This window comes from Oryctolagus cuniculus, chromosome 18 (assembly GCF_964237555.1).
Source record: "Oryctolagus cuniculus chromosome 18, mOryCun1.1, whole genome shotgun sequence".
In the NCBI taxonomy this organism is placed as follows: Eukaryota; Metazoa; Chordata; class Mammalia; order Lagomorpha; family Leporidae; genus Oryctolagus; species Oryctolagus cuniculus.
In genome coordinates this window covers 41,064,808-41,201,088 of record NC_091449.1, presented here as the reverse complement: position 1 = coordinate 41,201,088, position 136,281 = coordinate 41,064,808, and the positions used below count along the sequence as shown (strand labels likewise).

Sequence of the window (136,281 nt, the reverse complement as noted above, 5' to 3'; positions counted from 1 at the left end):
ACTCCGAAGCTGGCCCAGAAAACCAAGCTGGCCCTTACAACCCGAGGGTATAACTGAGCACCACGCGCTGGGGCCACGGGCCCAGGCTGCAGCCTGGTGGGAGCCCGGGCTGGAGTCGAGCCACACAATCTTAATTCTTCATGCCAGCTTGGCTACTGCCCCTGCGGGTGGGGAGAGACCTGGCCTGAATCCCGGGGCTCTTTGGGATGAATTAGAAATGGCCAACTCGGGGGCGTTTGGTGAAGTGGTGAAGTCACCCACTCAGAGTGCCCGAGTTCCAGTCCTGGTTCCTCATCCAGTTTCCTGCTAACGAACACTCCGGGAGGCAATGGTGAGGATTCCAGTGCTTGGGTCTCTGCCACCCATGTGGGAGACCCAGATGGAGGTCCAGCCCAGCTGTTGCAGGAATTCGGGAGTGAACCAGCAGATGGAAGATCTCTCTGCCTTTCAAATAGAATTCTTTTAAAAATTAAGAGAGAGAGAGAGATAGAGAGAGAGAGAAAGATAGAGAGGGAGAAAGATAGAGAGAGAGCGCAAGCGAGCTCAGCAGCCAGGATGACCACACCGTATCAATAACTTCATTCTCTCTCAAAGAATTTCCTGGCAGAACCCAGGAACCTCTGGGGCGGGGCTTGAGGCGGGGCTTGGGGCAGGGCGTGGGACTCGCCATGGCCTCGCGGTACTCCTTGCTCTTCTCATTGCGCTTGGTGTCATAGATGGAGACGGTGAGCGTGTGCGCCTCCTCCTCTTCCTCTCGAAGCTTCAGGATCTCCAGCACCTGCATCGGGAGGTCGAAGGGCACAGAGAAGACGCCCCCGCCACCACCCGTCGCCACCCACCTGCCCGCTGTCCGTGGGCGCTCACCTCCATCTCCGACTCCCAGGCCTGGTGTCTGGACAGCTTTTCCTCGTTCTTGAGCTGCATCATGGTCTCGTACTGGTACAGAAGCTTCTTGGTGTGCTCCATGGGCTCCACCTGCGGGACAACCACCGCCGTGACAGACGGGCTGCCAGGGTCATCGTGGCGAGGCCACGTGTGTTCCAACCCACCTCTGCCACTTGCCAGCTGTGTGACCGCAAGCAAGTCACCTGCCCTCTCTGGGCCTCGGATGCCTCACCTACTTGGGTGCACATAATAAGAGAAGAGGCGCTGAAGACAGAGGGGCTGGGGGAGGTGTCGGGAGAGCGAGGACTTGGCTTGGAAGGTGAACTCCAGCATCAGGCCTGGGATCTGGGGTCTGCTGAGACAGGGGCCTGGGGGCCGACCAGGAGGAGTGGTCTTGGCCTGCTGGGTGCCCTTTTCTGGTGGGAAAGGGAAAATTTTCAGAGGAGCTTCAAAGGTGTGTCCAGATGGGAACTTTTTTAAAAAAAAAGATTTATTTAAAGGCAGAGCAACAGAGAGGGAGGGGCAGAGAGAGAGAGAGAGAAAGAGAAAGAGATCTTCCATCCACTGGTTCACTCCCCAACCGGCCATAACGGCCAGGGCTGGGCCAGGCTGAAGCCAGGAGCCAGGAGCTCCACCTGGGGTCTCCCATGTGGATGGCAGGGGTCCAAGCACTTGGGCCATCCTCCATTGCTTTCCCAGGAAGCTGGATCAGAAGCAGAGCAGCCGCGACTTAAGGCCCTGGGCCACGGGTGGGAGCTTTGGATTTTCCCAAGGGGGAAGGAGGAGTTTCCTGGCTAGGATTCACGGGCGTCCCTCCCAGTTCTCCCAAGTTGCATGGACAGGAACGCGGTGGGAGTGGGGCGCTGACCCCCCTGGCCCTCGACCGCTGCCGCCCCACGGTCGCGGGCCTACCTCGAAGCTGACACACATGTCGGGCGTCATGATGACCTTGTTGCCCTTACTGTCGACCTCGGTGCGCCGCAGGAACTCGCGCCGGGACGCGGTGATGTAGTCGTCGCGGCAGTGGAAGCGCAGCTGGATGCGCTCCTCGCTGATCAGAAACACGCGCTCCGCCACGTCCTCGTCCGCGGGCTTCGCGGGGTTGCGGGAGAACCGCTCCGTGATTTTCTGCAGGGCCAGAGCATGGGCGAGTGCAAGTGAGGCGGAGGAGACTTCTCCCTGTGCTCTAGGGACTCCAGGGTCTGGGGCCAAGCAAGGCGAAACACACCCCCTCCCCGCCATGGTTTCTCATGGCCAAGCAGCTCCAGCCCTGTGTGGTGCTGGGCCCCGTCTCCAGCCCCCTTGACAAGACTCAGCTTGCTTACTGCTTGGCCCAGTGAGGGAAGGTGGAGTCTGGCCCCAGACAGCCCCAGGGTCGTGCACGCAGTGAATGCTTGGTGCACAGCGTGCTGTAAGTGTCTCCGCCCCAGGCCCAGTCTGCCAGAGCACGTGGCGAGCTCTCACCACCATGGGCCGGGGGTTCGACTCCGAGCTGTCCCCATCCGACTTCTTGGTCCTGGATCCAAAATTGATGTGGCGGTAGGAGAGGAAGTCTGCACGCCCCTGATAGTGCTCTGTCATCGTCTTGGGGGTCTCCTCCCGCTTTATCAGGCCATCCACGCGGGCTGTCTCGTAGAACTCCATGACGCGGTCCATCTCAGGCAGCATGGACTTGTAGGAGTGTACTGGGGTGGGGGTGGCGGCCGGGTAAGTAACCAGAGCGCAGGCCCAGAGAGAGACAGCTCTGCCCGAGCAACCGATGCCCTCTCGCTGGCCGCCTAGGTTGTGTCCCACACCCCCCGGAAGGACATGTGCGTGAAGCCACTTTTGCTCTTTCTTGTTACCAGGAGCAGACTCGCAGCCGTGGAATGACCTGGTAAAAGGCGGACACTGCTTGGGCTTGCTATCAGTGGCTTCTGCCCGGCTGTGCTCCAGAAAAGCTATGCCATTCACTGCCTACCCATGGCGAGGGGCAGCTGTGTGCTGCCTCCCACGCCTGTCTGCACCCAGTAGGACCGTTTTTAAAGCCATCTTTCCAACATGAAGGGTTGCAAGATGGCCCCTTATTGGTCCCATTTCCTCTTTTTTTTTTTTTTAAATATACACTGGGCCTAAGCTTTGCTATAAATTCTTGCTTGAGGTTATTGGGTCTCTCCCAAGACGCCTCCTCCCCTCCCTGCTTCCCGCCCTCACCGGCGCTCTCCGCCCGCTGCCTGGCCCTTCGAGGGGAGGCTGCTTGCTGCAGCACCCTCTGCCAGTCCAAAGTGCCCTCTCGGTGGGATCCTGCTCAGTCTCGAGCCCTGGATGGCTGCGGCCCTGGCTCCAACCTCCCTGGGGAGCACTAGCTGCTTCCCCTGACTGCCCATGCATCAGGGGTGCCGAGCAAGGCAGCGGCCACCCCAGAACCTTGTCGGTGCCCAGGTGCCCGTCTCCCTGCCCCGGGGCCGTGTACCGCGCAGGGCCTGGGGGTGGCCCGGCTGGAAGTAGTCGGTGTGCAGGCCTGTGGTCTTGTTGATGTGCCTCAGCTCCAGCGTGTCCTCCCGGTTCTGGTACCACTCCTTGATCTCCACAACCTCTGTACCTGTGGGGCCGGCAGACGCCTGCTGCAGCCAGGCTGGCTCCCCTGCCGCTACCCACTGTGCCGGCAGTGGCCACACGCACGGCGAGCCGGCAGAAGGGCATGCCCAAGGCCACCCAGCAGAGCCCCGCAGCCAGAGCGAGCCTTACACTCCAGGTCCTGGTAGGTGGTGAGGCGGCTCACCAGGCCGTTGCTGTTGAGGTATGGGGCCCACTTCTCCAGCTTGGCCCTCTTGTACTGGATCACCTTCTTCCCGTTGGGGCAGCGGGTCTCGAACGCTGTGTGCACAGACAGAGCTGGAGTCGCCTGGTCGCCCAGCCCTGTACCTCCTGGTGCACTGTCTGCAGAGCCCCTCCAGGCCTCAAGCCCACCCCTGGGAGGCACAGAACAGCGTGGGGGACTGCCCCACCCCTGGAGCAACTCAGGTCAGGCAGAAGCACAGACCCACCCGAGGCGGCATCCAAGCCTGACTAGAGGGGACAGCACTGCAGCCAGGCCACGTTCTCGCTCACTGCCAGGCCCACGCCTGTGCGGGTCTCTCTGCCAGAAACGCCTGCCCTTGCTGGGATGACCCCTATTCCTGGAATGGAAGCCCATTCTGCCCGCCCATCTCCTAATACCTCCCCCAGGACTGGACTGGGTAACTCCCCATCCCCCCACCCCACCCTGTGTTCCCATGACAACCACTCCAGCACTTTGCATCCTGCTGGAGCAGCCTGTGCCCTCCTGGTGGGCTGCAGGTGGGACCTCGGCAGCCAGTAGACCCCAATGTGGGCGAGATGGGCCCCGCCCTGCTGCCCGCTCTGCCTGCCTGTCTGGTTCTGACACCCTCTGTGCCCTCTGTGCGTTGCCCCCGCCTCTGCTGTGCAGAAGGTGTGAAGGAGGGGGAGGGGATGTCCCCCCCCCCGCAGCAAACAGCACACGTTACGTGAACCCTCCTGTGTGCCAGTGCCGGGACCGCATGGCTGAGTGTGTGTGGTGGAAAGGAGCGGCCTGCCCTCGGCTATGGAGCTCCCCGGAGGCCTGGGCACCGGCTCTGGAGAGGACGGGAGGACCACAGAGACCTTCTGGGGAGATCTCGATCTGTTCCACCCATGAGGGCGGCATGTCGAAGCTCTTGTCCTCGTCCTCCTTGCCCTGCGGGGAGAAGGGGTGGGCAGGGCGGGTCAGTGCCTTGTTGGGGAGATCGTGGTCAAAGCTGGTGGCTCAGCCCCGCAGGGGAGCCAGCCCGGACGTGGAAGGCAGTCAGGAGCTCTCGCCAGGGCACCCACCACCCCCTGCACCTGCACCCCGTGTGCCCAGTGCTTCGTTAGAGAAAAACTTCTGGAGTCTGATGGACCCAAGAACCGGCCTCTAACATCAGTGAACCACTCCAAGCCTCAGTTTCCCTAACTGTAAACTGGCCCTCCTGGGAGGCCAGCGTGCTACAGAGAGGGCGTGGGACAAGCCTGGCTGACGTAATGATGATTTCCTTTCCTCTCTGCACCTGTTTCTCCATCTGCACAACTGGCCTGGCCTGGACAAACAGTCCTTAAAACAGGTGGCTATGGAGCAGATGCCGTCTCGGTAACTTCCTCCACAAACATCGCTCAGACCCGACTTCCAGTCATGATTGTGAGTCCCGAGTGGTCAGCAGGGAGCACCGTGAGAAACCTGGGACATCAGGTGGGAGGTGGCTGGAGGCCCTGGTTTGTCCTGGGGTCCGTGCTGAGTCCTGACTCTTAGGGACGCCCCCTTATCAACCTCTGTGATGGGGTGGGGGCAGGCTGCGGGGCTGGAACTGTGTGCGGGTGCTGGGGATGCCGCTGGCAGGGACAGGGTCTCTGGGCATGGACTGGGCCAAGCCTCAAGGCCAGCAGGGGGCGCCAGTGTCCTGGGATAGATGGCGATGAATAGGGGAGGTCCCTGTGCTTAGCACAGATGCGGAGCCAGCATTCCACATGGTTCCCCAGGCAAGTGTACAGCTGGTGGTCACCAAGCTAGAACAGGAGGTAGAATGGAGACGCCACGGGAGCCCAGACCTGGAGCCAGGTTCAAGTCTCAGCTACTGGCTGTGGCACCTTGGGTAAGTTTAACCCCTGATGTATGAGTCTTCCCATCTGTGAAATGGGGTGAAAAGAATCACGGGTAATAACTAGACCCTGCCTCGCTGGGTGGCTAGGGGATTTAAACGGGCTAATTCAGATTGGGCACCTGCACCAGAGCCTGGTACTCAGGGAGAGCCCTGTGCGCGCGGCCTGGGCTCAGTCCGGGACCTCGGGATGGGAACGATGTCTTTAAAGAGGCACTGAAGCTAAAGTGGTTGTGGAGCAGCCCTAACCCAGCTTGACTGCTGTCCTTATAAGCAGCGGGGGTTGGGACGGGGACTCAGAGGGGAGGCTGGGTGAGGGCCCAGGGAGAAGGCGGGCTCGGGCCCTGGTCCTACCAACACCTTGACCTCTGGCTTGCAGAACGGTGAGATCATGACTGTCTGCTGTTGAACCACTCCACTGGTGGGATGTCCTGAGAGCAGGCCTAGACCTGTCATTGCCGCCGTGAGCTCGACCAGGAGCCCCTCCCCCATTTTACATACTGGAAACAACCCTGAGGCTGCCCAAGACCTCAGAGCTGTAACTAAGGCCTGTGACCACCACCCACAGGCCCTCACGCGGACCTGCCAGGAAGGCCCCTGCTGACCCGGGGAAGGTTCTGGTCAACGACCTTTGGAAGACCTCCTAGGACAGACAGGAAAGGCGTGGCAATGGGTGGGCACCGAGGAACGGCCGGCCCTGGGGCTTGTGCAGAGGGCTTTTATGTCTCCATTCCCAAAGGAGCAGGGCCACCCCTGAATGGGTGGGAGGTCCCGGGCTGGTCACTGGGCCTGTGTAGGCCTCAGTTTGTCTATCTGCTTAGAGGAGCCTATAACCGGCCTACTGGTCTACCTCTGCATAGACGCACCTGCTAGTAAGGTGGCCATCAGGCTGCTGGGAGTGGGACAGGGGCAAGGCCTCCCATGCGCTCCCCACCTGTGGGCCACGGGGACTTACCAGGTTTTCCACGTCATCATCATCGTTCACTCCGGAGTCATCATCCTCGGTCAAGGACAGGTGGGGCTTGTCGGTGCCCAAGACCATGTATTCCCACCTCACAGGGTCTCCCAGGTCAAAGACCAGGTCCTGAAAGGGTGGGGGAGTTCTGAGTGCGCCCCTCAGCCGCTCACACCCCCACTCGCTCCGTGGGGAGGCAGGGCCGTGGGCCTGGGCTCAGGGAGGCAGACCGTCAGCATCCTCCTCCTCTCAGCGGGGAGGGGGCAGGAACCCCCTCCCATAACCAGTCCCCGGTGAAGAAGACCCCAACTGCTCCCTGGGAGAGCCCAGGGAACTCTCCGGCTGGGCCAGGCCTGCACACGCGCTCACCCAGCCCCAGCTCGTGCAGGAAGCAGGGAGCCCCAGAGGGGGCACATATGGAAGCTGGCCAGGTGGGGATCTCTCCTCCCTGGCATGGCTCGGGTATCCTCCACCTTCCCCTCACCCAGCCCACCTGAGGCCAGGGCCACAGGAGCCTCAGCAGTTCCCAGCTGCCCCCAGGGCAGGCCCCTCCCCCTCCACACCAAATTGTGCTGCCAGGGAGATCCAAGGTAAAGGACAACTGCCCACCGGGGTGTACCCTAATCCTGCTCTCGGAGGGGGAGGGGTGGGGGATGGGGGCGAGACCCCTCACAGCTGAAACAGGGCTTGGGGCGGCTGAAGCTTAGTGGAGAGGATCCTGGTCATTCAGATGTCTGCATTGCTTTCAGTGGTCACTTTTATGTAGCGACTAGTGGTGAGACATTGTCCTTTGCTCCTTTCACTTAAAACTCTATCTCTGTGGCAGAAGCATAAGCGGGGCAGGTGCTGGTGCAGAGAGTAGGATGTCGCTTGGGATGTTTGCATTTTTTATTTTATTTGAAAGAGAGGTAGAGACAGAGACAGAGAGGTCTTCCATCTGCTGGTTCAGTCCCCAGAGGGCTGCAATGGCTGGAGCTGTGCCAATCCAAAGCCAGGAGCTTCCTCCAGGTCTCCCATGTGGGTGCAGGGGCCCAAGGACTTGGGCCATCTTCTACTGCTTTCCCAGGCTACAGCCGAGAGCTGAATCTAAAGAGGAGCAGCCAGGACTAGAACCAGCGCCCACATGGGATGCTGGCACTGCAGGCAGCGGCTTTAACCCACTATGCCATAGTCCCAGCCCCAGATGCTTGTATCTTATCACAGCCACTGAGCTTGAGACCTGGCTCTGCTTCAGATGCCAGCGTCCTGATAATGTGCACCCTGGGAGGCAGCAGGTGATGGCTCACGTACAAGGGTCTCTGCTACCCACACGGGAGACCTGGATGGAGTCCCCAGCCCCCGCCGCCTGGGCATCTGGGGAGTGAACCAGCAGAGGGAAGATCATGGTCTCCTGTTTCCCTGCCTTTTAAGTAAATAAAAGTCCTTAACATAAAGCAGAACCGACTGGACGGGCTGCAGCCTATGGCCCAGGGTGTGTCCACACCGGGCAGTCTCTATGGATACCTCACCAGCCTCCCCTCCCCCTAAAGCTACTTCCAGTGGCTTTGAAGGAAGAAAGGAGCCATTCCGAGGCTCAGGTGGCACGAAGGGTGCCAGCCAGCGTCCTGATGCCGTCCTCCATGCCCTCACTTGCTGACGCGGTCCTGCCCTTCCGATCTCACTCCCGCCTTCGTCCCGCAGCATCCGGCATCCGGGACCCCTGTCACTCATCTCCTTTGCCAGGCACTGGCGTGGAAGGAGGCCACGGTCTCCTGGGACACGGGACCCTAGCAGTCACAAGCCTGGGCTCTGGGCAGGGCACTCTTGGCTCTGCCCTGACCCTGTTGCGTGGAAGCAGTCATTTCACTTCCTCAGGCCTCAGTTTGCTCACCTGTAAAATGGCTCACATCCAGTGGAGAGCCAGCAACTCTCCGACACCCCTGCTGAGTGTTCTTTCCCACACCCTGTGAGGTCGCTGAGGGACGAGAGCACCTAGGCTCCAGGCACAAGGAGGGGCCAGGGGCGTAGGGGGTGCCTTTCTTTGCTGAAGGCAGAAGTTCATCTTTCTCCCAACTTCATACTTCTACACGGACTGCACCAGAGCAGTCCCGTGTCTGCTCCCGCCGTCTCCCACAGGGGGCGCCCCAGGCCCTTGCACAGGGGAATGCAGTCCCAGAGCAGAAGGGGCTTCTCCATGGCGTCCCAGCCACTGTGATGGGGGCCAGGTGCCTGGTGAGCCAGACCCCCGGGGTCTTGCCCATGGCAAGGCGCCTCCAATCTGAGGAGGAGGAGAAATCAAGCCAGCTGGACTTGAACTTGGACAGGCAGGTGCCATGTCCCCACGCTCCTCATTTTCCCGGGTCCTCTGTTTCTGGCCAGGCCGGTTTCCCAGAGATCCTGGCCTTTTGGCTCTCTATTGCACACTTCCCAGATGTCCAGGGCTGAGCCAGGCCGAAGCCAAGAACCTAGAATGCCATCTTGGTCTCCCACATGGGTGGCAGGGGCCCAAGCACTTGGGCCATGCTCTGCTCCCTTCCCAAGCACATTGCAGGGAGTTGGCTCAGAAGTGAGGCAGTGGATTAAAAGGACAATAACACACACATGCAAAAATAAATCTAGGGTGGCTATATTAATATCAGAAAAAATAGATATCAGCACAGAAATATTATTAGAGCTAAAGATGGTCATTTCAGAATGATTAAACGATCATGACGGTGGCCAGTGCTGTGGCGTAGTGGGCTAAGCCTCCGTCTGTGGCACTGGCATCTCATATGGGCGCAGGTGTGTGTCCTGGCTGTTTTTCTTCTGATCCAGCTCTCTGCTGTGGCCTGGGAAAGCAGTGGACAATCACCCAGGTGCTTGGACCCCTGCATCTACGTGGGAGACCAGACAGAAGCTCCTGGCCATCTCTGGCCATTGTGGCCATCTGGGGAGTAAACCAGTGGATGGAAGGCCTCTCTCTCTGTCTCTCCCTCTCTAACTCTCTCTCAGATAAATAAAAAAAATTAACACGATCATATAAACAATTCATCAAGAGGACATAATCATCTTAAAAATTTCTCAATCTAGGACGGTGTCATGGCTCACTAGGCTAATCCTCCGCCTGCGGCACCAGCACACCGGGTTCCAGTCCCGGTTGGGGCACCAGATTCTGTCCCAGTTGCTCCTCTTCCAGTCCAGCTCTCTGCAGTGGCCTGGGAGGGCAGTGGAGGATGGCCCAAGTGCTTGGGCCCTGCACCCGCATGGGAGACCAGGAGGCAGCACCTGGTTCCTGGCTTCGGATCAGCGTAGCGTGCAGGCCGTAGCAGCCATTTGGGGGGTGAACCAACAGAAGAAGACCTTTCTCTGTCTCTCTCTCTCTAACTCTGCCTGTCAAAAAAATTTTCTCAATCTAACTTCAAAACACATGCAGCAAACACTGCTAGAATGGAAAGAACAGGGGAATTCCTAGTTCAATTTCTCAATAATGTTGTCAACAGCTGAAAGAGAAGTTGATAGAAAAGCAACAAAGCTTGAATGAGACTATCAATTGCTGTGTACCCTAAATGACATTTATAGAACGTGGCCTCAACAGGACACACATTCCAGTTGAGTGCAGAAAGCTCACCAAAAGAGACCATGTTCTGGACACCAAGCAAATCCTAACAGAAACCACAAAATTCTGTTCTCTAATCAGTGCAGAACTAAATTAGAAACCAACAATAGCAAGATCTCTGGAAATTTTCTAACTATCTGACAACAAAGTAACCCATGGATCAAAGGAGAAATTAAAAGGGAAATTAGCAAGCACTTTGAATAGAAAGAAAAGGAAAGCCCAATATACCGTGTTGTGGGAGCGGCCCCTGCAGCAGGCCTCTGGGAGGAAATCAAGGCTTCCATCACGTAGAAAATCGCCGCTCCCAGAGCAGCCTCCTGCTAACACATCCTGCGAGGCAGCAGACGGTGCGCGAGTGCTTGGGCCCCAGCTGCCCACGTGGGAGACCCAGGCGGAATCCTGCCTTCCCGGCTTGGGCCTGTCAAGGGCATTTGGAGGGTAAACCAGTAGATGGAAGGTCTCTCTCTGTTGCTATGCTTTCAACTAGATGAAAAAAATTAACATTTAAAAGAAGAACTAGGGGCCGGCACTGTGGTGCAGCAGGTAAAGGCCCCGCCTGCAATGCCTGCATCTCATATTGGCATTGGTTCAAGTCCCAGCTGCTCCACTTCCCATCCAGCTCCCTGCTAATGTGCCTGGGAAAGCAGTGGAAGATGGCCCAAGGACTTGGGCCTCTTCACCCATGTGGCAGACCTGGAAGAAGCTCCTGGCTCCTGGCTTCAGACTGAACCAGCTCCAGCCCCTGCAGCTGTTTGGGTAGTGAACCAGTGGATGAAAGATCTCTCTCTCCCTCTCTGTCTCTCTGTCTCTCTCCCTCTGTAAACTCTGCCCTTCAAATAAACAAACTTTTAAAAAAGAACTAGAAAATTAAGAAGGAATGAAATTCAAAACAAGCATAAAGTTTAAAATAAAGATCAGAGTGGAAACCCATGATTTATTTAGAAAATAAAGACCAGAACTGATTTGCTGCCAGGAACAATACGATTGTCGACACAGAAGTCACCGATGCGGAGGATGACAGAGGTGGTGTCTACAGACTCTAAGGTGTTAACAGGAAAATAAGGATCCAGTGTAGACAATTCCATGGCAATAAACTTGAAAACTGCAATGGAGACGGTTTTAAAGACAGAAACTACCAACTCTCAAGACGACAAAGCCTGAATATCTATTGAAGAAATTGAATCTACAGCTTATAAACCTGTGCACCAAAGAAAATCCCAGGCCCAGATGGCTTCGCTTATGAATTCTAGCAAACATTTAAGGAAGAAATAATATCAAACACAGCCGGCGCCGCGGCTCACTAGGCTAATCCTCCGCCTAACGGCGCCGGCACACCGGGTTCTAGTCCCGGTCGGGGCGCCGGATTCTGTCCCGGTTGCCCCTCTTCCAGGCCAGCCCTCTGCTGTGGCTAGGGAGTGCAGTGGAGGATGGCCCAGGTGCTTGGGCCCTGCACCCCATGGGAGACCAGGAAAAGCACCTGGCTCCTGGCTCCTGCCATCGGATCAGCGCGGTGCGCCGGCCGCAGCGCGCCGGCCGCGGCGGCCATTGGAGGGTGAACCAACGGCAAAGGAAGACCTTTCTCTCAGTCTCTCTCTCTCACTGTCCACTCTGCCTGTCAAAAAGTAAAAAAAAAAAAAAAAAAAAAAAAAAAGAAATAATATCAAACACATCCAGAAAAGAATGAAAAAGCAAAAAGCCATCATTCAGCTGTGTGCTTGCCCATGTAGGCAGTCCTGAAGTCTTTGATTTGTAGAATTCGTGAGAAGGCTGAAGCTTTGCTTGACATGAGGATGGTTTTCAAAAGTCATTTGCATTTTTTAAGTTATAGGTTTACAGTTTGTTTATTTTTATTAAGGCAGAGCAGCAGAGAGAAAGAGGGACAGAAACAGATGCCCCAAATGCCCACAGCAGCCAGGGCTGGGCCAGGCTGATGCTAGGAGCCAGAACCCCATCCAGGTCTCCCATGCTGGTGGCAGGGACCCAAGCAGTTGAGCCATAGCCTGCTGCCTCCCAGGGTGCTCGTTAGCAGGGAGCTGGGTTGGATGAAGAGGCAGGACCCGGCTCCCGGCACGGATATGAGACCAGTGTGTCTCAGGCTTAGTCTGCTGTGCCACAACACCTGCCCCTCAATTGTATCTTAAAACCAAACCACAGGGGCTGGCACCATTGCTTAGTGGGCTAAGCCTCTGCCTGTGGCACCAGCATTCCATATGGTCACTGGTTCTAGTCCTAGCTGCTCCACTTCCCACTTAGCTCTCTGGTGTGGCCTGGGAAAGCAGTGGAAAATGGCCCAAGTGCTTGGGCCCCTGCACCCATGTGAGAGACCCTGAAGAAGCTCCTGGCTTTGGAGCAAACTAGTGGATGGAAAACCTCTCTCTCTCTCTCTCAAATAAGTAAATATTAAAAAATAATTAAGGGCCCAGCGCCTTGGCTCACTTGGCTAATCCTCCACCTGTGGCACCAGCATCCCATATGGGCACTGGGTTCTGTCCCGGTTGCTCCTCTTCCAGTCCAGCTCTCTGCTGTGGCCCAGGAGGGCAGAGGAGGATGACCCAAGTGCTTGGGCCCCTGCACCCGCATGGGAGACCAGGAGGAAGCTCCTGGCTCCTGGCTTCGGATTGGCACAGCGCCGGCCGTAGCGACCATTTGGGGGGTGAACCAACAGAAGGAAGACCTTTCTCTCTCTGTCTGTAACTCTGTCAAATAAATAAATAATCTTTAAAAAAAATTAAACCATACTGCAATACTGTTACCTAAATAAAAAGGACAGAAAGTATCCAGGATTGGCAAGGATGCTGCGGAGCGCGGGAACTGTCATGCACTGCTGGGGAGAGTGCCCACTGACGCGGCAACTTTGGGAAAGGGACAGCATCTACGGGAAGTGAACTTCCTGCCTATCCTGGAACCCACTTCCACTCCGAAGCATTTACGCGGCAGAAATGAGCGTGGGCGTTCAAGGAAATGCGTGCACAAAAATGTTCACACAGCACCGTACGGAGCAGTCCGGGCCGGAAACAGTCTCGGTGGGCAGCTGCAGTTTGGAAAAATGAGTTCTGAGGGCTCCAGATGACGGGAAATGACGAAGCAGTGAAAACGCAGCACAGCTACGCGCACAGCAGGACCCCGATCAGGAGCGAAAGGAGCCAGGCGTGAGTGCGTACACTGTGTGATTACAAACAGGAAAGTAACAGATGCGATTAGAAGTCAGGCTGGGCCGGGCCGGCCCCGTGGCACAGGAGGTTAATCCTCCGCCTGTGGAGCCGGCATCCCGTATGGGCGCCGGTTCTAGTCCCGGCTGCCCCTCTTCCAATCCAGTTCTCTGCTATGGCCTGGGATAGCAGTAGCAGATGGCCCAAACGCTTGGGCCCCTGTACCCGTGTGGGAGACCCAGAAGAGGCTCCTGGCTCCTGGCTTCAGATTGGCGCAGCTCTGGCCATTGCGCCATTTGGGGAGTGAACCAGCGGGTGGAAGACCTTTCTCTCTGTCTCTCCCTCTCACTGTCTGTAACTCTACCTCTCAAATAAATAAATAAAATCTTTAAAAAAAAAAAGTAACCATTTTTATAAAAAAAAAACTCAGGCTGGGGGTTAACTTTGGGGAGGAGGAGAGGTCAGTGACCAGGTGGGCCCCTGAGGGGCTGGTCCCGGCTGACAGGTGACTCGGGGTGTGCTAATTCAACACCCTGTGCACGTGCCTGCACACTCTCGCATGGGTATGCACGTATGTGTATCTGTGCCATTTACATAAGTAAAAAATATAAGGGAGCTTCAAAAAGTTCATGGAAATGTGAATTAGACGTCTATGGAGTGGGCTTTTGGTGCAGTTAACCATACGTGTGCCACATCAGAGCACATGGTTCAAGTCCCAGCTACTCTGCTGCCGATCCAGCTTCCCGTGACGTGCTCTGGGGGAGGCGGCAGCTGATGGCTCAGGAACTCAGGCCCCTGCCACCCGCCTGGGAGACCCAGAAGGAGTTCCTGGCTCCTGGCTCAGCTGGGGATGGAAGATCTGTCTCTCTGCCTCTCAAATTAAATATTTACCCTAAAAGATGTCTGTTTGACTGCAAAGATGTTTTTTGAAATCCGTATCTAATTTTCTTCACAATACGCATTTTTTGTGAATTTTTTGAAGACACGGGGTTGGCGGTAACGGAAGGCAAAGGGGCTTTCTGGGGGTGTGGGCGATGCGCGCCTCCAAGAAGTGGCTGCAGGCACCTGGGCACTGCCAGCACCTACCGATGTACCGAGCTTGCGCCCAGGCTGAGGGCACCTCGCGCGTGTGTGACACTTCAGTGTCGATCAAACTAAGAATCCACGTTTTCAGAGGACACAGAAACCAAAAGAGAGGCAACAGTCGCGGCAGGACGGTGGCTCACGGGCAAGGGCCTGCACCACGGGGACTTGGCTACGGGGAAGATGCCGCACTCCCGAGTCCTGGCCATGCCCGCCCCGGACCCGCCAGGCACCTTGCAGTAGTTCCAGCAGTCCTGCATGTTGATCCAGTAGTTCTTGTGGTTCCAGAGGCTCTCGATGCCCAGGAAGTGCTCGTCCTGGGTGCTGTAGCTGCGCCCCGTGAAAGGATCGATGAAGAAGGTCTCAGGCACCTCGCGCTTCCCCGAGAGCACCAGCACCCAGGAGTGCACGCGCAGGCCGTGCAGGGGGTCAGGCTTCGCCTTCTCTGCCTCCTGCACAGGTGGGCAACCCCCGATCAGACGGGCGGTAAGAGCGGCGTAGGGGGGCCCAGAGACCTCCCCGGGGCTGGTGGCCAGCAGGGGAGCTGAGCTCTGCTCAGACCCCACCCTTGGCTTCTGGTCCTCCGTGAACCTGTCCATCAGATGGGAGGGTGGGGCTGGACCTGGGGTTTGCAAACTGGACTCTGGGGGGGCTCCAGGTATCTAAGGCTTACTAGCTTTAAAAGCCATAGAGCTGGGTGAGAGTTCACCCCGACAAAGGCAACTCTTTCCTTTGGTAAAGCCACAGAAAGGAAGTACATGGCTTCCTGTCTCATCCCCCTGGGAGCTCTGTGCTGTGTCAAGTTCCTCGTGGTAGCTCCAGGGCCTGGCCCACAGGAGCAGCTCAGGGAATGCATCGTGGAAGAAGAAGATAGGGAGAGGAGGGAGGACATTGGAAGGAGGGATGAGGGACGGATGGAAGCATGGATGGCAAGATGGATGGGAGGGAGGGCGGTGGGAGAGGGGTGGGAGGGAGGGCGGGGCGTGGTGGGAGAGGGGGTGTGGGTGAGAGAGGGCATGATGGCAGGAGAGGGGTGGGGAGGCGGGTGAGCAGGTGTGCACCCAGTGAGCATGGAGCAAGGAGAACCTCGTGGACTCTGTCCCTTGGAGCTGGCTGACCACCCATGGGAGAGTCCCACGGGCTTGGCAGAGGCGAGGGGCAGTTGTAGATGGGCCTCTGCCTGCCTCCTCTCCCGGCAGTCCCTCAGCCACAGCTGGGTCCCAGGGCGTGGACCCACCATGACGCGCTCCTGCTCCTCCCTCCGCAGTTTCTCCTCCTCGGCCTTCTTCTCCTCCTGCCTCTTGATCTCCTGCTCCTGCTCAAACCTGCTGGTCAGGTCCCTGGGGGGCTTGATGGTGTATTTCTTAGGCGGTGGCTTTTCCTCCTTTTTGATCCTCTGTCACCCAGCAAGGCAAGAAGAGCCAGCTCCGAGAGACGCCCCCAGCCAGCCCTGCCTCCCAGCTGCTCCACTTCCAAGCCAGCTCCCTGCTAACGCACCTGGGACCACAACTAAAGACGGCCTGAGCGCTTGGGCCCCTGCACCCATGTAGGGGACCCGGATGGAGCTCCAGGCTCCTGGTTTCAGCCTGGCCCAGGCTTGGCACTGGCGGCCATTTGGGGAGTGAACCAGCAGATGGAAGATCTCTGTGTGTCCCCTGCTCTATGTAACTCTTCCAAATAAGCAAGTCTTAAAAAAAAAAAAAAAAAAAAAAAGACAACTTCAGCTGGGCTGAGAGTGCCGAAGCCGAAGGCCAGGATGGAACTACTGTCTCTTGGTCTTCTCTTGAGCCGCAGGACCTGGGCGAGCGAGGCTCTTCCGGCACCTCCGCCCGCTCCTCACCCGCCCTCCGTCACAGCCCCCGCGCTGGGACCCTCAGGTGCTCACTCAGGGGGAACACAGGCGCACCTGCATCTTGCTGGATGCCTCAGGCCCCTGAGTCCCTGCCCCCGAGCTGCGGACCCCCGAAGGGGCTTGGCCCGGCTGAGAGTCCTGGGACTAAGCAGTGGTGAAAGGTATCACCACCGTATGAGCGGTTTCCCATCTAGACGGATGCTTTCGTGAGTCTGACCACTAAGAGTCATTTCAGAGTGCCTCGTGTGTTCATGGCAGCCCCTGGCCCATGTAAAAGCAGGTGTGCGAACACAGACCACACCACCCCCCACTGGCAGGGTTCTTTCTTTTGCTATTAACATGGGGGCGGGGATTGAGAATCAAGTCTGCACATTTGTCTGCCACTTCCTTTCATGAAGAGGGCTGGGGCGTTTGGAGTCTGATGCATCAGGTACAGCTGGAATAGTTTGACTTACACCAGAAGTCCCGTGGCGTTTGTGAAATCCACCCAGGGCAGGCAGCACAGTGGCTGGCGCTGGGTTGGACCCAGCGGGGAACGACAGTGAGGTGGGAGGTGGGGGCTGTGTGTGTTCACACATGTGCACAGGGGAGTTACCAGGGCGGTTGAAGGGCTGCCTGGGGAGAGGGCAAAGCCAGGGCAGGGGCACCAGGAGCCTGGCTGTACCTCTCGGGGCTTGATGGTGAGCGGGCACACCTCCCGCGTGAGGTCCATCTGGCACAGGTCCTGCGAACTGTAGCCGTTGACGCAGTAGGCGTCGTAGCCGGAGCCGAGGAGCAGGGAGCAGAGCAGCGTGCTGAAGTCGAAGCAGTTCCCCTGCTGTCGCTTCAGGACCGTGGTGGAGGAGTGCAGGTGCGAGGGCTGCGCACGGCAGGCAGCGTCAGCACCTACCGCTCCGCCCCGCCAGCAAGCCCACCTGTCAGACTGGGGCCGAGGCTGGAGTGCCCGCTGGCCCCTGGCGGGGTTCTAACCCTTGTGGGGCTCGGGACCCCGCCAAACACAAAGTGGGCACCACCTAGCCAGTGCGATCCCCAGGTGCCTGCAATTTTAAGGGGCCCACAGACTTCCCCCGGAGGCGGGAATTCCAGCTTGTAGAAGCCTCTGGCCTTGGCCACCTGATGGGGGACTTGGCTTCCCGTGTTCCCCTCTCCTATCCGGCATCCTCCCCTTGCCTGTCATTATCGACACCCCACTCTTCCACTGGCAGAGAGAAGGCGCCCCAAAGTGGGGCGGAGGCCACAGGAGGCTGCTTCTCCCCCCCTCCCAAGTCAGGCCAGGGGGCCAGGCTTGCTGTGCGCCCCCAGGCAAGGCACTGCCTCTCCCCAGGGGGGTCTCTGAGGGGCTGTGGCCTGAGCCCGCCCTGGCTTCCCAGCAGCCCCCGGGGCCCCAGGACGCCTCTGTGAGCGGGACTCACCGGCTTGAGCGGGTCTGGCAGGGGCACCATGGTGAGGAAGTCAGAGACAAACTGGGCGCAGCCGTCCCAGTTGTAGAGTTCGGAGTAGGGCAAGAGCGTGGGCCGGATGGTTGTGCTCACAAACTTCTGCAAGGGAAGCCTTGGGCAGCCTGGAGCTGCGGGTCCTGGGGCCCCCAGGGCCTTCCTCAAATCCCGGGGAGCCCTGGCGGGGCAGAGCAGCCCCCTTCCCGGAAGTGTATGGTGGAGCAGAGGCAGTGGCTGGGAGACCCCACCCCCTCACGAGCTTATTCTGGATCCGGGTAGGAGGGGCCTTGGGAGCTCCCTCCCCCTAGCACCCCCCCACCTCGGCACCAAGGGGGGAGGCTCAGTGCCCCAGTGAGTCAGAGTCAGAGTCGGGGTCCAGCCTCCTGCCCCCTAGGCCCCTCACAGGTGTGGTCTTTCCAGAGGTTCCTGGCCAGGGGCAGCTGAGGGCCAGTGCAGGCTCCAGCCCCAAGGCCAACCCTTCCCGGGAGTGGCAGAAAAACAGACCAAAGCCCCAGGACAGGCCCCTGGGCTTCTTCCTCACACCTGTGGTCCAAAGCACGGTCCCTGAGTCCCTCTGGGACTTGGTTTCCCCATCTGTAGCTGGAATGGTGTGGGATTCACGCAAAGGTAGCAAAACGCAGGTGCGCAGGCCCCATGGACCATTGTATTCAGAGCACATGGTGATTTTTGACACCTGTGCTGGCTGCGCGCACTCACAGACCAGTGCTTCCCTTGCAAATCCCGATCCCTTCTCCTCCTGACCTCCTAACCCAGGCCTGGTTCTACCCCCACCCCGCAGCAATCCACGGCTGCCTCTCCAGGTGGGGCATGGGGGCTCATTCCCTCGCAGCCCACCAGGGCTGTTTGTGTGCTCCGGCCTAGAGGCTCTTGGGCCCACAGCCTTGCAGAACCCGCCCCGGCCCCCTGCACCCTGCCTGTCCCGGCCTTACGGGCACTTCACACTCGTTGAGCGGGTGCAGGAAGAGAGGCACGCGGTCCGGGCACAGGTGGCTGTACTGGCGGGAGAAGTTGTCTGCCACCTGCAGCAGGTGCTCCTCTCTGGGCGTGTTGGTTTTGTAGGAAAGGGGCAGCTTGGAGAGGTCAAGGGTGTCCTTGGTCGAGAGCCTGTGCTACAACAGGCACAGCGTTAGTCCCAGGGAGGCTTTGCCTGGCCCCTGGGGAGCCTCAATCCACCAGAGCCGCCACTGACTCCACCCCTCCCTCATTCAGCCTCAGTGGCTATCAGCATCCACACCTGCACTTTTAAAGAGCTAAAGGGACTGAGGCACAGAGAGGGTGAGTGAGTCACCCAAGATCACACAGCCAGGCAGAGGGAGAGTGGCCACTCAGACCAGGCCGTCTGAAAGCGGAGCCCTCCCTCTGTGTCCTGATCCCAGCCCGGTGCCACCACCCTGCCTGGCTCTTCCTGTGCCCAGTCCTGGTCCACTCTCACCGGGGTTGCAGGGCCCAGAGCCTCCATCCCAACACACTCACGGGAGCTTTGCCGGGCTGGGGAGCGGGGTCTCGGCCAGCTTCCTCTCCAGGTCTCTGAGCGTCTCCGGCGTCATGGTGGTCTCCTTGCGTGCCTCCACCGGCCTCATCATGGCCTTATCCATCCTGTCCGCCCGTTCTGCCCGCTCGGCCGCCTCCTCCCGCTCGGCCGCCTCCTCCTCCTCCACCTTCTCCTTCAGGACCTCCATTCTGGCACTGGGGGAGGGGTGACCCTCAGATCAATCACCGACAGCCGCCAAGCCCCACTGTGCATCCCTGGGACCCCCGGAAATGGTTTCAAGTGGCCTCCAGCACACATACCGGAAGTGATTCCCTCTTTTTTTTTTTTTTTTTTTTTTGACAGGCAGAGTGGACAGTGAGAGAGAGACAGAGAGAAAGGTCTTCCTTTGCTGTTGGTTCACCCTCCAATGGCCGCCGCGGCCGGCGCACCGCGCTGATCCGATGGCAGGAGCCAGTACTTATCCTGGTCTCCCATGCGGTGCAGGGCCCAAGCACTTGGGCCATCCTCCACTGCACTCCCTGGCCACAGCAGAGAGCTGGCCTGGAAGAGGGGCAACTGGGACAGAATCCGGTGTCCCGACCGGGACTAGAACCCGGTGTGCTGGCGCTGCGGCTCACTAGGCTAATCCTCCGCCTTGCGGTGCCGGCACACCGGGTTCTAGTCCTCCGCCGCAAGGCGGAGGATTAGCCTAGTGAGCCACGGCGCCGGCCAGTGATTCCCTCTTAAACTTCCTTTCGGTCAAGGACAAAGTCCTGTGTGGCGCTAGCACCTCTGTAAGCCCACCACCCGCGCTGCGCCTCAGTCTCCGTCTGTGGCCAAGGACACCGTGGCATAGCCAAGCGCCCCCTTCCTGTAAAGGCAGCACCCGAGAGGCACCTGCTGCAGGTGCCTGCTCTCCCCCAGCACAGCCACGTGTTCTACTTGCACAACTCCCTTTAGACAGGCAGGGGCAGTAGCGAGCCAGCATCCTCCTTGGGCCCAGGTTCAAGTCCTGGCTGCTCCATTTTCCTTCCAGTTCCCTGCTAAGGCACCTGGGAAAGCAGTGAAGATGGCCCAAGTGCTTGGGTCGCTGCCAGCCACGTGCAGACCCGGATGAAGCTCCTGATTTCTTGGGGGAGTGAACCAGAGGATGGAAGACCTGTGTCTCTCCTTCTCTCTAACTCTGCCTTTCAAATAAATAAATAAATCTTAAAAAAGAGAAAAACGGGTGCACATCAACTCCTTCCGGGTCTCCCACATGGGTGCAGGGGCCCAAAGACTTAGACCATCCTCTGCTGCTTTCCCAGGTGCAACAGCAGGGAGCTGGATCAGAAGTGGAGCAGCCGGGACTTGAACTGGCACCCATACGGGATGCTGGCGCTGCAGGCGGCGGCTTTAACCCACTGCACCACTACACTGGCCCCTCGCATCTCTTTTGATGGTTATCTTTTCTTTACAGTAATGATGCTAATACTGTATGGATTGCTACCCTTTCATAGGGTCTCCTATTTAGAGGTCTTGATTCAATCCAAAAAGTGACTTGGTTTACAAAAAGCATTCACAACAGTCAAGCGACACAGAATGTGACCAAAAAACCCATGAAGGTTCCAGGTGAGTGACGTCTCATCTCAGCAAACTGCGGCCTGAGGCACAGAGACCAGAGAGACCAAGGCACGTGGATGAGGGGCAGGTGATGGGGTCAGCTCCTGGCCACGCCCTGTGTGGCCAGCAGACAGAGGACAGGCCTGGTTCTGTGACCCATGCTGGCCACAGAGCAGGGCCTGGCTGAGTGGACCCTGTTGTCCTCCCCAGAGATCCAGGCCCTGCCCCACAGCAGAGCCCCACATTGGGGAGGGCAGAACTGTGCCCTCAAATGTTCAGCTTCCAGAGCCTCCTGCAGCTACAGGTGGCGTGCTGGCCTGAGAGGGGACCGAGTTCTGGCCAGTGAGACGTGAGCACAAATTCCCGGGCGGCTGATTAGAGGGCCGAGCCCAGGAGGCCCAGCTGTAACTTTTGTCCTTTCTCCTCCTGCTGCCTGGAAGGGGACCTCCAGCTGGGGTGGGGTGGCCACGGCGTGACTGTGAGGTGACCACACGTGCCTACTAAGGATGGCAGGTGGAGACACGGGGACGGAGGTCCCAGGGGATGCCACAGAGGCCCAAGTGCCAGCTCTAGACTCGTGTGGGTGCAGAGCTCAGCCTCCCCTTGCGTCCCTGCTCCTGGCTGCCCAGCGCCACCCCAGCAGACCCACCGGTCCCCGGTTCCGGCCTTTCCATCACCCCATCTCAAATGTCTACTTCCTCCACAGCCAACAGAGCAAGAGCCCAGCGAGGAGGAAACCCGACCCAACTCCCAGGCTGTGGTGTGGAGCAGGGAGGGAAGGGCAGGTGTCTCCGTTTCTCATCACCCTGCAGAATCGAGCCAGCCCCGAGCATGCAAAGGGGACCAGGAGGTAAATGCTGGCCCGCCCTCCCCGGGGAGACAAATCGCTGGCCAGCAGCCAGGGTTGGGAGAAATCCTGGCTCTGCTCCCTGCTCCTGCTGTGCCCTTGCGCCATGCCCTGCCCCTTCCTGGGCCTCAGTTTCCCCTCCTGCCAGAGGAAGGGAAGACCAGGTGCTTTTGCCCCGTTCTGAAATTCTGTGTTCTAGGACTTGGGATGTGCTGAACGCTCCTGGTGCTGGAAGCCAGTCGGTCAAGGTCACAGCAGAGGCCCCAAGTCCAGGAAGCCCATCCACGAGGCCCGTCTGGGACCCCGGTTCCTGGGGGACAAACCTCCAGCCAAACAGCATGGCTGGGCATCAGATCCATTTCAGCACAAAGAGCATGAGCCCCGGAGGCACTCACAGTTTAGTTAACAGCTACTATGTGCAGACCCCGTGCTAGGGCTGCACAGGGCTATTCTCACGGATCCTCCAACAACTCTGCAGTGCAGACCCTCTTACAATGCCCACTTTGCAGACGACAAGATTGAGGTCTAGAGACCTTCAGGGCAGCACATACAGTAGTAGCTAGTAAGTGGCAGATTTGGGATTCAAACCCATCTCTTCCTGGCTGTGTAAGCCGTGCGTTTCAGAGCCTAATGAGTTAGGAACGTCCAGGAAAGGACGGTGGGAGGCAGGGACGTGGTGAGGAAGGAAAGGAGCAGGTCCAGGTGTCAGAGGGCGCCAGGGGTTACCGTGGAGCCGGCACTGGGTGGCCCTGAACCCAAGGGCAAGGGACCCCTGGAAGAGGGGGGAGGTGGGCAGCTGGGGCCAGAGCTGCAACACCTTATTCTCCCCACAGCTGCTAGGGAGGGCCATCCTGCCTCAAAGCTCCCTGGACCCTGCCCCATCCACAGTCTCTTCCCTGCAACCCCCTCCTCCCCTCTACACACACTCACGAAAACCTCCCCCCAAGATCAGGGCTAAAGACCCCCCAGGAAGAGGCATCCCCCTCATCCCACGACCGTCCCCCTCCCTCTGCCAAGCCAGTCCAGCAGCCCCAGACCCCTGCTCCCTCCTCACCCCTCCGAGGACAGCCTGTGCTAGCTGTTAGCTGTCTCCATGGTAACAGCGTTCCCAAGCTCTGGGCTGGTCCCCGGAGAGGAGGCTCCTGGGAAATGTAGTCTTTGAGTTGTCCCGACTCCCTGGGCCAAAGTGTCCAGGTGATTAAACTTCCAGTTGTCAAACACAGCCTACAAGCAGATGATTATATTACAACAAAAGCAATAGGAGCTGGAAACTCACCCCTTCCGGATTTCCAGGCCCCTGTGGTGACACCCGCCTTGGGGAGAGGGATCCCTTCGCCTTAGTCAAATCAGTCGGGGGCTTACTGAGTGCAGGGGAGCTGCCGAGGGCCACACGCAGGGCCGTTCCTCCCAGCCGCTGTGGTTACTCACCCACAGCACCGCCTCGGCCCCTGCCTCCCAGCCACTGTGGCTTCCCTCCAGGGACACGGAGACCGGGGTGGCTGCTGGGGACAGGCTGGACCTCTGACTTAGCAGATGGCGCTCAGGACAAGGAAAACCCATCCATTACAGTAGGGGCCCAGAGCAGTGTTTATTTATTTATTTTAATTATTTTTTAAAGATCTATTTTATTCATTTATTTGAAAGGCAGAGTTACGGGGGGGGGGGGGGTTGAGTAGAGAGACCTTCTATCTGCTGGTTCACTCTCCAAATGGCTGCAACAGCCAGGGCTAGGCCAGGCCAAAGCCAGGAGCCAGGAGCTCCATCCGGGTCTCTCACAAAGGTACAGGAACCCAAGCGCCTGAATTATCTTCCACCGCTTTCCCAGGCTATTAGCAGAGAGCTGGATCGGAGATGGAAGTGGGGCAGCCAGGACTCAAATCAGCTGACGCTGACATCACAGGCCACAGGCCACAGGTGCAGCTTAACCCACTGCACCACAGCACCGGCCTGCCCCTGGCTTTAGATGCTGCGGCTAACCTCCCCCACTCCACGGCGTCTGCTGATGTCGGCTGAGGTGTCCTTGTCACACGGAACGCCTCGGCTGTGGGGTGGTGACGGGGATTAGCTGGTGGTCTGCTGTTTCCTGTTTGAGAAGCCCTTCCTCATCTTCCCCGTGTTAACCCTACAGCTCTCATGCTCACACCAGAGCTCCTCTCTGTGCCAAGGGGTACAGGCGACCGTGTTCATTCAGTCTCGCGATAACAAGCTGGTGTTCCTCCGGTGGCATCGGCGGCCACCCTCCCCGCGTGGCCTGCCATCCTTGCTGAGTGTCAGCTCACCAGGTGTCCACGGAGCTGACGCTGAGCCCTCTCTTCTGTTCCACTCGAGTCCTTTCCTATCCCTGCAGACTCCACGTTGGGCTTCTCACTCCGACTCTGTGATATCCTCTAGAGCCCGAGGTCAAGTCTAACTTCAACACCCACTCAGCGATTTCAGGCCAGTGGCCTCCACGAGGAGGGGCCAAAAATAAATAACTAAATAAAATGAGTTGAGATCTTTACTGGTATTGCATTGAATTAATGTGTGTCAAGAATTTCACGTCTTCCAATATTAAGGTGTCTACCCGAGGTAGGGCAAATGTGCCTTTTACTTCCGTGTATCGGTTGTGCTGTGATGACGATACCAGGGATGAAGAGAGCCAAGGCCCCTCCCTGCCGCACAGCCGGCTGGCCCCGGGCAGGTGACGGCCAGGTCACGCTCCAGCCTGGTCACATCCCTGTTGGGCTGGGGGCCAGGCCCTGCCCAGCCCTCATGGCCAGTCTCTCATGAGTCCTTTCTGTCCTCAGCTTGGGGGTGGGGGCGGCTACTGCCTGCTCTCCTTCCCAGGCTGAGAGGGGGAGGGGTGGGCCCTGGGCAGGGGCAGGATCTGGCCCCAAGGCCTGTGCTCAGCTGATGTCCCCCCACCCTCCGGGGCTGGTGGAGCCGCTCAGCGACAGTTCTGGGCCTGGGGTATGTTTCTGCCGTAGCACCTGTTGGCCTTAGGAAGTGTGCGCCACTTGGTACTGGGGGTCACTCTTTTAGGGACCCCAGCCCTGCAGCCCCCGCCTGGCCCTGGAGAGGGGAGCCAGCCGGCAGAGGAGCGCGTGCCCAGGTGGGCCACACCTACGTTCTCCACCAGCAAACCCGGCCGTCAGGGGCTGTGGTCCCATGTGCCCCTGAGCATGTGTGAGAAGGCTCCAGGCCAGGCTGTCTCTGGAGAGGTGGGGGGTGAGAGAGTTCCTGTGCCCAGGGAAGCTGTGGGGGAGGGACTGGCAGTCCCGGGAGGCTTCAGCCCTGCCTGTGGAGGGGCCGCAGGTGGACAGGCTGCTGGGCCTCTCCCAGCCTCGCTTTCCTTGTCCCAGCTCAGAGCTGGACTTTCTCTAAGCCGAGAGGGGCTTAGGGAGCCAGCTGCCTCCTGCTGGGCCAGTGCTGGGCACGTTGTCATTGCCACATCACTCAGCGCTCTCTGAATGAGGCGAGGACTTTCCAGTCCCCGTGTTATGGAGGAGAAACTGAGGATCAGCCAGAAGAGGTGATGGCTCAGCTCCCCGGCAGCAGAGCCAGGACCCCAGGCAGCAACAGCAGACCAGCTGTCCCCCAGGGTAGGAGCCAAGACCTTTGGCACGAGAGGTGCATCTGAAGCAAGCCCCCAACACCCCAAGCTTGCCTGTGGAAACAGATCACGTGGCTCAAGCGACGGAACGTCCACGCCCAGGGTTTCCCTCCCAGGGACGCAGCCATCTTGCACAAAGCAAAGACCGGCTTCCTGTCTTTCATCCGTCCCTTTCCTGGGCAGGAGGGAGGAGGAGGAGCGGGAGCACCTCCTGTTGCGGACACCAGCCAGCCCTCTAATCCTGGCAATGGCTTCTCACCTACAGAAAGCACTTGACAGCCGCAAGGCATGCTGGGAGGCCCAGGGCTTGGGAGTCAAGGCCGGAACTTGGGCCTGAACTTGGGCTCCAGGGAGGGGACTGAAGCCCATGCCCACTGCTCTCAGCCATCTCTCTGCCTCTGTTCTCCCTGTGTCAACTCATCTATTTAGTCTCTCTCTCTCTCGCCCTCTCTCTCTCTTTTTTTTCTCTCTCTGTCTCTGTCTCTATCTCTCTCTCATCTCTGCTTCTTTTAGTTTCCTAAGGAGGAAACCCACACATGGTTGTGAAATGGAGACAAACCTACTGGAATTGACACATGCAACCTGGGTCTGGCCCCAGATGCTCCCTTGGCTGAGGGCCCTGCTGGGCGGAGCCAAACTCACCCGAGGATGCATTCAGTCAGTCGACAAATATTTATTGAAAAATCTGTGCTGATATTTGGCTTGAAGTGTGCCAGGCCCTGTGCTAGGGTTGGGTTGGGCAGGTGGAGAAGGCATCAAGGTGGGTTCCTGCTCTACAGGCTGTGTGGAGGGTGCCCATCCTTTGCCTAGGCGGCCCCCGCCCCCACGCAGGTGCACAGGTGAGGCATGTACACAGAGCTCTGGGCCATTTGCCCTCCACCTACTAAGGTGACAGCAGGTCCAAGGTCAGCAGATCACCTGGCCGTTGTGGTGGGGCATGGGGGCTTGGCTAGAGGTGGCACAGCCACCAGGTGGTGCCTCTGAGAGTCAGTGTCCCCAAACACCTGGTGGGCTGGTAGCCCGGTGAATGGTGGGGTCTCTTCCATGAAGATGGGCCCTGGTGGGACAGAGACCTGAAGCAGGGTGCCTGGGAGGAGGGCTCCCCAAACAAGCATCCAGTTCTCAACTGGAGGGATTGGCAATCCCGGTCACCCAGGCGCGATGACTTCCTGAGGTCCCTCGGGTGCAGGCCATCATGGGTGTGACTGTGGAGGCATTGAGGAGGCGGGGAGAGCTGGAGTTCCTTAGGGGTGAGCCAACAAGGCACTCCCCTCTTTGGTTCAGGCCCGTGCTGTGACCAGCAGGTGGGCGGTGGCCAGGAGGCTGCCTTGTGACACAGGCAGCGCAGAAGGTGAAGTGGCTCTCTGTGATGGCAGGGGCTCAGGAGGATGGGGACTTGGTCTCCTGCAGTCCGGGTTTGTGGGCTCTCAGCCCATGGACAGATCTGGGTGGCATCCTCCAGGCCACGTGGTGCAAGCTGACCCCCAGCCCCCCAACTCCGCAGCCACATGGCACAGAGAAGGAGACTGGGGCCCAGAGGGAGGCGAAGAGCCGCCCAAGGGCACCCAGCGAGCCGAGCTGTCTCCAGGGCAGGACCGTGGGCTCCTACTCAGGAGAGGAGGTGGGGGCCTGGTCCAGCCGGGCAGTGCCAGAGGAGGAGGTGGTGGCGCTCTGACCTGGCAGGTAGAGGACGGCGAACCAGAAGAAGATGAAGACACCTGTCAGCGAGGAGAGGGTCTGGCTGAGCCCAGGATGGGCTGGCAAGAGCACTGTGGGAAACATTTAAGAGCGTACAGAAAACCCAGGCAAAACCGAACCCACTCCTGGAAAAGAGCCAGACAGAAATAGTGGAAGTGAAAAACAGAGACCTTGAAATAACGTATGCACCAGGGAGGGGGTCTTCAAAAAGTTCATGGAAAACACGGCACCTTATAAAAAGCCACGCAGGCGTGGATTCCAGTGATTTTTGTGCCAAAAGGACCTGCTCTTTGAATCCCATCTCACACACCCCTTTGGACGCGCCTTCAGGCCCGTGTCCGTCCCAGGAGAGAGAGAGAGCAGAGCAAAGGACCCTTCAGACACACAGAGCGCCTCTGTCCCCACTGGCTCTGGGGTCAGGATGACCGTGAGGTCACTCCGGCAAGAGGAAGAGAGGCAGTGGAGGGTACGAGCAGTTACAGTAAGCACAGCCATCGACCCAGAGGTGATGCGATGGATAAGAATACTGGGGAGAGGGCGACGGGCAGCGGAAGTGCCCCGAGGACTCTGCCTGTGCCTGGGAGGAAGGGCCAGCACGGCGTGACACAGACACAGGTGACGCGGAGCCCTGGCGGGTGGAGGCTGCAGGCTGAGATACCAAGGCCCCTGTTGCAGCCATAACAGGGTGATCTCCCTAACTGTGAATCCCTGGGAGTTTCCAGACGTGGATTCAGGGTTCGTCATCTGTGAGGGACAGCCTCAGATGGCTTCCAAGCTGTCATTTCTGTTTGTGCTAACACAGTTCGCACCTGGTGGGATCTCCTGGGCTCCCACGTGTGTTATCACAGCTGTTCACCGTGCGGAGGCACTAGGATCATCCTGACTTGAGAGATGGATGAGGCTCAGAGGGGTTGGGAAGCTTGCTGGAGTGTGAGTGGAGCTTGGACTTGAACCCAGGTCTGTCTAGTCCCAACCACCAGGCCACACAGCTTCGTGGGCTCTGGGAGCCAGCCCTGGTCTTGAGGGCTTGCACCTGCCGTGGCTAGAATGCCTGGGTTTTTCTAGCGAGGGCTCAGGACAGGGGAGCTCTTTCCCTCTCTGTTGGTGGATGTGACCTCTTTGGAGAGCAGAGACAGCAAGTGCAGCAAGCAAACTGTGGCTCACGCTCTCGGCTCTCCCCTCTTTGCTGGGGTCTCCGAGCAAGGACTTGGGGAAGGGGGTCCAAGCAGCAAGAGTAGAAAGAAGGAGTTGCGGCAGGGAGAAGATGAGGGACAAACATAGCTCCCGGGATACGGATGCAGAAAACATCAGCTTCGGTTTGGGTGACGATCCTTGATCCTGTAGCAGCTCCCAGGAAGTGAGCCACCCTGGCTGCCCTGGATTCTCAGGAGAGCCCTGGGTATTTAAAATCACCCCCTTGATGCGAGCCCCTGGAGTGCAATCCTGCTTCTTGCCAACCACCCTCTCTCCCCACCTGCCATGCACCTGTCTCTGGTGTAGACAAAGCAGCTGGCACCACCCTGGCCCGGGAACCTCACCTTGCAGTGAGTTGAAAATAGCGAAGATGTAGATGGTGGACAGGCCCAGCGGTGTGAAGATGGCCAGCCCCCAGGTCATGCCCACCAGGCTCGAGAGCCCTGCCACGGTGAGGACCCCCTTCCAGCTCTGCCCCTGCTGCTTGCCCGCCGTGCTGCTTGACAGAGTGAAGATCTTCCACGCCACCAGGGCCAGGACCACAGCGCCCAGGAGGAAGGTGACCAGGAAGTAGCCGTGGACGGTGACATGGAGGGCGGTTTCTCCACGGAACCAGCACCTAGGGGAGGGGATGGCCATGGACACGGCCCCCAACAGCAAGCCTCAGGAAGTCTCCGCAGGGCAGGGGGGCCTTTGATGGCCGAGAAGCTACCTCTCCCAGCCCCACCCTCATTCCCTGCTCTCCCGCTGGGCAAGGGGCCCTCGCAGGTCCCCATCTGCTGTCTCCCTGCACCAACAGTGCCCAAGGGCCACACTAACCCCGAAGATGCACTTCACGTGTCCTGCATTTTGCTGCAAAAACCCATACCAGTGGCCACCCTTTAGAATCAGAGGTTGGACCCAAGCATCCAGAATTCTGCTTCTCTTACAAAACCGACTTTCCGGCCACTCTGTGGATGCCCTCTGCAGTCCCTTAGACATGCAAGTGACCACCAGCCCACGGCAGTCCCCACCTGTCCACTATGTGCATCTATGTGACCTGCCCAGCCCCTGTGCCCCTGGGGGCCCCCAGGGCCAGTCCAAGCCCCTCCTGGTTCACAGCCACGGGTCCAGTGGCAGGTGCCCCAGAGATTAGTGGGTGGGAGTCCGGAGGCTCAGCCCAGCGCCACTGCTCCCTGCCTCGCAGAGGCCAGCACCTGGAAGGGCGTGTCCACCAGCTCTTCCATTGTACAGAGGAAGACGGTCGCCCTTTGAGAGGATGGGCTTGCCAACGTCACACACACAGCAGTCAGGGTCAGAACCTGGACTAGACCCAGAGCTGCGGCAAATAGCTGGGCAGGCTGTGCTCTGCACAAGGCGCCCGGCCCAGTGGGGCAGGTGGGGGCTGAAGGCCTGCACGCCCTCCACTGCCCAGGCTGAGCAGCTGGCACGCGAGAGTCACCTCTGACATGGCCACCATACAGGCGAGTGGTGGCCCAGGTGACAGCAAAGCTTCCTGACTCCTCTCCCCTCTCAGGCACCCACTCACTTCTCCTGTCTCTCTAGGCCTCGGTGTCCCCCTGTGCCAGGCCCTAGCTGGATCTCAGAGTCCCTCTGGCCTGGATGGACCCGGTCTCTCTTGCCTGGGTTCCCTCCTCCCCTTCCTCCCTCCAGCCCCTGTATGTGAAGCCGGCTGCCATCACCCTGGCTCCCCGCAGCACCACTCACAGCTCCAGCGAGGTACGGTTGTCCTGGTCGCGGACGGTGTAGAGGCCGTAGCTGTTGGCACTGCCGGCGCCGATGACCATGAGGGTGGGCAGGCCTGGAGGCAAGGGGAGAGGCGTGGCCTTGTGTCCTCCTCCAAACCCCTCCAGCTGCTCAGCCCTTTGAGCCCTGAGCTCAGCTGAGAGAGGGGGGTCCTTGCCCCCTGTCCCCATAGCTATTACCCCCTAAGCCCCTCAAGTCAGCTGTCCCTGCTACCCACTCACAGAAGCACCTACCCCAGCCCACAAGGCTCAGCTTCAGGAAGTAGTGCCCGAAGTACGTGTTGAAGACCCGGATGGCGAGCAGGTAGAGGTGGAAGGCCTCCAGGCCCATCCAGGTGAAGGCAGCCAGCAGGAAGTAGTGGAAGATGGCGCCCCGGGCCCAGCAGGCGGCGCTGGAGCCCTCGGAGCCGCTCCCCACGTTGACCAAGAAGGCCAGATTGAGGAGGAACAGGCTACCGCTCAGGGCCACATGGATCTTGGGGGCGTCCTCTGACTTGAACCTCTGCCGGGAGAACCTAGGGCGAGAGGAGCCCGGCCGGGGTTCCAGGGGGCTGCAGCACCCCTGGAGCGCCCTGGCCTGTCCATTGCGTTCTTTTGGTTCCACCCCCATGGCCAGCACCCACTCCTGCCTGCAGCCAGCCTGTGAGCCCCACCAGGCTCGATCCCAGACCCCTCTGTGAGTTTCAGATCTCCCAGCCTCCACCCTTGCCTTCGTGCTGTGGCCCACCTGCGTCGTTTGCAATTCGTGCACGTGCGCTGCCTCCTCACACCTCCCAGGCTTAGCCCACGCTCTTCCCTCTGCTCTCAGTGCCCTTCCCTGCGCCTCAGCTCCTTCCCCGTGTTTGGCCTGACTCCTACTCTGCCTTCTGCACGGGCTGGGGTGCAGGGTTCCCCAAGAGCACTGTGCAACTCCACCCTGACCCTGACCCTGACCCTGACTGTGAACTCAGAGACCTGGCAGAGGGGCCAGTGCCAGGTGCTGGGTTCCTTGTTGAGTGAGTGGGCAGGCTGATGGACGAGGCCTAGGAGATGGTAGGCACAGGGGCTCAGAGGGGGCCAGGGACTTTCAGTGTCACAAACAGGGTCCCTGTCCAGTGCTTCTTTGCAAGGCTCAGCTCCCTCCCTATGGAGTCCCCACTCCAAGTTCTTAACAAATCAGATTCCAAAGGGCTCTCATCTGAGGCATGGGCACCCAGGGCTGCCTGGAGGGGGCATGAGAGATGCCAGTGGGCTCGCCTGAGAGGCCAGGCCCTACCCCTGGGAGCTGGTGACAGGGTGTCACTTGGCCTGAGCCCGGGACAGTGGGGCTGTGGGATCCACTGCCCCTTCTTCTGGAAACAGCCCAGGCACCCCAAAGGAATACCCTTCCCACCAGCAAGCATCCAGTTTAGGGGTCAGGGTGGTGGCCAGTCCTTTGTTAGCTCAAATCCAGGAGCAGGCACTTGACCTGGCTTGGCCAATCTGTGTATCCCTTCCTTCGACCACAGCGAGCCATTGATCCCAGCTTAAACTCAACTCTGGTGCACATGGGGTAGAACTGCATGGACTCCACACACACACAAACACACACACACACACGCAGGTGTCCTGGGCAAGTGGCTGTGCAGGGCCTGGGTTCAGAGAGCCCATGCTTGGTTTAAGGTTCTGCCATTGTCATCTTGAAGTTCTCCACCACAGTTTGGAAGAGGGGCCACGTGTTTTCACTTTGGACTGGGCCCTGCGCGCCAGGCTTCCCGCCCTGCACCCTAGGCTTCCCGCCCTGCACCCTGACACGCGCACACGCAGGGCCGGAGGTTTCCACAGGGAAAAGGGAGCCGCGTGTATTCCAGCCAGCAGAACCGTGCCTCGCTCAGCTGCCCGGGTTTGAGGCTGTGCTGGGATTCTAGGAGACGCCACCAGCAGGTGAGCGGGCGGAGGACACTGTGCGATCCTCTGTGCTATTTTGGCAATTTCCAGTTAGGCTGGCTATACTCCACAATTGTTATAAAATCCCTCCATTCTGGGATTTAGTTCGGAATACTCAGGAAGAGGAGAGAGACGGCTTTCATGCCCGCCTGAGAGCCAGGAGCTGTGATGTAAGCCTGGGGCTCATAAGGCCCCCGAGTGTGGAGAAGCTGCCTGACCCAGCTGACAAAGCTGCAAGAAGCAGCCAGAGGTCAAGTCGCTGCTGGGGATGCCAGCCTGAAGTCCACGTTCTTTGAGTGTTTCCATTACCCAAACCACTATTTTGTTTAAGCCAATTGAGTTGAATTTCTGCACCTGCCACTCAAGTCGCCCTCACCCATTTTTTTTTTTTTTTTTGACAGGCAGAGTGGACAGTGAGAGAGAGAGACAGAGAGAAAGGTCTTCCTTTTGCTGTTGGTTCACCCTCTAATGGCCGCTGCGGCCGGCACTCTGTGGCCGGTGCATCGCGCTGATCCGCAGCCAGGAGCCAGGTGCTTCTCCTGGTCTCCCATGCGGGTGCAGGGCCCAAGCACTTGGGCCATCCTCCACTGCACTCCCGGGCCACAGTAGAGAGCTGGCCTGCAAGAGGAGCAACCGGGACAGAATCTGGCGCCCCGACTGGGACTAGAACCCGGTGTGCCAGCGCCGCAAGGCGGAGGATTAGCCTATTGAGCCACGGCGCCGGCCACCCTCACCCATTTTGACCTCCACCCCATTTGCAGGTGAAGAGAACAAGGTGTGGAAAGGATGTCACTAGAGGTTGCACAACCAGGGAGCTCGCTGCCCTGTGGCCCCTTGAAGGCAGGAGGGAAATGCACAGGGAGGGGGGGCATCACCCACCTCAGGACAGCATACATGACAATGGTGAAGGCCAGGAAGACCATGGAGACACTGCAGCCCACCTGGGAGATGCGCGTGAGGACCTGCGCGGTGGCCCGGTCCAAGATCGGCCTCTGTAGATGACCCCACACACCAGGACCGGTCAGAACGACGCCAGGTCCATGCAACGCAAAGGCCCCCACCCTGCCAGGCAGCCCCCGGGACTCCCGGGATGCAGGAGGGGTGGGCTGTTACCAGGAGCAGCGCGAAGAAAGTCAGGTGGTCGCAGAGGCAGACGGTCCCTTCGGTCCTGCGCTCCGTGAAGCAGCCCCTGGAAGCCCATTCTCCTGGGGAGGCAGGGAGAGGAGAGGCTCCACCCACCGAGGGGGCCCAACCCCTCCCTGCCTGCCTGACCCCAGGCCCACAGGCCCTACCTTTGGTCACATCCCAGAATACGCAGGTGAGGGTCAGGTTCTGAAATCAGAGTGCGGGAGTCAGGAGAGTGGAGCGGGGAGGGGAAAGGGAGGAAGAGTGGCACAGTGTGCTCCCGAGGTCTTAGCTTATGTGCACCCCCCCCCCGTGGGCCTTACAGGAAAACTAACTGGCGTCATCTGACATGGCCTGGATCAGTGGGTGAGAGGCACCGACACGGTGTGGGGCTGGGCTGGGAGGGCTTGCGTGCGTGTGCGCCGTGCCTGTAGGGAGCAGGTGGGCGGGCAGGTGCGGGCAGGTGCATGCCAGTGAGTTGGCCGGGTCCTGTGTACACTCACTGAGCCCAGGAGTGGGCGGAGTCTTGGGCACCTGTGCACAAGACAGTCTTGTGTCTCGGGGCAGAGGAGGGTGCACGGCCCCAGTGGCTTCTCCTGGGTGCGTGTGGGAGAGCATGGGGTGCAGAGGTCCCAGAGAGTCTGCTCTGAACCCGTATGCCCACGTGTGCCGGCCCTCCCTGGCCCACAGTGATGGCGGGCAGGGGGAGGGAACTCACGGGGGGCTGGCGTGGGTGGGAGAAGGTGATCTCCAGGGGCTCAGCCAGCCCGGTGACAGCCGTTTGGCTCACACTCAAGCCCACCAGTCGGTTGTTCAGCACGTGGCTGCCATCTTCCAGGCTGAGCTGGGGACCCTGGGAGGGGAGACAGGGAGGCCAGGCTGCAGCGGGGGCTGTCCCAACCCAACCCTGGCTGGGGGTCCTGGGGCCCTCAGAACCCGTGGCCCTTGCCTGGAGGGCCAAGTCTGTGGTCAAGGTGCTTCCTGCTGCTGCCCACAGTCTCCGGCTTGGGAGGGGCCAGTCCCTACACCCCTAGGTCAGCCAGCCGCAGAGCCGTGCACTTGCCGGCTCTCCATGGCTAGCTGCCAGGGCTCCCCTGTCCTCTAAATGAGAGGGTGCAGGGCCAAGCTCAGGGAGAAACGGGGGCAGAGGGGCCCTATGGGTGTGTAAGTGAATACATCCGCACATGCGTGGATACACACTCTGCTGTGCGCATGCAGTACACACGTCTGCCAGGGCGTGGCTGCACCTGCTCATGTGGACACAGTCACCCGTGAGCACGTGATGTTGCACGTGCACAGGCATAGCCAAGCTTAGGCACGTTTGCGCATGCATGAGGGCGTACGGACATGCTGGGGACACGTATACAAACTGAAGGAACTGGCTTGTGGGCTGCCGGTGGCCATCTACAGTCTACACGCTCCAGAGACCGGGGTGGCTGGGGGCTGCTCCACCCCCCTGGAGCCCTCCTCCAGCACAGGCAGGCTAGGGCATGGGACCCTGGGTCCCCAGCTGGCCTCTCCTCACCTTGAAAACAGTCCCCGGACCGATGTCCAGAACCATCACGGCCAATCGGATCATGGACCTGTTGCCCGGCAGAGAGCGGAAAAGGCTCTTGGGCAGTCGGACTCCGTTGGAGGGCTTGTCCTTGCCCTGCGCCATCCGCCTCGGAACCTGCACCACAGGCCCAGCAGTTCCCACCTTTACCCAGGAATTCCGCCCCGCACACCCCTGAGACCCCCACCACCACCACCACCACCACACACACACTATAGGTCTTGCCGATGCCACAGTTGGGAGGGGACACTGAGGTGTGCAGGGTGGAGGAGGGGCAGCACCCTGAAGGCTTCAGCTCTGAGAGACAGGACACCTGGGCAGAGGCTGCACTCTGCTCCTCACAGCCTGTGAGCCCCAGGACATTACAGTGAACGTGGAGCCTCTGTTTGCCTAATACGGAGAATGGAGCCGAGCAGGTGCCTCACAGCCACTTGTCTGGTGGGAAATGGTGTGAGCAGACCAGGCCGGGCCAGCTGGGTTTGCAAGTGTGGGGAGGGCCCCAACAACCCCTGTGTGTACACAGAGCTCTGCCTCCTGGCTTGGAAGCCGTGGGAAGCAGGACGTCAGGGGCAGAAAGTCCAGGCGGACGACACTGAACGTGAAACCCTCTCCATCCGACAGCGACACAGGGAAAAACCTCAGCATCGCCAGGAGACTGTGCTAACCTCGGCGCTAACTACAAGGCACATTTGGTGTATTCTCTGGTTCCCTGACTCTCCTAGGGCCGTAGCCCCATCCTGCCCGGGGCAGCCCTTGTGCACTGGGAGCTGAGACTTGGAGTTGAAGGCCCAGACCTTCTCCAAAGCGCATGTGGGTGATTTCTGGGGCCTGCGCACACCCCACGCAGAGGGCTTCGCTGCTTGGGTGACATAATAAAGAGCCGAGGTGGGGCCGGTGCTGTGGCACAGCAGATTAAACCACCGCCTGCCATGCCGGCATCCCATAGGGGCACCATTTCAAACCCCGGCTGCTCTACTTACGACCCAGCTCCCTGCTGATGTGCCTGGGAAAGCAGTGGAGAACGGCCCACATCCCTGAGTCCCGGCACCCATCTGGGAGACCCAGAAGTGCCTGGCTCCTGGTTTTGGCCTGGCACAACCCTAGCTGTTGAGGCCATTTGAGGAATGAACTAGCGAAGATCTCTCTCCTTGTCTCTCCTTGTCTCTCTGTAACCCTACCATTCAAATAAGTAAATAAATCTTTAAAAATAAAAAAGAGCTGAGAAAGGCCCTGACTGCCCGCTATTTCCCCCATGTAGCCAGATGTCAAAGTCCCTTGGTGACAACCCACCTGCCCTGCCCTGCTGCCTGATCAGGGGTCCCTGGACCAGAGAGGCTGAGCTCTCACTGCACCTGCCCCTCCCCGTAACCTTGGCGATGGGCAACACCTTTGGAATTTTACAGACGGAGAACTTGGGGCTCAAAAAAGTCAGTTGTCCATAATCACAGTGGCCGCTGAGGGGCAAAGCTGGGACTCAAACCCAGGCCGATGTAATCCAGTCTGCTCGCTGAGCCCCCTTCCTTGCTGCCACATGTGTTCCTGGTGGAGGGGCCCATGGGGGTGTTAGACTCAGAGGAAACATGGAGTGCATTCTACACAAGACCCCAGGGCCCCAGGAAGCAGAGGTGTTTCCTGAAGGAGCGGTCAGGGTGGAGGACCCGGGACTAGAACCTGCATCTCCTGACCCTTGTTCAATGATCTCCGCCCCTGGATAACCAGTGCCAGGGCCCGCCTGTGCAGAGAATCCACCAGCACCCAGTGCCAGTGGGCAGAGCCCTACCAGATGGGATGGGGAGGGCGGAGCCTTGAAGGATGGCTTTCCCAGGACGAAGTGGGGGCGGGGCCGCTCCTCACCTTGGAGGGCTTCAGGGAGAAGTGCAGGTCCTCCGCGCTGTCGGCACTCAGGTTCTGCACCACAGCCTTGACGAAACCCAAGTCCACCTCGCCCTTCAAATTCTCCACCAGGTGCTTCTCATAGTTGAGCCAGTATCTGCAGGGGTCAGGGGTCAGGGGTCAGGGGAGGCTAGGATCTTGCCGTCTGAGCTACCCATTCGTCAGGCTCTTGGGGTGACAGGGCTGACCCAGAACACCAAAGAGCATACTCTGGGGTCACTGTGGGAGGGTAAGGACAGCTGGGTCCCCAAGGATTCCGGCTAAAGACCTGAGCACCTGATGGGCTTGTCCTTCTCTTTTGATAAAATAATGCAACATAAATGTAACACGTTTACCATCCTAAAGTGTCTAACTCAGTGGCACTGAGCGGATGGAGACCTCTTCACCACGCTGTGCAATCATTGCCTCTATTGAGTTGCAGAATTTTTGCATCACCCCAAAGGAAGCCCCACACCCATTCAGTAGCCACTAACCCCCGCTTCCCCCAGCCCTGGCAACGCCAATCCGCTGTCTTCGTGGCTTGCCTGTTGCAGATATTTCATACAAATGGAATCCTGTAATAGGAGCCCTTCCGTACTTGGCTCCTTGTACTTAGCCAGGCGCTCTCAAGGTTCTTCTGTTACAGCTCCGTGCATTTTCCTGGGTGAACACTATTTCGTTGTATGGCCATTCCACATTTCAGCACACATGAATCCTTCGATGGATAGCAGCCCTGTCTGCTTCTCGGTTGTTGTGAGTAATCCACTAAGAATATGCACGCCCAAGCTCTGGTGTGAAGGCTTGTTTAAAATTCTCTGGGGTATTGACCTGGGCGTGGAATGGCTGGATCGCAGGGTAATTCCTTGTGTAACTTCTTGAGGAACTGCTGTTTCTCACGGTGCCTGCACCATTTGACATTTGTACCAGCAGAGCAGGAGGGCCCCAGCTTCTCCACACCCGGGCCAGCGCTTGGTAATTTTTTCTCCTTTTTTGTTCTGTTTTTAATTATAGCCAGCTTCTCAGGTGTGCGGTGGTATCTTTTTGTGATTTTTTTTGCTTTTTTTAATTTTTAGAAAGATCTTCCATCCACTATTTCACTGGCCAAATAACAGCAATGGCCAGTGTTGGACCAGGCTGAAGCCAGGAGCCAGGAGCTTCTCCCACGCAGGTATAGGGGTCCAAACACCTGGGCCATCTTCCACTGCTTTTCCCAGGCCTTTATCAGAGAGCTGGATTGGAAATGGAGCAGCTAGGACTTGAACCAGTACCCATATGGGATGCCAGCATCTCAGGCAGCCGCTTTACCCGCTACATCAAAACATTATTGTGATAATAAAATCCATTTACTTTGGGCCGGCACTGTGGTGTAGTGGGTAAAGCCGCCACCTGCAGTGTCGGCATCCCATAAGGGCACCGGTTCGAGTCCTGGCTGTTCCACTTTTGATCCAGTTCTCTGCTATGGCCTGGGAAAGCAGTGGAAGATGCCCCAAGTCCTTGGGCCCCTGCACCCACGTGGGAGATCTGGAAGAAGCTCCTGGCTCCTGGCTTTGGATCGGTGCAGCTCTGGCAGTTGCGGCCAATTGGGGAGTGAACCAGTGGATAGAAGATCTCTCTCTCTCTCCCTCTCCCTTTCCCTCTCCTTCTCTCTCTGTGTAACTCCAACTTTCAAATAAATAATTTTTTTTTTAAATGTATTTATTTGAGGGGCTAGCACTGTGGCATAGCAGGTAAAGCTGCCGTCTGCAGTGCCAGCATCCCATATGGGTGCTGGTTCAAATCTTGGCTGCTCCACTTCCAATCCAGCTCTCTGCTATGGCCTAGGAAATCAGTAGAAGATGACCCAAGTGCTTGGGCTCCTGCACCTATGTGGGAGACCCAGAAGAAGCCATTGGCTCCTGGCTTCAGATCAGCACAGCTCCAGCCGTTGTGGCCATTTGGGGAATGAACCAGTGGGATGGAAGACCTCTCTCTCTCTCTCTCTCTCTCTCTCTCTCTTTATTTCTCTCTGCCTCTGCCTCTCTGTAACTCTGCCTTTCAAATAAATAAACAATTTTTTTTAAAATTGTATTTATTTGAGCAGCACAGAGACAGACAAGCAAAGAGAGCTTGCATCTGCTGGTTTACTTCCCAGATACCCGCAATGACTGGGGCGGGGCCAGGCTGAAGTCGGGAGCTGGCAACTCAATCCTGGTCTCCCACATAGGTGGCAGGACCCAACTCCCGGAGTCGTTACTGCTGCCTCCCCAGGGTGCACACACCAAAAGCTGAGTCAGGAGCTGCAGCTGGGAATCAAACCCAGGCCTCCTGACGTGGGACCAGGCGTTAGCCAGCATCCTGACCACTGGGCCAGGCACCGCCTCCCGCTGTGACTTTACTGGCATTCCCCTAGTGACTAAGATGCTAAGCAGCTTCTCCTGTGCTTGGTAGCCCTTGCATAACTTATGTGGAGGAATCTGAGTATTTTAAACTGTGGGATAACTGGGGGGCTTGTGTAAGCACTGTCGGCACATGCGCTGAGTGCTAACTGGGTGCTGGAAATCCAGCCTTTGAACAGGCTGTGTGGAAAGGGAAGCGGTGCTGGAACCCCTCAGGTCGCAATGGTTGCCCCTTTGCCGCTGCTTCCGGCTACCGAGGCCGGCTGCTGACGCTCTCCACGGTGCTGAAACGTTTCTGTGCACCAGCGAACGATCTGGAGTGCCGAGAGCTGCCTCCCAACCTTTCTCAGCAATTCCTGTGCTCTCAAAACATCATTAAGAAAAATAAAAATAAAAAAACTCATAGGACAATGAGCAAAATAATTAAAAGGGCTCTTACAAGAAGATATTAAAATGCCAAATAAATACAGAAAGGGTGTTAAGCCTCCAAGTCGTCTGGGAAATTAAATCACTCTGAGATACACGAGCAGCCAGCCAGAATGGCTACAGTGAACCAGCAGACAATATTAAGTGCCGTCAAGGCTAAGGAGCAGCTAGGGCTGGCATACCTGCTGGTGGAAAGGGGATCTGGCTCAACCATTTTGGAAAACCACTTGGCAGTTGCTTTCACACGACTTTACCCTGAATCACCAATTCTGTGCCTAGGAAAATACCTTACAAAAACATGCATGTTCACCAGAATACATTAGCCGAATATTCATAGCAATGCTGGGGCCGGTGCTGTGGCGCATCATATTAACGCCCTGGCCTGAAGTGCTGGCATCCCAATTGGGTGCCAGTTCTAGTCTCAGCTGCTCCTCTTCCGATCCAGCTCTTTGCTATGGCCTGGGAAAGCAATAGAAGATGGCCCAAGTGCTTGGGCCCCTGCACCCACGTGGGAGACCCGGAGGAAGCTCCTGGCTCCTGGCTTCGTATCGGCGCAGCTCTGGCCACTGCAGCCTACTGGGGAGTGAACCAGCAGATGGAAGACCTCTCTCTCTCTCTGCCTCTCTTTCTCTCTCCGTGTAACTCTGACTTTCAAATAAATAAATAAATCTTTAAAATTTAAAAATAAAAAAATCTTTAAAAATCTTTAAAAACTATATAGCATTGCTATGAATATTAGTATAATACAGAAACTACAGCCAAATATCCACCAACAAAGCAGACTGGATACAAGACTTGTGCTATCTGTGAGAGTACTTCTAGAAGCTCATGGAAAATAGAATTAAAAGATAAATTTAGGCCGGCGCTGCGGCTCACTAGGCTAATCCTCCGCCTTGTGGCGCCGGCACACCGGGTTCTAGTCCCGGTTGGGGTGCCAGATTCTGTCCCAGTTGCCCCTCTTCCAGTCCAGCTCTCTGCTGTGGCCCGGGAGTACAGTGGAGGATGGCCCAAGTGCTTGGGCCCTGCACCTGCATGGGAGACCAGGAGGAGGTACCTGGCTCCTGGCTTTGGATCAGTGCAGCTTTGGCCATAGCAGCCATTTGGGGGATGAACCAATGGAAGGAAGACTTTTCTCTCTGTCTCTCCCTCTCTTTCACTGTCTAACTCTGCCTGTCAAAAAATAAATAAATAAATTTAGGGGCCAGTGCTGTGGCATAGTGGGTAAAGCCACCACCTGCAGTGCTGGCATCCAATATGGGCACTGGTTTGAGTCCTGGCTGCTCCACTTCCAATCCAGCTCCCTGATAATACACTTGGGAAAGCAGTGGAGGATGGCCCAAGTGCTTGGGTCCCTGCAACCTCATGGGAGACTCAGAAGAAGCTCCTGGCTCCTGGCTTTGGATTGGCCCAGCTCCAGCCATTTCGGCCATTTGGACAGTGAACCAGCGGATGGAAGACCTCTCTCTCTCTCTGCCTCTGCTCTCTGTAAGTCTGCCTTTCAAGGTCTTTTTTTTTTTTTTTAAAAAAAAAAAGATAAATTTATTTTGATGCGAAAACTTTGAAATTCATGCATTGTGTTTTCATAATATGCATTTTCCAGGAACTTTTTTGGTAGATCCTTTGCATATGACATAAAAAACAAAAAAGTAACATCAGAGTGAAAATAACAGTTATTGCTGGGTGCTAAGGTTGGGGGAGTTTGCATTTTCCCTTCTAGAGCTATCTTCTAAAAACTTTATGGTAAATATATAATACTTCATTATCAGAAACTCATTAAAATAAAATATACTAGCATTTAGTGAGCTCCTACTGTTTGCCGATAACTTTTTTAAATTTTTTTTTAATTTGACAGAGTTAGACAGTGAAAGAGAGAGAGAGAGACAGAGAGAAAGGTCTTCCTTCCATTGGTTCATCCCCCAAATGGCCACGACGGCCGGCGCGCTGCGCCAATCCGAAGCCAGGAGCCAGGTGCCTCCTCCTGGTCTCCCATGCAGGTGAAGGGCCCAAGCACTTGGGCCATCCTCCACTGCCTTCCCGGGCCACAGCAGAGAGCTGGACTGGAAGAGGAGCAACCAGAACTAGAACCCAGCGCCCATATGGGATACCGGCACCACAGGCAGAGGATTAACCAAGTGAGCCAAGGCGCCGGCCCCAGCTGATAACTTTTTTTTTTTTTTTTTGACAGGCAGAGTGGATAGTGAGAGAGAGAGACAGAGAGAAAGGTCTTCCTTTTTGCCGCCGTTGGTTCACCCTCCAATGGCCGCCATGGCTGGTGTGCTGCGGCTGGCGCACCATGCCGATCCGAAGGCAGGAGCCAGGTGCTTCTCCTGGTCTCCCATGGGGTGCAGGGCCCAAGCACTTGGGCCATCCTCCACTGCACTCCCTGGCCACAGCAGAGAGCTGGCCTGGAAGAGGGGCAACCGGGACAGAATCCGGCGCCCTGACCGGGACTAGAACCTGGTGTGCCGGCGCCACTAGGTGGAGGATTAGCCTATTGAGCCGCGACACCGGCCTCTGATAACTCTTAACATGCATTGCCTGATTCAGTGCCAGCAACAACCTGTGGGGAAGGTGTGAGGGTCAGGAACAGGCCTTGGAGTGGAAATAACAGTGCTGCTGCTGAGATGGTGCGGCCTGCTAACGTGTCTGAACGATAGATTTCATGCTCACAAGACCTCTCTGGGTTCAATGATATTTTAGTTCCATTTTACAGATGGGTAAGCTGCAAGCCGACCTGTCCAGAGTCCAGTGCCACTTTTGAGCACTGGCAGTCTGATTCTAGTCTGTTCTACACTGTGTGTCTCTGGTAGAACCTCCCAGACCCACGTTTGTGTTTGATTTTGCTACTTGTCTGCTGTGTAACTATCCACAGATCATTTAACTTTTGTAGCCTTGGTTCTTTCATCTGAAAAATGGGCCGATAACATGACCTACTTCACGGGGTTGCTTGGAAGGGATGGTTGGGAACAGAAGCCAAGGCCCCTGCTTTTTCCAAGGTGTAAGGCAGCACTAGGCAGAGCCCCGGCTTCTCGGGGCTACAAAGCTACTGGAGCAGCTGAGGGTAAGGATGGGAGCGGGCTCGGGTCCCGAGACCGCGGGATTCAGGCCGTTTGCTGCCGTGACCCGCGCCTGGGTGCACAGGGCGTCCGCTCCTTCCTTCCACGGATATTTGCTGAGGACCGACCACAAGCCAGATGCTTTTCTGGGTGCCCAGAAGACGTGGGCAGCTTTGAATTGCTGTGAGAGGAGAAGGAGGGAGCTGGAGAGATCTTTGGAGATGACTTCACGACGTTTTCTAAACTCCTCCTCGGCCTCTCATCCACATCTCACCTGGCTCTGGGTCTCACTGGGGCTTCAGCATCCGCCCTCACCCGCCCACCGCTCCTTCTCAGGTGCCGGCGCGGCGCGGCGTGGCATGGCGTGGCGTGGCGTGGCATGGCGTGGCTGGCGGGTCAGCCCCTCGCCCTTACCAGCATCCTGCCTGGCCATGCCTCCCCCTGCCTCGCCAGCCCCGCGTCCTGCCCCGAGCCCGCAGTCTGAGCAGTCCAAGATGCAAAGCGGCCCACGCCCCTTCTGTGCTTCAAATGCGTCACTTCTAGGGAGGGCGCTGGCCTGGTGGTTAAGCCCAGCGTGAATCCAGCTCCACTTCAGACTCCACCTGCCCGATAATGTGCACCCTCAGAGGCAGCAGGTGATGGCTCAAGTCCCAGGGCCCCCGGCACCCGTGTGGGAGACCCGGATGGAGTTCCAGGCTCCTGGCTTCAGGATGGGCCAACCATAGCTGTTGTAAACATTGGGGGAGTGAATCAGTGGATGGAAGATAAATCTCTCTCTGTCTCTCTCTCTGTCTCTGTCTCTCTCAGCCTTTCTAATACAGATTTCGCTGCTCTCCCACACTGTTCTAGCTCCCACAACCCTTCTCACCTTAGCCCCTGCTTAGATGAGGTTCCTTCCAAGAGCTCATGGAAAACATGGATTATGGAAAAACCATGCAGATTTCAGCATTTTTGCACTACAACAAACTTATCTTTTTGTTCCATTTCCACAAACTTTCTGAAGTGGCCCACACTCTCCCCCACCTCCCCGCGGGGAGCTCCGCGCCCAGACGTTCTGCTGCCTGTGACACCCACCATGGCCTGAGCCTAACTGGAAAACTCCTGTGCACACTTCAAAGCCCTTCCATGGGTTGCCTCCGCGGAGCCTTGGCGGCCTTCTTTCCTCCAGGCTAAACCGATGCCTGGCCCACCCTCCTGCCTGCTCACACCGTGGAGTCGTCATTTGGGTCAGGGTCTGACCGTCCGTCCACTGCTCCCCAGGGCATGGGCAGGGCAGGTTCAGCTCCCTGGGGTCAGCAGGGCCTCGACCCCCGGGCAAGGGGGTGACAGGTCAGGGGCGTGTGGGCATCAGGCAGCAAGGGGGAGGGTGGGAGGGGAGCAGCATTCCCGGGCCGTGGGCGCAGACGGCCTGGGCCCTCCCTGACAGCCCCAGCCCCTGCCCGGAGCCCCCGACGCCCGCTCCCGCTGGGGCGCCTCTCACCTCTCCAGCTTCTCCACGTTGCAGGACTCACTCTGCCGCCGCCGACACCTCTGGAAGCACTTGGCGGTGTCGCTCAGGAAGAAGGGGTCATACTGGTCGGCCCCGAGGAGCCCCAGGCAGACGTTCCGTGGCCCCTCCGTGGGCTTCTCCCCTGGGGGGACGCAATGTCACTGGGCTGCACCGGAAGGGGCCGGGAGCTCACACAGTCCGGTGCTGTGTGCGGGCTAGAATCCAGCTCCTCCCACCCACACCACCTGTGCCCCTGAGCTGGGCTGCGGCCCCCCTGGGCCTTGGTTTCTGAGGTGACGTTACCAGCTGCCCCCCTTGTCACCTCACAGGGCTGGGGGATGCTTCGGGGCAAGAGTGTACAAAGGGCTTGCACATGGCTCTGTGGACAGAAGGTCCGGATGTTAGTGCGATTGCTCCTTTCCTTTCCCACCTCCTCCAAGAAGCCCGCCTGGACTTCCACACTGTTCCAGGTCAGATTTCCCAGAGCCCTTGCAGCGATGGCCTCAGGGGACAACTCTTGGACGTATTCAGCCTGGTTTGCCACATTGTCCCACATCCACGTTACAACCTCACAGCCACCTCTTGAGTAGAGGGTCCAGCAAAGACAGACCCCGGGATCACAGTGATCTGAGCATGGTTCCAGCCCACTGGAGGCTGCCCCAAGACTGGAGAGCAGCGACTGTGACTTCTGGCCCAACACGGGGACAGGGTAGAAGCCCTGGGCCACTCGCTGGCTGTGTGTCCTCAGGCTAGGGACTTAAACTCTCGGAGTTAAGTTAATCTCATTAGCAAAATGAGGGCTACTCAGGCCTTGCTTGCACGTTTTGGGGGAAGATTAGAGATAATACGATTGAAGCACACAGCCACTGTGGGTGTTCGGAGAGCCGCTACCATGTCTTCCAGGAGACAAGAATTCCGTCCTGAGACTATACACTCACGCTCTGCCGTCGACGCCTGGATGCGTCCGTCTCCTTGTGGTTATGGAGCTCTCAACAAAGGGAGCTCACGTGCTGAGTTTAACCCCTGAGCCGTGCATGAGGACCTAAAATGCGAAGTGGGAGTTCCTCTCGCTGCAGCTCCCGGGCCACACTCCAGAGTTCACCCTTTGACAGTTGGCTGCACAACCTTCCAGAAGCGGTCTACGCACATGCAGACATTTATCTGTAGGTCGCTGGAGACAGTGGGATTACGTGGCGAGGTGCCGGCGGAGCTCCCACGTCACTCTTGGTGCAGCCGACCCGCCTCGCTGGGTCAGTCCGCTCTCCGGCTGTTGCAACATTTTTCAACTGAATCCCCTGTCAGGGGACATTTCAAACTTTTAAGGTTTTTTTCTTTCCTAGTCTCAACAACGCTGCCTTGAGAATTCTTGAGTGTGCATCTTTGCCATTTTGTGCTTAGATGTATAGAAAACTTTCCCATCATAGAAGCTTCCCATCATGCTTTGGGGGTGGGCACCGGGGTGCCATGGTTAAGACCCGGCCTGGGAGGCCAGCATGCACACTGAGTACCTGGGTTTGAGTCTCAGCTCCTGATTCCAGCTTCCTGCCAATGGACACCCTGGGAGGGAGCAGGGGATGGCTCAAGGACCTGGCTCCCTGTCACTCATGTGGGTGACCCTTAGTGGGTTCCCACGCTTGGCTTCAGCCCAGCACAGTCCCAGCTGTTGTGGGCGTTTAAGGAGTGAGCCAGCATATGGAAGCTCTCCATCTGTCTCTCTGCTTTTCAAATAAATAAATTTTCACATCATTTTAAAGATTGCTAGGTTTTGTTGAACTTTAGTCCAGCAAGGTGCACCTGCGGATACCTCCCCCCCCACCAAGAGGCAGCACACCCATAATCCTAGGTTCTACCAAGCTTTCCATTTTTGCGCCCATCTGAGAGGTGAAATTAAAGCTCATTTTGATTAAAGAAGGGCTTTGAGCATCTGTCTGGGTGCCCACCCTCACCGCGCCCACGAGCGCCCCCTTCTGTGTACGCAGCCACATCCTGACTCGTCCGGGCGGGAGGAGCCATGACCTCCCAGAGTGGCCAGCAGGAGCTGTCAGGGAGCTGCCCCTGGGGTGGGCAGTGCTAGGGCCAGGTGGCGGGGGATGTCGCTGTCTGTTCTTCATGCCCTTCTCTGGCGTTCGATGTGTGAGAACTTACTTTCACCACTTAAAAGAACCACTTAAAAGTTCACTCTCAATCATTAGGACAAAAAAATAAAATATGCGGTAAAGATAATGGGAGAGCAGAGTAGACGTAGAATTTTCAGTGGCTTTTTACAGTAGATTCTACTGTGATCAGATTTATGTGACGATGCTGTTTTAACGGAAAGAACTGTACATGTCCATCAGCAGCTAAAGAGATTTACGATGCGTCCACTCGCAGGAGGCGAGGGGTCTGGGGCGCTGCCACCCCCCCCGAGGGGTGAGGAGGAGGTGCTGGGTGCGGGGCCGCCCTGGGGGGGCCGCAGAGCGCCGGTCAGGTCCGCGTGAACATCAGCACAGTCGCACGCTGACGCTCTGGGCACGCACGGCAGAGACGATGATCAGGATCTTTCCTGGGGTTATCTTTGGAAGATGCTGGAAGCATCTCGTCCAGGCCAGGAGACCCTGAACGAGGCCTGTGTGTGTGTCCTGGGGGGTGGGGGGCAGGCGGGTGGCACCTCCCCACCCTCCAGACCCCTCCCATATCCGCCCCACAGGCTGCCCCCTCACTTTGGGTTCAGCAAAGGAGGAGGAGTAGGTGGAGGTCGGGGCGCGGAGGGGGCATTTTCCTCCCACCCACTGCCCCTCCAGTCCCTCCCCAGCAGCTCCCCAGGGAGGCACAAGGCACGCTGGGCCTCCTGCAGCCGCAGCCCCCTGCCCTCTGTTCCCCCCCACTCACCACTCCCTGCCTCAGGTGCGCAAGCCCCCTTTTGGGCTCCTTCCCCTTTGCAAAGTTCCCTCCACGAAAGCCCCTCCACTCTGTCTCCTGCTCGGCCCTCCCTGTGGGTCCCCGGGCTGGTCCCCACCGCACCCCGGGACTCCTCTGAACGCACCCCCACCCACTACAGCACAGGGTCTGGCGCAAAGCAGAGGGTACCATCAGCTGAATGAATGGATGAATGAATGAGCGAGCAGGTGGGTGACTCACCCAGGAGCATCCACGGAGGAAGGTGTCTCATCTCTCTGTGTAAACCTCCCCCACTCCTCCCACCCCTCAAGGGCTGCGGCTACGTCCACAGCAGAGCCCCCACCCCACCACAGGCTTCAAGGTCACGGCTCGGGGGAGCCTCGGGCACCCAGCCAGTGAATTACAGTGTCTGCAGTTGTTGCAAAGGCCCAGGGGCCTCTGACATCCCCCCGAGAACTGCTAATAGCCACCATCTGTTATTCAGTTGATGAACACCACGAGTGCCCCTGGGCACTCTGCACCAGGACCTCCCAGACCCCTAAAAGGACAATGCTGCCATCTTTTGCCCCGCTTGGAGCCAGGGACTGACCTTGACATGTCCCTGGAATTCCCAATATGTGAAGGGAAGAGAAGTCTGAAGCCCCAAGGGCTGATGGCTGTGGCTAAGGTCCTGTGCAGGGCACTCACTGAACCCAGAGCCATGCAGGATGGGCCCGAGGTGCCAAGACAGGGGTGCCAAGGAGGGAGCCCCTCCCTGGGGCTGAGGGGCTCGCTGGGCCACAGAGTGTGGCTGGGGAGGGGAGAGAGAGCCGGCAGGTGGGCGAGGGGCAGCAAAGGGCTCTCCCTGTTTGCAGGAGCTGCCCAGGCAGGTGTGAGATCAGAGAGCAGAGGGCCAGGAGGAGAATGGGCCCTGGCCTGGGCTGCCGAGACCTGTTGGGCCACAAGACAGGGACATAGGGGAGCCGGGGAGCACTCCTGGGTTCTGTGGGAGGGAGCCTGAGAGCCAGCCCAGGCCAAGGCTGATCAGGACCACTGACCCAGTGAGGCTAGAGGGGGTGCTGGGGTAGTCAGGGTGGGCTCCTTGGAGGACACGTCCAGGCGATCCTGACTCCTCACCCCTCCCGCCCCTGTCCCCGGCTCCCCCTCCACCCACCCCAGAGCCACTACACAGGGCAAGGTCTTCCAGGCCTGGCAGGAGGGGCCCGGAGCCCACCACTCACCTGAGGCCGGGAGCAGGAGCAGCAGCAGGAGCAGCAGCAGATGCAGCAGGGCCCCCAGGAGCTGGGGCGACGCCATCGTGGCTGGCTGTGAGGCTGGTTGGCCCCTGGTCCCAGGCTCTCTGCAGCCGCAGGGCCTCCCGCCCTCCCCACCGCTGCTTCCTGTGGCCTCCTGCTCACCCTTCCTGCTCAGTGGCGCCATCGGTCGGATTGTGAAAGGTGAGTGGGGGGGGGAGCCGGGGGCCACGGCCCCCCAGGATCCGTTCCCAGGGCCCTGCGGCGGGGGGAAGGGGGCGGGGGGCGGGCATTGCAGGGCTGGGATCCAGAGCAGACCCCTGGGAACCAGCACACCTATCCTGACCCCTCCTCTCAGAAGCCAGAGGGCCTCTGTAACTCCCAGATTCCTTCTCAGTAACGAGGAGACCAGGCCGGGGCGGGGGCCACAGAGCCTGGCCAGGCAGGCGAGGGTGAAGAGGCCACTAGGGCTGTGCTTGGAAGGAGTCCACACCTGCTGGGACCTGGAGGAGGACGAGGAAGGGGAGCTGACCCTGGGAGCAGGCGCCTCCCCCATCAGACTGGATAACAGGAAGGATGGAGAGGCAGGATGGCGGGGAGACAGGAGCCTGGGCCCCCGGGGAGGGGCCAGGCCCAGGCGGACATCTGTCCTGGTCACTTCCTGGCTGGGTGACCTGGCACTGAGCGCCTGACACTCAGCGCCACGGGCACGAGGAGCGATGCCGTGGAGCGGCCGCTACGATCATTTCGTGATGAGGAGGACAGGGCCATCACAGCCGCCACCCTGCAGCTGGCCGGAGCGGGAGCAGGTGGCTGCACACACTGGGGGCTTCTACCCACTGACATGCCCAATCGAGACGGAGCCGCCCACCCTCGTCTGGCCTGCATCTCCCCTCCCCCGCATGTCCCATCCAGGCGTGCTCAGGGTCACTCCCCCCGGGGCTGGCAGGCAGGCCGGTGGGAACCTGGCATGGAGGCGCAGGTCAGAGCCGCAGGGCTGGGAGCTCCAGAGCTTTCTCTGCTAGGAAGGCTGGGAGGGCAGCCGGGAAGCGCAGGCAGGGGCCTCGGCCAGGCTCACAGGAGTCAGCTGGGGCGGGCCGGGGGTGGGGGGGGGTGGGGGGAGGGCAGAGCTCTGCAGAGGGAAGCAGCCCAGGGGGGAAGTCAGGAGCAGGGTGCCCGGGCAGGGTGCGGGGAGGGCCACCCCTCTCTACCTACAACAGAACCCTAGTGCCCCCTTGTGCCCCAGCCAGGGTGGAGCAGAGAAGTTGGGACCCCACGATCTCTCCCCCTATAGCTGCACCAGTGTCAAGGCCAGCCCCAGAGGTGGGAGGGCTGGGCTTGTGGGCGGTGCTCTCTGCCCCGGGGGAGGGAGCTGGGCCCTCACCTTCCCTGGGTGGGGGGGTGCCTCCTGCCCTCCCCCAGCCTGTGAGGAGGGGAGCTGGCTCTGACCCTCCCACCCCTGGCCACCGCATCACCGGTGGGTTTGGGCATGGGCTGGCTTGGCCTCTGTCCTCAGGAGTTGGGGGCATTAAGAGGAGCCCCCACCTGGAGAAGGGAGCAGAGGTCAACAGAGTGGAGGAGGGGTTGGGAGGGAGACAGGCACTGGAGGTCCCCAGAGACCCCAAACTCACATCCTGCTAGGGCACCGCCAAACTGCCCCGGCTGCCCCGGTGGTCTTGCTCCCTCCTTGGCCCGCTCCAGTGCCTCCTGTCCCCCAGCCACAGCAGACGGCAGAGGGGAGAAAGACCCCACCACTCCCCATTGCCCCCCAGCACTCGCACCGCGTCCCTCCCTCTGTCCTGGTCGACAGGGTTTCCGGAAGTTATCATCCTCTTCTCTCATTCGTGTTTCCTGATTCCCCGGGGAAGTCGTGTCTGTGCCCCTTTTAATACAAGTATCAGAAAAGCTCCTAGAAAAAGCCCCACATGTCCACACCGGGTGTCAGCTGATGGTGACAACCAGTTTTATTTTGCTTCTTCATACTCTTCTACAGTTTCCAAATCCTCTACAACACATACTTTTCATATCAAAAGACAAATGAATTAGTACTTAAAAAAACACCTTCTCCATCCTTGGGCTGAAAGCAAGATCAAATGCCACCTCCTACAGGAAGCCTTCCTGGGTTCCCTGCCAAGAATGATGGCTCCCTGATCCCATGCCTGTAGCTCCAGGAGCCCTTACCATACACATCACACTAAGAGTTTACTGGGGAAGTGACCAGGTCCCTACCACCTAGCACAGGCTGGCCGCTGACCAGTGCATGCTCGGTGGACAGAGATAACCATGACGGAGAGCCAAGTGTGCCCGGGGCAGGGACACCGAGGTGACCACTTAGGAGAGCTGCAGGCTCGAGGCCGGCATCCCCAGAGAAGGAGTCTCGTGTTAGTCTTTGCAGTGCCAGACCAAAGCCAAAGTAATACCCACCATTTGTGCCACAAGAGGGCTTTGAGAGGTTGGGGGTCCCCTTGGGGTGAGAGCAAGGGTGAGGCAGCTCAGAGAGAGGCCAGGATGGCCAGACGGCCCTGCCCAGCCCACGCATCTACACCCAGCCACAGTTGGGGCAGGCTCAGGCTGTGCGGCTGGTACAAGCAGACAGCAGGCACCAGGAGGCTCATGGGCAGCATTGCCCGGTGTGCAGCTCTGGACCTGGGGACCCCAGACCGGGACCGCAGGCCTGCGGAGACCCGAGCAGAGGCGGGGAGGAGCCAGGAGGAAGAGAGAGGCCAGAGGCCTGGGTTCCGAGGTAGGCAAGCTGAGCCCGTGCTCCGGCCGGGGCCTCTTCCTCCAGGTGCTGGCTCCAGCACCGGGCCTGCAGTGCCATGCTCAGCTTAAAAAATGGCAGAGCTGGCAAGTGGCCACGTGGCGCCCACCAGAGACAGGGCCAAGGCCTGGCCGGGGCCCTGGGAGGTCAGACCCCCAGTAACAAGTGCAGGGCCCAGAGGTGGCCAGGAAAGAACAGGCTCCAGCCGCAGGTCGGGACAGTTGTGGGGACAGCCCCAGCCTGCAGGGGGCGCACTCCGGAGTGCTTCGGGAGCCGGGCCTGTCCACAGAGCATCCCCAAGACTCCCTCTGGGCCCTGTCCCATCCCCGCAAGGTCCCAGGGCCTTCTCAAGTCCCCGGCTGACCGCCAAGGTCCGGGCCTGGCTGCGCACGGAGCAGGCAGTGTGGGGAGAGGCCGCGTCCCTGCTTCCTCTCGCCGAGCAGGTGGGCTGGCGGTCTAGATGCGGCTGGACGAGGTGCTGCCGGAGCTGATGGGGAGCCTGGCGCTGTCCGAGCTGTTCTTCAGAGGGGATGGCCCGTTTCGGGCCTGCAGCCGCATGGACCAGTACCAGAGGAAGATGAGGAGACCTGTGGGTGGCGAGGGCCACGCAGCTCAGCAAGGGGCCTGGGCTCCTTCCTCCCAGAGCCGCCTGGGCTCGGACCCCACCACCACCTCCTGCCTGGCCGTCAGTAGCGATGGGGCCCATGGGGCCCAGGAGCACCTGCTCTGTGCACTGCCTCCCACAGTATCACCTGCAGGCCCCTACCAGGCCAGTCCTAAGCATGGCCCTTCTGTTTGACAAACAAGGAAACAGGCCCAGGTGAGGGGGCGGGCTGAGCCGAGGGCCATCCTGGACTGTACAGAGAGGCTCCCGGCACACCCATGCCAGCACTAGGCAACACAGCTCCCCTGACCAGTGCCACTGCTCTGGCTCACTAACCACTCAGCAAACACTGGTGTGGGCAGACGGGCCTGGCTTATAACCCACAGAGGCCTCCTCATGTCACGCGGGAGAAAGGCTCAAGGGTTTCTAACTGGAGCCGGCACCATGGTTAAGGTTAAGCCACCATGCCTGCGATGCCAGCATCTCCCAGCAGAGCACCGATTCGAGTCCCGGCTGCTCCACTTCTGCTAACGTGCCTGGGGCACTGGGAAGGCAGTGGAGGATAGCCCAAGTGCTTGGGCCCCCGACAGCCATCTGGGAGACCCGGATGGAGTTCCAGACTCCTGGCTTCAGATCCAGCCACTGTGGCCATTTGGGGAGTGAGTCAGCCGATGGAAGACCTCTCTCTAGCTCTCTGTGACAATGCCTTTCAAATACATACATACATCTTTAACATAAAGCTGAATAACTTGGTCACATTTCCCCACCTCTCTGCCTCCTCCCCACTCCTGTTCCATGATGAGCATGTGTGGGAAGCTGGCCCTGCACAGGTGCACGTGCGTGTGTGTGTGTGTGTGTGTGCACGTGCATACATGGACCTGTGCACCTGGGGTGTGCCCGAGTGGTGGAGAAGGGGCCCTTTTAGCATCAAACCCCACTGTCCCCCCCAGGCCTGCCCCTCTGCTCCCCCACCCCTCACTCGCTTCCCTCTGGTCACACCCCCTCCAGTTCTTCCAGCACACACCTTGTCCTAAACTCAGTCAGGGCTTTGGCTCCTGGTTCCTCTCTGCCCGGAGCTCCCCCTCCCAAGTCCAGCTCTGTTTCCCATGAATCCCAGAGGTCCCAGATGGAGCAGTGCCCGCATTTCTAAACGGCTCCTGGGCGGCTAAGGCTGCGGGACCAAGGAGCCCCGGACCTCCCCAGGGCTGGGTCTTCTCTCAGTGTCTGCAACTGTCGTACAGAGAGGCCCCCAGCCCGGCCCGGGCCCTGTCCGCGGTGTGGCCCGCCGTGACGCCCCATTGCCCAGAGTGCCTTTGGTGGCCACATGCTGGCCCTTTCACCCTGTCCTAGCCATCCCACAGCCATAACCCCTGGGCTTAGCCTCGGGCCCGCACACAGCAGGGGCTCAATAAAGACTTGTCCACTCGGCCAGCACGCTCCCATTTTATGAGGGGACGACCGAGGCCCAGAGGAGAGACACCTTGGGGCCCCCTGGCCGGGGGGTGGGCTCGGCTCCGTGCACCTACCTTGGAAGGAGGTGATGATGCTGAAGAGGTAGAGGACCACCAGCTGGAAGGTGCCGGAAGCAAAGGAGAAGAAGACCAAGGCCCAGGGCAGGCCAAGGACCAGGCTGAGGCCGAGCAGCGTGAGCACGTGCGGCCACTTCTGGCTGTGGGAGCGCAGCCGCAGGATCTGCAGCACCATGGTGCCCAGCATGGCCGTGTTGAACAGGAACACCAGGCTGAAGAGGCCCAGGTTGGTGACGTAGCCCACCAGGGAGTCCCGGATCCAACACCTGCGGGCCGAGGGGGGAGACTGAGCCTGTGGCGGGGAGGGGCGGGGGCCGCAGCGTCTCCACGCTGCCGCCGTGTGTTCGTTTCCATGACTTCTCATGACCCTAGCAAGTACGGCTGGTTTTCTACTTATGTTGCCATAACTCTTCTTACAAATACGTTTAAGTTAGAAGATATAAAGGAAAACATTCAGTAAAGGATGTTGTTGGAGCTGGCGCTGTGGCACAGTGGGTAAAGCCATTGCCTGCAGCGCCCGCATCCCATCTGGGCACCGGTTCAAGTCCCGGCTGCTCCACTTCTGATCCAGCTCTCTGCTATGGCCTGGGAAAACAGTAGAAGTTAGCCCAAATCCTTGGGTCCCTGCACCTGTGTGCGAGACCCGGAAGAAGCTCCTGACTTCGGATTGGCCCAGCTCTGGCCGTTGTGGCCTCTTGGGGAGTGAACCAGCAGATGGAAGACCTCTCTCTCTGCCTCTGCCTCTCTGTGACTCTACCTTTCAAATAAATAATCTTTTTCTAAAGAACCCTATCGACAGTACATGGGCGGGGAAGTCACCGGGGCACGAAAGGAAGGGCTGAGGATTAGCTCGGGCACCCTGGCTTCAGACAGGGCTCAGGCACCCATGGGCACGGCCGCTGCCAGCCTGGGTGAGTCAGGAGAGGGAAGGCGGGCAGGGCTGCAGCCCCCCTCCCCCACCCCGGCGACCCCTGCTGGGTGCCTTGGGGCAGCGCTGGCTCTGAGCACAGCCCACCCACCCGGTCTTTGCATCTGTGGTGGGAGGGAGGGGTCAGAGGGGTGCAGGGGGATCCCACTGGAGGCTCCCAACCCCCACGCCCACGTCCCCCTGCAAAGGAGGGCCAGGGCCTGTGCCGTGGCACCTGGTGGAGGGAGACGCGGGTGCACACTGGCTTTGCCCTGCCCGGTGATCTGCCCGCTGCCGGCCGACGCCCTACAGGTGGATTGGCATGGGAGTCTCCCTGCCAGCAGCGCCCACACCCTCAGGCCACCGCCCCCTGCCCACGGCGAGCGGCCACTCACATGGAAGGGTACATGACGCTCTCGGGGGTCCTGTGCACAGCCAGGATGATGGGGCCGTAGTTGTTCACATCCACCAGCGCCACCAACGTGACCAGGAAGATGGGGAAGCCTGAGGACGCAAGGCACGCGGCTCCATCTCCCCGCAACCCCGGGCCCCGCCCTCGGCCCCAGGCCCCGCCTCCCCCTCTCAGGCGTGGGACCCGCAGGGCTGCGGCGCCACTCACCCCAGCCCACGAGGCTGAGCCTGAGCAGGTAGCCAGGGACGTAGGTGCCGAAGACTTCCACCACCAGGCGGTAGAGGTTGTAGCCCTCGAGGCCCATCCAGGAGAGGCAGGCGAGCAGGGAGAAGTGCAGAAAGATGGCGCTGGCTTGGCAGCCGACCTCCGAGTGGCTCAGGGCCACAGGCTCGCTGAGCAGGAAGCTCACGTCCAGCAGGAAGACGGCCAGCAGCAGGTTCATGTGCACCTTGATGGTGTAGTCCCGAGACTTCCTCCTGCGGCCAGGGAGGGGCAGGGAGGAGGCATGCCCACTGCTCCTCCTCCAGGGAGCCTTCCTGGGCTACACACACGTACCCCTCTGCTTCTCCAAGGGCTGCGGCCGGCTGTTCCTCACTGGTCACTGTGACCTGCTGTGTGCCCAGCACCCACAGCTGCACCCTTAGCCACAGCCTCAGCCATGCAGTAAGGAAGACAAGGGCGCCCGAGGCTGCAGGGGAGGGCACTGGAGCATCCTCAACACCCAGGTGCTATGATTGCCTGTCCACACCACGGCACAGCTGTCTGTGGGGGCGGGGTGGGGGTCACGCCCCGCCCCCTTCCCAGGATTCTCAGTGCCACAGCAGGTGCAGCAGAAGCCACAGGCCCCAGTGTCACCGCCCTCGCTCACGGCACCACTTAGGGCCTGCCCCTCCCCTTTTAGACTCAATTCATTCATCTGTAAAGGGGGGGCCCCCTCACAGGGCCACGTTGGGGAGAAGCAGGGTAGCAGGGCTCCTGTCCCCATGTCCTTAGGCACATTCGTAAACAATTAGACATTGGGGGCTTCTGTCTCCCATCTCCTCCTCCCAGCCCATCGGCCATCCCTCCTTACCACCCTCCCCCACTAAGCCCCCTCACCATGTGCACCGCCATATTTGCACACACGTGTTGTACACTCCCACGCACACACACCACCCTCCCCTCCTCCTGGTGCAGGACGGGGGGCACACCTGAGTGTGCCCTGGGACCAGGGCCGTCCCCTCTCCCCAAACGAGCCCAGCCCATGTCTAAGCCATGCCAAGCTCTGCCACCCTGACAGCCCCTGCTACTTCCTGCTGTGTGACCTCAGGCAATCGCTCGCCCTCTCTGAGCACCCCTCCATAGGGCTATCGTCAGGACAGACAGAGCTCATGCTTAGAAAGCCACGGGCTCACGTGAGGCCAGCATGAACTCTGAGCCTTATAGCCGCCCCTGGGTCACCATGCCGTGTGTGCGCTGTGACCCCAGCACCTGCTGCCCCAACCACACACGTTCCCCCGCCCCCTACCTAGAGAAGAAGTAGGCGGCGATGGTGAAGACGCAGGCCAGGGCGGAGACGACGCAGCCCACGTAGGACAGGAGGCTCAGGTAGTGCTTGTGCACGGCGTCCACCTCCACGGACGACACCTGTCCCCGGGAGACACGGCGGCGCTGGCTTCAGAGTCCCCGGGGGCCCGCCAACGGTTTGCCCTCCACGAGGGGCCCGGCTGGGCTCCTGGAGCCTTCACCGCATTCTCAAATGCACCCCTGGCCCCCAGGAACCCTGTTCCGTCCCGGTGTTCCTCACAGGCAGGCCGTCAGGTGGGCTACACACACCCCGACTCCTGATTTTCCCTGCTCATGCCAGATTCCCCGAGACCCAGCTCCTCCGTGACGCTCAACACAAGCGTGGGCGTCTTGTGAGGGAGTGAGCTCCCCACAGCCGGAGGTATTCAAGTCACACCCGGGAAGCTCCTCAGATTCAGGGGGGCAGGAATGTGGGACCCGAAGCCTGGAGGGGGCCTCTGTCCAGCCATGCGCATTTTTACAGCACAGAGCAAGCTGGCGCTGAGGAGCTGTGCGAGGGTGAGCGGCCCGCCCTGAGCCTCAGTGTCCCCTTCTGCGCTGTGGGGTGGCAGGGGCCGCGCTGGGCCTCACCATCAGCACCGCAAAGTAGGTCAGGTGGTCGCAGAGGCACAACGTCTGGGTCTCTCTCTGCACCGTCTTGCACCCGGCCTGGCTCCAGCTCCCTGGGCTGCTCACTGAGGAGGGGCCGCAGAGGGCTCAGATCTGGCTGGCTGCAGCCCCGCCTCCACTCTCTCTCCAAAGCCCCCCACCCCGTGCCAGGCAGCCTCCCCCGCTACCCGACCCCACCGCCTCCCCGCAGCCCCCTCACTCACGTGTCGGGTCTTCAACCCAGAATACACACTGCAGAGTAACGTTCGTCTGTAGGGACAGGAAGGGGCAGAGCAGGTCCCCTTACAGTCCAGCCCTCGAAGGCAGAGGACACCGAGAGGGGCGCCCGCCCCCACCCGCAGCCCCGCCCAGGACCTGGCCCGCGCTCACCGGCTGGGGCTGGTGCTGGAAGGTGAGCACCACGGGCTCCGAGAGGTTGGCTACTTTGGTGTTCTGCACCACAATGCCCAGAACCTTCTCACCCAAGACCTGGCTGGAATTCTTGTCCTGCGAGAAGGGAGGCGGGAGGGGGCTCAGGGCTGAGGAGAGGCCCAGCCGTCCCCTAGACTCTCTCAACTCCCATCTCTCCCAGCACGTGGCCGTCAAAGACCGCGTCTCCTCCTGTAGTCGTTTACACGCTAGTGAGAACAATGCAACTTAGATTTCTCCCAGGGAGAACTGCACATCGCACTTCCATTAAAAAAAAAAAAAAAGCACATTTATTTGAGAGACAATAGAGGGGAGAGGGGGATCCAATGTGCCAGCTCTCTCCCCAGATGCCTGCAATGGCTCAGGCCAAAGCTGGGAGCTAGGAAGGCAACCCAGGCCTCCCACGTGGGTGGCAGGAACCGCTCCCTGAGCCTTTACCAGGCCTCCCAGGGGCTGCAGTGGGCGAGCTGGGAGACGGGGTCAGGACCGGAGCCCAGGCACTCGGACGTGGCACGTGGGCAGCGTAGCCCAGGGGCCGAGCGCCAACTCGCAGAGTGCAGGGCTGACTTTACAGGGCACGCACTGACCCCCGGGACGCGGGCTTGGCTGCCTGCCTTCTCTGCACCTGGCAGGGGAAGGGTGTGCGGGCGCGTACCTGGAACAGGGCCTGGCTGCTGAAGTCCACCAGCAGGAGTCTCCTCTCGGCCCCGCCCTGCCGGCCCTTGCTCTGCTGGAACAGCGCGCGCGGCAGCAGCACCGAGTACTCCAGGACCTCGCCCTGCTCCGCCTGCAGGACCCGGCCCCAGGCTCAGCCAGCGTGGACCACAGGTCCACCCCAGCCCACAGCCCCGTGCACGAGCACACTCACACATCTACACCCATGCACACACACACACTCACACATCTACACCCATGCACTCGGGACAGGCAGCATGCACACCGATGCACACACTCCAGCCCACAGCCCCGTGCACGTGCACACACTCACACATCTACACCCGTGCACACACACACACTCACACATCTACACCCGTGCACACGGAACAGGCAGCATGCACACCGATGCACACACAACAGGCCACATGCACACACATGCAGACCAACATGTATATCTGAATCCACATGCATGTATACCTGGGCAATGCATACCTGTGCATGTAAATCCACACCCACATTCGTGTGCTCATACATGTAACATACACACATGCAAATATCCATGTAGACATACATGTATGCATGTACATACACACACAACCATGTGTAGACACACATGCACACACACGAGCCAGTCCTAACTGGTTAGCCAGTGGTGGCCACAGGGCCGGGGTGGGCAGCTCCCAGCTACCCCGGAGCCCCTTCCCCAGGAGGCAACCTCAAGGCAGGGGACACAGGCAGCATTTGGGGCTGGACCTCTGTGCCCAGGAGCCCCTTGGTGCCCATCCCCATGCCCAGGAAGGGTCCTCAGTCCCACGAGGCAGCCCCTGGCTGCAGGGGAGGGCCCCAGGCAGAGGCTGGAATGAGGGCCCCGCCCTGCGGGGAGCCCAGCCCCACACCTGCCGGAGCCCGCCACTGACCTCCGGCGGGGAATGGATGTGTAGGTCCTGGAGGCCAGCCTGGGGCCACAGCTTCCACACTGTGGCGTTGACCCGGTCCTCCTCGAAGGACACTGCGGTCCCCGGGAACCTCACTGAGGCCAGCTTCGACTCCAGGCTCTGCAGCTTCCTGCCAGGGGCAAGAGTGGGGTGGTGACCACAGGGGCAGGGGCCAGGCCACGGGGAGACGCAGGGACACGATGGGAGGGGCCGCTTGGGAGTGCCTGGGCTCCCGCTGCACAGCCATTGCAGCTTCCTGCAGATGCGCGTCCTGGGAGGACCAGGTGACCACTCGGTGCTTGGGTCCCTGGCACCCACGCAGGGCACCCACACGGGGCTCCCAGCTCCTGGCTTCAGCCCGGCCCAGCCACGGCTGTTGTGGGCTTCCAGAGCGTAAACCAGCAACTCTCTCTCGTTTCAAATAAATACTTAGAAAAAAAAAGTGGGAAAGGGGGTCAGGGAGAGCAGAGAGGTGGTGAAAGGGCAAAGAGAGAGCTGAGTGTGGGTGGGGGGAGCGGCCAGCAGGCCCAGGCAGCCGGGGGCCTGGAGCCAGCAGGAAAGGGGGCAGGATGGGGTGGGAGGGGACCCAGTCCTGCCTGGACTGCAGCTGTGGAGCAGCCCCCTCAGCTCTGAGCCTCAGTCTGCCGGGCTCTAGAATGGGCCAACTGCTGCCCCGCCTGCATCGGTGCGGAGGAGGGGAGGAGAGGAGGAGGCGAGGGTGCAGCTGGCAGGTCAGACCACACAGTGCCTGTGTCCCTACAGTCGCATCGCGTGGGACTCCACAGCGTCTTAGCTCGCAGGAGGACTGGACGTCCACGCAAAGATGACCGCCTGAGGCTGTCTGTCTCAGAGCCTGGGCAGCAAGCCCCTCCCACACACAGGTGAGGGGCTCGGCCCGCGGGCTGGATCCCGACTCCCGAGGGAGGAAGTGGAAAGGCGGCCGCTGGACGTCCCAGCCCCTGCCCCAGCCCCAGGGAGGCCTTCGCCTGCCTCCCACTGCCCAGCTCAGATCTTCAGCCCCCGCCCCTTGCCCCCCACAGCTCCGGGCTGTGCACATGTGTCTGTGTGCACGTCCTATGGGGTATGTGTGTGTACATGCGTGTGTGTGCACATGCCTACAGTGCGTGTGTGTGTGCATACGTGTGTGTGCACGTCCTACGGGGGTATGTGTGTGCATGCATGTGTGTGCTCATGCCTATGGGGTATGTGTGTGTGCACAAGTGTGTGTGCACGTGCCTACAGGGGTATATGTGTGTGCACGCGTGTGCTCACCTATGGGCGAGGCTGGACGAGGGCCTCCGGGCCGCCTTCTGGGGATGCCTGAGGAGCTGGCTGAGCAGCTGCAGGTCCCGTTTCAGCTCACACATGTCCCCCGAGGCATTGTGGGAGGCTTTCTGGGGAGGGTCTGGGGAGAGCATGGACACACGTGAGCCGGGCCAGGGCGGCACAGGCCCCCGACCCACTCCGCTTCTACTTAATCCTCGCCTGACCCCCAGTGTCCTCTCTCCCCTCTCTACAGGAGGGGAAACTGAGGCTGCGAGAAGCAAAAACAGACACACCCCCAGGGTCAGCGGTGAGGCCAGCCAGAGGGGTCCCTGGCTGACAGAAGCCCCAGTGGGGCGGGTGGGCCCTGCCTGCCCTGCACCCCCTGGCTGCACACGGCGAGCCCAGCCTCCTGCAGGTTCCAGGAATCCCAGAACCCCAGCCTGCTTTCCTGCCTTTTAGCCTCTCTCACTCCCCTCCTGCCCCTCCCCACGCCAACCAGCCGCTGGGTTCAAATCCCCGCTCCTCCGTCAGCCAGCTGGGCAACTCTGGGCCACCTCCTGGGCCTCAGTTTGCTCCTCTGTGGAATGGGGATAAACCGTCCTGGCAGAGGCTGATGGCGACTTCCCAGGACCAACGCCACACAGTCCCACCTTTCGCTCTCCCTGCCTCTTCCCCTGGGGGCCTCCAGGTGGGCTTGGAGCCCCTCCACCCTTACCCCAGGGCCTCCTGAAGCACACCTTGGGTCACACCCCCCCACCCCCACTCCCACCCCCAGCGGCTCCCCACTGCCTGGGCCCGAGCTGCTCACCATGGAACCTGAAGGTAAAGGTGGCAGCCCTGGGCAAGCTGGCATTCTGGGGGTCCCACCACGACCTGACGGAGGTGGCGAGCAGCGGGGGGCCCGGGCCCGGGCTTGTCTCCTGGTGCCGGAAGCAGAGGAGGCCCGAGGCCTCGCGGCTCAGCGGGTAGTCCTGTCTGCCGTAGCGCAGGTGCAGACTGCCGTTGTGCCGGTTCCAGTAGAGGCAGAAGTGGTAGAGGCCCCGGGGTGGGGGGAAGGGCCGAGAGGCATCGGGGTATGCCGGGAAGGGGGCGTGGATGGTGAGGGCCTCCTCCGAGTTCCTGATGGAGATGTGCAGCTCCCGGGTCTGCTCGTAATGCAGGTGGCTCCTGTGCGTCTGGTTCCGCTGGCCGCAGAAGCGGAAGTCCTCCCGGGGGCCCCCGCCGTGGGCACCTGAGGAGGCAGAAGCGGCAGGTGGGGCCTGGCGGGAGGGCACGGGCCCTGGGCCTGGGCCTCGCACACCACGAGGGCCTACACCTCACAGGGTCTACAAAACCGTGAGCCTCCATCCTGCTCAAGACTCGCTGGCTTCGAGATGGGAGAGGAAATGAGCAAACTGGGAATGAATGACTTTAAAGGCAGAATTTTTAATAGCAACGAAGTATTTAATGAAGCCACGGCCACCTTAGACAGTGGTACAGGCTGTGCACTGCACAAGGACGCTCACTCCAGAGGCAAGCATGGCCGAAACTGGTGTTGCTGTGCATTGTGGGGCTGCACCTGCCAGAGAAAAGGAGGGAAGAGGCGCCTTCTTTTCTCCAAGGTGCCGCCCTCTGGCTGAGCTGTGCCTGCAGGCCTGGGCCTGGCCAGCAGGTTAGCATCTGTGCTGGCCGGTGGTGGGATTCAAGGGGCATCCTAGACATGGGGGCATCTTAGCCTAAGTCACCACAGCGGCCCCGGGGCACCATGGGAAGGCAGACCTTGAACCAGACAGAGCACACTCAGCACGAACAGCGCCTTCCACAGCGGCACCTGGGCAGCCATCTTCGCGCCTGGCGGTCCCGGCCTGGAACAGAGCAGGAGCAGCGTTAGCTGGGAGCCTGCGGCTCAGCCCTGCGGTGAGGGAGGGAGGCGCGGCGCGGACGTGAGACCCGAGGCTGGGGCGGGCCGGGCACTCGTGTAGAAACAGCCCAGACTCCCCAGAGCCGCCAGAGGCTGAGCACCGACAGGTGAGAGTGCCCGAGTCCCAGCGTCACCTGTCGCGACTCCACAGCCCCGTGGAAGTCACCCCAAACCCAGCAAGTGTTTCTGGGCCCAGAAGAGACCGTGACCCTATCTGGAACTGGGCGCCGACCGTTCCCCCTGGAACCACCCCTCGCCCCCTCCCGAGACCTAGCTCAGAGTGCGACACCCTCTCCAGGAAGCCCGCCCCAACTCCCTCAGAGTCACTCCCAGCCTCCCTTGGATCCCGCCTCGGCCAGGACCCCTCTGTCAGCCCGCCAGGGAGCTCCCGGTCCATCCCTGCCGACACAGGCTGGAGGGGTGGACAGGGGCAGGCAATGAAGGGCCAGCGTGTCCATGGAGCCCTCTGCAGGGGCTAGAGGGAAAGGTCACTTCCCGTCATGGCCGCCAGGGGGAGGCAGTTGCCAGGGCCCGGAGCACAGCAGGCCGTGGCCGACTGGGGGCTCAGCTCCTCCCACAGCGACCTCAGCTTTGAGGGGCCCCCTGCGCTCAGCCTCCACCAGCTGAGCTGAGTGCCTGCCACCCGCCAGCCTCTGCGCCGAGCCACTCCGCCCCTGCAGCAGCATTGGTTCTCACTCCTTCAATGTGGACACAACTGTGGGTCCATTTCACAGATGGAGAACCTGAGGCCCAAGGGGTCAAATGACTCATCAGAGGCCAGGGATTTTCCCTCCTAGGTCAGGACTGCAGTGCCTGGCACTCACAGATGCCAGGCCCTCCCACCAGCTGGCCCAGTGACTGAGTTGTGCCGACAGACCCAGGCAGCCATCCCCATCCTGTGAGAAGCCGCGTCTGACCACAGTGACAGATGCAATCATCTGCCACAAAACCAGATGAAGGAAAGCCTGGCACCCCCTGTGACACATGAGTTCCGGAGAAATCAAGGAGGGCTTCCAGGGAGAGGTGACTTTTGAAGTACACAGCATTAGAGAGAAAGGAGCTCCAGGCAGGAGCTCGTGACCTCCTTTCCTGAACCAGGTCTCCCTCGAGCCAACCTGGCCCTCAAGTAAGAGCCGGGCCCCAGTGTCCCTCCCTGAGGAATCCCAATTGCTGGGACTTCATCAGTGCAACCAGAGAGGGCAATGGCCTGGTGGCATCCCGGGACCCCCGAGGAGGTGACATGAAAGCGCTCTGGGGAGGGGCCGCTGTGGCTCAGGCTGTGGTAGCCAGGGTTTCGCTTGTGTCTCCCGTAAGCATCTTGATTCCTTCTGCAACCGCCCCCACCACCTCAGACCAGCACCTGGGGCCAGGGGACGAGGCCCTGCCAGCCCCTGTGGCCGGCCCCGCCGATCCTCAGTCCAGTGCCACCTCTTCCAGGCAGCCCCCTGGCTGTGACCCCTGCCTCTGGCCTCAGGTCCCCATTTCCTGGTGTCTAGGTCGAGGCAGAGGACCAGAGACTTCCTGATGTCCCCCAGCAGGCGGGGTGGGGGGGTTGGCTGGAACTCAGGGGCCTCTCTGGCCCCCTGCCCTGAGATGTGAGCCACTGTTCCTGGAAGCAAGGCCTTGCATCAGCCCCCTGGACTGGCCCTTGAGAACACAGGAGGCGAGAACAGGGAGTGAGCGCCCCGTCACTAGATGGACACAGGGACGCTGCACCACCTCACTCCACGCCCCCAGCCATCTGAGCAGTCACTCTGGCCCCATCAGCATTCTGGGGGAGGGGGTGAGAGGGCGGGGCCTGGCTCCCCTGACCCCACCTCTGGCCAGTGGAGCGCACTCTGGAGCCAGACGGCCCAGGTTCACAGCCAGGTCCCCCTGTCTACTGGCTGTGTGTCCTTGGGCTGGTTACTCACCTGCTCTGGGCCTCACTTCCCTCCCTGGGGCAAAGGAACAAAAGTGAAGCAGAGGGCCATCAGATGAATTGAAACCTCTAAGGGCTTCAAGCAGGGGCCTTGGGGTCAGCTGCCCTGCCCCGCCCCGCGCCAGCTCACCCTCCTCGGCACCTCCAGGGGAAATTCTTCCAGTGTCCTTTCCTTTCCCGGTGTGCAACGGGAAGGCCCTGCCCCGCCAGGAACACTTCCCGGCCCTGAAGGGGCGGGGGACGGGGAGCGGATTCTGACCCAGACTGGGGGGGCTGTCTTGCCTGTTCCCTTAGCTCCACCCAGCTCTGCCCCCCCAAGCACACACAGCTGCCGCCGCCGCCCACACAGCACGCAGGGGCTGTGTCAGTGGTGGAGGCCACCCAGCCCACCCAGCACCTCTGTGGGCCCAGCTCACCGCCCCAGGGCCCAGCCAGGAAGGAGGGGCCGGGCTAAGGAGGCCGAGCCCCAGAGGGTCCCTGTGGACTCAGGGACCTGCGTCCGCCCGGAGCTGCAGTGTCACCACCGAGCTACCCGGCCTCAGCCACCAAGAGTGTCCCCTTTGTCATCCTGTGCACCGTCTTACAGATCTGGAAACTGAGGCTGGAGCCCACGGCACCCAGCGAGTGTGACATGGAGCCCCCGGCCCTGGCCTCGGGGGTTCCCTCCAGGAAGGAGCAAACTGGGGAACAGCCAAGAATCCTCCTTGCAGCGTGGACAGCTCCAGCCTGGGGGAGAGGGTGCAGAGGCTGAGCCGCCCCAGGGCTGCCCCACGCCCCTCCCCCCCACAGCTCCCCTTCCGCAGCAACTGCTCTTGACCTCAGGGCTTCCGTAAACACACAGAGAACAGAACAGGTTGGCCCAGGCGGACACAATGGGCCACCCCCATCGTGGAGTCCCCGAGGACTTTCTGAACCAAGACCTGAGCCCAAGCACCCCCACCCGACCCGCAGGCTGGCACCCCAGCTGCAGCCCAGCCAGGCCCCGTGCGCCCGTGCACGGTGGGCCGGGGACCCGCGCCTCACTTTCTCCCCAGGGCCTGAGTCACTTCCTCTGCCATCCCGTGTGGAGCCACGAGTCACCACTGGCTCAGTCCAGGCTCCTGGAAAAGCCATTTCCTCGGGGCGGGGGCGGGGGGGGGGCAGAGGTGGACAAGACCTGGGCTGTGCGGGTTAACCCTTCCATCGGCAGGCGCCTCTGAAACCCGGCCCCGCCACCCCTTCCTTCTGCACCTGCACCTGCCTGCAGAGCCCACCACATCCCAGCTCAGCCCGAGAGGACGCGCCCTCCCCAGGAAGCAGGACCTGACCCAGCAGAACCCACCCCACGTGCTCGCCAGCTCCACGCAAGTGTCGCAAGGTGTACACGGCTGGCCGAGGTGCCCCAGCCTGCCCTGGTCAGGACCCTCTGCCCCGGAGCTTGCAAAAATGGAATGCACAGGCTGCATTCCAGGAACAGGCGAGGGCTCTGGAGCCACAGCTTGCGGCCCTGGAGAGAAACCCAGAGCCCCATCTCAGAGAGGGCAGGGCTTGAACTTGGGGTCCAAGCAGCCTCCATCCCCAGGGTGCCTCTTCCTCCCCCAGCTACTCTGTGGCTTGCCCCGCCGGAGCAGGTGCTGGGTGCCAGCAGAGGGCCTGGCACGGGCCAGCCAGGAGGAGCAGACAGAGGGAGACCTGACTGAGCCGCCACCCCCAGATGAGCAGCTCTTGTCCCCAGCTGACGGCCGCTTGAAGCTGCAGGCAAAGATCTTAGGACAGAAGGACTTGGCCCAGGGAGGGGGTGGGCGAGGACGGGACCGTGGGCGTGTGGGTGTGCATTGCGTGCCTGAGTGTGTGCATGCCTGTGCACGCGCAGGTATGCAGCGGGTAGGAGCTGGCGGTGGGGGGCTGGTTAGCTCTGCAGAGGCGGACTTCAAAAGGCAGTGGGGGAGGGGTGCGGGAGGGGCCCAGAGCAGGGCGTCGCAGGTGTTTCCTTGGGGGGATGAGACGGCCCTCCTCTAGCAGCTTCCAAATTGTTTTTTCTTTAATCAAAGCGATTACTTGGGAACACAACGTACCCAACAGCTCACAGCAAGCACCCTCATCAGACCCAGCCGGGACCCCCAGCCACACCCCCTCCTGGCCCAGCAACCCCCAGGCCCCCAGCTGCCAGGAGCAGCCTCAGAGCCGCTCTCTCTGTGCTAGGAGGCCTGAGCCCCCCTCGTGGCGACCAAGGTGACCACAGCGTGCCCCTCCCGGCCAGAGGGAGCTGTGCAACGCAAGGGAGGCAGAGTGACCTCAGGATACAGGAATTTCTCAGCAATAAAGGACAATAAAATCAAGCTAATGGCTCACTCAGGCGGCTGGCGGCCCACGGCCCAAGGAGAGGCCCATGTCCCTGCTCTAGACCTGCAGGGCAGCCGCCCGTGCCAGCACTGGCCTCACTTTCCCATGGCTTTCAGCCCAGCCAAGTCCACAGGCCACAGAACCCTCTGCTAGCTCACATGGAGATCAGGACACGGGTGAAGCAGGGTGCTCCCCGCCCATGTGAAGGGGTTCTGCAGCCTCCCACAGAGCCAGATACCCCGGGGGCCAGCCGTCTTCAACCAGGGGGGCCCTGGCCCTGGGCTCCTGTGTCCAGGCCTCTGCCCACGCGGGTCCTCCCCCGCCAACCCGGGGTGCCAACCTGTGGCCCATTCACAAGCGCCCCTGCACCCACACCTCTGGAGGCTCCCAGGGAGGAGGGGGAGTCACAGCGCCCCTTTGTGCTGGGTGCGTGCCTGGCACCACTCAGCCCCCACCACCACCTCGGGCAGAACCCTATAGGACAAACGCCGCCGAAATCCCCACCGTAAAGCAAAGGAAACTGAAGCCCGAAGCGGTTAAGCCATGGCCAGGATCGCACAGCAAGGACGGAGCCGAGCCTGGACACAGACCCGAGTCTACCCGGCCACAAAGCCCATGCTGTCAGCTGCTGCTGCTCACCGAGCCCGCCCCTGGCTCTGAGACTCGGTCTCCCCTCCTTTAACGCGAGTAACTTCCCACAGCAAGAGCCCTGGTCCCCAAGTGGGAGAAACGCTGGGGGCCAGGGGCCCTGCTTTGCCAGCTGTTAGCGCCCCAAAGGCTCTGCTAAGCCCTGCAGTGGCGCCTCGGTGGGACACAGGTCCCCAGCCCAACATCTGAGGGAGCCCGTTCTGCAGGGACACCTGTGAGCAACACGAACACCAGTTCCCAGCAATCCTGACACCACACGGAGACCAGCCTGCCTCCTCCCAGCCTCCGGGCCACTTCCCTCCCCTCGGAGCGGTCCCCAAGGCCATTAGCGGCATGAAATGGACTGCGGGAACCATTTAGGCCACAGCCTTCCCCAGGGTCACCCATCAGCAGCCCCGACACTTCCAGGCGAGAGGTCCCCCGCGAGCTCACCCCACCTCCCTCGGCCGACAGCAGCAGCTCCTGGGGAGAGGGGCTTGGCTGGCCCCAGCCCAGGGGGCTGCTCCTTTCAAGTCAAGCCCGGCCAGACCTCTGGTCCCACCTCAAGCAGCCGAGATATTCAGAGTGTCAGAGACAGAGGAGAGATGGTCAGGATGCGAGAGATTAGAGGAGGTGAGAATGAAGCCCCTAGGGGGTGTGGCATTGCTTAAAGACACTCAGAACCTGAGAGAGGAGGAGGGGGGAGATAGGGTCCCAGGTCTGGCTGCCCCAGAATTAGCACAGCCCGGGGCTGGGTGCTCAGACACTGGGGCTTCCAGGAGCAGTCCACGACTCCAGTGCAGTGCTGGCCAGCTCCGTCCAAGATCTAGCCCTGTCCGAGGGGCAGCTGAGAGCAGCCCCCAGGCCCCAGCCCCATGCCAGTCGGCACCTGGAAGCGTGCACACCTGGCGCGGGCAGGAGAGAGGGGGTAAGGTGCAGCCCAGCTCTGCCGCCAACTGGCCCGCAAGCCCTGGGTCTGTGCCTTGTGCGGGGTCAGCCTGCTCCTGTCTCGCTGGCAGCTCCGCTCCCTTCTCTGCAGCCTGGGGGGCCCCATCAGTGGCTTTCAAGGGAGGGGAGGGCTTACCTCTGAGCTGCAGCGAGGGGCGAGGGGGACGCTGGGCTGTCCCCTCTGCCCTGGCCAGACTGTCTTTCCGCAAACCGCAGCTGTCTGGCCCAAGTTCCCTTCCCTATCTGTGCTCCCACATTAGCCAAGGCCAGGCCCACAAGGTCAGTCCCGTTACCGCCCAGCTTGGTCTGTGGGGGCTGCAGCCTGGTCTCCCCAGGCCTGGCCGGCAGCCTGGCTTTGGAGGGGGGACCCTCTGCCTACCGCCGGTGGGCCGCCGACCTCCCTTTCTTTTGTCCTCAATCCTGGGTTCAGAGGCAGGCAGGACACAAAGCTGTCCCTCTCTGTACGGGTCCCGGGGCTGTCTCCAAGGCTTCCAACGCCAGAACCCCACCCCAGCTCACTGAACGCCGCACAGCACAACACCCCACGCCCTCCAGCTGCTGTCTGCTCGCCCCCTGGGCAGAGTGTGCACCGCTTCCGGGGACCTGGTGGATATCAGTTAAGCTCTGTGACACCGCAAGACAGGTTCCTAAGCCTAGCACCTGTGTTAACACAACTGCGCCTCCCTAAAACCCTTGAGACAAGTGGCAGCATTGTGCCCATTGAACAGATAAGGACAGTAAGGAGAGGAGGACCTCCTGCCTAAGGTTGCCCAGCTGAGGAGCCATGAAAGCAGGACATGAGCCCAGGGCAGGCTCCAGAACCCACGCTCCTGGTGCCCAAGCCAGTTCCCTCCTGAACTTGAACTTGCCTGTGAGAAAGGCCCTCCCTTTACAAGTCACGGTGCAAAAGCCTTTTGTGGGGTGAAGCTGGACGCCATGTTCCCAAGGGCTCAGGCTGGGATGGGGGGGGCATTAGAACTTGCCCAGGTGACCTTGGACCCCAGCCCCACCCGATGTTCTTCCTGGGCCCCGCCTCCCCCCCCCCTCCCGCCAGCCTTCCCTTGGCCTTGGATGCCTCCTCCCAGCACCTGTCAGAGGCTTATCTTGGACCCTGAGCTGCAACCCAGGCCACCCCCAGGTCCCCAGCTCCACCCAGCCCCATTAGTTGCACATTTCTGTTGGGGAGAAGGGGGAAGGAGGGAGGGGGGTGCAGGGGAGAGGAGAAAGAGGAAAAGCAATAGAGGGGAGGGGCAGGAGGGAGGGGGATGGCGGAGCCGGGGCTGGGAGAAGGGGATCCTACCTGGACGCCTGGGCGCAGCCTTTGCCTTCGCGGCCCAAGGCGGATACAAACGCACCAAGGGCGGGCCGGCCGCGTGCACCGAGGGCTCCCCTTCCTCGCAGACAGCAGCCCGCTGGGGTGGGGAGGCAGCTTTCCCCCTCCCTTCCCCGAGCCGAAGGGGACAGAAGGGACTTTGAGGCTGGGCCACCAGCCCCTTACTGGAGCTTCAGACAAAGGGGGCAGCCAGCAGGAGAGGGGGGCGCAGGTGACAGCGGCCCCTGGCAACCGTTCCCCTGGCAACCGTTGGCAGCTGCAGGGAGACGTCACGGCGGGCCGGACCCAGCGCGGCAGCGCCTGCTCCCTAACTTATGCGTACCCAGGCCCTCGGGCTCAGATGCCAGCTGGGCCAGGCGGGCAGCTGGCAGCAGGCAGTGGACAGCGGCCTGTCTGGAGAGGTCTCAAAGACCAGAGCTTTCGTTTCCCAAGAGAAGCACAACGCTGGGTGTGTACATGAACTCTGCCCATTGGTGGACATTTCCTTCAAAATCAAATCTTTTTAGAACACAGTGCCCCTTCCCCCTCCACCCCCCTCCCCGCCCTGTGACCAGATTCTGCAGATCAGCGGCTGGATTTGGCGAGCAGCCATGGCTTTGCTCTGACCGCCACTATAGGCTTTTGTGAGCTAAGAATGTACACCCTACAGCCCTGAGAAAACTTCTCAGGCCCCACCTCCTCCAGGAAGCCTTCCCAAATGGCCACTGCCCATCAAAACTGCCCCTTCTGACTTAGCCCGGGAACTGAGGGCTCCTCCTGGGGGGGAGTTAGGGGCGGGAGTGGGCCATCCCTCTTCTGCTGCCTGGGCTGGGCAGAGGATAGAGCCAAGGCTCCCAAGACAGTGACCGTGTGTTTTAACTCATTTTACTGTTGGGGAACAGGCCCAGGAAGGTGAGGTGGCTCGAGGCTGCCTGGCAGGTAAGACAGGCGTGTGGAATTCAAGCAGGCACTTCCTCTGCTTCAGGAAGCCATCCGATCAAGCATCCATCTGATGTGTGACTACCTCAGCTCATGCCCAGACTTTGATTGCTTCCAGCAACAGGGAGCTCACTCCCACCCAAGAGGGGCGCATCTTTTGGCCCCTGAAAGGTCCTTTTTACCCACAAGTCCAAGGGGAAGGAGGTGAAAAACCTGGCCTCTGCATACTACACCGGCCGCGGCTCGGCAGGAGGGCGGCGGCAGCATGGGGCTCCGGGGGCTCAGCTGAGCTCTGCCAGCCCTTCCCCGGGGAGGCCCACGGGCCATCCCTCCCCAGGGGATGGGGACTCTGGGCCGGCTCCTGGCCAAGGCCCTGGGAAAGGCGGCAGGGCCTGGTGCCGTGGTGATGGTGAGCCTCCCGGTCCCCTCCTCCCGGGTGGACCAGAGCCAGGCGGTGGCTCCAGCCGCTGGGAGGCTGCTATTGTCTCACTGCCCGTTCTATTCAGGCACTATTTTTGGCCCCTGGAGGAAGAGGAAAAGAAAGCAAAGAAAGGGGCTGCTGTGTTCTGGTGGACCCTTTGCCCGGAAAGGATTCCAGCGCCTGCGGTGCACGGGCCCCGGGGAGGCCGCACGCGCTGCTGCTCCCGCGCGGCCGTGACGCCCAGGCGAACAGGCTCGGCAGCCCCAGCCCCACGCACATGCGCTAAATGTCCTGCCCACTTGCTTGCTGCCCGGAGCCAAGAGACAGACCACCCGCTTCCTCCCTGACCTCCAACCCTCCTGGCCAGACAGGAGGCTGGGGACGCACACAGGGAAGCTCATTTTAGAAGCCAGAGGACGGAGGCTCAGGGAGCCGCTGACCGCCCACCTAATGCCGCCCTGCCCTTTCCTTGTATTTTAATTCCAGCCTCTCCAGGCTCCAACATGCCGCAGGACCTTTGCACATGCTCTCCCCACAACAAAGCACATTCTTTCCAGAACCTTGCCCAGACCGGGCTCTTCCCAGTCCTTCACTCTGTGTCGCCTGCCCCTGGCAAGCTTTCCATGACCCCCCCCCCCCATCAAAATTATCTTCTGCACCACTCACCCTCCTCCCTGTCTATGGTTTTTACGGCACCCAAACCCCTGAAATGACCCTGCGATTTGCATGCTGCCCAGTTTCCTGCATCTGCTCCAGCTCTCCAGTCTCACTCTCCACCGGCATCCCCAGCACCTCCCACAGCGCCGGGGCCACAGCAGGTGACCAACGACTGTCAGTTGACTGAATGAACGCGTGAGATGGGCTGGTCCCTTAGCCTGGGTTAGGTAGGCGCCAAGTCTTGCCCCGGTGGGCATCAATTCCTGGTTCTTTCAGCCCAACCCACATGTGCCACTCACAGCAGGTGCAACGGAGGAGAGGGCCCAGCACTGAGCCATCCTCACTCCCCAGCCCCTAACAGGCTCAGGGCATCACACCTGCGCCATCTGCTTGGCCAGAGAGGGACTCCCAGAGGTGCACAGCCCGAGAGGAGGGAAGGGGTCCAGGCTAACTCCCCTCCCCATACACAGCTCTCCGGCAAAGGCCCTGAGAAGTCCTGCAGTGCCAAAGCCTGGGAGCCCAAGCCTTGCAGACACACGTTCGCCGTCTCTGGAGCCCACAGTGTCTGGGACCACAAATGAATCTGTGAGCTCCGGACTCTGCATTCTCTCTCAGAGGCACAGGCACGGCTCCCTCGCGGACTGAAGGCCGCTTCCGTGGCTCAGAGCTAAGGAGGGCGCGGGGAGATTTGCCGGTGAACGTTCCTGCTGCAAATGCAGAAGGGCGCCCTGGGCTCACCATGGGCTCTCCAAGGAGGAGGAGGGAGGGGGCACGCATGCATCTGCAGACAGGGGGTTCCTGGGGGGTCCAGAGCACGGGGGCAGGGACATCCCACGGACTGGCCTGCAGGGACGTAGGAGGGAGCTGGGGCAGGAAGGGGACCATGGAGGAGCGTGAGCCACACACTATGCCCCCAACTTCCCGTAACTCCTGGCCTCCCTAAGAAGAGCTACTACCATCCCATTTTACAGCCATAGAAACTGAGGCTCTGGCATCTCTATAACACGCAGTGAGCGGCACCAGCCAGGTGGGCGTGGAGGCCCAGAGAGGCGGGGCTGGGGCCAGGCCACACTCACACCTACACTGCTGTGGTCTGGGACCACCACTGCAGCTTCTGGCTCCAGGGACAGAGTTGGGACTCCTGAGCCCACTATGTCCTCCTCTCTACAGCTGGCCAGGGGTGCTGCACCGGGTCCCGGCTCTCAGGGCCAGGCCCCAGGTGAGAGGGGAGCTGGAGCCCCACCCAGCGCACAGGTAGAAGGTAAATGCAGCTCTGGGGCCGCGCGTGGGGCTTCCTTCCGGCCCTGCCCACGGCTCCTGCAGGAGTGTGGGAGGGGGAAGAGCCATGGGGTGCTGGAAGGAGCCGTGAAGAGGAGCCTCCCAGGATGCCCAAGTTCCCTGCTGCAGCTTCCCTGCCGAACTTGAACTCCTGCCGGGTTGGGGAGCTCACTACCTCCCAGGAGCAGCAGCCCTCTGCAGTTCCATGGAAAAACCCCAGACTTGGGGGCAGGAGGCCTGGACTCAGGTCCCTACTACCACCAAGTACCTAGTGGCAGCTTCCACAGTTGAAGAAAGGGGACAATGCTTCTGATCTTAGAGGGCAGCGGCAACCACTTTGAATAATGGTCTTTGTAGGCAAGAGCTATAGACGCCGGCTTATGAGCTGCCGGGAGGCTGGGTTGTGAGCTGCCCACCCCACCCCCCTGCCCTGTCATTTGGCATATACCCAGGTGGTGACACGGCAGAGCAGCCGCGGTCAGAGGCATGACTCAGTGCCCCCGCCAGTCTCTGGGGCTCCCCCCAGCAGTTGCCATCACCCAGGCAGGTGGCTCTGGGCAGTGGCACCCCCACTTCCCCACCCTAGGGTCAGGGACCCAGGTGCCATCACAGAGCCACCCGCTGAGAGCCAGACCCAGCCAGGGCCCTAGAAGGGTCAGATGCTCACCCAGCCCCTGGGGCCAAGGGAGCTCAGGGCAGCAGAGAAGCGACCACAGAGTACAGCCAGCCCCAGGAACCCAGCCCAGCTCAAACCCAGGCCCAGCACCGTGGCCAAGCCAATCAGGCCTCCCTCATGGGGAGCAGGAAGGCGCCCCAGGCCAGACAGCTCCACAGGTCGGAAGATTCAGGCCCCATCGGGTACGTGCATCCCAGGGCGGCTCTCTAGGAATGCGCTTTGCCCAGAAGAATCTTGGGGAGGCGGAGCTACCGCTCTGGGCTGGAGAAGTCGCCCCAAACAGTGGCAACGACAGCAACGCCCAAGTGGACCCCGCACTCGGCAGTTAAAATCAGCTCGCTTCATCCTCCCAAGGTGCTGCTACCCTCATCATCTTAGAGATTAGGAAAATGAAGCCCAGGGAGGTTAATACCCCTGCCCAAGGTCACACAGCTGAGTGGGCTGGAACAGAACCAGGCAGCCCCAGAGCCCACAGGTCTCACCACCTCCTGTGCTGCCGCCTGCAGGGGCGGCGGAGCTGGGGATGGAGTAGTCAGAGTCCAGGTGGGCTGGGCTGGGGAGGGGTCTGCTCCTCGTGGGCTCCCCAGCACATGGCCATTCATGGGACCCACTTAGAGCTCAGAGCTTCAGGTGTCTCGATTCCCAGTTGACAGCCCGAGTCTCGGGGCTTAGAGAAATTCAGCAGCTCTCTCAAGGTCACTATTCAAGGATTTGAACCCAGTTCTGACTCAGCCACACCACAGCCCAGATGCTAAGAGCTTGGCCTGAGGCTTCCAAGCCCTGTGCTGAGCTCCAAGCAGGCTGCACCGTGGCTGCACCAGCCCAGCGAGGGGGCACGGTTATCTCCCTGTGCACATGAGCACACTGAGGTGCAGAGGAGCCGTGGCCTCAGGCAACAGGCGGGCAGTCTCCAACGCAGGTCCACCCGCCCTGTGGGCCTTGAGGTGCCAGGCCAGGGCCCTAGGGACAGGCGGGAATGGGAGCTGCTTGTTTCTCCGTGTCTCATTCTGGACGTAGCGGGAGCAGCCTTGGGAGCCGCCCACTTCGCAGGTTCCCGATAGTGAGCCAGTGTCCGCGGCCGTCGCCCACTAATGCACAGAGGCCTGTCCACCAGTGCCCAGAAGCTCCGCCAGCTCCAAGCTTTTATCTCAGTCTGCCTGGAAACGCCAAATGCACCACAAACCACCAGGGCAGGTTCCAACCCACGAGCCCACGTCCAGCACACTGGCCTCCGTGCCGAAGCACAAGTCAGGCGCGAGGGGTGGCGCCAGCTGTCCTGGCAGGAGCGGGAACAGGGGGGAGAGCTCCCGCGTTCCTACCAGCTATTTCTGGCCTCAGCATGCCCATCTTCTCAGTGGGAACAATCATGACAAGGGTTCCAAATTCTCCCCTACGTTAACCCCCATAATGCTCACTACAGGTTTGCCAAGTGGACATGCTTATTTTCCACAGTTCACAGATGGGGAAACTGAGGCAGAGGCCCATGTTCTCTCAACCAGAGAGGGACAAGGCCAAGAGTCTCCCTGAGCACAGCAACCCTCCTCTCTCTCTCTCTCTCTCTCTCTCTCTCTCTCTCTCTCTCTCTCGGGCCTGTCAGCCTGGAGGCACATGGGCTTGACAGGGGCAGGGATGGGACATAGACAAGGGTGCATGTCCTCTGGCACCCAGCATGGTTCCTGGCTGGGCTGGGGAGCCCCCATCCCACCGAGAGGGGCAAAAGAGCACAGTGCCTCAGAGCCCAGGCTCTGGGGTCCCCAGGAGGTAGGATCCACACTGGACAAGTCCCCTTACCTCAGTGGTCTCATCTCTAAAGTGGGCACAGCCTGCCCAGCAGAGCCCGAGGCCAGAGAAGGCCCAGGACACTTCCAGTCCAGGTTGAACCACCAGGAAGCATCGGGGGTGGGGAGCGAAGTGGGGGATGGAGGGGAAGCCAGCCCCCTCGCACCAGGGCTGGCCAACACGGAGCAGTGGTCAGAAAATGCATCCCAATTTCTCTGCCTCCCCCAGCCCTTCTCCCTGGCAGCCCAGGCCCGAGTCCAGAACCTGCAGGGCTCCAGATGGGGCATGAGGACCACAGAATGGAGGAGGGGCTGGGGCTCAGGGGAAAGCAGGCTGGGGAGGCCGAGGCCAGCCAGGGCCCCACCCACCCCGTCTGAGAGGCCCCTTTGTGCCAGCTCTGCCCTGCCCCCTGCTTGCCATCTGCCCGCTCCCCGGAGTCTGGTCACTCCAGCTGCCGGGTTTACTCACACGCTGCCCCCATCTGCTGCGAGGCAGAGGCAGGGTGCACAGGGCGGCCTGGAACAGGGCTGGGGCGTGGACCCCCACCCAGGCTCCACATCAGGAGATGCAGCCTTGGGCTTGGGCTGTGCCGCCCCCCTGCACCCACCCACCCCATCCTCAGCGGCCCCCTGCCTCCTCCGTGGCCTCTCCCACAGCCTTGCCCCACTCCTGCTTGAAATGAGCACAGCACTGCCTGGCCCATACCCCAAGGCAGGTCTGACCAGGACGGCGTGGCCTGGGGCGCTTCTCATGGCTGCCTCCCATGGCCTGGGCTCCCACCCGCCCCCAGGCCAGGTCTCCTGTACCCGCTGCTCTCACCCCGCACAAGCTCTGCGCACACGGTTTCCTTGCTAGGAAGCCCCTTAGCTCACGCGACACAGCAGCCCCTCTCCCTCCCTACCTGTCCCACAGCCCCGCTGTCCCTGTCCAGGCCCTCTGGGGCAAGCTTATCACGGCCATCCATCTCGCCGTCTAACTACCTTGTTTGTGTGTCTGAGGGGAGTGTCAGGCCAGGCCATCTGGCCCCTGCCCACAGTCACGCCCTCTCACAGAGCACACCTGGAGCCGGTTCCCCGCCACCTAACACTCAGGCAGGCTGGGCAGCTAGGATCACCCCACACACCCACTTAGCAGCTGTGGTGACTGAGGCCCAGAGGAGAGGCGAAGCAAGGTGGCCACGACACGGTGATGCCTTGAAGAAAGCAGGTTTGTACCTCAGGTCCCTGAGCAAAGCCAGGAATCCAGTGCAGCCCCCAAGTGCTAGTCCCACCCCGGACACTGGCAGGAAAGACCCCGCGGGGCCTGTAGCCTGGGCTCTGGGGAGCCCACTCAGACCATATGTACCTCGTTCACTCTGACTCTCCGGAATAGTATGGTGCACACAGCAGGCGCTCAATAAGTGTGTATATGAAAATCTTCCTTGGCCCCCGAAGGAGCCACAGAAGGTCTTCCGACCCAGCCCAGCTAATCCCGGTGGCGGCTGCTCAGGAGGGGAATCGACTCCTCCCCCAGTCCCTTGCAGTAAGAAGAGTGCCGGACCTGCCCCTGAGGTCCTGGGAGACCCCAACTGGGCCCCACGCAAAAGGGAGGGGCCAGGCAGGAGCCCTCAGGAAGGCTCTATCAGTCGCAAGCAGACAGTGGCCCTGAGTTCTGAGCTCCCAGCCCTCGGCCCACGCATCCCCACCTCTCCATGCCGGCTCTCGAGGTGCCCCACGTTCGGACCTTGCAGTTGGGGCCCTGTCCTTCCAGGTGACAAAGAGCTGGACCACCCCTGGCTAAGTTGGGGGTCCCCGTCCCAGCCCTGCCCATGCCCGGCGCACCCTCCCTGGCCTGGCTGTGGGATCCAATACTAGTGCCTGCCCTCTCTGCCCTCCAGAGCCCCGCTTGTCCCGCGCCTACCGGGGAAGCGGCCAGCTCACAGACCCGAGAGCACAGCCCAGCCTGCTGGGCGGCTCCACTCTGAACCTGTTGCCCCAGCTACCAGGAGACTGTGGCTCTAGGAGGCGCCACACCTCCTGGGCACTGTCGCCTCCGAGGCGTCTCCCTGTTCCTGTAGCCCTAGCCCTAGAGAGCTTGCCACAGCCATGCTGATCTGGGCTGGATCCCAGTGAGATACCAAGATCCTTAATTCCTCCTCCCACACACACACTCACGCACACACACAGTCCCTCCTCCCACCTGCTAGCCAGGTACCTGGTGTGGGTGGGCCTGCGTAGGACCAGCTGGCCAGCCCACCTTGCAGGGTCCACCTCTGAGGCTGCTCCTGGTCCCTGCCGCCTGCCAAGTGCTCTGGCAACAGAGGCGCGTGGGAGGCTCCAGCCCCTCTCCTGCGGCAGGGCAGGGCGGGCGGGCACCTCCCTCCTGCCCCGGCTGGCTCCTCCCTCCTCCCGAGCTTGGCTGGGGATGACGGAGGCTGCTACGTGAGTCATGGATTTCTCAGAGGGAGGCTGAAAGGGAGTAGGGCCGAGAGAGCCAAAGCCGGGACCCTGGGGGATGCCTGTGACTCAGCGCCAGGCAAGGGGGGACCTCAGCCTCAACCCTCACCCGGGCAGACAGGTGCCAGTCTCTGGGGATAGCTCTGCTGCCTCACCCTCCATCTGTCGCTTCCTTGGAGCTGTTCTCCCCGGAGTTCCTGCAGCGAGGGTAGGTCGCCATGGCTACCGGCCACTCGGATGCTGTCCCCACCCCCCAGGGCCCAGGCGACAACTGCCCCTTCCTGCGGGAAGAGTCCAGCCTCCTTGGCAGCAGACGGGAGCTGGCGCAGCCCGGCAGAGCGGAAGGCACGCTGGGAGGAAGGGGGTGTCAAGCAGTCTGGCTCAAGGCCAAGTACGACTGACCACTTGACCTTGAGTCCTGTCTGGGCCTCAGTTTGTCTTCACAGCCAAGAGCCCCGTCTCGAGGCTCCCTAGGCACCCACAACCTCGACAGCCTCCACGTTCCAAGACTCACGTGCTGGATTCTGAGACCCCTAAGGTCTTCTAGCAATGGCTGCCTTGAGTCTGTTGAGCCAAAGGGGAAACTGATGCCCAGGTCAGTCCCAGTGGCTCTGAGAGCTCCAAGAGAAACGTGGATACGGGCCAATGCCCCCAGCCCTCTCCGGCCGTTTGCCTCTGCCAGCAGGTACCTCCCAATGCCGAGGTCCAGCACCCTGCTGGTTGGCGGTCCTGAGCGTCAGCTACCCCATGTGCCCTGTGCCCAGCAGAGGGACAATCCCAGCCGCCCACCTTCCCAGTCACAAGCACCGACCGGGTTTCACAAGGCGATGAGGGTGAGCGGTGACAACAACAGCCCAGTGAGAACAACAGGGACACCTGCATTCCGGGCTCTGCCCACGGGCCAGTGCTTGCTCGGATGCTCCCTCAGGGAGGAGCCCCTGGATCGGGGAGGAGGGAGCGGGAGCCGGGGGGCAGCACGAGGCAGAGCAGTGAAGCTCAGAGAATCCCCTCGCCCCAGGTCACCCAGCAGGGACGCGGCGGGGCCAGGACAGGAGCCGGGCAGTCTGGCTCTGCAGCCGGCGCTCCCAGTCTTTCAGAAACCCGGCCTCCTCCGGCCTCCCCACAGGGCCTGGACACAGCGGCTGCTCTGATCTCTGCCTCTGGCTGGACTCCGTCTTCTAGAGGGGGTCGGGAAGGCCGTCCAGGGTTGTCCAGAAGCAGAGAGCGGGGAGGCAGGTCAGGCGGCGGGGAGGCCAGGGACTGCCCAAGGGCCTCCCTCACCTGCCTGCCCCGACCTGCACCCCGGAAGAACCAGGGAAATGCGAGCTGCCCATTGGGGTGCAAGGAGGCCGCAGCCAGAGCTTCCAGAAAACAGCGCCATGCTCCCCAAGCTAACAGCCCTGCCATCCAGGCCGCTGCCCCCTCCCAGGGCAGAGAACGGCCCACATGGGGAGTGGAGTCACCCAGGGGGTAGGAGCTATCCCGGACATGCCAGGGCCCTGGGCGAGTTGTCAGCTCCGAGACTCAGTTTCTCTAAGGTCAGTCCTTTAGGGCCAGGACAGCTGGGGTGGCTCAGCCCTACCCCAGGGGCCAGTAAGACAGCTGTCCCCCTGGCCCCGGACACAGCCCACGGAGGGTGCTGGCCAGCAAGGCACGGTGGGGAGGCGAGTTCACCACTCTGTCAGCAGATGGCCGACTGGAGGACTTAGACACCGTAGCCAGCTGCCCCTCTGCCCCGTGAGGCAGCCTGGTGTCTGCCCCCATCACCAGAGACCTACTATGTGCTGGGCATTGTTCCAGGCTCCAGGGTGCGCCGGGGGGTGGGGGGAGGCCCAGCTCTGACTCTGGCTCTCTGTGTGACGCTGCCTGGGCTCAATTCTGGGCACCACAGAGGTCCCAAGGGAGAGAAAACAGACAAGCTGTTACCAAAGCCGGCACCACCTGCTGTCAGCACCAAGGCCGGGACAGCGACAACGAAAACGTGATGGCCTGCAGGGTTGCGGGCTAGATGGCCCTGGTGTGTGACAGCCGGCCAGAGACAGGAAGTAGCTCCACCAAGGCCATGCAGCGGCATGGGGCTGGGCCTCCAGCAGCGCGGGCTCAGCTACCTGCCCGGCTCTGCACATCCTTTGCCAGGCACTTGGCATCCATCACGGCTTTGGCTCCCCACCACGGCTTTGGCTCCTAACAGTCACTGTCTGCACTTTACAGACAAGGACGGAGGCACAGAGGAGTGAGGGGCTCGCCAGAGGTGGAGTCAAACAAGCTGGCCCCAGAGTCCCTGCTGGGTGGTGGGGAGGGAGGGGCTTCCAGAGGCCAACAGCGCCAGGTGGAGGCTGTGGCTCCCACAGAGGCGGAGAGATGGCCACGGAGCCAGCATGGAAGGATGTGGGGTCTGCGAGGGGAATGGGGATCCCAGAAGCTGCCAACATGGAGTTTGGGGGCTCAACAATGGCCCGGGGTGAGGGGAGACCAGAGAAGGTATGTAGGTACAGGGTATGATCAGCCTTGAAATGTGACTCACAGACCTGCGGCACAGCCCAAGAACCTGGTAAACAGCCATGGTCTCAGGGCACCCAGGCCGGCTGAGGCACAGGAGGTACCACCTCAAGCCCGAGAGGGCCCTGGGAGAGACTCTGGGGGCTTGTACCAGCTCGGCTGGGGCTGGGGTGGGGGTGGAGAGGGACCTTCCTCCAAGAGACCAGAAGCGGGGCTGGGCGCCCTCCGCCTGCCGACACCACCCAGGAAGGTGGGGATGAGGGGAGCAGAGATGTCAGAAAACACCCTGAAACATGGGGTGCCCAGATGGGGTGCAGGACTGGGAGGCAGAGAAGGGGCTGTCCTTGGGCACAATGGAATGGGGGCGCTGCACCTGCTCCCACCCGGCAGCTGGAAACACTTCGCTGGCGAGGGGCCGGGGCTCCCCAGGCCCAGAGAATGTCTCAGGCACGACTGTGACCTAGCCGTGATGGGGGCCAGAGGTGGGGGAGCTCTGAAAGGTGAGGGCGCAGGGGGCCTTTGTTTGTGGGGCAAGGAGAGGGGGCGACGCCGTGGCTCAGACCCGCTGGGGCACTTGGGCCCGCGCCTCTGTCCATCCATGGCCCCGCCTGTCAAGTGCGGACAGAGCCACCACCACCTGTTGGGCCACTCAGCGAGGCCCCCAGCCCACACCAGGCCCCTGTGCTAGTGCCAGGGCGTGGTTCCCAGCAGCCTGCAAGGAGACAGATGGGGCCATCTTCAGAGACAAGAGGCCTCCCAAGACGGGGATAAGAAATGGGGGTGCTGCCTGTTCCCCACTGTGACCAGGGCTGGCCGAGTCTCAGCCCCTCACTCCACCTCCAACCTTCAACCAGGCTCACAGTGAAGAGCTGGGCCCCCCAAGCCAAGGGTACGACCACTGTCTGCTCCAGGTGGCTTTTTGCCGGACAAGAACAGTTCAAGTCCGGGCTTCCTCTCTTGCAAGCTGAGTGAGTCACGGGGCACAGGGCCCGGCACGGGGTAGGTGCGCAAGGGGTGCTGGCCAAGGCCGTTATGATCCTAAAGCCAACGCCAATGCCGCAGGCTCAGCACTGCAGTTTCCAGAGCCCTTTCACGTCCAGTAACTCCTGTACAAGACAGCATGGATGTTCCCATTTAACAGAGAGGTAAACTGAGGCCCAGAGAAAGGGCCTTCCCAAGGCCTCACAGCGAGCTGCCAGCATGGACAGCACCCGAATCCTGGCTCCACAACTCAGACCACGTGCTTTATGGCCAGTGCACCCAGCCCCTCCCTATCCATTCCCACGGGAAAGCCTCCTGGCCCAGGCATGGGGGCGGCCACAGCCGCGTGACAGCACCACCCCGGGGCCCCAGCGAGCGCCGCATTGCCCGTGTGACTCAGCCACCGCACAAAAGCAGCTGTGTGCCTCAGCCTCCCTCCCCTCCCCCACCACCCATCCCCCAGCAGGGAAGGGGCAGGGAGCCCGGCCCATTCAAAACTGTGGGGGAAGCAGGAGCCACTCTTGGCCGTTAAAATGGAGATTCAAGCCCAGGCTTGGGCACAGGGGGTCAGTGCCAGCTCCATGATGGAACGAAAGGCTGGGGCAATGGAGGCGAGAGGCCACCCCGGTCCCTGCCTGCTGCCTGAGACTTTATTTGGAGCCCCAAGGACAGGCTGTGTCCAGTTGGTTCCCCTGCCCCACCCCCGTTCACCTGCCTCAGGTTTCAAAAGCGCTGGGAGCTGTGGTCAGGGAAGAGGCGCTCCTGGGACACCAGTGGGCTCCCGTGTCCACACCTGGCCACCTGGCCACAGCGCTGGCTTCTCTCACCCCGCCCCTGCCCCCGGAAGTTCCAGACCCTGTGCTGAGCGCTTGTTCTGAGCCCGGCAAGGTGCTTGCTTTCTCCCACAGCCCTGTAAGGAGGCTGTGTCCCATCTGCCAGAGTGGGAGACTGAGGCTCGGGACGGGGGTGGGGGGAAGGGAGGAGGCTGGGCCAAGGTCCCAGGTTTGAGCCAGGATCTGCTTTGAGCCCGTTTCCACCCCAGCCCTGACCCCGTACTCTCTTCCTGCTCCCAAGCGCATTGTGATCACCTGCCAACAGCTGGGGCCCAAGAACACAGGCAGATGGACACCCTCCCTGCCCCAGGTCACCCGGGCCCTGCCTGCTGGGGAAGGGGGCACTACAGAACCCAGCTCCACAGAGTTCAGGTTGGCTGGTCTCCCGGGGCCACCCCCGCTGCACCCCCTAGGCAGTGGGCACGCCTGAGTGCCCCACAGCCCCAGACAGGAGGTACCCAGGGCAACTGTGCCACTTCCCGACTTCCAGGCATGACGGAGCGTCTGCCCCTCAGCCCAGCCCCCACCCCACTCCCCAGGGCACTTGGCAGGAGGGTTGGATCCAGCCAGAACAGACCCGCAAGGTCACTGTGGCCGTGCCCCTGCCTCCTAGCTTTCAGGGCAAAGATTAAGTCTACCCCTCACAAGCCTTCTGGCCCCCGTCACATGTCTACCAGGCTGGGACCCTCCTGTGGGGGGCAGAGCTGGGGGCCCTGAGGCCTGGGCAACTCCTGAGAGATCCCACCCCTCTCTGGACATCGGGGCCTCACTCTGCAGCCCAGGGGTGGGAGCGAGGTGGGCAGGATGGGACCTAGCCACTCAGCCTCTGCACAGCCCCTCCTCAGGGTGGTACTCCTGGGAGGACTCGCACCCAGGGCCTTGTTCAGAGGCAGCCTGGGCTGGGACAGCCCCGGGGGACACAGGCTTCAAGCTGCCCCTCCCCCACCCAGATTCCTCCCATCACTGCCAAGCCCCCCAATGGCCAACCATAGGTCTGGGCATCAAAGTGTCCCGATTCGGCCTTTCTAGCCCTCAGTGTTCTCCTGGGTAGAATGGGCACAGGGGCTATCTGCAGTGCCTCTGGCAAGTGCAGGAATGGTCACTGTCCCACCTGTCACCCCCACCCCGGGGTCGCTTTGCAAGGCAAATCCCCTGGGGAGGGCTGGGCCTGAAAGAGAGGAGGCTTCCTTGTCCTCTGCAGGAGCCTCGCTTCCTGAAGGAGGGGGACCTGACTTGGCATGGGGTCACCAGCGTCCCCCAGGCCCACCCCAGCTGCCGCTGCTGCTGTCTCTGCACCCCGTGAGGGGCGAGGGGCAGCTGCTCAGACACCGGACTTGGGCCAGGCATCGCAGCATGGCAGCCCCTGTGCCAAGAGAAACAGATGAGGCCCAGAGAGGTTTAGTGACTCCCACAGGCAGCACAGCAGTGTGCAGGGAGGGACAGCGTGACAATGCACTCACTGCCACAGAGTCCTGGGATCATCTCCTGCGCCCCACGCCACACGCACACACACACCTCTACACGCACACACAAACACCTCTACACACACACACACAAACACACACCCCAGTTGGTGCTCAACGTTGCCACACTTCTTTTGGTAAAATAAAAAAAACAGAGTCAAAAAAACATTGCTGGAAGCCATGGAGTGCCCAGCCCCCCAGGCCCAGGAGACCCCGCCAACACCTCCGCCTTCTGCAGCCGGGGAGCCCCCGGGCTCCCCCTAAGTGCCGGGGCTCAGATGGCTGCGGCGGCCGCGTAATGGAACAGTGATGACAGCCGCTCGTTAGCAGGGATTTGCCTCATTAACACAAGGAACGTGGGGGGCCCATTTTGCTGCCCACACACCCCTGGGAGCCACGCTGGTGGAGTCAGAGCAGGCAGGCGCCAAGTCCCTGCCTGCAGTAGCCGCCCACCTCTGGCTGGCTGGCTGGCACAGGGTGGGGGTGGGGGAGGCTGTTGGCGGGGCGGGGTGCGACGTGCAGGGAGGGGAGCCACAGCTCTGGTGTTTGTCTGCAGGTCCTGGCCCCGTCCACCACCGACACAGGTCAGATGGGGAAATGGGCGCAGGTCAAGAAAGGCCAGGGCCTGGCTTCTTCCTTCCTAGTGGCCCCTGTCCCTGTGTCCTTGGCCACCATGGCCACCTAGCCCGGAGGAGGGCTGCCCTGCCGGGAGTGGGGGCTGGGGAGAAGCAGAGGCAGCCTCCGCTGGCGGTGGGCCGGGCACCCCCAGGCCTGAGACCTGTCTCCTCCACTTGACTCACCAGGAAAGGCTGCCGTCAAAAGTCACACCTGGGCCAACCTGCTCCCAAACCGGTTTCCCACCAGTGCCAGCAGGAAACAGACCCGGAGCGCTGGGGCCCAGCCTCACCCTTGCCCTCACGGACTGCGCTCTCGGCCTCCATGCCCCGGGAGCACACCTCCCACCAGCGGCTTCCCGGGCCCAGGTGGGAGCACGCGAGCACACCAGCACGCCAGCCACCCCCTCCCCGGCTCCTCGAGTCAGCAAGCAGGAACCTCCCGACAGCCAACTCAGCACCTCCCCTAGCACAGACGGGCAGAGCCCCGAGCGTGCCAAGGGCCAGCAGTCCAGGCACTGAACCAGAGCCGAAGGACAACCAAGGTCAAGCGGGCCCGGCTGACCTCTGCCACCACCACCCCCACCAGGAACAGCAGCTCTTACCTCCAGGTGCAGGCGGGCCCCCTCCGCGCTGCGCCTCGGCTGTCGCCTCCTCCCAGAGCACCCAGCGCCTGGTCTGAGCTTGTCCAGGCAGGCGGCTGTCCCAGGTGAGGCTCCGCCTGCTGTCTAGCCCCACTTCCGCTGCCGCCACCCTCTCTCTCCCAAGTTTCCTCACAGGGGCTGACCCGGCCTGTGAGTACCGAGTACCCCCGGGCCCTGCCTTCTCTGGGCTTTTGGCTCCCAGGCAAGCGGCAGAGCACCACCCCCGCAGGCTGCAGCCTATCTAACCTTTGGGATTCTCCCTGCCTCGTCCCTGCACCGGCCCGCACCTGAAGCCTGCGCTCACCTGCCTACAGTATGAGCAATCCCAGTTGGCTGGCGGCAGGAGGCCAGGGTGGGAGAAGCCTGCCCTGGCAACCTCCAGCCCCCGCCAGACACAGGACACGGTGGGGGGGGGGGGGGGTTCCAGCCGCTGCCCTGGGTCCCCTGGGTACCCAGCCTGCCCCAGTGCAGAGAGTGGGCGCCCCAGCCCCAGGCACCTGCACCACTCTCCAGGCCTTGCCTCAGACCCGCAGTTTGCTAGGGCACGGTTCCCCAGGCTTCCCAAAGCTCCCACACCTGGGCACCCTTCCCGCAGGTGCCTTCCGATTGCTACCCCGCCCCAACGTTCAGGACTGTGGCCTGAACCTTGCACAAAGTCACCCCAGGAAGCTGCTGATAAAGCACACTACGCCCGCAGCAGGTGCCACACGGGGCCAGGTACCTGGGGCGCTGCTGTGTGTCCGTAAATGCCCCTGGGGAAACTTCCCTCACCTCCCCTGTCCCACTGGGTCTCCCGAAGCCGGCTGAGCTCCCCTCACCTGGGGCCATTCCGCCCGCCCCGCCCCGTCTCAGGACTAGCATTCACCGAGCCCATAGGTCCTTCCAGACCAATAAACCCAAGCCTGGCACAGTGCCCAGACAGACACTGGGGGAGAAGAAGGAAGAGTGGGGCCAGGTGGAAAGACAGGCCCATGAGGAAGGCAGCTGTGCACCTAGCAAGTGTTTGCTGAGGGCCTACTATGTGCCAGCCACTGCTCCAGGCACCAGGGCTCCAGCCTTGGACACAAAAATCTCTGTGAGGGACAGACAACAAACTGAAAAGCAAATCAACATGAAACAAGAAATGTGGAATAGAACAAAGCCAGGGCAAGGGAGAGAGTGATGGAGGAGATGGGGTGGCTTAGGTTCACCCCGAGAAGTGGCTCTGAGCACAACCAGCAGCAAAGGGAGGGAGAGCATGCCAGGAGACGGGAGAGCACACGCAAAGGCCCTGGGGTGGGTGGGGGCTTGCTGTGTTCAAGGGATAAGGAGGAGGCTGGCTTGGCTGTGTGGCTGAATGAACGGACACAGAGTCAGGGCCATGGGGTGGAAGAAGAGTGGGTGGACAGACAGATGTGGGGGGTGGATCCAGGTGTGCTGAAGGGTGGGACAGCCCCCACCCCTGAGAAGATGAGGCAGGCACAGCTCCGAGGCCTCCCTGAAGAGCGACCAAACGGCCCTGGGGCTCCTGGCTCTAGGTCACCCCGCAGCCTCCCTCCCCACTGCTGCTGCCAGCCCTGCTGTGCCTAGCAGAGGCTGAGCACACACAAGGGGCTCCAGGAGGAGAGGGCGTGTCTGGGAGAGGACCTGAAGGGAGACAGCCTGGCTGCTAAGCCCCGGAGTCTCCCCTGGCCCTGTGATGCCCCCTACCTTGCTGAGCACCAGGGGCATCCCCGGGGCTTCCTGACACGCAGGCCCCACTCCCAGCCCTCTGCCCTCCAGCCCTGGGCATGCGACGTGACCCCAGCTCTGCCATGCGAGCAGCAGGAGCTGCGGCCGGAGCCCTGGCCTTGGACTTCTTTTGCTGCGTGCACTTGGAGAGCGCCTTCACCCCTCCATGCCACCTGCCTCTGCCCGCTTGCCATCCAAAGGCAGAGCGGGGGAGACGGTTAGGTTGGGAACTTGCTCAGTGTGCGTGCAGAGCAGGTACTGGAGGAGCCTTGTGGGGTGAGGGGCCTGGTCTCAGGGACCCTCTGATCCGGGGCCTGGCCCAGCCCAGTGCCCCTGGGACAGAGGGTGCAATGAGATGGAACCAGAGCGTCTGAGGGCCCAGAAGTAATAGCAGTAGCCTTGACCCTGGCCACCAGATGCTGCACTAAACCCCTGATGTGGGTCATCCCCCTGAGCCCTCACTCAGCCAGTGAGGCAAGAGCCACAGTCAGGGCTGTGAAATGTAGGTACTAGGAGCACCTGTCCTGCGGGGCGTTCAAGGGCAAGACACGAGGAGGTGTGGGGCGGGGGGCAGCACTGCACTGACCCTTAGGCCGACTTCACTCTCCCAGCAGTTCTGGGAAGTGCCTGCCCCCGTTTCACAGATGCGGAGACTGAGGGCTGCCAGCAGCCAGTCACCCAGCCCTCCGTAGTCAGTAGCCTCAGGCCACATCCTCGGGTGCCGTGACGCTGCTGTGCAGCCCTGGCGCCTTTCCAGCTCTGCCCCTGTCCTGCGGTGACAGATCTGCCAGGGTTGAGACGAGAGCCACTGAGTCACCTCCTCCCCGAACACCCTCAGCTGCACCTCCCCGTGCAGACTCAGCTCAGGAAACAGGCTGACCCCAAATGTCATTTGTGGGGGCAGAGACTGCGGGCGAGCACACGGCAGCTCGCCTGCGCTGATCCCTGGTGCCAGAGGCTGAGGGAGACCAGGGCGGTGTCTCGTCACAGCCCCTGAGCATGCCCCCCTGCCCTCACCTCTCCCTCCTCCCTCCTGATCCACTGCCCCAAAGAAATGCCATCTACCGCCCTCACCCCTGGTACGGCCCAGTTCAAATGACCCCTCTTCCAAGAAGCCCTCTTGGAGTTACACTTCTTCTCCTATGGGAATTCAGTCTCTGAATGTCAAAAGTCCACATCAGGGGCCGGTGTTGTGGTGTAGAGGGTTTAGCCTCCACTGAGACACCTGCATCCCATGTGGGCACCGGTTCATGGCCCTGTTGCTCCACTTCCAATCCAGCTCCCTGCTAATGCACCTGGGAAAGCAGCAGAAGATGGCCCAAGTGCTTGGGCCCCTGCACTGATGTGGGAGACCTGGAAGAAGCTCCTGGCTCCTTCTCACCAGCTCTTCTTCATGCCAGGCTAGTTCCTAAACCTCAACACGGAGTGGCTCAGTTATCCCCTGGAACTCCCAGTCAGAGGCTCACAGACAGGACACCGAGCATCGACAAGGCTAACCTGCCCCGGAGCACACCGCCACCAAGAGCCCGTGGCAGAGCGTGCGCCACACCTCTGCAGGCCACGCGTCGTGGTCTATCTCTTAGTCGCGCAGGTTGTCATTCCCTCTTTCAGAGGTTTCCAAGTTGCCAGGTCTCGGGCCGGGCTCTGTGGACGTGGCACAGGCACCATCCCTGCCTTCCTGCAGCTTAGGATTTAACGTGTGGAGGAGGTGACATTTGTCGCAAGGTCCTGAGGGATGAGGAGGAGCCGGTCTCGGAGAGGGTGCCAGCAGAAGGCACCGCGTGCGAAGTCTCGAGGTGGGAAGGGGCTCAGGGCACAGTGAACGTGGCCGCAGGACAGATACCAGGATGATGAGGCCACGACGGGGCCGTGCAGGCAGGGCAGGGGCCTGGGGGTGCTGAAGCAGGGCTCCGAGAGGACACCCGGAGGACTGGACCCTGCTCTTGGCCAGGCCAAGGCTGTGGGTCGAGGCCGGGCCAAGTGGTGTCTTCTACATCCCAAGCCAGGCCTGGTTGGGAATTTAACCACTGATGCCACCAGGTCCTAACAGGGAGGGGGCCTGCAGAAGCTCCCAGGGGAGAGGGAGGGTGACACCCACCCCCAGTGCCCAGGCACTAGACACTGATTCCAGTCCACCCACAGTAGCTGGAGTCCATCCACCAAGAAGTCTGTCCATCCATCCATCCACCCATCTACCCACCCATTCTCCAGGAGTCTGTCTATGCATCCATCTATCCATTTATCCGTCCACTCGGCGTCTGTCTGTCCATCTACCAGTCGGGCTTCTGCAGCCTTGCTTCCCTTGGTCCTCCCTGCCTGACACCAGCTGGAGGCTGGGGAATGTGAACAATTGCCTCTGAATATTGACTGGCTATGGAGATCAATATTTTCACTCACACCGACAACTAAGTCAAAAGCAAAACAATGAGGACGTGTGTGGGAACTTCATTGGTTCCTCTGTACCATGAGTGATTTTTACCACACTGGATGATAGATTTCTTCCTTTCTTTTGTAAAGATTTATTTACTTATTTGAAAGGCAGCGTTACAGAGAGGCAGAGGCAGACAGAGAGAGGTCTTCCATCCACTGGTTTACCCCCTAGATGGCCGCAACGGCCAGAGCTGTGCTGATCGGAAGCCAGGAGCCAGGAGCTTCTTCCAGGTCCCCCACACAGGTGCAGGGGCCCAAGGACTTGGGCCATCTTCTACTTCTTTCCCAGCCATAGCAGACAGCTGGGTTGGAAGTGAAGCAACCAGGACTCTAACTGACGCCCATATGGGATGCCGGCACTGCAGGTGGTGGCTTTACCCACAGTGCTGGCCCCTGGATGATACTGGTTTTCTGTTTTTGGTACATGTCCCTCACGGTGACTGCTGACCGATCACACGCAGCCAAGGGGCTGCGTTTTCCTCCTCACAGCATCTCTCAAATCCTGTACAGTGTTCAGCAGCAGAACAGTAAGTCCAGGCCTGGCCTGGAGCCCCTTCGAGTCCTACGGAGCCAAGCTTCCTACCACAGCCAGTTTCGAGTCGCCAGGTGCTGAAGGCAGAACTGAGCCCAGGGCAGGGTGGCTACGCCATTCTAGAACTTTCTGCTGCACCCACGTGCTGCATGTTAGTGGCCATTGGAGCACAGAGGGCCCCGTCTGCCCTGGCTGCTGCACTAACCCCCCAACAACCCCCTGTGTGGCTGCAGCGGCAGAGAAGTGTTGTCTCAGTTCTGGAAGCTCACAAGTTCAAGATCAAGATGTCAGCAGGGCGGGCTCCCTCCGAGGATCGGGGGGGGGGGCACTCCGTCCACGCCCCTCCCCCAGCACCCAGCCCCCTGGAGGCCATTGCAGTGCCACTCGGCTTGCACAGGTGTCACTCCGGTCCCTGCGTGTGTCCAGGGTCCCCCCACCCCATATCAGATGGACGTCCACACCATTTGCCCCCAGATCCGGCCCCGAGGGCGGTCTTATTCCAAGGGTCTCAGGGTGAGGACCTCAAGGTGGATCCGGGGTTGAGGGTCCACAGTTAAACCCCTCACAACCCACTTTTAGGAAAACGTGACGACATTAGTGGAAAGGGAAGTATTTTGAGGATTTCTTGCCTATTTAAATGTAATGTAATTTTGCGTGTGTAATCTAATTATTGCCAGCAGCTGGACTGAACCAATTCAAAAAAAGTGTCTACCAATGGAGCAACAGTGCAAGCATGTGCCACACACACCGCTGAGCCCCGCCTCCCCTCGGCCCTGACCTGAGTCCCCAGCCCCCTGCCAACTCCCTGTGGGTTCAGATGAGGGGTGGGGCTTAGGTCCACTCCGTCTCCTCTGAGGGACCCCCAAAACCGGGTCTCCTCCTCGCAGAGAGGGGGCGCGGAGGGAAGACACTGCAATGACAAGCCTGACACGCCAGGAGCTGGGAGCGGCTCTGACAGCACAGCCTGGCTCTGTCCCCTGAGGGTGGCAACCATGTCGTGTTGCCTGAGACTGCCCCTGCTTTAGCACTGACAGCTCTGCACCCCCAGGAGACCCCTTCATCCTGGGCAACCCAGGACTCCTGGCCACACGCCCGGGCACGTGCTCACGTGGTCTCAGCAGATAGAAATTGCTTGTGTGTGAAGCTCAGTGGAAATAGGAAGAAAACCAAGACGAGGACTGCACCTGCTGCAGGGGTGTGTCTTCTGCTCTGCAGCCGGGCTGGGACCCAGAGGCTGCTCAGGAAACCTCTGCGCCAGGGGCTGGCGCTGTGGCGTAGTGGGTGGGGCCACTGCCTGCAACGCTGGCGTCCCATATGGGCACCAGTTCGAGTCCCGGCTGCTCCACTTCCGATCCAGCTCTCTGCTATGGCCTGGGAAAGCAGCAAAAGAAGTGTTTGAGCCCCTGCAACCAAGTGGGAGACCTGGAAGAAGCTCCTGGCTCCTGGCTTCCGATCAGCGCAGCTCCGGCCGTTGAGGCCATTTGGGGAAGGAACCAGTGGATGGAAGATTCTGTGTATCTCTGCCTCTGTCTGTAACTCTGCCTCTCAGATAAATAGAAATATTTATTTCTATTTATAAAGGAAGAACAGCAAAGCTCTCCATGGTGACAGGCTGTGGAACGAGTGTGCTGGGCCCAGGCTGGAGAGGCAAGGGTGCGGGGAGAAGTGACCGAGGCGGCGGGGAAGCCCAGGGTCCTGATGCCGCTGAGCTCAAGGCCCAGCCCTGCCATGCACCAGCTGTGTGGCCCTGAGCCTCAGTGTCTCCACCTGCCACCTGAGCGGCGTCAAGCACCGGACAGAAGGCACAGTGCCGCTTGTCACAAGTGCAGGTGCAACAGACAGAGCCCCTGGCAGAAGGCTCTCCATCACAGCTGTTCTCTTTTTCCTTTTTAACAGTTTTCATTTATTTTCATTTTGATTCGAAAGGCAAAGAGACAAGAGACAAAGACAGGCAAAGACCTTCCATCGGTTGGATCATGCCCCCAAATGCCCACCATAGCCAGGGCTGGCCCAGGCCAAAGCCAGGAGCCAGGAGCTCCATCCGGGTCTCCCATGTGGGTGGCAGAGGCCCACTGCTGCCTCCCAGGGTGCACATTAGCAGGAAGTTAGAATGAAGCAGAGCAAGGACTCGAACCCAGGTCCTCTGTGACGGGCTATCGCTGTGCCATGTGCCAGCCCCTGTCAGAGCTGTCCTAATGCTCGCACAACTGAAACGAAACCAAACCCCGAAGCCTCAAGAGACACAGAGGGATATAAATAGAGCCTGAACCCAAATGCCAGGCCGCTGCGGCTGCCCTCACACACGCCATCTTCACAACAGCTGGCCACAGAGGCAGCTGGGGCCCCCAGAGCTTATGTCAACCCATCCCAGACCTAACACCCGAGCCGGCGGCCAGGAGGTGGGTGGGCGCGGCCCGTCCCTCAGAGAGGGTGTCTGTGTACCTGGGGCAGCCCAGCGCCTCGGTAACCTGACTCAGAGCCTGCTCGCCCTGCACAGCGACCTCAGCAGCTGCCGGGTGCCGGCGGGAGGCGACCGTGCCCCATGGCTCAGGAGCGGCGGCCACAGCGCCAGCAGTCCCTCTGGTTTCCACGGGTCCCTGAGTTCCGCCCTGATAATTAGTGTGTATCTTTGGCAGGGTGGGACCTAGGTTGCAGAGTTTAAGGAGGAGCTCACTGACAGGTGCCGACACCGTGCACCTCATTTAATCCGCAGGTGACTATTGTTATTCTGCCTCGGAGTCAAAAATAAACATAAATAAAAAAAAAAAAACCACACAGGCTCACAGAGCTGATGTTGCCTTCTCCCAGAAATAGCAGAGGCAAGATCTGAACCCAGGCTGGCCACACTGCTGCACCTGCCACCTTAACCCCTGGCCACTCCCACTCCCGGGCACACAGGCACCGGGCAGAAAGTACGCTAAGGTCAGGTGTCCGGGCATCTGGGGTCCCGCCTCTGTCCAGGCAACCTGGGGCACCGTGGGCAAATTCTTTCTTTTCTCTGTGCCTCAGTTTCCTTGTCTGCTGGCGGCTGTCCTGGGGCAGGAATTACGAGGTGTTGTGTCTACGGAGGCCGGGGAGCCAAGCGAGTGAAAGGCGCAGGAAGCAGGGGTAGGTGGGGGGGATGGGGGGGCCGGGGTGAACTGCAGGGTCCAGGCCACCCTGAGGGGCACTGCCCAGCTCCCGTGAATTGTCACTGAGAGAATACGGGTCCCGGGGGGGCCTGATCCCGCCTTTTTTCAAGAGAAGCCAGAAATGTGACCTTTATGGGAAAACCTTAGCTGTTGAATGTTGGGATTAATTCAAATGGATTTAAACCCCCTCAGGTGTCAAACAAAGCGAAGCTAAGGCCAGGCCTCTCGCTGGCCGGCTGCTCCTCCCGTAGGAACAGAAGCTCGGAGGAGGGACATCACCATGGTGACAGGCTTCCCCTGCCACTAAGCGTGGCCGCGTGACCGAGTTCTGGGACTGGGACTGGCCCTTGGCGTGGCAGCGGACACCGCTCGCAATGCCCACAGCCCGTACTGAGGCGCCGGGGCTCACGTGCTGGCTCTGCTCGTCTCCCCGTTCATGTGCACCCAGGGAGGCAGCGGGGACGGCCCAAGTACTTGGGTCCCTGCCCCCCACGTGGGAGACAAGAATGGAGTTCTCAGCTCCTGACTTTGACCTGGCCCAGCCCTCGCCTTTGAAGGCATTTGGGGAGTGAATCAACAGATGGAAGATCAGTGTCTCTCTCTCTCTCTCTCTCTCTCTCTCTCAATTTCTCTCTCTCTCTCTTTTTTTTTTTTTTAAGATTTATTTGAAAGACAGAGATACAGAGAGAGGTCTTCCATCCGCTGGTTCACTCCCCAGATGGTCGCAATGGCCAGAGCTGTGCCGATCTGAAGCCAGGAGCTTCTTCAGGTCTCCCCTGTGGGTGCAGGGGCCCAAGGACGTGGACCATCTTCCACTGTTTTCCCAGGCCATAGCAGAGAGCTGGATTGGAAGAGGAGCAGCCGGGACTTTAGGCCAGGGCGTTAACCCGCTGCGCCACCACACCAGCCCCTCACTCTCGTTCTCTCTCAAATAAATAAGTAAAGGTCAAGATTGAAAACTGCAGCATTTGGATCACAGCCTCACAAAAAGAGGCCCCTCTCCCCTCCCGCCCCACCCCGCACCGGTTGGAGTAAGGACAGGACTGAAATGAGGGCCACAGCCCGGCGGGTGGAGGGGGAGCAGAAGAGGGAAGGGGCCTGCATGCCTGAGGCCATGGAGCTGCCACAGCCACCCTGGACAGCGCGGGCCGTCCCTTGGGAGGAAGCGAACGTCTTCGTCGTGACCAACGTGCCTGTCACTCCGTGTCTGTTACAGCCGCCAGTCACGGCCCACCCAGCACAGGCTCTCGAAGGGATCTTCCTCGTGGTTCACTGTTTCAAAGCCAGAAGACTGCCGTCATCCTCAACCCCACCCCCAATCCTGCCCACGTGCCCATTCTACAGGTCAGGAGACTGAGGGCCAGAGAGGTGGAGTCTGTGGCTTAATGAGTAAACAGCCTCTCTTAGTGCAGACACAGCATAAGACCCTTCCTCTGTGCCCCACACAGCACGGGGAGGGGAGGAAGGGCTACAGGGCACCACGCACACCTGCCCAGGGCCACTGTGTGATGGACCCAGGAACCCCAGGTTTGAATCCCAGCTCTGCATTTCTTGCGTGGTCTCCTTTGCAGCCCTGCCCCCTGCCCCCTGCTTCCGTGAGGCTCTGGGGACACACTGGTGTTCCCACCTCTGAGCTGCTGTGTGCTCTGCTGCGAACCCCTGCCCTCCCTGGGCTGCTCGCCATCCAAACCCTGGTCTCCCAGCACAGGCTCTGATCTCATCGGCTTGGGGTGCTGCCCGTATGGGTCCTTATTTGTTTGTTTGTTTGTTTGTTTATTTATTTTTAGGCCCTCCCAGGTGGCCCACGGGTCAGGGAATGGCAGGGTGGTGCCTTTCCCCCAAAAGCATCAGGAGTCTCGTGCCAGCCGCCTGCCCTTCCCCCAGAGTAGGGGGTGTGAGAAGATGGTCTCAAAGTCCAAGTGTGCAGAGGCTCCCGAGGGTCAAGGTCTAGGCCCATGGTAGTGGAAAACAAAAGCTTTCAGTAGCCAAACACCTGAAGGCTGCACCTGCCGCTCTGCAAATACACCCGCCCCGCCCCTGAGCAGCAGGAAGTCTCGGCCAGGGCCACGCCGCAGCCATTAGGGTGAGAGAGGCCCTCGTGGAGCACAGGTGCACTCGCTCACTCCCAGGGTGGGCCTCGGGGAGGTGGGCGCCAGGAGCCCTGCCCCCACCCCCACCCCATTAGCAAGTCCTATGTCGACCCGAGCCTCAACGGGGCCTCGGCTCGGCAGCAGCCCAGGTCCAGACCCAAGCCGGTGCGGCAACCCTCCCTGCCCACACCCGAACAGGAAGAGAGGACAGCAAAGATAAGCTGGCCTTGCTTCTCCTTTCCCAGTGCCTGCAGAAGTCCACAGATAAAGTCCCCAGTCAATAAATCCCGCAGTGGCAGGGGCAGCCTGTCATCCGGGGTCTGGGGGCCTGGGGGCCTGGGGGTAACCACCACAGGCACCCACAGTGTCCATGGGGCCGCTAGGGGAGCGTGTGTGTGCGGAACGGGGGCTTTTCAGGGGAAGATCTTTTTATCGCCTCATGTTTTTAATGCCTACGTAGTAGAAGTGTTTATTGAAAAATGACCTGGTTTCCCCAGCCTTGGTCTGAGAGGTTACGACGGTTAACGGAAGCCTCCAGGGCCTGTCAGGCCACAGGTGAGGTTAAGCACTCACATCTGGACTCAGGCTGTGGGAGTTCAAGTCCCTGCTCCGGAACTTACTAGCTGTGCTGCCTAGAGCAAGTGACGGCAGCCCTCTGTGCCTGGGCGCTGCACCTGCGCGGTAGGAGTAGGGAGAATGGCAGGCTCCTGGCGAACTCCTAACTGCCCAGGAGCTGGGGGCACTGCTGCTCTGTATCCCTGTACCTCACACCCAGTTGTCTTGCAGACACAGAGTTCTTCTGCTATATATAGATTTTGCAACTTGCTTCCCTCTCTCTTGCCAAGATGTAATGGCTCTCGTGGCAGGTCAGTACACACGGTTCTGGTTCATTCTTTCTCATTGCTGCACAAATTCCATTGCCTAGAATGTAAAACTATTCAGGAAATTTAGGCTGTTCCCATTTTTAGCAGAATAAACTTTGCCGTAATTAACATATATTGGGGGGAACACACTTGCGGCTATTTCTGAAAAATAGATTAATTCCTAAAAGAGCAACTCCTAGGTCCTGGAAGTTATGCTATTAAAAATTTTATAGATACTGCTAGATTGCACTCCTTAAAAAGCAGTACCAATTTAGAATCTCACCAATGCTGACTTGCTAAAAGTTCTCATTTCCCCAGGCATACGTCAATTTTTTTAAAACTTTTACCAGTCTGAAGAGAAGTGAGCTCACTGTTTCCTGGACATATCTCGAATTATGAGGGAGCTTGAACAACTTTTCAGAACATCATTACCCATTTTCATTTGTTCCCCTGCCAAAAAAAAGTCATTTCTTTTCTCTTTTAATTGGACTTTGTGTCATCTTTGTACTTATTTATTGGGCCATTCCACATATCAGAAATCTTAATTCTTTAATGCACATGAGACAAATATTTCCCTGTGCATGCCATTTAGCAAAATTCTCCATGCATCGTCATAGAAAATATTTACATTACTGTGTAGTCAAACGTAATGTTCCTTTATGACTTCTGGCTTTCATGTCTTGCTTTATAAGTTTTTTTTCCGGGGATCGGTGTTGTGGGTAAGCAGGTAAAGCTGTTGCCTGTAATGCCACCATCACATACTGGCACTGGTTCAAGTCCTGGCTCCTCCACTTCCGATCCAGCTCCCTACTAACAGTCTGGGAAAAGCAGCAATAGATAGCCCAAGTGTTTGGGCCCCTGCCACCCACGTGGGAGACCCAGATAAAGCTCTTGGTTCCTGACTTCGGCCTGGCCATTATGGTCACCTGGAGAGTGAACCAGCAGATAGAAGATCTGTCTCTCCCGCTCTGTAACTCTTTCAAATAAAATAAAAAACTCTTCTTAAAAAGTTGTTTTCTGATTGGAATTTATTTTTAAAACTTTCTTATGTTTTCTTTTAATATTTTTATAGCTTTTGTTTGACATTTAATCCGTTCATCTTTAATCCATCTGGAATGTTTGTGAATGTGTACATGCTGTGAGGTAGGGATCTAATTTCATTCACTTCTAGATGGAAAACCAATTCTGCCAACACCACTTGTGGTCTACCCTTCCACCCTGGCTGCCTTGTGATGTCCCTTGAACAAATGGCTCTCTCTGACCTGTATTGCATTCTGGTCATGACAAGCAAGTGGCAGAGTCCTATACTTGCTGGCTTTGGGAGCAGCTGAAGTGGCGGTGAGTTAGAGCTAGCCTACTCCACAACACAGCCCAGCCCAGGGGTCGGAATCCCGACCTGGAATGGACGCGAGTGGCTCCCGACATAAACTCTGCATTGACGGTTGTTTTGCTTTCAAGTCAACTTCATTTCCTACAACCACATTTTAAGTGTACAGGTTAATGACTTGGCACGTGTGCACACTCGTCTAACAAGTACCCGCAACGAGATACAGAACACCTGCATCTTTGTAGAAAATTCCGCTGCGCCTGTGGCAGTTGGGCTCCCCTCCCACTCCACCCCGTAACCATGATTGCTTAAGCCACATGGTATGCATTTCATTGATAACATTTCTAGAGAAATAAATAACTCCGCCGTAGCCTGCGCCCGTTGGCGAGGAGGAAGACCGACTTCCCCCAGGGGAAGGAACTTCTCTCCGGGGGCTGACAAAGCGTCTCCCGGGCCTGTTGGATTAACAAGAGATGGGGCCACGCGGACCACTTCTCTCCAACTCCAGGCCAGCAAGCTCCGGTCTTACATTTTTTTTCAAGTTTAGAAATAAAATCTGCCAAATATTTTACTTAATATTTCCTCCTAAATCAATTCATCTTTTTGATATTTATTTCAAAATTAGGGGCTGAGGGGTGGCTCATCCCAGTGGGTCTGCAGAATCGAGGGCTTCCCTCATCACTATAGCAGTGGAGCTGCTGTGGGAACTGACCTCAAACCACCTAATTCCTCCCTGCAAGACCTTAGCAGGGTCAAGAAGCAACCCCTTAGCTCAAAGATTCTGGAACATTCTGCCCCCCCAAAAGGAAATTTTTAACGAAGGGTTTTTTTTTTTTTTTTTTAAGATTTATTTTATTTGAAAGACAGAGATACAAAGAGAGGTAGAGACAGAAGGTCTTCCATCCGCTGGTACACTCCCCAATTGGCTGCAGTGGCCAGAACTGTACCGATCTGAAGCCAGGAGCCAGGAGCTTCCTCCAGGTCTCCCATGTGGGTGCAGGGGCCCAAGGACTTGGACCATCTTCTACTGCTATCCCAGGTCATAACAGAGAGCTGGATCGGAAGTGGAGCAGCTGGGACTAGAACTGGTGCTCATATGGGATGCCAGCGCTTCAGGCCAGGGCTTTAACCCACTGTGCCACAGCGCCGGCCCCACGAAGGGGTTTTGAGGAGCTACTCGAGTGTAAAATGCCTTTGGAGTCAGACAGATTGGGATCCATTTCTATTTAGCTGTGTAACCTTGGGAAAGAGCATACTTTTTGTATGAGCCTCGGTTTGCTCATCTGTAAAATGGGCCTAATGATTAGCCCCTCACTGGAAGGGCTGAAAGAACCAGGGTTTATAAAGCACACCACCTGGGCCAGAGTCTGTTCCCGAGAAATGAAGCTAGCTGCCTCCCACTTCCCCTAGGATCGTAGAAGATGCACACCCGTGGATAACAGCCTGCACCCGAGCCACCAGAGGTGCAGAAACCCAGTCCCCCCGGAAACAAGTGGCTCTGGCAGTCTCGGCTTTTGTGAGTTACCTGCTCATCGACGTCTCCACGTTTTGCGAGTGGGAGCAGCTAACTGCTGGCAGGCTGGGAGCCCCAGCTAGATAACCAATCAGAGGTCACCCTGGGGCAGGACAGGATCTGGAGGTGAGCGAGCTCCGGCCACACAGGGGGCTGCAGCACCTGCTCCAGGGCCCGCCTCAGCCAGGGCTCATCCGGGTTCTGGCTTCTTCTGGGGGTAAAGACACCGAGGCTGCAAGGGCAGAGGCGTTGACGCCCACGCTGGGGGCTGGCAGAGGCGGGGAGCGGGGGCTGGCCGGCAGGGGCTGCCCTTCTGCCCTTCTGCGCGCTGCCCCTGGGCCGGGCCCCGGCGGGACGATCCCATGATCCTGCAGCCCTGCCGGGCGAGTGCTGCTGCCGCCTCCACACGGGCAGGCAGGGCCCTTGTCCAGGTGCTCACGCGCAGGGCGGCCTTTCCCTGGAGGGCGCGGGGGCTGGACAGGTGGAGACCAGAGGCAGGTGGCAGGGGGACTGCACCCTCCACTGGGTGCCCAGGGCAGAGGCGGCCCTTGAGACTTATCGACCCCACCCCTCCTCATCCCATTTCATTGAGGTGGAACTGAGGCCCAGAGAGGGTCAGGGACCGGCTCGTGTCCTGCAGGCACCCTGCCTCCATGTGGGGAGGCCGTGTAGGGAAGGCCCGAGGCCCAGACATTCGAGGTTGCCTGGCCTAAGAGCAGTGAATTCTCACCCAGCACCATCAGGCACCCCTCCCCGTGAGAAGCAGTTACCAAAGCCCAGTGCCGGGTAACACCTACGTAAGTGCAACAGGCGTGGTAACAGTCGCGGTTGTGCCGAGGCTCTGAGAAGCAGCTTCCTGCCATATGCTGCACTGCGCACCCCCAGCCACCATGGCCCTCAACCCTCCCAGTATGGACTTGGGCTTGGTCTTAACCTCCTCCACTGCAATGGGTCAGGCAGAGGCGGAGGCAGGTGGAGAGGCGCCCGGCCCTTCCTCTTCACTCACCAGCGGGGAAACTGAGGCCCACAGTCCCTGCAGCCGGGGTGGCAGTGCTGGGGCTGCAGCTGCTTCCTGGCCAGGGAGCCAGCACCCTGCTGGGTGGCCTTGGCTGCATCCCTGCCCTCTGGGGTCCTCAGGTTCTTGGGTGCACAGTGATATCGCGGGTGCAGCAGTGACACCGTGTGCATTACTCCTGGAGGCCTGGGGAGGCCTGGAAGACGCTCCTCTCGCCCCCTTTTCTTAAGCAGTGCTACCTTGATCACCACCTGCTGCTTTCCCTGGTGCACTGGCAGGGAGCTGCATGGGAAGCCGAGCCACCAGGACTTGAACCAACGCTCCGGCATGGGCTGCTGGCACCGCCCGTGGCAGCTTCACCCCTGTGCTACAACACCCGCCCTGGGAAGGCACACTTCCCGGTGTTCACTGTGTACCACCGCTCCACTCAGGACACTACAGCTTTTTAAAAATTTACTTGCAAGGCAGAGAGAGAGAGGGAAAGAGACAGAAAGAAAGAAAGAGCTCACACACATGGGCTCACTCCCCAAACTCCCGCCACATCCGAGGCTGGGCCGGGCTGAAGCCAGGAACCAGGGACTCAGCCCAGGTCTCTCGTGCAGATGGCACAGGGACCTGATGACTTGAGCCATCGCCACTGCCTGCTGGGGTCTGCATTGGCAGGAGCCAGGGCCAGGACTAGAACTCAGGTACTTGGATGTGGAACGTAGGTGCCACTAAATGCCCAGTCCCTGGACATCACCATTATTATTTTTAATATTATTTACTTACTTGAAAGGCAGAGTTATAGAGAGAGGGAGAGAGAGAGAGAGAGAATCATCCATCTACTGGTTCACTCCCCAAATGTCTGCATCTGCTGGGGCTGGGTCAGGCTGAAGCTGTGAGCCAGGAATTCTATCCGGGTCTCCCTCATAGGCGGCAGGTGCCCAAGTCCTCAGGCCACCTTCCGCTGCCTTCCCAGGTGCATTATCAGGGAACTGGGTGGGAAGTGGAACAGCCAGGATTGGAACATCCCACGTGATGCCAAAGTTAGCCTGCTGCACAACACCAGCCCTGGACGTTTCCACTAGTAACTCTGTTCTCCTGTAAACCCCGGTGCTCTAGCTCCTGTTCTGGTCATCTCTGTATTGCAGATCTGAAGAAAGGCATGGAGAGGGTTGTTGGGGTTTCCACCCTGCCAGCCTGGCCTCTGCGTCGCAGCTCTTACCCAGTCAGCACGCCGCCCTCATCTCAGACAGCAGGCATGGGCAGGAGGCAGGAAGGCCTCCGGGCAGCCCTTGTAGGGCAGGGGGGACCTGGGAGAACTCACCCGGGAGGGGCTGGTGGGTGGGTGTCCGGACTCTGCCTTCCGGGCTCCCCAAGGGGAAAGCATCAGACCTTGCTGGGTTCCCACCTGTCGTGTCTAGGCCACTGCTGCTCATGTCACTTCCGAGGACAAAATGTCCACAATGGGACGTGGAATGGGTGTGGGTCCTAGGCTGGACATGCGGGGAGGCCAGTGCTACGGAGACAACACTTTCTCGGATGCACAGCGACCCAGCATGCCCCGCAGTGAGCACGAGCCCTCCGCGCCCCAGGCCCCAGGAGCCCACAGCTGGTCTCAAGACTCCCTTCTCCCACTCAGCATCGAAGCAAAGCAGAGGGCGTGTGCTTGGGTGGTGAGCTAGACAGAGCCCAGAGAACTGGCAGGGAATGTCTTGGGAGAAGACAGGAACCCTGCGGTCACGCCGCTAGCGAGCCACCGGTCACTTCTGCATCCCAGTCGCGTGCAGAGCCAGCCCTCGGCCTTGGCTTTGGGGGATTTCATCAGTCAAGGCCAAGGCCAGGCCAGCGAGGGGAGGAGGCTTACAGCAGACCCTCGCTGTGGAGCCTGGGGTGGTGCCCCCGGGGAAGGGGTGAACCTGAACTAAACCGCGTCCCTTCCACCCAGCCTGAGAAAGCTGCTGGGTGTCAAGAAAAGCAGAAACGGAGAGAAGGGGAAGAAGCCCATTCTGAGAAGTGGCGGCCACAGACACCCTTGGGTGCGGCGCCACCCCAGGAGCGACAGCCTGCGGCAGCCTGGGAGCCCCAAGCTGCAAGCTTGGCCCCAAGTGTCCCCATCTCTCATGCGTGCAAGTCAGCCCAGGCTCTTACGAAAGCTCAAGGTCATTCCATGGGGCTGGGTGTCACCTTGACACCAAAACCAGACAAAGCAAGGTGAGCAAGAAACGTGAACTGTCTCTCAAGACCATGGAGAGTTCTGAACAAATGCTAGCAAATGAACTCCAGTAGCAGGTAACACTATCACCAAGTTCACCAGCGGAGGCGCGGTCTAACATTGGACGATACCGCTGCGATCCGTGTACTTAACAGATTGAGGTAGAAAATGCTAACAATCACTGTGATATACACGAAAGAGATGTTTGGTGAAATGAAGCACCCGTTCGCATTTTTTTTAAGATTTATTTATTTTATTTGAAAGGCAGAGTCACAGAGAGAGGGAGAGGGAGAGGGAGAGGGAGAGAGAAAGAGAGAAAGAGAGAAAGAGAGAGAGAGAGAGAGAGAGAGAGAGAGAGAGGTCTTCCATCTTCTGGTTCACTCCCAATGGTGACGATGGCTGGAGCTGGGCCAGTTGAAAGCCAGGAGCCTCTTCCAGGTCTCCCACACGGGTGCAGGGCCCCAAGCACTTGGGCCGTCTTCCACTGCTTTCCCAGGCCATAGCAGAGAGCTGGATAGGAAGTGAAGCAGCCGGGTTTCGAACCGACGGCAATATAGGATGCTGGCACTTCAGGCCAGGGCATTAACCCGCTGTGCCACAGCACCTGCCCCAAACATTCTAAACCTGATTTTTAAAATACAAAAACAAAAATAAAAACAAAAAAGGGTAAACGTTATAGGTGAAACTGTCACACACTTTCCCTTCGCGATTGACAGCAAAAGAAGGGAGCCCACTCTTGCCACAGCTTTGAAGGCGATAAGACGTAAGCGTCTTACGTAAGCGTAAGACGGAGGCTGCATGTTAAGGAAAGGACAAGAAATAAATCAGAAAAGGGTTGGGAAGATAAAAACAAACTTCAGGAGCTGGGGCCGTGACACGGCAGGTTGAGACGCCACCCTTGATAAAGGAGTCCCATATCAGAGCCTGGTTGGGGTCCCAGCTGCTCTGTTCCTGATCCGGCTCCCTGTTAATGCACCTGGGAAAGCAGCAGAGGATGACTCGGGTGCTTGGGCCCCTGCCACCCATGTAGCCTTGGGCCCCTGCCACCCACGTAGCAGACCTGGACGGAGCTCCAGGCTCCCGGCTTCGGCCTGACCTAGCCCTGGCTTTTGCAGCCATTTGGGTATTGAACCATCTAACAGAAGCTCTCTTTCTGTCTCCCCCCTCTCTCACATCACTTTGCCTATCAAATAAATAAATCATTAAAAAAAAAAAACCACCCAGAACTCCATCATTAACAGATGACATGAGGAGTACATTAAAAAAATGCAAAAATGTATATATATATAACGTTAGAAGTTGAAGAGAGGTTATTAAGGTTACTAGACACAGAAGTCACGGCTCAGACATCATTGCACAATACCGTAGAGTGGCAACAATGATTGGAAGATGAAAATAATTTTTATTCAATTGCTGTACCCGGCAGCCTCCCAGGTGGTCCCCAGCGACCCTGGCCTCCTGGTATTCGCGCCTTTGTGTAAACCTGCATTGTCTGGGTCTAGGGGTTCACCTCTAATGGAGAGAAACTTCTGGAAGATGTGCGATGTGATATCTGAACATGAGTCACCAAAAGGCTGGCTGCCTTCTTGGTGCTCCGGCTGCGGGTCTCCGCGCCCTTGCTCTGGGGGAAGCCGGTGGCCATGTCCTGAGCTAGTTCCCCGGGATCACCTGCCCCAGGTGAGCCCTCTGATGGGAACGCAGCCCTCACCTTACCCGAAACCTCCCCAGGGACCCTGTGCCAGAGGCACGCCCCCCAGAAACAGTGAGGTCACAGACGCCCTGGGAGCCCTGGGCTTGCGGGGGCATTCGTGGCAGCACACTCATCTCCGGGATCCGAGGCAAAAACTGCAACCAGAAACACGCAACAGACCAATAGACGCAACGCTGGCACTTAGCCACGAGCTGCAGGGCGCCGAGGCGGAAGCATGTGGGCAGAGCACCACCCGCCCGCCACGCGTGCACGGCCGCCGGGCGACTCAGAGGCAGGCGGCGTTTCTGAGCGCAGAGGAAGGATAATAATATATATTATTATCCAATAATCAGGGCTGGGTGGGCAGAGCAGCTCTCCAGGAAAACAGGAACGTGGATCCTAGCACATCCCAGTCAGGAAAATGAGCGCAGCGCCTCAGGCTAGCCAGCTCCCAGGCTCCCGGATGACCCTGGAGACTGCAGGGCCGGGGAGGGCTTCTAAACCCACACCAAAGCCCTAACCCTGGAGCAGGTGAGTCAGCGAGTCTGCAGAGCCGAGGGCCAACAAACAGAGGCGCAAAGCAAGGAGCACTTGCAGTGATGTCACTGACAAAGCAGCAGGCGCCAGAATATGTAAATATCCCCCACAAATCAATAGCAAAAGATCAAAAGCGAGGCTTGGACAAGGGCATGGGTGCGGGTAGTGGATTTAGCAGGTGATGACAGGAGCAGGGTGGGCAATGTTGGTGGGGAGTGGGTTCCTGTGAGAGCTGGGGGCGGGGCTTGGGAGGCTGGAACAGCTGTCCCACAGCTGTCATCACTCCCTTCGGGGCCTCCCTAGGCCTTGAGAAAAGCCCCTGGTGAACAACCGGGAAGGACCGTTCTCTGGCAGTGAGCCCGATGCCCACCTCGTAGCGGCTGGGATCAGAGCATCGCTGGCGCCCCAGGCCTCTGCTACAGAGCCAAACAAGCCGATGGGAAGCAGGCAAAGATTGGAACGAACTCTTCAAAGCAGAGGGACTCCAACAGCCAGTGCGCATGCGCCAGGGAAATACAGCTCAAAGGAACGAGGAGGCAGCAGCCCACACCCCCAGATGCTCCGTGGAGCTGCGGGTCCCTCGTCCGCGGCTGGGGAGGCCTGCTCACTGCCCTAGAACATTGGCATCATCTGGGAAAGCTGAAGCCATGCATGACCCGTGGCTGCCCGGCCCTTCCACGCCCAGCTCCACACTGAAGGAAGCTCCGGAGGCCTCGCTCCCAACAGCCCAGACCTGCCAGCCTCCCAGCTGTCCAGCTGGGGGAGAAGGGATCGGAACGTCGTAATGTTTGGGCCGGGGGTGGCCGCTGCTGGGGAGAGTCTGCAGGAAGGGCTGGGGTGCTACCCTGGACCGGGAGCCTGGGCAGGGGCCGGGAGGGAGGTGACCCTGTGAGACCCAGCGGTGACCACCCTGTGCTGAAGTTCAACCTGAGGCCCTGTCCCCATTTTCCTTCCCGGAGCTACGATGCCACCCAGATGTTTGTTTAACCCAAGGACCTTCCCCGCACAGGACAAATCTAACTCCCTGGGGCCTTGGAGTCTAAAGTGACCAAAAAAGTGAGGTGTGACATTTTGCACCCCCAAGCCTGCCCACGCACATTTCATTCCATTCGACCTGATACATCTCCAGTCCACGCCACCCGGGCAGCACAGGTGGGAGCGGAGGCGGGGCAGGGAGTGCAGGAGCAGGGAGTGGAACTGGGCCCCTCCCTTCACAGGGCACCTGGGGCTGAGTGAGGCCTGGCCCAACGTACAGTCTCAGCGCACATGGGGTAGGCAGAGGTAGATATACACAGATGCTTGGCTGGATGGATGGACAGATGGGCGAATAAAATCAGTGGGTGGGCAGACATGAGGCTGGACAGATCAGCAGAGCGCTGTAGGGAGGCTGGGTGATGGGTGGGAGACAATGGACAGTGGAATCAATAATCAGATGAGTAGCTGGATAAAGGGACAGGTGAGCGGGTCAATGAGCAAACGGGAGACAAAGGAATGGTCAGACAAGGGTACGCACGGATGGGCAGATGTCAGAGCAGAGGGCGTGGAAGTGGTCAACCCTGACCCCTGGTGGTCACCGTGGGAATGACCATCCAGAGCTTGGCTTGACTGCCATTGCAGGGTGGTTCCGGGAGGGAGGCAGAGTTTGCGTCTGGGCTCCAGCACTGGGCCGCTGTGTGACCTTGGACAAGCCACTTAACCTTTCTGAGCTGCAGACTTCCCCTGAGTGTGGCTAATATGATACTAACACGATACTAACAGCTCATGGGGCTACTGGGAAAATTCAGCAAGCTAATGTATTCGGAAGGCACCTGGTACCCACTGCTGCAGGGAAACAGGGCTCAGGGCAGGACGAGCCTGATCGCTCCCAATGGCCCCTATGCATTCCTTCATCGTTTTTCTATAACCCAGGGGATCGTCTCCCCTTTCTTCCTAAAAAGCCCCTCTTGGCCTGAGATGAAGTCCAAATCCCCGAGCCTCCCTCCTCTTCTGCCTGTCTCCTCCCCGACCCACAGGCGGCCCAGGCACTGTGCGGCTTGTGCACTTGGGCGTCTCCATTGCCCACACCCCGGGTCTCAGCTCAGCCGGGCTGCGAGCAGCAGCCGCGGTCCCACACTCCCACACGTGTGAGATTCCGTTGTGTGGTGATGACATCCGTGTGCATTTTCCCCTCGGTGGGCAGCCGGCTGCTCCTCGGGTCCCTGTGACGCCAAGCCATGCTGCAGGAGCAGTCTGAGTTGTGTCCCCCGGCATGCTGCTTCCCCTTAAATGTCATTTTGGGGGCAGCCATGCTGGCCGTGGAGGTTCCAGGCTTCATCTGTACAAAGAAGGGCTCAGCTGGTTCTCCAGGGTGGTGAACCAGTTTGTTTGTTTGTTTGTTTGTTTATTTATTTATTTTTGACAGGCAGAGTGGATAGTGAGAGAGAGACAGAGAGAAAGGTCTTCCTTTGCCATTGGTTCACCCTCCAGTGGCCGCCACAGCTGGCGCGCTGCGGCCGGCGTACCACGCTGATCCGATGGCAGGAGCCAGGTGTTATCTCCTGGTCTCCCATGGGGTGCAGGGCCCAAGCCACTTGGGCCATCCTCCACTGCACTCCCTGGCCACAGCAGAGAGCTGGCCTGCAAGAGGGGCAACCGGGACAGAATCCGTTGCCCCGACTGGGACTAGAACCCGGTGTGCCGGCGCCGCAAGGCGGAGGATTAGCCTAGTGAGCTGCGGCGCGGACTCCCGTCCAGTTTACTTTTTTAAAACATTTCTGTTATTTGTTTGAAGGGCAAAGTTATAGAGAGAAAGGGAGAGACAGAGAGAAACAGAAAGGGGCAGGCACTGTGGCATAGTGGGTAGAGGTGCCGCCTGCAGTGCTGGCAATCCCATATGGGTGCCAGTTCGGGTCCCAGTTGCTCCTCTTCCAATCCAGCTCTCTGCTATGGCCTGGGAAAGTAGTAGAAGATGGCCCAAGTCCTTGGGCCCCTGCACCTGCATGGAGACACAGAAGAAGCTCCTGGCTCCTGGCTTCAGATTGGCCCAGCTCCAGCCATTGCGGCCAACTGGGGAGTGAACTAGCAGATGTAAGACCTCTCTCTCTGCCTCTGCTTGCTGCCTCTCTGTAACTCTGCCTTTGAAATAAATAAATAAATCTAAAAAAGAGAGATAAGAGAAAGAAAGGGAGGTCTTCTGTTGCTGGTTCACTCTCCAAATGGCCACAATGGCCAGGGCTAAGCCAGGCCAAAGCCAGGAGAGCCAGGAGCTTCATCCAGGTCTCCCACTCAGGTGCAGGGGCCCAAGCACTTGGCATCTTCCACTGCTTTCCCAGGTGCACCAGCGGGGGAGCTGGATCGGAAGTGGAGCAGGCGGGACTCGAACCCGCTTTACTCGCTTCGCCACAGTGTGGACCCCATCACGGATGTTTCCTTCGGCTGCATCGCAGGGACACTCAGCCGTGCTGGTGACACGCCGCGGGGACTCTGGGGTCCCTCCCGCCGCCGCCACAGGTCACACTTCACAGTCCTCACTGCCAGCTTCGGCTCTTCTCTGCTCCTTTGCTCGGCTTCTCCATCCCAGGGACGAATTCCAAATAGACGGAGAGATTTTGCATTCCATGCTTTGTTCTTGGCCTCTGACCTCAGGGAATGTGTGCTGCGTAGCAGCCACTGCCTGAATTGGGGGCGCGTGCTGTGTGGTCTCCCTCACGAGCGACCCCTGTAAATGGCCCGCCCGGGGCAGGGGGCTTGAGAAGAATCCGTCCATCCAGGGGTCGTGGGATCAGTTACTGCCCCCTCGGCCGAGCCGGCTGCTCGCACGGTTTCTGCTTCTTGGCTTGGTTTTTCCGTTTTGCCATCAATGATGGCGAAGCATTCGGAACCTGCCGTGTTGCTGGTGGATTTATCAGTTTCTCCCCATCCTATCTATTTGTATTTTATGTAATGTTTTTGTTTGTTTGTTTAAAAGGCAGAGTGACATGGCGGGGGGGGGGGGTCTTCTATCTGTTGACTTGCTCCCCAAATGGCTTCAAGAGACAGCCAAAGCCAGGAGCCAGAACTCCATCCGGCATCCGGTCTCCCACGTGAGTGCAGGAGCCCAAGCACTTGGGCCGTCTTCCACTGCTTTCCCAGGCGCATCAGCAGGGAGCTGGATCGGAAGTGGAGCAGCTGGGACTCGAACCGGCACCCATACGGGATGCGGGCACTGCAGGTGGCAGCTGTTACCCACTATACCCCGCAGAGATCTTTTTAACTCCATGGGTAGTTTCTTCATAGTATGCATTTCCCAGGAACTTTGTGACGCTCCGTCTCAGCTGTTCTTGGCGTGCAAACGTAAAGCCTCCCTTTTTGTCCTGGTTCTTGCACGGAGCCTCTGCTCGAGAGAATGCCAACCTCCAGTTCCTTGCTCTCATCACCGGAAGAGCAGATTCCTGTCCCCGCGCCCCGTGGACACGGCCTGGCCTTCCTCAGCGGCTGCGGCCATCGGCTCCTGCCTTGGGCGTTGAGCAGTTTCAGTAAAATGTGACCAAGCCTGGATGTGCTTTTATTTATTTTGTGGAGACATTGTGCTTCCTGGTCCTGTGGGTGTTTTCCATCACTTCCGGACAGGCCGCACCACTTCGTCTTCACGCACCGCCTCCTTCCGCCCTCTCCAGGCGCTTCCTCGGGGATCCGGGGACCCGCCGTCTCCTCAGCCTGCTCTCGGGGGCTCTGCGTCTTACTCAGGCCACACCCACCCCCCACCCCACCCCCCCCGCCATGCCCTTTGCAGTTGACGTCTGGCTCGCTAACTCTCTCGTCAATCATTTACCACGTACTGCTTGTTGTTAGATATCGGAATATTTTGCATTTCTAGTAATTCCACTTGTTTTCCTCCCAGTCTCTCTCTCTGTCACCTGTCCATCACTGTCTCTTCATCCCTGTCGGTTTGGTGCGCTGGTCTTTGGAGCCGCGTGTCCTATTTCTTCTGTGTCTCACACGTGACTGCATCCCGCGCGGGCTTCTGTTCCTGCCCCCTCCTGCACGCCCCCTGGTGGTCTGCTTTCTCGGGACTGGCGGATTCCGCGTGGACGTCCCTCCAGCTCCACCCTCTGCAAGTTCTCCTCGGTGTTGGGTTTGCTTCTCACCTGCCAGCAGCAGGGGCCAGGGACAGCGGTGGGGGAGACCCCGTCGTAGGACAGGAAGGCCCCGCCCTGCACTTGGAGGTCAGGGACCACCCCTAGTCCAGACTGGAGAGAGCAGGCATGCGTCGTCACCATTCACAAATGACAGGCCAGGGGGAGAACGTTCCAGACAGAGACCAGCCCAAAAGTGAGGAAGAAGCTGTTCCGGGAGCTGAGCGTGGTCCAGTGTGGCAGGGCGGAGAGGGGGGACGGCCTGCAGCGGGCCGCAGGCTGGACCCCCGGCCTTCGTCTCCCATGCGGAGCTGGGCAATGAGCAGGAGGAGGGCACGGAGGGCTTCGGGCGAGCCAGCCACGGTCAGGCGGCAGGCGTGAGAAAGCCCCTCGCATCCATGTATGGTGAGACCCGGGAGTGGGAGGCAGGAGGCTGGGTGGAGGCCAGAGCTGAGCCAGGACAGACAGCGGGCTGGGGGCACCCAAGACGGACCCCTTGGGGTCTCTGCTGGTGGCCCTAGCCAGCAGACGCCTCCAGCTAAGTGGGGCTCTCCCCGCGGGCACAGCAGCCGCCTGCATGGCGCAGGTGGGTGGAGTTGAGGGGAGCGAGCCCATGCCCCGCCCCCTGAGTCAGCACAGGTCGCAAACATTAAATAGATGGACAGAGAAATAGCTAAATCTGATTTTCAGATAAATGGCAAGCACGGTTTTATTCCAAAATTCCTCCCAAATCGGTCATCCTGTATTTGCTCTGGCAACTCCTCGTCCAGCCCTACCCCCACCGCTGAGCACGCTTCCTCCTTGCTGAAACAGTAGTCAGAGAACACAAACCCCTCCACAGAGGCCCGTGGGACGCCTTGACCAGCCGTCGAGGCTGGTCTTGTTAGCAGGGGTCCCCCAAGGCCTGGGACCTGCTGCGACTCGGAGCCCGGCCAAACCAGGGGAGCGTGAACGGTGACTCGGTGGGGGCGGCGCCACGCTAGGCCTGGGGTCAGAGCGAGGGGGCCTTTTCCATGGGGGACGTGGGGAGGTTTTCTGGAAGATCTGATAAATGGCCCCCCAGGAACTTACCCGGATGACAGCACCGCACTGGGGGGGGGGGGGCGGGAATCCCTGGAAAGGAGCGGCAAGGCTGCAGCAGAGGCCCCTCGGGGAAAAGGGGGAGCAGCCAGGCCAGCGAGGTGGCGCGGACCCAGGCCTGGCTCCAGCAGGTCGGCCTCAGAGCTGCAGCTGACATAGCGGACGCTGGTCAAGCACTGACAAAGCCCCAGCTGCCCCGAGCAGCTGCTCCGGGCTGAGCTCCCCCCCCCCGAGGGGGGGTTCTCTCATCCAATCATGGGGCCCCAGCTGCACAGAGAGACTTATCCGCCGTCACACAGCCAGCCACAGGCAGAGCTGGCGTTTTATACCACTCGACACCTGGTGATGAGTTCTGTGTATGAATGTAGACAAGAGCAGAGGGCCCTCCTAGGAGGACAGGGACGCGCTCCAGCCACCTTGATGGGACATTCAAGGTCATAAAATCCACCTGCCGGCTGGGGGCAGGGCCCTGAGTCTTTCCATGTGAGCCAGGCACGCCCAGGGCACAGCCCCCAGGAGTAACCTCGGGAGCTGTGTTTGGAAAGGAGACAAGCAGCAGTGTAAACACTCAGCAGGTGCAGTCCTAGAGGTACCGTGGTCTCCAGCTGGGGCGTCACGTCCACGCACAGGAGACAGCACCATTTCTCCCTGCCGTGTTGGAGCCGCCAGCCTCTGAGCACAGGCCAACAGCGACCCCTGGCGTGCATCCTGGGAAAAGCACTGGCTTCCGAAGCGTGTCTCCCGCGAGGTCAGACAGGTCTCTGGCAAGGCTGACCCCTACCTCTGTGGCTCAGGATCCGGAACCCACACCCTCAAGCCCGCCAGGGGAAATCCAATCCATCCCAACCATCAAAGAACCGGCTCCCTGGGGCCCAGCTGGCTCAGCTGGAAGGGAAGGGCTGCTCCCTCCGCCCCCATGGAAGTCCACCGGGCTCTCGGGAGCACTGGACGAGGAGCCTGTGAGCAGGGCTGGACTCACCCGTGTTTGGGAAGGATAGGCTTGGCATTACAGTCATCGTAATTCGGGGAGCTAAAGAACAGGGGACCCTGGCCAGGTGCCATCCCACGTCCCCAGGAGGAGGCTGGGCAGGGCTGGGAGGTGTTTCCAGGGCTGGCTGGTCGCAATTCCAGCCCCCGCAGGTAGATGGCAGCACAGGGTGAGGCCAGGGAGAATCCCCACCCACCCTCCAAGGCATTTGATGTCTCCCAGCTCATCAGTTAGGCAGGATCACAGCCTCTTGCTCTCACGCCACATATGTGGAAACCCAGGGTCCCTGAAAGTGGCAGGGAAGATCACACAGGGAGACGCAGCACCACTCCTGGAAATGTGGCCCTGACTCCCGGGCCAGCCTGGAGCAGGAGGACACGCCGTGCCCTCTGTCCCTGGGGCACTCATGGAGCTGGAGGAGATCCCTGGGGTCACAGCGGTGCCGGTGGCCAGCAGCAGGCCAGCTACCTTCCCTGGGACAGCCGGGGAGGCGGGGCTACAGCACCATCTGGGAGGAGCTGGGGGCCTCCATTGGCACCTTGGCCTCTGCCTCAGAGCTGCACCTCCGGGAGCAGAACCAGAGGAAGAGGAAGAAACCTGCAAGCGAAAGGCCAGGCGGTGGGGGCATTGCATGGCAGCCGGGGCCCCTCCCAGACTCCAGGAGCTGTGATGAGTGAGGTTCCCCCCCGGGGGGCCCCCACCATGAAGAACTCCCATAATCCCCTGTTGCTGGAGGCCAGAAGGGGCGGAGTCTCAGAGCATCCCCACCCCAAGTGAGCGTTAGACGGCAGCACCCCTCCTCTGGGCAGAGGTGGCCCCACCCCAGCTCAGCAAGTGGAGCGCACCCCCTCCCCCACCTGAAGGAATCCCTGAGGGCTTCCTGCAGGCGTCTTCCTGGCGCCTACCATAGAGCGAGTTGAAGATGGTGAAGAGGAAGAGCTGCGGCACCAGGAAGACGCCGAAGGAGAAGAAGGCCAGGGCCCAGGTGGTGCCCAGCAGTACGGTGAGACCCAGCACCAGGACGGTGTCGCGGCAGGCCCGGGAGCCCCGTGCCTTCTCCCGCGCCCGCAGCCTGCGCAGGGCCCGCAGGGCCCAGGCCAGCACCACCAGGTTGAACAGGGACGTGAGGCCGCCGTAGCCCATGACCAAGACACTGTGGATCGCCGGGCTCCGCAGCCAGCACCTGTGGGGGATGCAGCGTGCAGTGAGTGCGGCCTGCCAAAGCCGCCCCTTTGCTGCCTGCCTGACCGTGGGCGCTCGGCCTAGGTTCCTGCCCCTCTGTCCCCCTTCCGAAGCCCCCACGGCTGCCTCCCTACCACACCTGCCCAAGTCGTCTGGCCTCCATGGCTGGCCCCTGCCAACAGGTACAACCTCCTGCTGGGTCACTGGCCCGGACAGGGGTTCCCAGGAACCTGCCCTCCCACGCCCACCATCTGTGCAAGGGCCGCCCATGCAGCTGCCTCTCCCTGCATGGCCTGGCCTGGCGGGTGGAGGGGCGCTCTGCATGGGCACAAGGCGGGCAGATGGGCAGCAGGCTGAGCCCAGGGCCTGAGAGAGGCCAGACTCCACCCAGCCCTGGCCCTGGGCCCACCCTGAGGCTGTGGGCCTTGCCTGCCCACGGCACCTGGCAGGCAGGAGTCACCATTCACCTAGCCAGACACTGTGCCATGTGCCACACGGGACCCCACGAGGCAGGAACACAGTTGTCCCCATCCCACAGATCCAGAAACTGAGGCCCAGGCTGGGGGCACACCGGTAGCAGGCAAGGGTGGGACGCGAAGCTCCACGGCTGGAGCCCACAGCCTGCACCCTTAAACTGTCCCGATCAGTTCCTGCCATGCCCCCCTCCCCGCAGGGCTGACGATCCAGGACATTACTGGGGGCTCTTCCTGGCTACTGGGCAGGCCGCTCTCGCACAAGGCCTTCTGCAGCCAGCAAGGGAGAGGCCCAGCCTCCCAGAATCCTCCCCAGGTTGAGCTGTGGCTCTGCAGCCCCGCAGCCAGGCCCAGCCTGAAGTGCGCCCTGGTTAGAGCCCAGCCCCCGGGGCCCCCCTGCCACTGCCGCCCGGCGGGCGCTCACATGGACACGTTCTGGAAGCCTGTGCTGTTGCCCAGGTTGTTGGCGATGGGGATCGTCTGGGGTCCGTACACGGAGCTCTTGGCAGCCAGGAGCAGCAGCACTAGCAGGGCGGGGAGCCCTGGGGGTGGGGGCAGGACAGGCTCAGGAGACCCCAGAGAGGCTGCTGCAGCAGAACCCCTGGGGCAGGGGACAGGCGGGGAGAAGCCGGTGACAACGGAGGACGGACTGGAGGGGGCAATGGGGCCGGGGGTGCCAGTGACGGCGGTGACAGGGTGGCGCAGGTGAGAATGAGAGTGGGGGCAACCGGGGAGGTGGGGCCGGGCGTAGTGACCGCAACGGTGGAGGTGACGGCGGCGGTGAGGGCTGGGGCTGCGGGTGGGGATGCGTTGTCACACAGGAAGTAGTGGCTCCTCTTGACAGGAGGGGTGGCTGGCGCGGCCACGCAGGGGTCACCGCGCGGAGGAAGGAGGGCGGGGGGAGGTGCCGGGGAGGCCCCGCTCACCCCAGCCCAGCGCGCACAGCTTGAACACGTATCTGCGGACGTAGATGTTGTAGACGCGCCCGAGCAGCAGGTAGAGGTGGAAGCCTTCGATGGCCACCCAGGTGAGGCAGCTGAGCAGCGCGTAGTGCAGGCCGGCGGCCAGCGCCGTGCACGCAGCCCCGGGCGCGGGGCCCCCGGCCAGCGCCGGGCTCAGCAGGAAGGCCACGTTGAGGAGCAGCACGGAGGCGTGCAGGTTCACGTGGATGCGCGTCGTGGTGTCACTCTGCTTCCTGCGGGAGGAGCGGGACGCCCGGGGCTCATGGCGGCCCACGGAGGGCAGGGACCCAGCAGCAACTGCAGGCCGGGCACGGTGAGGCTGGGACCCCACGGCCCGCCCGCCCGAGGGCCACCCACCCACCCACCCTGAGGGACAGCGTGGCGCGGGGCGGGGCGCACCTGGCGTGGAAATGCAGCCCGACAGTGAGCAGCGAGGCCACCATGGAGATGCTGCAGCCCACGAGGGAGATGTAGGTGAGAGGCGCCAGCAGCTCCGCGGGCACGCGGGTGCCGGAGAATTGCTGCGGGATGGAAGCGGGACTGGAGGCCGAGAGCGCGCAGCCATCCACCCCGGCCTCCAACGTGGCGACCCTTGCTCCCAGCAAATCCCACCCCCTGCCTCAGTGCGGCTGTCCTCTCCCCACCCACCCTGTGCCCACAGGTGCACCAGCCGTGCCCGTAGCGGCCAGCTCAGGATGCGCACAGGACACACAGTAGGCTAAGACTCAGTCCCCAAGATCTGACCGGCAGCATTGGCTATGGGCAGCTCTCATTGCACTGGCCGGAAAGCGAGGTGGGCAGGAGCCTGGAGCTGCCGGCGGCCATGTTATTATCCCATGAGGGAGGTCCTGACTGAGGGCTAAGCCGGCTTCCAGCAAGCCTAGCAGAGGGGTATTGAGGCCCTGGATGAAGCCGTGCCTGAAGCCTGTTCCAGCTTTTTCAAGAACAGGAGCCCAGAAGTTGTCTTTCTATTGCGTTTTGCTTAAGCCAATTGGAGTTGCATGCTCTGTCCCTTGCACAGCTTTCTGTTTTGCTCCTCCCTGCACGCAGGCTAGCCGCATGCGTACCATGAGGACAGCGAAGTAGGTGAGGTGGTCGCATTGGCAGAGCACCAGGGAAGGGGAGGGAAGCTCTGTGCGACAGCCGTCAGGGCTCCAGGTCCCCCAGGGGCGCCCGTCGTCGCCCTCCTTCCAGAAGACACAGGTCACTGTGTAGCCTTCCTGGGGGGTGGGGGGTGCTGGGTCAGTCACGGGGCGCAGGGACCAGACAGGCCCGAACCCCAGCCCCACCTCCACCGCGGGGGCTGAGGCTGGCCGGGCAAACTGCCAAGCTTCCCTGCGCCCCAGTTTAGTCGTCTGCAAAATGAGATCGTCCGTACCCACATCCCAAGGATAACGGCGAAATGAAAGGCGACGGGAACATCCAGCCTGGCTGTGGAATCAGGCCTGCGCCTCCTCTGGGCACAGTGACCGGGTCAGGGTCGGACATGACCCAGCCATGTCCCCTGCTTGCCAAGGCTGAGAAGCCAGGCCAGAGCCTGTTGCTGAGATGGCGAACCCGAGTCACGAGGACTGCATCTCAGTGCCTGGATCTAGCCATGCCTGAAGCTGGACACCCCCAGGTGTTTCATCAATACGAGCCAATGCGTCCCCTGCGGTGCCTAAGCTGGCTTGCCTTGGCCTCCCAGTGCCAAAACAGGAAGAATACCAACAGATGCCGTGGCTCAGGGCCACACTCTGGCATTTCTTTGGCAGGAAGTGTGATGGAATCCAAAGTTTCTTTCCAAAACGGTCCTCTAGGTTCCCGCTTAGGCAGGTTGGTGGGCTCCAGGAGAGGCACTGGGGTGGGGTAGGGGTGGGTTGGGGGAGGGGCACAGGCGGGGCTCCGACACTACCAGGCTGCGGTTATGCCAGAAGCTGATGTTGACCGGCTCCTTGAGGCCGTGCACGCGCCCGCCATCCAGCTGGGCGCCCACCACGTGGTTGTTGAGCAGGGTCGAGCTGTCGCCATCCTGGGAGGACAACAGTAGGAGGGCTGTGTGCAGGGGACATGGGGAGGGGGCCTAAGTGACATCTGAGCCCCTGCCCCAGCCTCTCTGCTTTGCCCCTGATGCGGCCAGCGGGGGCCAGCCTCCCTCCCCACCAGGAGGGGGCCGGCCTGGCCACCTGGAACATCTGTTGGGTGCATTCCAGCGCCAGAGCCCCCAGCTCACCTCCATCCTAGTTCTTTTTGCAGCCCAACATGGAAAGACCCCCTCTCCAGAAAGCCCCTCCCGGGGGCCCACGGGAACAGCCCCTCCCCATACACTCATGCATCCCTTTGTAGCTGTATGGTTATCATCAACTTGAACTCGGCTCTGAGAGGAGACAGAGACAGAGAGGGGGAGGGGAAGTTCCCAGGGCAGGGACCTTGTGCCTGGGCACACAATAGGCTCCTTAGGTCTCCACTGCAAATCACAGCCATTCTGCCAAAGCTGGTAGGGAAGCTGAGACCAGAGAGGGTCTGATCCCCCCAAGCCAGTGCCCACCCGGAGCCCAGGCAGCAGCAGGAATGTCAGCAGGGCCCCACCCTCTGCGACCCACCCTGCACTGACCTGGAAGAAGTGGGTGGTGAGGAAGTAGACGCAGATGAGCCGCAGACTCTTGGGGCGGCTCCTGCAGGCTTCCTGGGTCAGCTCGGCGGGGAACTGCATGGAGTGCCCAGGCCGGGCCTGCGCGGGGCCACGGACAGGCTGAGCCTGGCGTCCACGGCCAGCAGACTCAACCCTGGCCCTCCACCCCGCGCTAAGCCTCCCTGCTTTACCACGGCCATCGCCTCTGTCGGAGCCTCCCCACCCGGATCTGGCCTCGACTTTGGGTTGTTTGCCACCCCCGACTGGGGCCAGCCGCGGCAGCATCCGGGCATCCATGCAGCTCCCCCCAGGGGCCTGAAGGGAGCCAGCATCCCCAGGCTCTCCCCACTGCCGTCCCCCCGCCCCTCACCTCCAGACCCCTCTGCTGACTCTCACCCCCACCTTAGAGGGGCGGGGGACTCACGGCTGGTTGGAGCTGATTCCAGGTGGGGGCAGAGCGGGGGGTGGGGGGAGAGTCCAGCCCTTGAACCCCTAGAGGACTCCTGGGACAGAGGCAGCTGGTGACCCCACTCCCAGTTCCTCCGGTCACCTCAGACCTGGCGCACCTGCTCTGGAGTGGCACTGCCCAGCGAGAGGCCGGTGAAGTTGCAGCCCAGCCAGAAGACCAGGGCCTGGATGGTGGATGTCTGCACAGTCAGGTTGTGGCCCTGGAAGCTGGCGTTCAGCAGCATCTGCTCCAGCCGGTGCACATGCCTGAGGGCCAGAGCGGGCAGGGGCCAGGTTGGGGTGGACAGCCTGGACAGACGGGGCTTCCCCACTCCCACCCTCGTCACTCCCACCTCCTGACCACTGCCCATACTCTTCCCTTCCTATCCTACCCATCCCTTTCTGATTAACTTCTAATCAGGTCTCAGTTTGTTGTCCTCTCTTCCAGGAAGCCTTTCCTGATTGCTCCCTAGCACCAAGTAGGTGATGTGTCCCCGTGCTTCCCAGTTGCAGCTCCTAGCCCTGGCCGGTCACCAGCAAGAGCCTCTCCCCCAGAGTTGCTGGGTCTTTGGGTCACAGACCCTGGAGAGCCCAGTCAGAATCTTCGTGTCTCCCCCCTGCCCCCAGGAAAATGCACGGAGACCCTGCATGTGCTCCTGTGGCCCTCCCCCCAGGCAGCAAATACCACGAGGCAGGGAGGAGTCTGTCCTGCATCTCTGGAGCTGGGGCCAGGCACACATGAGGACGCAGTCAGTGCATGCATGGTTGAGAGACTGAGCACCGGGAGAGGGTGCGAAGCGACAGCCGGCGAGGAGGCCGCCACTCACTGAGCTGCAGCAGGCTGCTCCACCACCTCCATCTCACGCATCTGGCTCTGGATTTCTTCTGATGATGTCTCTGCGTAGAGCAAGGGTGAGACTGCATCTCCAGCTGCCCCCAACCCTGGGCCTCCCAGCGCTCGCCCCCAGGGAACCTCACTCCCCCTCCCGCCACCTGCAGTTTCCCCGGGCCTGAGCTAGGATAGCCCCTCAGTTCAGGGGAGCCCAGTTACCTGTTGTCCCGCCCAGAGAAGTCAGAAGCCACAGGCAGAGGACAAGCTCCCCACAGCAATCCATGCCCCGAGCCCAGGTCTCCTCCAGGATCCGCACCTGCCCTGGGAAAGGCACCTGCCGTAACCATGACGCTCAAATCACGGCCATAACTTCAGGTGGCGTGCTCAGGGGTGAATGTGCAACTCCTCGCTACCAGTCCTCGCCACTCCTGCTCGGTTGTCAAACGACTGACTGCACTCCTCCTGCTGAACCATAGCAAGCCAGGCAGGCGCTGGCATCGGGGCCACAGCCCTGCTGGGGACACGGGCATCCCATGTCAGCGGCCTCGGACTTGAGTCCCAGCTCCGCTTCCGTTTCCAGCTTCCTGCTGATGCGCACCCTGGGAGGCAGCAGGCGAGGGCTCACGGACTGGAGTCCCTGCCGCCCGCAGGGAGACGTGCCTGGAGCGCCCAGCTCCTGGCTTCAGCCTGGCCCAGCCCCAGGTTTGCAGGGAGTGAGCCAGCAGACGGAAGATCTCTGTGTGTCTGTCTCTGTCTCTCTGCCCTTCAGATAAATAAATTCAAAACACAAGAAGTGGCCAAAACTCCCCAAAACACAAAACAGAACAAAACCTTCTCCCCATGAAGACGACAGGGGGGCCCAGACGCCTTCGGCGTTAATTCTCCCACACGTGCAAGGAGCAAGGATCCCAGACAGGACCTTACAGAGGAAGGGCCGACCACGGTCCTGACTCGTCCTCCACAAGGCAGAGGCGGAAGAGCCGCCTCCAAACTCACATTAAGAGGGCAACGTCACCAGGGCCGCAAATGTCACCGGAAGGAGACCTACAGAGCGGCGTCCCCGTGAACAGAGGTCACACCCGAACCCAAAGCCCGGCGGGATGCGTGGTGGACAATGACAAGCTATTCTAAAAGGTGCATGAGGAAGCAAAGGGCCCAGAAACGATGCTGCAAAGGAACAAAGCGCAGTCCCATGGGTGATTTTTTTACAAAGATGCTAAGGAGAGAGTGTAGCTTTCAACAAATGGTTCTGGATCGATCAAAGGACAAGGAGGAGGAGGAGGAGGAAGGGGTGAGGGGAGGGGAAGAGGCAGGGAGAAGGAGAGATCTGTCTCTTGTAGCATATATGAAAGTTAACTCAGGCCGGCGCTATGGTAGGCGGGCTAAAGCCCCAGCCTGCAGTGCTGGCATCCCATATGGGCGCCGGTTTGAGTCCTGGCTGCTCCACTTCCGACCCAGCTCTCTGCTATGGCCTGGGAGAGCAGGAGAAGATGGCCCAAGTCCTTGGGCCCCTGCACCTGTGTGGGAGACCTGGAAGAAGCTCCTGGCTCCTGGCTTCAGATCAGCTCAGCTCTGGCCATTGCGGCCATCTGGGGAGTGAACCAGCAGATGGACGACCTCTCTCTGTCGCTGTCTCTGTCTCTACCTCTCTGTAACTCTGTCTTTCAAATAAATAAAATAAATCTTTTTTAAAAAACAACTCAAAATGGACCATAGATCCAAATATCAAAACTAAAACTGCAAAACTTCCAGGAGAGCACAGAGGGGACCATCTTGCTGACTTTGGTTTAGACAGAGATTCCCTAGCAACAGCACCAAGAACAGACTCCATAAAAGAAAACAAAGTGGATGTTGAATTTCATCGAAATCCAGAAGTTGCGACAGCGCGAGGGACGGGGCAGCGGCTGCCGGAGGACGGGGGCAAAGCTGCGTCTCACTTCAGCAAAGCCTGTTCCCAGACCGCGTAACGAGAGCTCTCGCAACCAGGAGGAGGGAAGAGTTCACAGTCTGCACACCAGAAAATATATAGATGGCGAATAAACCCTTGAGAAATCACCCAACATCACTAGTCCTTCGGGAAATGCCAACGAAACCACAGCGAGCGAGATGTCACCGCAGACCTTCGGGGCTGGCGAACACGACCCCGAGTGGGAACACGAGTGGTGGGGAGGACACAGAGCAGCCAGAACTTCGGCCTTCTGCGGGGGGCAGGGGGTGGGGGCGTCCCTAGGGGGCATAGCCACGGGAAGACAGCTTGGCAGTGTCTTTCTCTCTCCTCTCTCTCTCTCTCTTAATTTGTTGGTCTGAGAGAGGGGGAGACAGAGAGAGAGAGATCTTCAATCCTCCAATTTACTCCCCACATGGCCACAATGGCTGGAACTGCGCCCATCCGAAGCCAGGAGCTTCTTCCAGGTCTCCCACACAGGTGCTGAGGCCCAACACTTGGGGCCATCCTCTGCTGCCTTCCCAGGCCATGGCAGAGAGCTGGATCAGAAGTGGAGCAGCCCGACCTTTCTCCCTGTCTCTCTCTCTCACTGTCCACTCTGTCAAAAAAAGAAGAAAAGAAAAGAAAAGAGAAGGGAAGGGAAGGGAAGGGAAGGGAAGGGAAGGGAAGGGAAGGGAAGGGAAGGGAAGGGAAGGGAAGGGAAGGGAAGGGAAGGGAAGGGAAGGGAAGGGAAGGGAAGGGAAGGGAAGGGAAGGGAAGGGAAGGGAAGAGAAGAGAAGAGAAGAGAAGAGAAGAGAAGAGAAGAGAAGAGAAGAGAAGAAGGCAGGCGCTGCGACTCAGTAGGCTAATCCTCCACCTGCAGCACCAGCACACCAGGTTCTAGTCCCGGTTGGGGCGCCGGATTCTGTCCCTGTTGCCCTGTTGCTCCTCTTCCAGGCCAGCTCTCTGCTGTGGCCCGGGAGTGCAGTGGAGGATGGCCCAAGTACTTGGACCCTGCACCCGCATGGGAGACCAGGAGAAGCACCTGGCTCCTGGCTTCAGATCAGCACGGTGTGCCGGCCACAGTGCGCTGGCTGCAGCAGCCATTAGAGGATGAACTAACGGAAAAGGAAGACCTTTCTCCCTGTCTCTCTCTCTCTCACTGTCCACTCTGCCTGTCAAAAAAAAAAAAAAAAAGGAAGTGGAGCAGCTGGGTCTTGAACCAGCGCCCCATGGGATACCGGCACTGCAGGCATTAGCTTTATCTGCTACACCCACAGCACCAGCCCCACTTCTAGGTATTTTAAATTTTTATTTTGTTTATTTGAAAGGCAGAGACTGAAACAGAGAAATCTCTCATCCATTGTTTAATTTCTTGAATGCCTGCAACAGCCGGAACTGGGTCAGGCTGGAACCAGGAGCCACAAACTTCATTGAGGTCTCCCACAGGGGTGACAGGGCTCCACCTACCTGAGCCATCCACTGCTGTCTAAAGTGCTCATTAGTGGGAAGCATTTGGTGGAGGGGCTCAAACCCAGGCACCCCCCAGTGGCAGCCCAGCCCCACCCCCGCTTCTGGGTGTCTGCCTGAGAACAATGACACCATCTATGCACACAAAAGCCTCCACATACAACAGTCACAGCAACTTCATTCCCAACAGCTGACAACTGGGAGCCAGGCAGGGATGCCGCAAGCGGTGAAAGCCCACTGTGGTACAGCCACGTGACGGACTAGTACTCGGCAAGGAAAAGGAAGGGGCGCCCCAACGGCTGTATCTCAGCATGCCTGGCGCTCCCACTCCCACGGACACCTGGAAAAGCAAAACTCCAGGATCGGGAGCAGCTCGGTCCTGGACAGGGGTAGGGAAAGATGCCGAGGGCCTGAAGCAGCTCCTGGGGGCGGGAGAGATGACCCACGTGCAGGCCAGGTGGCACAGGAACACGTGGTGGCACGCCTTTGTCAAACGCACCCAACCGCTCTTCAAAGGGTAGATTTTCCTGAGTGTCTCCATAAACACGTTCAGAAATGAGCACGGGAAGACACGTGGGCTAACAGTGCGTCTCCTCTTGTGATGGAGAAAGTCCCCAGAGATCGCGACAAGGGAGACCACAGAACTCAAGAGCCCTGTTGGAGGGTAAGGCAGAGGGTAGCGGCCGGAAGCTTACACGCTGCTGCCGGACACCACGGCACCCAGTGAGGCAGGCACGGTCCTCCCGCCCCGGAAGCAAGAGTCCCAACCCCTGGAGGATCACACACACGGGCGACACAGTCTGGATGAGTTTTGACCCAAGAAACTCAGTTTTATTCATTTATCCTGCGGAAATAGCAGGCCAAGCCAGGAATACTTGTCTGTGCATACAAAAATATTTCTAGTATTATCATTAATAAAGAAAATGTGGCCAGCGCCGCGGCTCACTAGGCTAATCCTCCGCCTTGCAGCGCCGGCACACCGGATTCTGTCCCGGTTGCCCCTCTTCCAGGCCAGCTCTCTGCTGTGGTCCGGGAAGGCAGTAGAGGATGGCCCAGGTCCTTGGACCCTGCCACCCATGGGAGACCAGGATAAGTACCTGGCTCCTGCCATCAGATCAGCGCGGTACGCCAGCCGCAGCACGCCGGCCGCGGCGGCCATTGGAGGGTGAACCAACGGCAAAGGAAGACCTTTCTCTCTGTCTCTCTCTCTCTCACTGTCCACTCTGCCTGTCAAAAAATAAATAAATAAAAAATAAAAAACAAGAAAATGTGAAATCTATGCAGATGGTTATCAATAGAAGAATAGCTAAATACATCACTGTTTCAATGCCACTTTGGCAAACAGTTTGGCAATTTCTTTTTTTTTTTTTTTTTTAAGATTTTACTTATTTACGTGAGAGGCAGAGGTACAGAGAGAGACACAGAAAGATCTTCCATCTGCTGGTTCACTCCCCAAATGGCCACAATGGACAGAGCTGAGCTGATCCGAAGCCAGGAGCCAGGAGCTTCTTCCGGGTCTCCCACGTGTGTGCAGGGGCCCAAGAACTTGGGCCATCCTCTACTGCTTTCCCAGGCCATAGCAGGGAGCTGGATGGGAAGAGGAGCAGCCAGCACTAGAACAGGCGCCCATATGGGATGCCGGCACTGCAGATGGAGGCTTAGCCTACCGCGCCACAGCGCCAGCCCCATAGATAATTTTTGGCTTCTGGACTTGCAGGTGTAACCAGAGCAGCCTTCCGCGCTCCAAGGCTGGGAAGGAATTCTGCATTTTTCCCGGGACTCTCATGCTTTCATTCTCACGTGGCACTCTCCAGGCCGCTGGCATCGACTCCGGAGCCGGCAGTGAGACTGGATTCGGTGTTGTGTTTCCCCAGGGAGTCACCCATTTCCCCTAATGTTATTTTCATATAAATGCTTACTTCGAAAGAGAACTGGGGACGCTGGGGTCACAGCGTGCTGGGTTATCTGGTTGTGTGGTTGCTGCCCTGGCTGCTGCTGACATGGGTCATCTGCTCTCAGAACCTGAGAGAGCAGCTAACAGCAAGGGGCTCGGGAGACAGAGAAGCCACTGAGCAGATCGACTTTGGATATTTCAGGGGCGAGAACGGCGGCCTTCACGGCGAGGAATGACCTCTGGGTTCCCTCTGTACCACCAGGGACACGGAGGCCCAGACAGGCCGGGCATTTGGTCTCCAGGGCCAGGTGCCCAGACCCTTAGCCACACAGCTCTGGGACAAGCACCGGGTAAAGATGGGGCTGACCACTGCCACCACAACACAACTGGAGAAATCAAGGCCAAGGCAGAAGTGACCCCTCCCCCAGCACCCCAGGCAGAAGCTGTGGTCTCCACCCGCTTCCCAGGAGCCAGCCAAGGTCTTCACTGCTGTGTGCAGCCCCTAGCGCGCCCTCCCCAGGCCTTCAGAGGGGCGGCCATGCATCATCACCCCCCAGCCTCGGCCACTTCGGTCCCCCACCCTGATATGCGTTACCTGGGGTCCCCTGCGAGGGAACTCTCTCCCCTGACTTCCAAGGTGGTGTCAAGGTTCCGAGGGGAACCTGAGTCCCACGCAAGACGGGTGTGTTCGACATTCTGCCGCAGGCCAGAGATCAAGCTGCGACCCAAACCCAACGCTCCAAACCCCAAGTCCAGTTTGCTATCCCCTGCCCATGGCAACCTCCCCAAAATGGTTGGGTAGTTGGGCTGCTGCACGGACAAGTCAGACCCGATTAGTCCAACAGCAAGATAGGAGAGGTGTGCAGGGCAGGCCAGAGCCTGAAAAAGATAAGCGTTTGACAGCCAGCTTCAGCAGTCACTGCCGGGGCTATACGACACTGGGCAGGGAACTTGACCTTTCTTTGCCTTGGTTTTTTACATCAACATCAACGAGACCTACTTCCCAGGGAGACACTCAACCCCTGCCAGAAACCACACTTCTGCCAAGCCAGCCCTGCCCCAGGTCCAGGGCTGTGACCCAAGTTCCCGGCCCAGAAGATGTCTGAGCAACAGTACCCTGCCGTCCTCCCAGAGCCGATCCTGCGGGCAAAGGCCCACTCTCTGAGCCAGCCTTGTTCCTGCACACCGCCCACCCACCTCCTCCAAACAGCTACCCCTGCCCATCAAGCCTGGAGCTCCTCCCCAGCCTTAGGAAGGAAGGAGAGGTACTATCCTTGGCCCCATTTCACAGGAAAGAGAGGCTATGCCGAAACTCGACAGAGAGTCTGACCACGTGGACAGCAAGAGCCGTGTCTCTGAGACACAGTGGCTCCTGCACCCGCTCTGCTTACAGAGCACAGGCTCCACCCCAGGCCCCACACGGAGCACCTGACAGGCCCTCACACCCATTATCAGAAGAGCCTCATTAAAATAAAATTTATGGAACAGGCAGGCATTTGGGGAAGCAGCTTAAGCCACTGCCCCGAGACGCCTGCATCCCGTGTCAGAATGCTTGGTGCCAGTTCCAACTACTCCGCTTCCAATCCAGCTTCCTGCTAAGGCCCGTCCTGGGAGGTAGCAGATGATGGCCCCAGTACTTGGCTCCCTGCCACCCACCTGAGAGACCAGGATGGAGTTCAAGGCTCCTGCCTTCAGCCAGGCCCAGTTATGGCCACTGCAGGCATTTGAGAGTGAACCAGCAGATGGAGGCACTCCCTCTCCCACCCTCAAATGAAAATAAACAAATACATATTTTAAAAGTCAAAAATAAAGATGGGAACACTGCGACACAGGTCCAGGGGCCTGCACCAGGCCCCGTGAGGAGCTGGGGTTTGCACGCATGCCTAACGACTTCTTCATTGAATTGCCTCTGCTTCCAAACACATGGATCCCCACAGCCCCTTAGGTTTGGAGCTGCACCCAGAAAGGGAACGAGAGGGAGTCAGCAGCTTGCAGCTCCTGGGACGTCATCAGGCCTGCAGCCCCCTGCCTATCCCCCCGCCCCAGCAGCCTGTGGGTAGAACAGAGAGGTGAGGGGCCCGGGCAGTGGGGGGGCTGACCTGGGAGGCTGCGCCCGCCTCTGGGCTGCTGTCCTGGCTGCTGGCCGCTGTGTCTGCAGGAAGAAGAGGAAGTCAGGACAGGCTGCAGGCGGCCTCTCAGCTCACCCCACGCCCTCTCCCCTCCCCTCTGCCCCATGTCCCCGCACTCTCACTTCACTTCTGTGGCCAGCAGCGGCCGCGTGGCTTCCTCTGGGCTGCTGGTCGTGCCGGTTCCCCTCTTCACCTCACCTCCGCAGGGCCTGCTGCGCTCCCTGGAGGTGGCTGCACCTCCAAGGTGGTGCCCCAGGACCAGGCAACCCCCACCTCAGCTCGTGCCCTGGGGCGAGAGACATCACCTCCCTGGGCCTCGGTCTCGCCAGCTACAGGAAAGGAAGAACGACAGACAGACAGACAGACGGTGGCTCTGGTGACGGCAAGGGCCTCAGGCTATGGCTGGGTCACACCGCTTGGGCACAAGTCCCAAGGCCACCATGTGCGGGCTGGGTGACTTGGGGCAAGTGAAGTGCTCTGTAGTCCTTTACCCCTCTGGAAGACGGTGGTGATGGCAGCGCCCCCTTGCGGAGCAGTGTGGGGTTTAGGCAAGGGAAGGTCCACACCGCCAGCGCTCTGTGGAGCTGCAGGCTTTCCAGAGCACCTGCTGCCCGCCCGGCGAGGACCAGCCCCCAGCCCCGAGCTGCCAGGGCACAGCCATGTGGGAAAGGCCTCCCAGGGAGCAGAGCTCAGAAAGTGTGGCCAGAACAGGAGGCCGCACAGCTGGCCAGCTTCTCCCCAGGTCAGGGGCCTGCGTGAGGCCGCCCCACAGCAGCCGCAGGGTTGCAGAGGCCCCAGGAAAGAGGGGGAGGTGGTGTGTTGGAAGGGGAGCCAGGGCCCTCATACCTGGACCCATCCAGACTGCCTGGGGAAGCCATGACTCAGGAGCAGGCTCTTCTGCCCAGGGGTGAGGGGGAGGTGCAGCCAAAGGAGAGAGCAGACAGGCCCTGGCAGGGCCTCCCTGGGGACTGCCCCTGTGCATGGCGCTTGCAGCACTGGTGCCAGCCTGGCCCACAGGTGGCCTCTGAGGACGGGGCAGGAGGACTGCCTGATGGAGGCAGCCAGATCCCCAGCAGCAGAGCTGCAGGGCTGAGATTTCCCAGGGACGCCAGTGCACCTGTGTCTCGACATCCTGGCCACACGGCCAGCACAGGACTCGAGGAAGCCCTTGCCCTCCTCTGCCCTAGGGTTTTCTTGCCCACAAGCAGAGTCTCCGTTATAGGGCCTTCGTTCTGAGCGCTCCGGCCACCTCCTTCCTGAGGCTGCGTGTGAGTCCGGGGCTGTTCTCAGATCCTGAGGACCCCGCAGCGCCTCCATCCCCCAGCCTGGGACCGTAGCAGGTGCACTATGCTGGGCCTCAGCGCGGAGGGCCCGTTACTCGGCCGTGGGATTCCAATTCGGGAACTCACTTCCAAGCTACTCCCCTGCTCAGAAGCGGGTGGTGGTTCCCAGTTGCCTTTGGAGCCTAACCCCGTGCAACTGCTGCTGCCACCCTGTTACGGGTGGGCTTCCCACCCTCACACCTCCCTCCCCGCTCTGGCCCTGCTGCGACAGCCAGGGCCCTGTGCAGCCCTCCGCCTCCTCACCACCCCCACACCTCAGCTTGAGTCCTACACCCTCCCCAGAGGCTTCTCTGCCTCCAGCTCTCCCACAGAACATTCTGGATGCTTAAGCTCCAGGAGACCTGCCAGCGCCCTGTTCGCTCCCCAGCCAGGCAGGAGGGCCTCACAGCATCCCTAGGGGCGGGTCTCCCCCTGGAGGCTGCGTGCTCACCCTGGCTGTGTGCAAGAGGACCCGAGAAGGACCCCCAGCAGGACATCAGATGAACTGAGTCACGCCATGGTAAAGTCTCTGATTTTTCAACTCCTTCTCAACTGTGGCTGCATCTGGCAGAAGCCTCCGTGTAGGACCGAATTGTCTTCAATCCTTTCTCACACTGACGCCCCCCCCCCCTTCTTCTCCATCTTTTATTAGACATCAATAACAATATCTCATTTAAAAATGCTGTGGCCATAAAACCATCGTAACATAAGTTTTACCATTTGGGCCACTTTTAAGTGTTCAGTGCAGCGGCAGAGTCGGGTCCCGCTGTGGTGCTGCCATCCATCACGAAACTCTGTCAGCGTCTCAGACTGAAACTCCTGCCCATTAGACAAAAACCCCATTCTTCCTTCTCCTTGGCCCTGGCAACCACCGCTCTGCTTTCTGTTTCTGTGAACTTGACGACGAGGCACTTCCTGTGAGTGGACTCCCACAGCACCTGTCCGTTCGGGACATGTCCCCCGGGTCCATCCTGTGTTGTAGTCTCAGCGCTGCCTTCCATTTAAAGGTTGAACAATAGCCCACTGTGCGCGCACGTGCACACGCGTGCGCGCACACACCCACACACACTCGTACCATACGTCTTATTTTATGTATCCATTCACCGGTGGATGGACACATGGGCTGCTTCTGCCTTCTGACTATCATGAATGATGCTGCTATGGACACGGGTGTACACATCACGTCCCTTTGTAATGGAGTTTCCGGCTGGATTTTTCATGACGCTTTGTTGGCATGCTGTTTGTTGCTGTGACTTCCTTCTATTTCGGGCACCTTGCACAGATGTCCTGTTTACCCTCGCGATAGGAAAGAGTCCCTTCCGGTAGCCTCAGGTCCTAAGAAGTAAAATGATTTCAAGGAAAAGAAGGGCACAAAGAGTGGGCATTCGAGACGCCCCTGTCCTCTGCTGAAGGGCCCAGGTTCAAGTCACAGCTCCGGCTCCTGCCTCCAGGCCCCACCAGTGCAGACCCGAGAGGGGGCTGGTGATGGCTCAAGTTATTAGGCTCCTGTCACACACATGGGAGACCCCGATGGAATTCCTGGCTCTAGCCCAATGTTGGCCACTACAGGCAGTTGGAGAGTGAAATCAGTGGAAGGTTTGTCTCTCTCCCTCTCCCTCCCTCTCCCTCTGCCTCTACCTTTGCCTCTCCCTCTCCCTCTCTCTCTCTCTCCCTCTCTCTCTCTCTCTCGCTTTCTTTAATCAAATTAAAAACCAAGAATACGAGTGGTGCACATTGGTGGCAAGCAGCGGTGACGCAGGAGAGAGAACAGCTGACGTGTGGGAAACACTGCACCAGCCCTCGGTCCAAACCCTGCCTCCTGGGGGCCGCTGACGTCACATAGGTGTTGCATTCAAAGAGGGACCTGGAGGTGTCGTTTTAGGAACAGAAGTGACAACGGCAAAATGCAGAGTCATTTCTGGGCTCTGGGCCCTCCCATGTCACCCTGGGCCAGTCACTTGACTTCTGGTCTTCACCGTCCTCACCATGCAACACCCAGCTCATAGGGTGGCGGCAAACTGAACTTGGCCGAGGGGGAGCTGCCCAGACTACAGCCAGCACTCACCTCGGCTCCCACAGTCAGAGGGTGTTTCTCCCACTACCTCCTGCAAAGGACACCCCCAGCACAAGCTCACAGCCTCCTGTCTTGGCAGAGAGGGCCCAGCTGAGGTCTGCCATCAACCCAACCTCCGCCACCTTCAGCCCTTTCCTGCAACGAGCTCTGGGCTCCTGGTCCCAGGCTCTCACCTGCAGGCTGTCTGAGGACAAGACAAAACCCCTCTAAGCCTTGCTTCCCCCAGTTCTATGATGCCTGTGCCCTTGTCCTCTGAGCTCCCAGCATCTGCATCTCACAAGTCCAAGAGGCCACAGGAAACAAAGGCCAGAGCAGCCACACAATTCCAGACCGGCCACCAGCGCTGATGGGAGCCACACGGCCCCAGGGACAGCTGACGCCAGCCGACGAGCAGGTGCAGCCCTGCACGGAAGACACGAAGCAAGTGAACGGACAAGCAGAACTGCGGGTCTTGCAAAATGCATGCTATCTCGCCAAATTCTCAGAAGCAGTATCAGAGGAACAGGGCAGCCACCGGCCACAACATCTGGGAAGGAAGTGGCCAAGCCCTCCCAAGGAGAACCACTGCCCCACTGAAGCGCGCAAAGTGACCCTTGGGGCTTGGGGAGGCCGTTGAAGACTTCTCCTTGCTGCAGGAACATGAGGTCAGAAGGGAAGGATGATCTCTCCTGGACTTTGTTGAGGAAACAAAGACTTCAAACATCAGCATTTGACACCAGTTCTCCCTTCACTCTAATGGGTCCTTGGCCGCAGTTAGGATCTGCTGTGGGCTAGGAGTGGTATCACGCACGGCTCAGCAGACTAAGCCTGCTTCCCAGGTCGGCAGGCATCCCATATCGGTGCTGGGTCCAGGCCCACTCACTCCACTTCGGATCCAGCTCCCTGCTAATCCGCCTGGGAAAGCAGTGGAGGATGGCCCAAGTCCCTGCATCCACGTGGGAGACCTGGCAGAGGCTCCTGGCCCAGCCGCAGCCCCTGTAGCCAGCTGGGGAATGAACCAATAGCCGGAAGATATCTCTGACTGCCCCTAACTCTGGCTTTCATATAAAAAAATATTTAAAAAAGAAAGGAGCTATTGGTAACCTAGGGTAAAACTAACTTACCTTCGTAATGTTTCATTTCTTTTTCTAGGCAAAATCTCAATCTATCAATGTTAGGACCTCGTTTTGGGGAGGGGTCTTTTAAACATGTCCACCTCAGGCGGCCTTCCAATGGACAGGATGGGGGGGGGACCTCAGACACCCTCTTCCTTGCCAGGACTGCAGCCACTCTACCCCCAAACAGAGGGAACCCCAAAACAGCTAGACGCCCGGGGTCCTCCAAGCCTCACTGCACACGGGAGTCTGCGGCGGCCGCCTCAGGTGCCCCACCACGAGCTGCGTGGGTCAACTCTGCGGTTTTGCAAATGGGGAAACTGAGGCCGGCTGAGGCCACAGGCCTGCGGGCCCGCGTCCTTTCGGTGCGGACAACAGAAGTGGGCTTGGGAAGCGCGCCCCACGTGTGGAGCCCGGGACCCGCCTGGAATGTCGCCGGCGCTCCGGGAAACCTGAGGCGGGAACGCCGAGCCCCCGCGGGCCCCCGACCCTGCCTCCGGTCCCCCCCCCCATCCCGGCCCCCACGCAGGGGTGGGGCCTCCGCAGGGTCTGCTTGGCTCTCCAGCTCGGGCCGCGCCCCTCGCCCCGAAGCTGGGCTACGAGGCCCACAAGTAGCCGGGGTCACCGCGGGGCCACAGCGGTGCTCGCGCCGGGGCCCCGCTGCGCCCGCCCCGCCGGCTCCCCTCCTTCCCCTCCCCCCAGGAGGGAGGAGGAGACTCCGCGGCCCTCCCTCGGCCCTCCCGGCGGCAGCCGCAGCCAGCCCCGTGCCCACTCCACCCAGCCCGGCGGGTAGGACGTCCGGAGCCCGCCAGTCCCGGCTCGAGGTGAGCGGGGGCGGAGGGCGCAAAGTCACCGCGGCTCGGGAAGTCGCTGCGGACCGCGCACCTTCCGCGGGAGGGGAGGGGTTAAGTTGGGGGGAGGCGTGCTGGAGGAGCGGGAGCCAGCGGGGCGCCCGCGGCAACCCCCAAACTTCGAACGGAACTTTCTAGCCCTCTCCTTTGGCACAGGCGGCTCTTGGGGGGGGGATCTCGAGCCCCGGGCCAGGAGGGGCTGCCGGGCGGCTGGGGGAGGGGGCCGCCCTTGGAATGCTGCGGGCTGGCGGCGGGAGGGGGCGGCGGGCGGGGGCGGAATTTGGAACTCTCCCGGGGGACCCAACGTGGTCACCATGGCGAGCGCGGGATGGACAGGAGGAGTTGGCCAATCAGAGCACGATACCACCGCCCCAGACCTGTGGTGGCTGCCAATGGGGGCGCACCAAGGAGGAGGTGGGCGGGACTGCCCCGCGCTGGACGGAGGGCCCGCCGCCCGCCGCCCGCCGATAGGTGGAGCCGGGCGGCTCCTAGGGCCGAGGTGGCCGGGGAGGGGTCGACCAAGTTGAAGGCCAAGGCGATTGAGAGTGATGGGAAGCAGAAGCTGATTTCTGAGTTAGGGCAGGTGGAAGGGCGGCTCCGGGCCAGGAGAGGGGAACGGGCCTCGGTTGTCCCGCCGTGGTGACAGTGCTGTTAAATGGCATCAACCACAAGACCCCTGCCCCATGGGGCTTCAGTTTCTCTACCTTTATGTGGGGTCGCAGCCCCACCGCCACCTCCCAGGAGTGTTGTTGGGAGCGAATTGGTTTGGGTTGGTTCAAGGTCTGCCCACCTGCTGGACAGAACTTTTAGGAATTCCTTTAGTGCCTCGTCCCATCCTATAGGTAGGGAAACCGAGGCCCAGAGAAGGCCAGGGACCCGCAGGGATCACACAACATGTCGATGGCAGAGGGGGAAGGAGCTGGTGAGTAGTTTAAGGAGTTGCTCAGAGGGTTGGGGCTGGAGCAGAACCCCACCCCCCCCGCTGGCATCCGCCTGCCCCTCCCCGCCCCAGCTGGGCTTGTCCCCTTGGCCTGGTGCCTGAGCACCCTGTGTCACAGGTGCCCCCAGGAGCATTGCACTGCAGGTAGTTGTGACCCAGGAGGGGCAGCGTCCAGTCCCAGTACTGGCTCTGCAGCTGGTCTGTGTGAGCACAGCCCTGGGACCAGCTGGCCCACGCGTACAGAAGGGATCTGGGCTCACCAGGGATCCAGGGTGTTGTTAGGGCTCCTGCGTCTGAGATGGGGGTACCTGGGAGCAGGCCAGGAGTGTGCCTGCCCTGAGCTTAGGTCCAGCCCCAAGGCCCAGCCCCCCTCCCGCGATCCCTCACGGTCCCACGCTGGAGGTCCTGCAGCTGGAGCCTGAGCTGCAGGTCAGAGGGACAGGTGCCCACAGACTGCGGCTGACCAGCCTTGGGCCCTGCACTTATCCAATCAGGCTGTCCATTGTGGTTTCCTGCTGGGCCCTGCTCCTGCCCGCAGCCAGGCCTGTGGCCATGGGCACAGCCCAGAGCCTTACCTGCAAGATTCTGGGAGGACGGAGGCTGGTTCTGAGCTGGGGGAAAGTTGGGGCCCCCACCCCTTCCCATCCCCACAGCTGGCCCCCATCCAGGTCTTAGCACTGCTCCCTGGATAGTAAAAGACCCATCCAAACGGACAAAGGACAAAACACGGGTTCCTCAGGCAAGAGGCCAGAGCCCTGGGTGGCCACGAGACGCCCTCTGATTCTGACCTTGGCCATGGACAAACTCAGGCACCTGCCTGTCTCCGAGCCTGGCCCAAAACTGACTCCTGATCCTACAGATGGGCCAGCCCTCCCAGGCTCTCCCTGGTCACGAGGGGACTCCCGACATCTGGCCGCCTTCCACCCATCAGTCCAAGAAACATTGATGCAGGATGCTGGGCCCTGTGCTCACAGCCAACAGCAGCTCGGTGCCCTCAGGGACGGTGCAGCGTGGCCACTGTGGAAGAACAGGGAGATGCCCAGTGCTTTGGGACCAATCACACACTCTATACACGGAGATCACAGGCTTCCCCAGGGAGGAAGCCCTGGATGTGGGTTTTGAAGGTTGTGTAGGAGTTGGCTGATGGCAAAAAAGGAGCAAGAGCCATTCCAGACAGGCCCCCGGGCCACAGGAAGCCCTGGTCGGGGCTGACGGAGCTGTCTAGTGAGTGTTGGATGAAACCTTCTCCTTTTTGTCCTGGAGCCGGCAGTGAGCAAAGCTGAGGGGCTGGAGCTGCGGGGGCTCCCTTGGCCCTCCATCCCACCAGCCAGCTTGAAGCGACTGCTGGGTGCAGTGCAGGGTCTCTCCTGGAAGTCGGGGCAGCACGGGGTCCCCTCCGGGAGAGGGGAGAGCTGTGCACCCCTGCTAGGGGTGGCCTGGGGCAACCCCGGCACTTGCTGGAGGTGGAGGCCACTGACCTTGAAGGGGAGGGAAAGAGGGGCAGGTTCCAGAGATGGGGAGGGGGTAACAGCCTGAAGGGAAACCCCGGGGGCTAACGCTGCACTGGGCATTGGGAAAGGCTCCCTGGGGCCTGGGTGACTGGTCCCACCCTGACCTAAACCCTGGGGAGCGGTGACCCCTGGGGGACCCTGGAGGCCAGCCCTCCCACACCCGTACAGGAGAGCCTGGTGGGGAAGGGGCAGGCAGACCAGGCCGCTGCAGCCATGAGCTGTGCCAGCGTGGCTGTTAGCAGGACTGTGCGAGCACCACCAGGCTTATTGTGTGAGGGGGTGCGGGGCACTGTTGCTAGGCAGTCTGGCTGCCCTCGGGTCCACAGGGGTGAGCTGACTCCTGGCGTGCAAGGGGCTAGACTTCTCCAGAAAAGCACACCGTGGCCATCCCTCCCCACTCCCCCCACCCCAGGTGCACACACCCTCTCCAGGGAGCCTCCCTGCACCCCACTTCCTCCCGGTCCCCAGGAGGGGCAGCTGGAAATGGGAGCAGGACCGACTCCGCAGCCCCGCCCCGGCTGTGGCGTGGGTGCCTGGAAGCCACCCGGGCCGAGGGTGGCGCCTGCCCTGCGCTGCCTCTCTGCACCAGGCTTGGGTTTCCTGGAAGGAGCCGGCAGCTCCCTCCCGGCCAAGCCCCATGCCAGGCCTGGCAGCTCGCAGAGGCAGGAGATGTGGCAGCGGCCCCCTCCCTGCCACTCTCAAGCTTCAGGGGCTGCAGGAAGGGCCCGGGCAGACGGGGGCCAGGCCCCCTCCCCCCAGCAGGGCTGGGACTCCCTTTCCTGTCTCCTTCTCTTCCCCTCCCCCATCCTAGGCAGGCCCTCTCATTGTTTTTCTTTTCCAAGAGCTTCTCCATGTGGAGCGGGGCCAGGAAAGTGGGGAGAGGAGGAGTGCGTGCGTGCATCTGTGTGCATGCGTGCGTCTGTGTGTGTGAGTGCATCTGTGGGTGCGTGCATCTGTGTGTGTGTGTGCATCTGCTTCTCGCAGGCATGAGCATCTGTCTTTGTACCTGTCCGTGCGCTGGCATTTGCACTCCTCAAGTGTGTCTGTCTACAGATGGGCGTCTCTGTGGCTGGTCTCTGGCCTATGTGTCTGGGTCTCTGTGCACACCGGATGGCGTGTTTATAGGCAGGCGTGTCTGTGTGCACACTACGAGGCATGATGGCCAGACACCCCATTGCCCCCGGCAGAGGGCACCTGGTCTGCCAGAGGTGCCCAGGGTGTCGCTGGCATCCACAGTCCTCGAGCCTGGGTCTGTGTGGCTGTGCCTGGCCATGTGACCGTCCCTGCAGGGGTTAACGGGCTGGGGCCGGACACGTGAGTAATGAAACTGTGCATGCTAAAGACATCACCAAAAACTCAAGTGGCCCCAGCGTGGATAAATCAAAACACGATTCCAGCCGCACCCTCCCTGAACCTGTCTGGAGAGGACAAGACGGGGAGCAGCCCCTGAGGCAGGTGAACAGGGCAGCCCCTGATGAAGAAGCACTGGTCCCCCTCACACCAGCTCCATTCCGGGGGAACAGGCCCAGAGAGACGCGGTAGCTTACGTGAGGTCGGTGACAGAGCTGGCGTCTGGTGTGGACAGCCAGCTGAGCGGTGCTGGGAGTCGCGAGCCTGGCGGTCACGGCTCAAAGCGACACTGCTTCAGGCTGTGGCCTGACCCCACAGTGCCGGGCTGTGCGTGCAGGTGGCCAGGGAAACCCCATGTGTGTCTGCGAGGGGGAGACGAGGGCCATGGCATGTGGTGTCCCAATGGGCTGAGCAGACAGGGCAGGTGCTGGGGTCAATGGAGGGCGGCTCCTTTGGGGACTGGAGACTCTTTGGAAGCTAGAGGGAGTGACTCAGAATTGTCGCTAGAGAAGAGTCCCAGCTATGCAGAGTGACAAAGGGCACGGACACTGGCAGAGTCAAGGTCTGGTTTTTAAAAATTCAGTGGCTGGCATTGGGCCACAGCAGGTAAAGCCACCGCCTGCAGTTCTGGCATCCCATATGGACGCCAGTTCCAGTCCCGGCTACTCCACTTTCCATCCAGCTCCCCGCTAATGGCCTGGGAAAGCCGCGGAGGATGGCCTACGTGTGTGGGCCCCTGCACCCACGTGGAAGACCCAGATGAAGCGCCTGGCTCCTGGCTTTGTTCTGGTCCAGCCGTGGTCATTGTGGCCGCCTGGGGAGTGAACCAGCAGATGTGAGAGGGGGCCCAGGCAGGGGCAGCGTGGAAGAGAGGGACTGGGACCAGGTGGCAGCAGCACCGAAGCCAGGCACCCAGGAAGCTGCTAAGGCACAGCCGGAGGGCAGGGCAACCCTGAGAGCATGGCAGAGACCAGGAAGCTGGAGCGGCCGCGAGACCAGGGCGAGACAGCGCACACTGCACAGCAAGGCTGGCAGCTGAGGCCGCGAGGTGGACAGTGTGGAGACAGCGGGTGCGGACCAGTGTGGCTGGACGGAGGGGACAGGGAGAAGGGAGCTGGTGGGCAGGTGCTAGGAGGGGCCGCAGCAGGGTGAGGCCCCTGGAGAGGACCTTGGACCTAGCCGAGGAGGGTCCTTCTGTCCTCGCTCAGGGACGCGGGACAGGCCAGCTCCCCTCGCCGCTGCTGCCTGGGACATCAGAGCACTGACTAGAGTGTGGGCACTGGAGATAGGAAGGGGAGAGGGGACCCGAGGGTCGCCAGGCGGCTAGCTCATGTCCAGGGTTGATGGTCCCATCTGCGGCGTGCCGGTCACTCAGAAAGGACACATCAGGGCCAGTGTCGCGGCGCTGTGGGTTGAGCTCTTGCCATGCCAGCAGCCCTGATTGGAGTCCCAGCTTCTCCCCGTCCAGTCCAGCTCCCTGCTGATGGCCTGGGAAGACAGTGGAGGAGGGCCCACCCGAGTGCTTGGGCCCCTGCACCCATGTGGGAGACCCGGATGGAGCTCTGCTTCCTGGCTTCAGCCTGGCCATCTGGGATGTGAACCAGTGGACGCAAGAGGTCTCTCTCTCCACCCCAGCTTGTTCTGCCTTTTAAATAAATCTTTTTTTAAAGAAAGGGCAGGCCTTAGGCAGGTGTGAAGCCCTGTGGCCCAGGGCTCAGCGGAGGGTCACAGTGGAGGGAGAGCATGGCAGGCGGGGGACAGAGGGGGCATCTGTCTGCGCGTGGAGCCAGAGGTGAGCGTGTAGAAAGGGACAGGTGTCTGCTGGGGGTGGGTGGGGGTGTGAGGGGGCGGGGATGTCCAGCCCTAGCAGGCCGGCAGGTGAGAGGCCTGGGCTCCAGCAGTGGCCGGTCCGTGCAGGCACTGAACAGATCCCCACTGGTGTTTGGATTTGGAGTCACACGGGCCACAAATGGCGATGATGGCTTCCCTCATCTCAAGTCTAAGAGCGTGAAGGGGATGAACCCACCTAAGGCCCGAGCGTGGGCCTTCCGCAGATGTCATTATCGTGGGCGGGACTGAGCCAGGGTCTAGGATCCAGCCCCTGCCCTCCGCACACCCACAGCCTGGGATGCCGATGGGGAGTAGACAGGGATAAGTGGTCTAGCAAAGACTGGCTCTGTAGCGATGCAGGGGCCAATGGGCCTGGCCTGAGGGCGTCCTGGGGGGCTTCTGGGAAGAGGCAGTAACTCACAGGCGTGTTATGGGTAAGAGCCCCTGCAGGCAAGAGAGGGGACTCCCACAGTTGAGGAAGATATGCAAGCCAGCCAATCAAGGTTTCAAGTCACAGCCCCTGCTACAAGGTACTGGGACGCGTGGAGGCCTGCGAGGCTCCTGCTTGCCAAAGCCCAGACACGTGCGGGATCTGCTGGAACGCACCTCACTCCCGCACCCGCGCACGCGGTGCCCGCTGGTCTGACCATGGCCGCAGCATCACAGTGGTTGTGTTCTCCCGCAGGTCCCAGGAGGCGCGCTCCACACCGTGGCCTGGAGAGCAGCGGGTCGCGGAGGCCATCATGCACAGTGGTGTCACGTCTGCCACGCGTCCCCCGCACCGCCCCTGAGCCCAGCCACACGTTCGAGCCCAGGGCCCGCCCGGCCGCACCATGAGCCATGGGCCGAGCCCCCGGCTGGCCGAGTCCCCGCAGCTGTCCAAGGGCAGCCTCTTGACCATCTTGGGCAGCCCGTCGCCCGAGCGCATGGGGCCGGCCGACTCGCTGCCGCCCACGCCGTCCAGCGGCACGCCGTCGCCGGGGCCGCCGCCTGCGCTGGCCCTACCGCCGCCTTCCGCGCTGCTGGCCGACGGCGACTGGGAGAGCCGCGAGGAGCTGCGGCTGCGCGAGCTGGAGGAGGCGCGGGCGCGGGCGGCGCAGATGGAGAAGACCATGCGCTGGTGGTCGGACTGCACGGCCAACTGGCGCGAGAAATGGAGCAAGGTGCGCGCCGAGCGCAACCGCGCGCGCGAGGAGGTGCGCCAGCTGCGCCAGCGCCTCGATGCCCTCACCAAGGAGCTGGCGGGCGCGCGGCGCGAGCGCCACGAGGCGCAGGGCGAGTGCGAGGCGCGCGGCCGCGAGCTGGCGCGCCTGCGGGGAGCCCGGACGGCCGCCGAGCAGCCGCGCGGCGACGGCCCGGAGCCTGAGCGTGAGCATGAGCATGAGCCCGTGCGAGACGTCGGATGCGAGAGGCCTCCCAGCAGCCAGGTGCGCGGCGAGGGGCGGGGCGGCGCGGCGGGGCTGGGAAAGGAGGGGGAAGGGCCTGGCCCCCGGGAGCTGTCACTCCCTGAGCTGGGGCTGTGTCACCCCAGGAGGTCCCAGCGCAGACCCTCCTAAGGTCTGGTGGGGCCTCCACTCTGGCATCTGAGACGTTAACAGAACCAAGGAATCATCCCCTTGGG

At 60.3% G+C, this 136,281-nt stretch overlaps 5 protein-coding genes across 11 annotated transcripts in view; 1 reads left to right on the top strand and 4 right to left on the bottom strand.

Annotated features, from left to right (window-relative positions):
* DRC7 (dynein regulatory complex subunit 7) overlaps positions 1-22,694 on the bottom strand; it is a 25,158-nt gene extending 2,464 nt beyond the window's left edge. The window contains exons 1-15 of the mRNA XM_017342250.3: positions 22,579-22,694; positions 19,078-19,290; positions 18,534-18,708; positions 17,560-17,685; positions 16,812-17,006; positions 15,533-15,691; positions 14,529-14,747; positions 6,490-6,618; positions 4,528-4,600; positions 3,613-3,741; positions 3,338-3,466; positions 2,350-2,570; positions 1,798-2,013; positions 865-975; positions 668-778 (exon numbers count right to left, since the gene is read on the bottom strand). Of these exons, the coding sequence (XP_017197739.1) occupies positions 668-778; positions 865-975; positions 1,798-2,013; positions 2,350-2,570; positions 3,338-3,466; positions 3,613-3,741; positions 4,528-4,600; positions 6,490-6,618; positions 14,529-14,747; positions 15,533-15,691; positions 16,812-17,006; positions 17,560-17,685; positions 18,534-18,708; positions 19,078-19,283 (2,199 nt within the window). The 5' untranslated portion in view covers positions 19,284-19,290; positions 22,579-22,694. The remainder of the gene's footprint in view (positions 1-667; positions 779-864; positions 976-1,797; positions 2,014-2,349; positions 2,571-3,337; positions 3,467-3,612; positions 3,742-4,527; positions 4,601-6,489; positions 6,619-14,528; positions 14,748-15,532; positions 15,692-16,811; positions 17,007-17,559; positions 17,686-18,533; positions 18,709-19,077; positions 19,291-22,578) is intronic.
* A 3,079-nt stretch (positions 22,695-25,773) lies between these two features.
* On the bottom strand, positions 25,774-48,344 carry ADGRG3 (adhesion G protein-coupled receptor G3). Its single transcript, XM_008257340.4, has 12 exons — positions 47,654-48,344; positions 43,548-43,698; positions 36,193-36,328; positions 34,309-34,455; positions 33,502-33,636; positions 32,951-32,990; positions 32,772-32,863; positions 32,538-32,650; positions 29,988-30,268; positions 29,716-29,809; positions 28,353-28,627; positions 25,774-26,834 (listed from the first exon to the last, which is right to left on the bottom strand). The coding sequence occupies exons 1-12, from the start codon at positions 48,219-48,221 to the stop codon at positions 26,722-26,724; spliced, it is 2,145 nt and encodes a 714-aa protein (XP_008255562.3). The 5' UTR covers positions 48,222-48,344; the 3' UTR covers positions 25,774-26,721.
* A 1,262-nt stretch (positions 48,345-49,606) lies between these two features.
* ADGRG1 (adhesion G protein-coupled receptor G1) lies at positions 49,607-83,720 on the bottom strand. Of its 7 annotated transcripts, none has more exons than XM_017342248.3 (14): positions 83,530-83,720; positions 61,078-61,163; positions 60,128-60,550; positions 59,326-59,458; positions 58,036-58,183; positions 57,117-57,248; positions 56,423-56,539; positions 56,257-56,302; positions 56,015-56,118; positions 55,386-55,504; positions 54,086-54,354; positions 53,862-53,970; positions 52,557-52,825; positions 49,607-51,013 (listed from the first exon to the last, which is right to left on the bottom strand). In XM_017342248.3, exons 2-14 carry the CDS (start codon positions 61,139-61,141, stop codon positions 50,883-50,885), a joined length of 2,064 nt encoding a protein of 687 aa, XP_017197737.1. In that variant the 5' UTR covers positions 61,142-61,163; positions 83,530-83,720; the 3' UTR covers positions 49,607-50,882. The 7 variants fall into 7 exon arrangements, with proteins under 7 accessions (XP_017197737.1, XP_008255561.1, XP_017197736.1 ...); XM_008257339.4 differs by lacking the exon at positions 83,530-83,720 and adding an exon at positions 76,690-76,779; XM_017342247.3 differs by lacking the exon at positions 83,530-83,720 and adding an exon at positions 76,293-76,449.
* A 26,395-nt stretch (positions 83,721-110,115) lies between these two features.
* On the bottom strand, positions 110,116-126,654 carry ADGRG5 (adhesion G protein-coupled receptor G5). The gene is made up of 13 exons (XM_070063150.1): positions 123,811-126,654; positions 123,659-123,711; positions 116,491-116,592; positions 116,267-116,336; positions 115,559-115,706; positions 114,975-115,091; positions 114,276-114,392; positions 113,449-113,601; positions 112,781-112,902; positions 112,346-112,614; positions 111,844-111,961; positions 110,670-110,947; positions 110,116-110,361 (listed from the first exon to the last, which is right to left on the bottom strand). The coding sequence occupies exons 3-13, from the start codon at positions 116,552-116,554 to the stop codon at positions 110,261-110,263; spliced, it is 1,557 nt and encodes a 518-aa protein (XP_069919251.1). The 5' UTR covers positions 116,555-116,592; positions 123,659-123,711; positions 123,811-126,654; the 3' UTR covers positions 110,116-110,260.
* A 2,107-nt stretch (positions 126,655-128,761) lies between these two features.
* Positions 128,762-136,281, top strand: part of CCDC102A (coiled-coil domain containing 102A) — an 18,280-nt gene continuing 10,760 nt past the window's right edge. The window contains exons 1-2 of the mRNA XM_051846800.2: positions 128,762-129,002; positions 135,346-136,087. Of these exons, the coding sequence (XP_051702760.2) occupies positions 135,494-136,087 (594 nt within the window). The 5' untranslated portion in view covers positions 128,762-129,002; positions 135,346-135,493. The remainder of the gene's footprint in view (positions 129,003-135,345; positions 136,088-136,281) is intronic.

Excerpts from the sequence above, each read along its gene's own strand:
- ADGRG1 (XM_008257339.4), bottom strand. The coding sequence starts at position 76,754 with ATGGCGACCTACCCTCGCTGCAGGAACTCCGGGGAGAACAGCTCCAAG. Across the intron at positions 56,540-57,116 it reads GCAGCCAGGCCCTGTTCCAG|GACAAGAATTCCAGCCAGGT; the intron begins GTACGCGCCCGC and ends CCCTTCTCGCAG. Across the intron at positions 51,014-52,556 it reads CATCATCACCTCCTTCCAAG|GTCTCCTCATCTTCCTCTGG; the intron begins GTAGGTGCACGG and ends CGCCACCCACAG.
- ADGRG3 (XM_008257340.4), bottom strand. The coding sequence starts at position 48,221 with ATGGGGGAGGCGCCTGCTCCCAGGGTCAGCTCCCCTTCCTCGTCCTCC. Across the intron at positions 33,637-34,308 it reads GTCCGGGGACTGTTTTCAAG|GGTCCCCAGCTCAGCCTGGA; the intron begins GTGAGGAGAGGC and ends CTCCCCTCCCAG. Across the intron at positions 28,628-29,715 it reads AACCGTACCTCGCTGGAGCT|GTGCTGGTTCCGTGGAGAAA; the intron begins GTGAGTGGTGCT and ends CCCCTCCCCTAG.
- ADGRG5 (XM_070063150.1), bottom strand. The coding sequence starts at position 116,554 with ATGGATTGCTGTGGGGAGCTTGTCCTCTGCCTGTGGCTTCTGACTTCT. Across the intron at positions 115,707-116,266 it reads GAGCAGCCTGCTGCAGCTCA|GCATGTGCACCGGCTGGAGC; the intron begins GTGAGTGGCGGC and ends TCTGGCCCTCAG. Across the intron at positions 110,948-111,843 it reads GGCTTCCAGAACGTGTCCAT|GTGCTGGCTGCGGAGCCCGG; the intron begins GTGAGCGCCCGC and ends CATCCCCCACAG.